The sequence below is a fragment of the Parambassis ranga genome, chromosome 18 (assembly GCF_900634625.1).
Source record: "Parambassis ranga chromosome 18, fParRan2.1, whole genome shotgun sequence".
NCBI classification, from domain to species: Eukaryota; Metazoa; Chordata; class Actinopteri; family Ambassidae; genus Parambassis; species Parambassis ranga.
Genome location: NC_041038.1, coordinates 9,103,856 through 9,238,308, shown reverse-complemented (window position 1 = coordinate 9,238,308; position 134,453 = coordinate 9,103,856). Strand labels below are relative to the sequence as shown.

At 44.2% G+C, this 134,453-nt stretch overlaps 12 protein-coding genes across 22 annotated transcripts; 4 read left to right on the top strand and 8 right to left on the bottom strand.

Moving 5' to 3' along the window:
• Nucleotides 1-466: 466 nt before the first annotated feature.
• agfg2 (ArfGAP with FG repeats 2) lies at nucleotides 467-8,525 on the bottom strand. Of its 2 annotated transcripts, XM_028429168.1 has the most exons (14): nucleotides 8,155-8,525; nucleotides 7,303-7,396; nucleotides 6,068-6,183; nucleotides 5,363-5,507; nucleotides 4,932-5,052; nucleotides 4,736-4,840; nucleotides 4,248-4,280; nucleotides 3,071-3,322; nucleotides 2,058-2,130; nucleotides 1,919-1,962; nucleotides 1,641-1,727; nucleotides 938-1,060; nucleotides 683-753; nucleotides 467-595 (listed from the first exon to the last, which is right to left on the bottom strand). In XM_028429168.1, exons 1-14 carry the CDS (start codon nucleotides 8,319-8,321, stop codon nucleotides 548-550), a joined length of 1,479 nt encoding a protein of 492 aa, XP_028284969.1. In that variant the 5' UTR covers nucleotides 8,322-8,525; the 3' UTR covers nucleotides 467-547. The 2 variants fall into 2 exon arrangements, with proteins under 2 accessions (XP_028284969.1, XP_028284970.1); XM_028429169.1 differs by lacking the exon at nucleotides 4,248-4,280.
• Nucleotides 8,526-11,248: 2,723 nt separating this feature from the next.
• On the top strand, nucleotides 11,249-23,441 carry acap1 (ArfGAP with coiled-coil, ankyrin repeat and PH domains 1). The gene is made up of 23 exons (XM_028429148.1): nucleotides 11,249-11,638; nucleotides 13,759-13,816; nucleotides 15,336-15,455; nucleotides 15,567-15,620; nucleotides 15,712-15,770; nucleotides 16,203-16,386; nucleotides 16,611-16,655; nucleotides 16,770-16,865; nucleotides 18,122-18,196; nucleotides 18,588-18,700; nucleotides 18,809-18,860; nucleotides 19,005-19,105; nucleotides 19,262-19,373; nucleotides 19,469-19,695; nucleotides 19,766-19,835; nucleotides 19,933-20,027; nucleotides 20,513-20,706; nucleotides 20,794-20,844; nucleotides 20,921-21,096; nucleotides 21,225-21,334; nucleotides 21,607-21,717; nucleotides 21,818-21,879; nucleotides 22,835-23,441. Exons 1-23 carry the CDS (start codon nucleotides 11,586-11,588, stop codon nucleotides 22,930-22,932), a joined length of 2,316 nt encoding a protein of 771 aa, XP_028284949.1. The 5' UTR covers nucleotides 11,249-11,585; the 3' UTR covers nucleotides 22,933-23,441.
• A 120-nt stretch (nucleotides 23,442-23,561) lies between these two features.
• On the bottom strand, nucleotides 23,562-28,164 carry slc16a13 (solute carrier family 16 member 13). The gene is given in 7 exon segments (XM_028429171.1): nucleotides 23,562-24,733; nucleotides 24,735-24,889; nucleotides 25,227-25,761; nucleotides 25,843-26,099; nucleotides 26,267-26,410; nucleotides 26,487-26,735; nucleotides 28,017-28,164. Coding segments are annotated over 6 exon segments (1,389 nt in total). The 5' UTR covers nucleotides 26,734-26,735; nucleotides 28,017-28,164; the 3' UTR covers nucleotides 23,562-24,682.
• Nucleotides 28,165-29,612: 1,448 nt separating this feature from the next.
• bcl6b (BCL6B transcription repressor) lies at nucleotides 29,613-33,264 on the bottom strand. Of its 3 annotated transcripts, none has more exons than XM_028429164.1 (12): nucleotides 33,116-33,264; nucleotides 32,910-32,987; nucleotides 32,614-32,828; nucleotides 32,157-32,408; nucleotides 31,959-32,084; nucleotides 31,668-31,854; nucleotides 31,380-31,591; nucleotides 31,186-31,292; nucleotides 30,995-31,090; nucleotides 30,786-30,916; nucleotides 30,566-30,703; nucleotides 29,613-30,413 (listed from the first exon to the last, which is right to left on the bottom strand). In XM_028429164.1, the coding sequence occupies exons 2-12, from the start codon at nucleotides 32,913-32,915 to the stop codon at nucleotides 30,273-30,275; spliced, it is 1,611 nt and encodes a 536-aa protein (XP_028284965.1). In that variant the 5' UTR covers nucleotides 32,916-32,987; nucleotides 33,116-33,264; the 3' UTR covers nucleotides 29,613-30,272. The 3 variants fall into 3 exon arrangements, with proteins under 3 accessions (XP_028284965.1, XP_028284966.1, XP_028284967.1); XM_028429165.1 differs by having other exon boundaries at nucleotides 32,614-32,822; XM_028429166.1 differs by lacking the exons at nucleotides 32,910-32,987; nucleotides 33,116-33,264 and having other exon boundaries at nucleotides 32,157-32,514; nucleotides 32,614-32,754.
• A 3,513-nt stretch (nucleotides 33,265-36,777) lies between these two features.
• Nucleotides 36,778-43,730, top strand: trip6 (thyroid hormone receptor interactor 6). Its single transcript, XM_028429163.1, has 11 exons — nucleotides 36,778-36,856; nucleotides 37,333-37,379; nucleotides 39,323-39,530; nucleotides 39,955-40,058; nucleotides 40,154-40,267; nucleotides 40,337-40,924; nucleotides 41,003-41,096; nucleotides 41,169-41,338; nucleotides 41,430-41,608; nucleotides 41,712-41,832; nucleotides 42,320-43,730. Exons 3-11 carry the CDS (start codon nucleotides 39,329-39,331, stop codon nucleotides 42,449-42,451), a joined length of 1,704 nt encoding a protein of 567 aa, XP_028284964.1. The 5' UTR covers nucleotides 36,778-36,856; nucleotides 37,333-37,379; nucleotides 39,323-39,328; the 3' UTR covers nucleotides 42,452-43,730.
• Nucleotides 43,731-43,988: 258 nt separating this feature from the next.
• Nucleotides 43,989-44,374, bottom strand: sst5 (somatostatin 5). The gene is made up of 2 exons (XM_028429202.1): nucleotides 44,246-44,374; nucleotides 43,989-44,168 (listed from the first exon to the last, which is right to left on the bottom strand). The coding sequence occupies exons 1-2, from the start codon at nucleotides 44,372-44,374 to the stop codon at nucleotides 43,989-43,991; spliced, it is 309 nt and encodes a 102-aa protein (XP_028285003.1).
• A 9,740-nt stretch (nucleotides 44,375-54,114) lies between these two features.
• zpax4 (zona pellucida protein AX 4) lies at nucleotides 54,115-57,907 on the top strand. Its single transcript, XM_028429795.1, has 17 exons — nucleotides 54,115-54,235; nucleotides 54,312-54,367; nucleotides 54,442-54,531; nucleotides 54,633-54,760; nucleotides 54,837-54,977; nucleotides 55,043-55,111; nucleotides 55,256-55,426; nucleotides 55,495-55,591; nucleotides 55,665-55,873; nucleotides 55,940-56,299; nucleotides 56,378-56,495; nucleotides 56,564-56,769; nucleotides 56,842-56,959; nucleotides 57,040-57,212; nucleotides 57,291-57,370; nucleotides 57,457-57,782; nucleotides 57,861-57,907. Exons 1-17 carry the CDS (start codon nucleotides 54,213-54,215, stop codon nucleotides 57,905-57,907), a joined length of 2,412 nt encoding a protein of 803 aa, XP_028285596.1. The 5' UTR covers nucleotides 54,115-54,212.
• Nucleotides 57,908-69,397: 11,490 nt separating this feature from the next.
• Nucleotides 69,398-81,315, bottom strand: arhgef15b (Rho guanine nucleotide exchange factor 15b). Of its 2 annotated transcripts, none has more exons than XM_028429139.1 (16): nucleotides 80,899-81,315; nucleotides 77,004-77,494; nucleotides 75,050-76,063; nucleotides 74,907-74,961; nucleotides 74,687-74,754; nucleotides 74,238-74,518; nucleotides 73,843-74,003; nucleotides 73,505-73,657; nucleotides 73,254-73,383; nucleotides 72,246-72,320; nucleotides 71,913-72,005; nucleotides 71,670-71,824; nucleotides 70,509-70,676; nucleotides 70,225-70,310; nucleotides 70,023-70,127; nucleotides 69,398-69,749 (listed from the first exon to the last, which is right to left on the bottom strand). In XM_028429139.1, the coding sequence occupies exons 2-16, from the start codon at nucleotides 77,398-77,400 to the stop codon at nucleotides 69,580-69,582; spliced, it is 3,111 nt and encodes a 1,036-aa protein (XP_028284940.1). In that variant the 5' UTR covers nucleotides 77,401-77,494; nucleotides 80,899-81,315; the 3' UTR covers nucleotides 69,398-69,579. The 2 variants fall into 2 exon arrangements, with proteins under 2 accessions (XP_028284940.1, XP_028284941.1); XM_028429140.1 differs by having other exon boundaries at nucleotides 69,580-69,749; nucleotides 74,907-74,958.
• A 1,472-nt stretch (nucleotides 81,316-82,787) lies between these two features.
• hdlbpb (high density lipoprotein binding protein b) lies at nucleotides 82,788-95,554 on the top strand. The gene is made up of 28 exons (XM_028429137.1): nucleotides 82,788-82,921; nucleotides 84,225-84,304; nucleotides 85,191-85,292; nucleotides 85,513-85,664; nucleotides 85,814-86,029; nucleotides 86,656-86,862; nucleotides 87,304-87,519; nucleotides 87,988-88,194; nucleotides 88,351-88,458; nucleotides 88,680-88,784; nucleotides 89,015-89,093; nucleotides 89,234-89,373; nucleotides 89,491-89,595; nucleotides 89,692-89,805; nucleotides 89,896-89,982; nucleotides 90,058-90,189; nucleotides 90,415-90,633; nucleotides 90,745-90,966; nucleotides 91,040-91,258; nucleotides 91,507-91,648; nucleotides 91,729-91,856; nucleotides 91,941-92,045; nucleotides 92,128-92,262; nucleotides 92,345-92,488; nucleotides 92,559-92,738; nucleotides 92,825-92,941; nucleotides 93,007-93,165; nucleotides 93,270-95,554. The coding sequence occupies exons 3-28, from the start codon at nucleotides 85,217-85,219 to the stop codon at nucleotides 93,360-93,362; spliced, it is 3,807 nt and encodes a 1,268-aa protein (XP_028284938.1). The 5' UTR covers nucleotides 82,788-82,921; nucleotides 84,225-84,304; nucleotides 85,191-85,216; the 3' UTR covers nucleotides 93,363-95,554.
• Nucleotides 95,555-97,120: 1,566 nt separating this feature from the next.
• neurl4 (neuralized E3 ubiquitin protein ligase 4) lies at nucleotides 97,121-110,119 on the bottom strand. Of its 2 annotated transcripts, none has more exons than XM_028429135.1 (29): nucleotides 109,923-110,119; nucleotides 105,579-106,098; nucleotides 105,432-105,497; nucleotides 104,888-105,360; nucleotides 104,689-104,800; nucleotides 104,527-104,615; nucleotides 104,369-104,441; nucleotides 103,963-104,236; nucleotides 103,516-103,697; nucleotides 103,349-103,434; nucleotides 103,110-103,272; nucleotides 102,819-103,029; nucleotides 102,271-102,347; nucleotides 102,112-102,190; nucleotides 101,855-102,024; nucleotides 101,625-101,753; nucleotides 101,407-101,549; nucleotides 101,094-101,312; nucleotides 100,490-100,588; nucleotides 100,258-100,410; nucleotides 100,021-100,188; nucleotides 99,788-99,946; nucleotides 99,462-99,641; nucleotides 99,115-99,208; nucleotides 98,915-99,022; nucleotides 98,693-98,837; nucleotides 98,492-98,604; nucleotides 98,251-98,410; nucleotides 97,121-98,163 (listed from the first exon to the last, which is right to left on the bottom strand). In XM_028429135.1, the coding sequence occupies exons 1-29, from the start codon at nucleotides 110,085-110,087 to the stop codon at nucleotides 97,959-97,961; spliced, it is 4,815 nt and encodes a 1,604-aa protein (XP_028284936.1). In that variant the 5' UTR covers nucleotides 110,088-110,119; the 3' UTR covers nucleotides 97,121-97,958. The 2 variants fall into 2 exon arrangements, with proteins under 2 accessions (XP_028284936.1, XP_028284935.1); XM_028429134.1 differs by having other exon boundaries at nucleotides 101,407-101,552; nucleotides 109,923-110,087.
• A 492-nt stretch (nucleotides 110,120-110,611) lies between these two features.
• shbg (sex hormone-binding globulin) lies at nucleotides 110,612-113,228 on the bottom strand. The gene is made up of 8 exons (XM_028429175.1): nucleotides 112,987-113,228; nucleotides 112,509-112,606; nucleotides 112,152-112,341; nucleotides 111,864-112,025; nucleotides 111,618-111,774; nucleotides 111,325-111,461; nucleotides 111,045-111,243; nucleotides 110,612-110,953 (listed from the first exon to the last, which is right to left on the bottom strand). Exons 1-8 carry the CDS (start codon nucleotides 113,086-113,088, stop codon nucleotides 110,820-110,822), a joined length of 1,179 nt encoding a protein of 392 aa, XP_028284976.1. The 5' UTR covers nucleotides 113,089-113,228; the 3' UTR covers nucleotides 110,612-110,819.
• Nucleotides 113,229-115,231: 2,003 nt separating this feature from the next.
• zbtb4 (zinc finger and BTB domain containing 4) lies at nucleotides 115,232-134,069 on the bottom strand. Of its 6 annotated transcripts, none has more exons than XM_028429128.1 (3): nucleotides 133,954-134,069; nucleotides 132,738-132,872; nucleotides 115,232-123,667 (listed from the first exon to the last, which is right to left on the bottom strand). In XM_028429128.1, the coding sequence occupies exon 3, from the start codon at nucleotides 123,649-123,651 to the stop codon at nucleotides 118,147-118,149; it is 5,505 nt and encodes a 1,834-aa protein (XP_028284929.1). In that variant the 5' UTR covers nucleotides 123,652-123,667; nucleotides 132,738-132,872; nucleotides 133,954-134,069; the 3' UTR covers nucleotides 115,232-118,146. The 6 variants fall into 6 exon arrangements, with proteins under 6 accessions (XP_028284929.1, XP_028284932.1, XP_028284928.1 ...); XM_028429131.1 differs by lacking the exon at nucleotides 133,954-134,069 and adding an exon at nucleotides 132,952-133,035; XM_028429127.1 differs by lacking the exons at nucleotides 132,738-132,872; nucleotides 133,954-134,069 and adding an exon at nucleotides 129,041-129,177.
• Between the last annotated feature and the right edge of the window lie 384 nt (nucleotides 134,070-134,453).

The following is a 134,453-nucleotide window of genomic DNA, read 5'->3' as shown; positions in this document are numbered from 1 at the left end:
ATTCTCATGCATCGGGAGGCTGTTAAGGCTGTTAAAACCATCTGCAGAAACTCATGATGTCTCTTTTGGACCGCTCAGAAAGATTTAAAGCAGTAGATATTTACCGGTGGGCTCTTTAATTATTATTAATATTATTATTTTTGCACTTTTAAGCAGGAGATGAAAGCAAAATAGCAGCAGCGACGTGTGTGTGTGTGTGTGCATTTCTGCAAAAAATTAGAGTTTACTCGTGACTCCCACAGAGCCCTGAGGTGGCGTCTACTGGCACACAAACACCTTTTTGACATAAGTACAAACACAGCAGGCCAACACTCGCATACACGCAGTTTCTTAATTACATTCACACATTTGTTTGTTTTTTTTTTTTGTTCCTTTCACAAACACATAAACACAGACAAATAGAGGAGAAAGAGGGTGGTGAAAATACTCCAGAGGCATTGAAATGGCAGCAGCTCCTCAAGTTCACTTCTCCCTCGGTTCCCAGAGAAGGTGGGTGAAGTAAAAAGAGGAGGGAGGGAAGGAGGGAGGGAGGGAGGGAGGGGGAGGATCAGATGAAAGGATTTCTCGACGTCCCTCGACTGGGGTAAACATTCCCCTGTAAGACAAGAGAGGCAGGGTGAGAAAAAATACCTACCAGCTCCGCCTCACTGGTGCCACTTGTTCTCCTGGAAATATAACTCACCGTAAACGGGTTCACCGACATCGGACGGGGGACTTTGGATTGAGAGTCGGACGAGGGAAAGGACGCAAAACCTGCAAAAAGACAAAAAGTTGATATGACTGAAGAAATCTCAGCAGATCATCTGCACCTTCTTTTCATTCATAGAACAAAAGAAGAAGTCAAAGAAGTAGCTGACTGGGAGCATCCAAGGAGGTGTCCCCTGAATTATCCCTTTAGGTTATAATATGTGAGGCTATGACTGAAACAAACTCTTACCATTGGCTTCCTGATTGGTGGTGGCTGACTCATGGGGAAATGCATTCTGGGTGGCGGGCGCTGGGAAGGAGGTGGACGGAGGAAAAATGGAGGTGGGCGAGGTGACGAACGCGCCGGAGTCACCTCGGAGGAAAAAAACACAAAACCCATGAAGAGAAGACTAAAAGACACGACTGGTATGAGATGAAAAGCAGAAGCAGACATGAAGCTGTAATGAGCTGTGTGACCAGTCAAAGGCATAATACTGTTCAATTATTGAAACAGAGCTGATGGACTGCACAGAGCTCTGAGGTCTAAAAATGAAACTTAATGCCGAGTGCTCATTTTCACCACAATACCAAGCAGCAAGCTCCAAGACTGAGCATGAAGCCCATGTGAAGTGTTACAAAGTGCAGTTCACCTCGCAGCCACTAGGGGCTGGCTCTAACATTTCACTCATATTAATACATCCAACTTTACAGCAGAAATAAACATGTTTACAGCCCTGGTACAAACACTGTTTTTACTACAGTCTATGAGTCTTGTCAATCATGTTGACTGGCAGGGATGAAAGAGTTAACAACAAAGCAGAGACATGTTCTCCAGCAGATCATCATGCTGGCTGGTTGTTGGATGATTTCTATGCTGGCAGTGTTAGCCCAAACACTTTTTTTTGTAAACAAACTGACAATCGTGTTGGACAAGAAATGTGCACGAGGCTTACCTCCTGAGGTGCTGCTGAAGGGGTTACTGGGGGAGAGGGCAACAGGCTGCTGGGAAGCTGAGCTGGAGCTGAATGGGTTGGGGAAATCTGAGACACACAGGGAGAGAAAGAAGGGGGGGGGGAGAAGAGACAGGCAGATAATTCACAGTGTGCCGGGTTAACAGGGTGCATTCCTGCCTATTCAAGCCCAGCAATGCTTCAAGTCTCACAGGTGCAGACTAATTAGGGAAAAGTTTTAAATTTGAAAAGGATCAATATGGTTTATGTTTGGAACCTACTTGCAAAGGTTTGGGAGCTGGAGACTGTATCGACACCAGGGGAGCTGAGAGAGAGAGAGAGAGAGGGAGGAGGCAGGAAATGAGCTTTATATGCAGGAAAATTAAAAATCCGTCATTTTAAATTAACATTTTATTCTACCTGGCAGGAGTAGAGCTGGATGAGAGCCTGCTTCCAAAGAGGGTGCTGTACTGCGGAGGGCCACCAGGTGGAGCTGCAAACAAACATTTCACATGTCAACATAACCCCCAGGCCTATAACGAGCCCTAATTTAAGAGATCAAGCGCCACTATTATCTGGAAAAGAGTCAAAATCTCAAAAGGCTGTGATCTCATGCATGTAAGTCATTGAAGAACAGAAGAATTACAAACACCCCGAATAAAATATATGGGCCCATGTTCACCTTGATATCAATCAAAAGGAGCCCGGGCAGAAAATCAATAACCTTCTTACTCTGCCGGGCAGAGGGAGGCCGCGTCGAGGGTGAAACACAAACAAAGCTGGAGGGTGCTCTCGCATGAATCCCGTGCATTTAAAGCAGCCAGGCCTGGGTCCTGAGATACACACAGCTGATTTCGAACAACCACATCAACAGGGTCCTTTGAATCAGACTATGCATGATGTGGAGCAAATACAATGAGCATAATTCAGCTGCTAAAAGCCTTGGCATTTGGAGTAAGGATGTTATGCAACCTAGCTGAGCTGGCCGTGACAATCTGGATCACACGCACACTCAAACTCTGCCTCTGCCTCTCCGGCTATCTGTTACACCGTGGTGGAAGAAGCACACAGGTCCTTATTAAAGCCCACCCACCGGTACATGAGCGCAAAGTCCCCTGTGATTGATATTATATGTGACATTTAGCACACGGTTGCTAATGTACCCAGTCAAACACAAGTTTGGTTAAACTGCAACAACAAAAAAAAGGTCATTAAACCCTTTAAGTTAATAGTTAATTAGACATACGTATTAATATACATAGTATGTCATACATCATGTTAGCAAGCTAGCTAATAACCACTGATACATTTAGGATTTTAAACTGTTATTGGGAAAAGATATTTGACCAAATACAGAATAGTCCCATATTAATGAAGCAGAAATGGTTTCAAATTAAGAGCTGAATTCTAGCGTATCAGCAAACTGGTCCTACCTGCAGTGGTTGTGTCAGAGAAGACACTGTCCAGCTGTGACACAGCAGCGTACTTGTCCTGGCCGCTGCAGCTCCTGACCGGCGGTGTCGTCTGGCTGACGCTGACAGGCTGTTGCTGCTGCTGCTGAGGCTGAGACAGAGACTGTGGCAGAGGTTGCGGCTGGGGATGGCTCAGACCTCCAAAGTCCACGCTGAGGGATTTGGGGAAGGCCCTGAAGGGTCCTGTGGCCCCTGAGGTCGACACTGTCCGACCTGAGAGCAAAAAAAAAAAAAAAAAAAGACTGAGATTTAAAAAAAGACAGATGTTCCAATGGTGCATTCAAGTGCATCCTGGAGGTTTGGAAATCTCCAGAATCATTATTATAGACGTGCTTCGTCATTTATGTGAAATGATGTGTGAGCATTCTTACGTCGAGAGCAAACTCAGCAGAAAAAAAAGTTACAACTACTGTGCATGTAGCAGGCAAGCATTAGCCACACAGCATGCTAGCATCAGCCGGTGAGTAATTAGCATGGCGACACAAACGAAAAGCAACTTTCAGCTGAGGAGTTTCAGACAGAGACCAGACCAGACTTGACTGGATACAGATTATCTGCTGATATAAAGCATGCACGAGCCCAGCTGCATGTTTCTGTGATGTGATCATACATACAGAGAGAGATATGGACTATCTCTGTGAACATACCTGAACTTCCTAGAATACTTGTTTAGGATGTTAATGTGTACCGTGGGATTACAGCTGTGCCCTACATAGTTTGAAAGTGCTCCAACGACAACGTGGTGCAAAAAAATATCAGCGGCCCCTCTGCTGACGGGGGGGGGGGCAGAAGCCACCTAAAAATAGCATTACTTGTTCTTTTTCCTCTGAGGGAGCGCTGTCTGTGTGTCTCTCCTTGACCCTCCCATCCTTCAGATCTGTGCTTTGAAGTGGGGAAACCTGACTGATGAAGAAAAACATTGACCCCCACTTGCAGTATGTAACACTGACCAGACATGATGACTTGGGACGGCTAACACAGAGCGCAGCTGTATTCTGAAATAAAGCCACGTGCACGCGAGGCATGGCCGGCGCCGGCATGCCCCGCAGATCAGCCATCTATTATGAATGATACAGCAATGGAAGAGCTTATTGATCTCAAAACACACACACACTCAAAAAGCATCGGCTGGTCTTACCTAATGTGAAGTGGTTTTTGAAAGAGCTACTGGCTATAAAGAGAGGAGAGTCAGAGAGAGGAGAAAGAGTGTCACTGACGTCTTGAGAAACTCTCTTTTTTTTGCTACTCGTGCAGAGTGGTGACATGGAGGCATTTTCTTCAACCTCCTCCTCTCCTTCTCACAGCAACACTTAGAAAGAGTGTCACCCAAGGATTTGCACAATCTGGACAACATGATGGCAACTATGTTGTAGCCACAGAGTACAACAGAGGAGGGTCTGTCATCATCAGATGACATATATTATAAACATCGTGGCTACACATGTTACTACATTTAAGTTAGTGGAAGTAATCAAGCAACCAAAATGTTAAAAATAACCTGAATTATCAGTTAGCATGCTAACCAGCTAACCACCAATCAACCCAACACCAGCCCAACAAGAGAGGAAGAAGTAGTAACCAGGTGATAAATGTCAATAAAACAAAAACGACCAGCTGGGGGCGCACCTGAGGGGCGTGGAAGGGCAGGGAAAGAGGGGGCGTGGCCTTGCCCTGCCAGCGCTGATGACAAGGAGCCGGGCCGCTGTCTTTCTATCCCACACAGGGTGGGATCTGAATTGCAGAAAAAAATAAGAACAGAAGGAAAAAAAATATTTATACGTGACTCAATTTATGTGACTTTTACTTGAATCGACGATCCGACCTTTCAGAGGGGGGTCCCTGAAGCTTTGGGAGCGCGATGGCCGAGCAGTGAACACATCAGTCCGCATGTCAGCAGGCGAGATGGCGGGAGCTCGATCCCACGACGGCAGCTGGGACTGAGACTGAGAGGACAAGGAGGAAACAGAAAGAAGCAGATGGGAGGCAGAACACAAAGGCAGACCAAGTGAGTCTCTTTCATCCTTTCTTAATAATTCATAAGCAGAAGCTTTGATCTGGAGGCTACCTGGGCCTCCGACCGGCCGAAACCATCAGTCTCTGTCTCTGCGCTGTAGACCTCAACTCAGGTCACTTCCTCACCTCCCAGTGTCTTTTTTTTTTTTTTTGAAGAACTTCCTCTTTTTCTACACACTTTCACTTCCATCACTGTCTCCAGCCATCACCAAGCACATTTAAAACATACCAAACTCTCACCAGTGGCCTTGAGGTTCTGGCATTAGGAGGCATGTTATGAGGCGGGCCCTGGCTCGCTAAGGGTCCATGTGAAGGAGGCACAACTTGGACCCCCGGACTCCAAGGTCCCTCCACATCCCTCCGGTTCTTACTTTTGGAAAAATGCCTGCAAAAAAAAATAAAAAAAACTAACCGACCACATAACACAGAACTATCAGCTTCAAATAAAAAGCCAACAAACAAATGTATTCCTCATTTCCACTCGTTATCCTTGAGCTATTTTTTCACAGCTAATTTTAGAACAAACCTCATAAGTTGTTATGATCAAAGCGCGCCCTTTTCTTACCTGCAAAAACATGATGTTGCCACAGGAAATTAATCAATTATTTCATCAGAAAAGCTGCCAAAATAAGACTCCAGCTGTGCTAACAGCTGTACTGAGCCATCATAGATCTAAGCTGAATGCTAACCCCAGGGAGAAGACGTTCTTATGCCAAACAAACCTCCATACATACAATACAGCTTGATTGAGCATCATTAGCATGTTAGCATGCTAGCACTTGACTGTCTCCAGTATTTGCATAGATGCAAATACATCAACACATGATGATTGTGTAAATTTAAACAGATGAAACAATCGGCGGATTAATTAATAAATCATCCCAACAGATCAAATGTAACCGTCCATTTCACGCATCAGAATTCTCCGTGCAGCCGATTTCTCACCATTTTTTCTTCTCATATTTATCCTGAAGGAACTCTTTGAACTTCTGAGAGTCCTTCATGTCGGAGCAGCCGTCCGCCTTTGGGTCAAACACACACAGCCAGGTCCTTCTCCCAACCTGAACACACACATTTAGCAGAAGAAGAAAAAAAAACACTTAAAAACCAGGCAGCTCAAGATTAATTGATAACAAGACAGGGGTATAAAAAAAAAATAAAAATCAAACCACAGTCCATGTTGACATTTCAGAGAATCTCTAGCAGTCATTAACAGATTTTCTCACCAGTGATTCATCTGCGGGTGCAAATAAAGTCAGAGTGCGGCAAATATTACTGCCAATGATTCATAAGTGAGCGGATCACTCTTCAGAGGATGAGGAGAAAAGAGCTGGACGATACACACCTCTGCACATTATACTTGACTCAAATACACACACTTCCTGGCAGACAACAAGCTAATAAAAACCAGTGAGCACTCATCCTGATAGCCTGAAACACTTAGTGTGTGTGTGTGTTATAAGCTCAGGAGTGAGTACAGCCCACACCAGTGCTTTCCTGAGTGGGAGATGCATCATTTTCATATCTATTTTAACTCCATAAAAAAGGGCATTCACATCTTAAAAAGAAGAATTTAACAACTATTGTCAAAATACTACAAAGATTTGTGACAGAAATAGTTAAAAATGACCCAAAGATAATCCAACATGCACTAAAATAAACTTTTCTTACATAACATTAAGCAGAAAAAGATGTTTGAGGTCATGTAGAAGTGTTGTCATGGCATCATTTGTCCAGCAGGGTGCACTGTAAACTACACACATATCTATAGTGGCTAAGGAAATTTAAAACATGGGAAGTGTTTCCAGGAGGAGCCCAAAAAGTGTCGCACCTTGCCTATTTCCTATTGCTCTTGTTGCTGTTTAATAGGTTATGATGTCGGAAATGAGCTTTATTTTAACATCTTAGCCTGTTGCTTAGCACGTCCTAGCCAGGTCCGTCACCTTTTTAAGGTCCCCGGAAACATGAACAGGAAATAGACCATGGCTTTTGTGTCCTTTTGTTTCGTGGCACAGTGTGTGCCCAGCAGCAGCATTCTTCACACCAAAAAAATAACAACCACGACAAGAGAGCTTTCTAAACCTGGACCAAAACAGCAGCAATGACCTCAGGTGACCTCTCTATAATAAAGAAAGAAATGCATGACAGCCACCCACCTGTAGCCCCCCCCCATCACTCACCTCGTTGCCATGGTTTTGAAGGAATTCCACTTCCTGTTGGGAGAAAGTTGTCATGGAGATAGACTTGACTCTGTGGGGAGGGTTGAGGCCTCTCCTGGGACACAGAGGAGAGATGGAGGGGAGGCAGATTGAAGTGAAATAAAGAAGATCTGCAGTCAGTCCTCACTTCTGGGACAGGGCACAGAGGGACAGAGCAGGTGGGAGAGGAAATACCCGACATGTGACTGTGAATTTAAGGGCAGATCAGATGTGGAAAAGGTGTGTGTCTCTCTCTCTCACACACACACTCACACACCGCTTGTGACAGAGGAACATGTGTTTCCAACAACCAGACATTCCTCCAGTATCCTCTCTTCATGCTGGGGACACAAAGTGGGACACACTGCTGTACTACTTGCGCAATAAAGTGCTGAAACCGTCTTCCTGAGGAGTGTTAGGGCTAAAACATGCATGCAAAATGTGACAGCGCGCGCACACACACACTGGACAGGAGCCTACAGAGAGAGAGAGAGCGAGAGAGAGTGTGTCAAACCTGCACCATGACGAAATGAAACGTAACTCAGAGCTGGAAAATGACCAACTAGCGGTCTGTCGGTTATGAAGCTGCTGGCAGAGAGAGAGACAGAGGCAGACACTGCGTAAATTAATGTGTCCACACACACACACACACACACACACACACCCTCGGCACCACCCCCCTGTTAACATGGGGGGGGAATAAAATAATACATTTGTCTCTGGGTGGTGCATGGTGCAATCTCAGGCCTGGTACTTTTACTCTGTGTGTTTGTCCTGATGCAGTAAACAGAGGCTGCTGAGGGGCGGCGGGTGTTTTTTTTTTTTTTTACTCACAGCATTCCGGAGCACGACGTGCACACGAAGCTGCCCACCGTGATATCGGTGTAAGTCACCCCGGGCTGGTTGCACTCGAAGCAGTGTTTGTTTACTCCAGACTGGGCCAGCTCCCGGACCTTGCGGGCGCAGATCTCCTGGTTGTCCCGGTGCTTTCGGTTCGACATTGTATTCTGGCCGGTGCCCTGACGCGCAGGCTCGGTATACCCCGGTGGTAACCTCCTCCCGGATCCCCCCTCCGTTTACTACACGGAGCACTTCACGCCCGCATTGTGGAAACGCTATTTATGCGGCTTCACCACCAAATACAAGGCTGCACGGAGGAGAGGAGCGTCAAGTCGCAGGGACGGAGCTGCGCACACGCCGGAAACCGTGTGGCGCTCCTTCAAAATAAAAGCAGATTAACAGGTGGCGCTTTGGATGCTGGTCAATTTTGTACTTATTGGAGGCCTGTTTCTTTAAAAATGTGTTCCAATATGACCACTGGTTACCTCATCAACAGTGTTTGTAGGTCAAGGTATTTTCCAGTAAATCAGTGTCCAGTGAGTCAGCTGTTTTCAGTTTACTTTACCCTGAAGACTGATAATTTTGTTTTTCAACAAATACATACCGAAATCGAAGCTTTGTTTTAAAATGTCAGCTTTTCACAGTGTGTCACATGATAATCCTCCCAACGGATGTCATGAAAAAGAATAAGAAAGGTGTTTGAGAAATAAAAGCTCAATAACACATTTTAGGCCAGAAGAAGATACTTGGAGATGGAGATTAAGATTAAATTTATTTAATCCCTGTAGGGCAATTAGTTTGTTATAAGAAGAAATGACAATAAATAAAGTGAATACACTTCTATACACACAAATACACATTAGAACCAGAGAAGCAAAACAATGTTATTGATTAGAATTTTACAGGCTTGGTGAACGTAACAATCTGCTGATTTATGCTTTAAAAAAATCAATTTAATTTGAAAACAGACTGACTGGAGGAGCTTTGACTAATCCTGCTGCTGTGATAAGTTCTTCACTTCTGATCATTTGTGTCTCTGCCCTGTGACTGCTCATGGGGAGAGATGACAGGAAATGAGAAAATAGAGAACATGATCCAAGGAAGGTGTGATATTTCCTGCAAAAATCTTCACGTAGCACGCTTTAATCAAGTGAAGCACATTTTACCAAAATGACTTAATTTCACTTCCACTCCTTCGCCTGCGTGCTCTGGGTTTGGAACTGACTCCATAGTCCTTCAATCTGGACTTCCTGAGGACATATCAAATAAAACAAGTTGTATTAAGATACAAGATAGATCATGTATTTGACTAATAATAACACAGAAAGTCTAGCAAGGAGTATAACGGTAGACCTTAACAGCCTAGTAAGTGTGCTACAAGTCAAACATCTTCATCCATTTCGCTTCGTCGTGCTTTTAATTTGAAAGGCACCCCGGATGTCCTCACGCGTATTCGTGTCTTGTTTTATACTTGGACAGATGCTTGGGGGATCTCCTGTCAAAGACAAACAAGAACCTGTCGAGTAGCCAAGTTTTACTTCGTGCGACAAGCGTCCCTCATTTGCGCTGCGCTGTCTCTGTGCGCATTTTACGCACACAACATCCGTTTTATTGGCGCGGCAGTGCACTTCTGACGCTCCCTCCTGCGCGCACTCTAACGTAGACAGGCTGGTTATTTTTAAAAGCAGCGAGGGAAAAGAAATAAATGGTAAAATGTGTGTTATTGAACTTTGAAGAAATAATTTAGTTCAGTTTTCTGTTTTTCTAAAGCTGTTGTTTTTTTTTCTTACCACAGTTTTAAATATATGCTGTCATAAAATGTTTTGTGTTGCGAGGCAAGGCCTGAATTATTTATTTTGATGAGACATCTTAGCAACAACAGACCTAACTACGCCCTTTCACTGACGTCTGAGATATGTGTGAGATTTTCACTCACAGTCACACAGAGCTGGTCAGTGAATGCACCACTAAACAGTGATTACACCACTAAACAGTGATTACCTGTTACCTGTTACACACAAAAAAGCTCATGTGCAATTTAAACAAAGTTAAAAAAAAAAGTCAAACAGCATTTTTAATTAACTAGTCTGCATAGCTGATTCTGAACAGCAGGGGGAGCCACAGATAGATAGATAGATAGATAGATAGATAGATAGATAGATAGATAGATAGATAGATAGATAGATAGATAGATAGATAGATAGATAGATAGATAGATAGATAGAGTGAGTGTGTGTGTGTGTGTGTGTTTATTCAGGATCATGAATACAGACACACTTGAGCTGCTGTAATTACACGGCCCTGCTCAGCAGACAGTTTGTGGTGATGACAACAAAGTACAGAGAGCTAGTTTAATGTTGCCCAACACTCAGGTATTGGTTGTTTTGTCTTCTTCGAAGGTGTAACATATGGAGAACTATTAGTGCCAAGTTAACGACATGTTTCAACAAGTTGATATTTTCAAGTCTTTTGTTCGTTTGTTTGTTTGTTTGTTTGTTTTGTTGTTTGTTGCAAATTATTTGATTTTCTTTTTGCAAATGTTTCCAAAAAAGCCTGTGTTTTTAATTATTCTGTATTTTTTTTAATTATAATATTTGTTAAATTATTATTTCATATGTTTTTTATATACACAACACACTGTCTTTAATTTAGATTTAGTAACACTTTCGTTGCTTCTTGACAGACATGGCTTCCTTATAAATAGATTCACTCTTTTCTTTCTTTAAGGGAGTTTTTTTTTTTTTTTTTTAACACCTCATCAGACGAAGGTTGCCAGACTAGAATACACACCCAGCCTCTCACTGCGTGTGGAAAAACTGCAGAGTGGAACACACTAAACAGCAACATTGGTAGAAATATTCGCACATATTCAGCTTTCTGTGTGTGTGTGTTAGCAGTAATAAAAGCAAATATCAGAGGCTGTGTTTTCATGTGATGCATCTCAGGCCTCCTCTTTGCAGTCTAACCTCTCATTTTCTACAGTTTCCTACTTTAAAACCACAATTTGCTCTGAGTCAGAAACCCGGAAATGGTGAGATGGGAGGGAGGAGGAGGGGGGGGGGGGCTCCTCGTGTGTGTGTGTGAGACACAGAGAGACAGAAGCAGAGAGTGTGTGTGCTCCGCTCGGCATCACGGCGCAGGCTGATTCACCCGTTTGTGGAATATCGATCCGTATCGATCCATGAGGATATTGTATTCCAGAGTAAACTTTGCGCGCGGCTTTCTGGAGAATCTCACCTGTTTTTTTTTTTTTTTTTAATTTGTTCATTCATACGCGCTGACAACTTGAATCAACACCAGGAGGAAAACAAGTTACACGCAGAAGAATGCGCTGCCGGGCTGCCGGTGTGCAGCGTTAAACGTGCCGAGGACGTTTGGTTTGTTTCACACGTTACACAGAAAGAAAGAAATCCAGAGACGCAGAGATGACCGTGAAGCTGGACTTCGAGGAGTGTTTGAAGGACTCTCCGCGCTTCAGGTAAGAGACTCACCTGTGCGTAAAATGACAAGGGATAATGGATGTAGCCAATGGGCAAAAAGAGGGAGCAGAGCTTCCTGTTCATGTGGAGCCAGTGTGGCTCCAACAGTGTTCATTTTCCAATACATGTCAAGCCTTGTCCTGTCACTGAGACTCTGAGCTGCTTCATCATCCACAACAGGTTTGAAACTTGTCATTAAGCTGGCCTAACTTCAGCCTGACGCCCTTCCTTTGTCCATTCAAATCTCATTCATTAGAGCTGCTGTGAACCACGCTGTCATTATGCCCCTTCTGCAGACACTACAGTTAATTTCCTTTCAACATCAGCATCTGGTGCAATCGAAAGGGAAGTGTCACTACGTTGGTTTTGCACAACACAGAGCTTGGCAGAGTTTGGGTGTGCCTTCATCGGTCCTGGCCTCCTGCCTGCAGAGGCTGTGGCTCCCTCTCTTGCAGCTGATTTGGCATATTTCAATCCTCAGTCCCCCCCTCTCTGTCTCTCTCTCGCTCTCTCTTGCTCCTACTCTGTGTTGAAATTATGAGGCCTGCTCAGTGGTGGAAAGTCTGAGCTGTGGTGAGGTCTCATGTCAGGACACAGAGGAGGAAGGAGAGAGGAGGAGGAGGAGGAGGAGGCATGTCAATCAAATTGGGGGGGAAAAGTCAAAGACAAACCTATCTTGACAGCCACTTAAATGTGGTACCTCCTGTTGCTAGGTAACCAAGCAACAGGAGGTGGGAGGGCAGCAGGAAGTGAGTCGAGATGTGCTGAGGTGATCAACAGGAGACAGGAAGTGTGTGTTCTGTGGAACCACCACGGCGGAAACTCTGCTTTAGCTCAGTCTTCATGTGCTCTCTCAGACGTGAAAAGGATGTGCCTGTTTTTTTTTTTTTTTTACAATCCTCCTCCTCTGTTTGTTCTTTTCTCTCCTTAGCTGGTCTGTTATTTGGTCGTATTTCAAGAGGACATGACCTCAGACTTTGATTCAAACCTCCCCTGCACTAACAAACACAAACACTTACTGTCTGTCCAGGCCTTCCTTTCGCTCTCTCGCTCTCTCTCCTCTCTGCACTCTGTCTTCCTCTCTGTCTCTCTGTACTGTTGGTGGAAGGCAGCGGAAACCACATGGTTCGAGCTGTTGGTGTGAGAGGAGACAGCAGAGCAAGCAGAAAGAGAGATACTGACTGTCACGCCAAAAAAAAAAAAAACAACCACGCACAAGACTTATGAAGGGCTTTTGTTTGAGACGCTGGGTGATTTTAAATTCTGCTGAAGGTCACAGTGTTTCTAAAAATACTGAAGACAGCACGGCTAAATTACAGCGAAGACGCCTGAGGACAGAAATAGCGGCAGCCTTGAAAAATGTGGAGTAATTCAATTCAAATGCTGAAACTTCACTGAGCAATAAAACAACAAAAAGGGTTTTTGTTTGTCGTCTGAACATTTGAAAACCACTCGTATGTTAAACCTTAAAAATAAGCATATAAAAAGTGTCATTTTTGACATTTTGTGAGTGTTTTTAGGGTGGATGTGTCATATATTTTAGGCATAAAGCGCCCATTATACAGCGTGAGGACCCTCTTTTCAGAGATGCACAATATTATAAATCATCGGTGTCTGCAGATATTGAGCCTAAAAGTCAATGTTGTTCATCGGCAAATTAAATGGACATGTTGGCAGAAGTGTCAGAAGCTGCTAGCATTGTCGCTGCCTGCTTCTGGTAGCTCAGCATTAGCATTCCTTCAACTCCTTCCTTGGAAAAATCCAATGCCATGCATCTCTCATACAGTGTATACTGACAAAAACACTGCGTGCCACCTCAGTCTTAAGGCCTTTGCTCTCAGTGACTTTTTAACTGTTCCAACCATGAAACAGGAAGTTGTTTTAGGGTTACAGATACCCACAAAAACTGGTACACAGGTCACAAGTGGCAGGAATGACTACATGTTAAAAGGTGTCGGGAGGGGTTGTGTTAAATTCAAATTAAGCTCGATTAAACAGAGATTCTATCTCTATTAAGTGATTAACAAACAGAACCTTTCACAATAAAAGCCTCCTTTACACCAACAAGGTTTCTATACTGTTTAATATTGTTCTTCATGTGTGCATGTGTTTGTTTCAGAGCTGAGATTGAAGAAGTCCAAAGCCATGTGAGTGAGCTAGAGACACGACTAGACAAGGTAAAGACACCTGATGATGTATAGTTCCATGATGAGTCACTGCTCCACTTTTAAAATGTTTCCTTCACTGCACCAACAAACACACAAACACACACACACATGTGCACCTTCTTCTGATGGTAAGAGGAGTGAGAAGTGGGCGTCTGCGGTCGAGGTGTATTTCACCTGACGGACAGCAGGAAGTAGCTGCAGGTGCTGCTTCCCCATCATATTGTCCAGGAGAGAACTACACTTTTGTTCTGCTCGGCTGTGATATAACCCATATTCCTCATTGTGCGATTGTCTTCATGCACGTTGGGAGTTTCATGTTTATTGATGTGACAGTCACATGCTGCGTTTCTGTTCCCTGACGATACTGAACGAGCTAAAGTGTGAAGATTATGACTCTGCAGAGCGTGTCTGCACCTTAAGCAGTGTATCAAAAAACATCTTGGTTCATGTCGCCTGCTAAGCATCAGAAAACTGGATTGACTGGGTTTAAAAAAAAACCTCTGTGTGGGCGCCCTTAAGCAAACACGTTCCCAGGCATAGTGCTGTTACCGAACTTAAACCTTACTGTCACAGAGAGAGATGGATTTTTCCCCAAGATATTACCAAAAAGGAAGCGTTCTGTTTTGGTTTGAAACACTGTCGTGTTTGAACATGTCTGATCAACAAACTGATAAAAAAGTGACTTATTTGGATCAGGTTCTGCTCAGGCAGGAAGAGTATTATCTCAGAAAGACGTCAACATGCTGTAAGTTCCTGCCTTTTTTAAGGCCATAGAAGAAGTAACGTTGCTATGGCGACAGTGCTTAACCATATTTTAGTTGATTATACTTATTTAACCACTGCCTTTTTTTTAGAGCTGTTGTGTTGCCACAGAAAATAATCAATGAGCTCCATAAACCTACCAGAAGGGTTGACATATCATATTTCCCATGATGCAGTTGTGGGGGTCAGGGCTAGAGCATAACTGATGCATCTGCCGAGCGCGACATCCGGACCCTGAAACTAAAGCAGCTGAATGCTGATCAGCCATCGGTCACACCATGTGCCACATGCTAGTGCTAGTCCGCTCAGGAACACTGTGCTGACAAATCACTGTGTTACAGGTGGCAGCTGCTACTTAATGCTAATATAAAACTGACTCAATCCTGCACAGGAAGTGGAGGCACACATGTACGAGTCTTAATGTTTCCTGCGAGCTGTGTGGTTAACTTGAATTTGACCTAGTTTAGTTTGCTTGTTGTGTTTTTAATTAGGTTTTGTAATTTATCTGATTTGAAAATGACCGTGCCATGTGAAACTGGAGACAAATCCTCAAAAGATTCTGCAATAATTAGCTTTATAGCATCTTTGAGCACATTGTTTTACAGCATTTCTACAGATCTGGCTCACTTATTCTATTCATATTATTGATCACAACAGGTAGCTAAGAATAGTCTGATGTAACGCTTGAAATAAGTTTGTGTTCTGTGTAATTACTGTCATCATTTGAAGTGAAATGTTTACACACTGTGTTGCGTTTTGCACACAGCTTGTGAAACAATGCCAGGCCATGCTGGAGGCAGGCAGAGTCTACTGCCAGACCAGCAAGAGCTTCGTCAGCGGCCTGCGGGAGCTGGGACACCACTGCTCCGGGGACAAGATGATGGAGGTGAGAGGACGCAAAGTTATACATGTGTTGTGTTTTTACTCTCGGATAATGTCACATTTACACAAAGGAAGTGTGTAAATGTGTACTCAGACAGATGCACTGTGCTTGCAGGACTGCCTGGATAAATTTTCCAAAAGACTATCGATCATCATGGATGCACAGGGGGTGAGTCTGACGCTCTTATGGGGGTCAAACGTCACTGCAGCTCGCTTTTTGTGCGGCACATTTGCTTACACTGACAGATTTCTCCTTTCAGGAAGTGATGGAGACCACACAGAAGTCAGTCAAGACTAAGCTGCAGACCTTTGTGAAAGAGTGAGTGAGTTTTTTTTGGATTGAAACCTTTTGGTTTTGGTGCCTCTCTCCCACCAGCAACATGGTAATTTACACATTATCCTTCAGGCTGACTCACTTCTCTGAATGCCTGCCAGCTGTTAGCTTATGATCCATCTCCTCATACTTTGTCTTGCAGCCTGCTTAGATGGAATAACAAGGCAGATTAGATAAGAGAGGATGAATGATAGTGATGTGACAGCAGTCGTTAGCTGGATTTGAATCTAATCACACATTATGAATGTGATTATACCATCCAAACTCGCTGGATCATTCTCGTCATCCACACAAAAAAACGGTCAAAACAGTGGAAACGCATCATGCTCTGGCTCAGCGGATGCAACGGGATGCTTGGAACAGGGACCTATAATCACAGGTTCAAACCACTTTTTGCTTCACTTCCCCTTTCTCCAGAGATATTCGTCGGTTTAAGGATGTGCGGAAAGAGTTTGAACGTGGCAGTGAAACCTTGGAGGGGGCGCTGGCCAGGAACGCTCAGGCGCCACGGGGGAAGCAGCACGAGGTGGAGGAGGCGAGTAACGCTCTGCTCAATGCACGCAAAGCCTTTCGGTCTGAGGCCTTGGACTACGTTCTGGAGGTGAGTGCGTTACACAGTATGTGCAGAAAAACAAAGTCATGCAGCCTGACTTCACTACTGCCTACAATCAGACCTGGATAAAATATGCCTAATCTGATTATGCTGTGAATGATAGGCGGCCTGCCTTTGGGCTTCTGTCCAGGCCTGTGGTTGTGGTTGGAGCTGAAGTGGCCAGTGAGTCCACTGGTCATGGAAAATGTAACCACTGCTTCCTTTTGTTTCAGATTAATGTCATCGAGGCCAAGAAGAAGACCGACATTCTGATGGCAGTGAGTTGAAAGTGCATTGTTTCGTTTGTTGAAATCCATACATGTGTCTGTACTGCACTGGATGCTGTTTTTAACTGGATTTATTTGGGACGTCTGTTGTTTGCTTCTTGTCAGATGTTATCCCTAATGGAGGCCCAAGCCCAGTTCTTCCAACAAGGCCACCAGTCTCTGTCAGAACTGGACGAATATCGAAAAAAATTGAATGAAGAGGTAACTATTCTTTTTATTTTCACTCCTTTTTTTTGGTGGGCTAATTTGCTCTATCCCTCCTCTGCACATGTCCAAACCATCTCTGAGATTGAATAGTGGTTATATTGGTAGAAGGATGTTGGACATGGAGCTGCCAGGTGAGAGATCAAGAACAAAGCTGAGGATAGAGTTAGGTGGAAACATGATGATGATTCATGGTGGTGACCCCCGATGGGAAGAGCAGAAAGTAGAGGAAAAATTTGGATATAGGCTATACAGGCATTTTGAGTCTTTTATGCTAAGCTAGGCTAATTAAATCTTTTTTAGCCACATATTTAATTCACAAAAATTGTCATTAGCGCTTGGATGTTAGCGTTTTTTGACATTATTGTCATGTTTATGTACTTTTTCATGTGGTGCTATACAGAGATGCTATTGTATTGACATTAGCTTAGCTTATCCAAAAGCCATGTGCACACAATGCACCCATTATCAATTTTTTTTTAGCTATTTAGAAGTGATGCAGTAGTAGGATTTCACTCCTGGTTTTATATTCCACATTTCTGGAAACTATTTTTTCTCTAAACTGAGAATCTTGTGAAGTTTTTTTTTGATAACATGTTGCAGATCAAACAGTGCAGTGGGAGAAACGGGGGTGATTATCTGTCCCACTGTGCTAAAGCTTTGCCTTCATGAGGCAGGAAATAGTGTCAAAATGTTTGTTTGTTTATTGGCTTACGATAAACAAAAAGGAAGCCACGTGGTATCTTTAGCAATAAGGCTAAGGCCAAGAATGCATCCAAAAATTAAAAACAACCTCTTGCCATCTCTCTGCGCTGAGCCTGAGGAGTCACAAGCTGACATCAGACTTTCATCGTGACAGGAAAAAGTGAGCAACAACAGGAAATGTTTCACATGTCCGCGTATGTGTGTGTGAGTTCCTGTGCTTTGACAAGGGACACTGGAAAATTTTGTATTTTTTTTTTGCGCTGTCATCCTTGAGCATTAGCAGTATCACAGCAGAGTGTTATTGTGAAATAAAAGTGATTTTAAAACAGGAAATAAACTGGCCCCTTAATGATAGGAAGGAGATGAGACCGAGAAACAACAAACCTCTACACACACCAACCACGTTGTTCTTATGTTAATTAAAGAAGTTCAACATATTGTGGTTCCTGTTTCTAGTCTGCAGGAGCGATAACCAACCTGTTTTAGTACTTTTTAAAAGACAAAAAAAGAGTAGAATCAAGGAATAATGTCTCTTTTTGGTTTTACAGCACACAATGTTTGTCCTCAACGCTGCCAGGGAGAAGAGGGACATGGAGCAAAGACACGCGGCAATCAAGAAAAAGGTGATTTCTAAAGGGTTAAACCAATTTACACAGGTGTTCCCATGTAGTATGTGCTAAAAGAAGAGCTGAAAAAAAACAAGATGGACGCCTTTAGGAAGCCCAGTTTAGCTGTTGTTGGCAATACTTGCTGCTAATAACAACACACACAGTGCATATGAATCTCTGAATGTGATGCACATTGACAAAAGCAATGCATACTGCTGTTTGCATGCAAGCAGCCATCTTGGATTTTGAAGTCAGATTGTGAATTGTAGAGGGAGGGAACACACCATAAATTGCATGTCAGCAGATGGATGGCATTATGGGTAATATGTGAGCCAACTAACAAAAGTAATTGATTGACACCCTTACACAGTGACACAAAGTGACTGTATGTCTCTGATATTTGAAGGACGTGTCCTATGATGACTCCATCATGGATTTTAATGCTGACGCAGCTAATGGGATCGCCATGGAGGGCTACCTCTATAAGAGAGCCAGCAATGCCTTCAAGACCTGGAGCAGGTACTGTCCAATCCTCTACACAGAATAGCTGCACTAAACTGAATCTAAACTTTTATATGACCTTTAATTTATGAGGTTCTGGTCTTTCGTGTTCTTTCCCTGCCTCAGGCGCTGGTTTTCAATTCAGAAGAATCAGCTGGTGTATCAGAAGAAATTCAAGGTATTTTTTTTTTTAAATAAATCTCTCTCGTACACTTCAAACAATGAGTTCTATGCAAAAGCACAAAAGCACAAACATGCACGTATGCAAAAAGTGCACCGCGACGTCTGACCTGCATGTGTTTCCTGTCCGCCGCTCTTTCAGGACCAGCCCACAGTTGTGGTGGAGGACTTGCGTCTTTGTACAGTCAAGACCAGCGCTGAAAACGAGAGACGGTTCTGCTTTGAAGTGGTTTCCCCATCAAAGTGAGTGCAAGAACGACTTCATGCCTTCATGCGTGTGTGTGTCTGTGTGTTCTATGGCGGCAAAATGGAAGTTAAAATGTGTGAATTAACGTGTCTTGTGAGAATTTGTGTTTCTCGTGGGAACTGGTTGGTAACAATGTGTGTGTGTGTGTGTAGGTGCTGTTTGTTGCAGGCAGACTCAGAGAGACTGCAGCAAGCGTGGATCGGCGCCGTTCAAAACAGCATCGCCTCGGCCTTTCAGGAGCGGAGAGAAGACACACACAGCCCAGTGAGAATAAACAGACGTGCACAGAATCAACACACCTGTTATCTTCCGTTTGTGCATTTTCCATTCTTCATTCCTGTGTGTGTGTGTTTTACCAGAGACAGCGCTGCAGCTCCATGTCAGCAGGCCTTTTGGCCGGAGGAGGAGGAGGTGGAGGAGGAGGAGGAGGAGGCGCGGATCAGGAGAATGAGGGACGCAAGGCGCTGGAAGAGGTTCAGGCAATCCCAGGAAACAAACAATGCTGCGACTGCGGGGAGCCCGGTCCTGACTGGGCCTCCATTAACCTGGGCATCACTCTTTGTATCGTCTGCTCAGGAATACACAGGTACAAACACACACACAGATACACACACCTGATGTGAAATGTGTGCTTTAATAGTTCTCTGCTCTAACAGGAGCCTGGGGGTCCATTTCTCCAAAGTGCGCTCCCTCACCCTGGACTCCTGGGAGCCTGAGCTCATTAAGGTAACTCAGCAGCTACAAAAACCTCATTAAACCAAAGTGAGGATTATGACTGCACAGTGCATTATGAAATATGCTTCTATTTGTTCCCTTGCTTCAGCTCATGTGTGAGTTAGGAAACACAGTAATCAACAGGATCTACGAGGCTCGGATCGATGAGATCACCATCAAGAAGCCCCACCCCTCCAGTCCCAGGTACGACACTCAATAATGAGCCACTGTGGACTTTTGCAGTCTAAAGAATGAAGGAACACGTTTTATGTCCACCTGCTGTCTAATTGATGACATTACATGCATGCGCAGTTTGCATTGACTTCACAAAAAAGGCTGATGTGTTAAAGGATTGATAAAGAGGTCGGTCTGTGCACAGCCGACAGCTTCCTCTTCTCTCCCCTGTGCTGTGTCACAGCAGACAGGAAGTGCTAACAGGTACATGATAACAGACCGCTGAAGCGTACTCCGGAAAAAGCGCGTGCTTCATGTCATGTGAGCTTTTCAGCCTCGTCTTGTCTGAACTTACGCCACAGCATTGGTCTTTATTACTAACGTATAAAACAAGCCATAGCTGGACTTGCTGGTTTCATGTGTCCCTGTCTGACAGCTGCTGCACAAGTTGTGAAGCCAAAGGTTTTTGTTACTGGTACTATTCTTGTTTATACTTTATTTCTCTGCTCTGTCAGGGGAGACAAGGAGTCGTGGATTCGTTCAAAATATGTCGAAAAGAAGTTCATCCACAAGCTGCCCGAGACCGGCAGAAAAACCCCACTGAGGCGGTCCAGCGGCAGGAGAACCAGAGCGACCATACAGGATCGGACCATACAGCGCCCAGCTCTATTACCCAAACCCAACAGAGCCACTTTGCCTCGTTCCACAGGTACACCCTGACGATGCCAAATTAGAACCTGTACATGTTGAACCTGTGTTTGTGTTGTGGTGATCATGACACACTGTATGTCCTCAGGGCTGAGCCCCAGTGACCTCGTCCAGAAGAACAACTCAGGTTTCCACAGAGGTTAGATTAAAAAAAACAACAAAGTGTTTCACATAAATATGTCAAACTTGTTCAAATAACCCCCTGCTCCTCTCAGACTTGGAAGAGGAAGAGGAGGATCTTAGCGGTCTCCACCCGGGGGCGCTGCTGTACCGCTCGGCAGCCCTGCAGAACTTCCCTGTCATGGCCGACGCTTTGGCTCACGGAGCAGACGTCAACTGGGTCAACACGTCCGAGGAATCGAGCACGCCGCTGATACAAGCCGTCTCAGTGGTGAGGAGAGAATTCACTTCCACACTACCGTTACATTTCATATGTTGATCCAAGCCGCCTGGTGATTATGGTGAAAGTTTGAATGAACCATTTTAGTCACCTAGTTAAAGACAATTGTTTTCACCCAGAATGCCCTGGCAGCCTGCGAGTTCCTGCTGCAGAATGGCGCCAGCGTCAACCAGGTGGATAGCAACGGCAGAGGACCGCTGCACCACGCCACCATCCTGGGTCACACAGGGTAAAACACGCTCTCACACAATCATACACCAACAAAAAATAAACACACAACAATGGAAAGTGGCTGGTTCAGGATAAATACAAGTCTAATACTTGAATGGATGTTAAAGAAACAAAGACCTAGAGCTATAAAAGAGAAGAGAAACTACAGTAAACTCCTGATATGTTGCCTGAGAAACTAAATCGGAACCCAACTTCCTTTCCAGGTAAAAGTGCCTAGCTTTGTGAAACGGGTGAGAAATGTCTTACTGTGGAGTTTGCTTCCTTTGCCAGGTTGGTGTGTCTCTTCTTGAAGCGAGGAGCTGACTACAACGCCAGAGACAAGAACCAGAAGGACCCCATAACCATTGCTGTGGACAACGCAAACGCCGACATTGTCACTTTGTAAGTGTTTGAATCGATGTGCAGCCCCTACAGAAACGGCAGTGTGATAACTCAAAAGAAACTGACTGAATTGTTCTAACTTTTTTTTTTTGTCTTTCAGGTTGCGGATTGCCAAAATGAACAAAGAGATGCGGGAGATGGACGGAGCGTTTGGCCAATCAGGTCATTCAGGGGGACAGGGATCAGGAGGGGTGGTGGGTGGGACAGGAGGAGGCGGGTTAGCCCACACTAGGAAGAGTTTACAGGCTATAAAGAACCATATAAGTGGCTGGGCCTTGGGGGGCGCTGAATGATTAGGATCCATTGTCCTGATTCTTGTAAGCTATAGAGCGGAGAGTACGGCAAGTTTAGAGGCACTTTGAATCATCCTGCACTTTGAAACCCACAAAACATCCAGGCCCAGAGAGCTAGTAGGGGGGTCACTGTTGAGCTTTAAGCATATAATAGACCTCTACCAGGCCTATTGTCTGTGTATTTTGGATATTTTTCTATCCAGCACATCAAACTTGATCAGTTTTTATCTCGATCTAAAGCTAAATTCAACCTTGAGTTTGGTTCTCAAGGACAATTCTCTCCCACTGTTCTGTGAATAGTGACTCATTTCGAGCTGTTTTTATTTATCATGTTGTCAGTCAGAGCTGTGTGCTGTAGCCCTTGAGCTTCGGGTCAACATCGGGGGGGTTCTTTTCAAGCGGCAAAGTCCTTTTTCTCGTGATCTTAAGAGTTGCATCCATCACGAAGGAATGGAAATGTGTTTGTCTGCTGGTCAGTATTTGACGTGCTGTGCTTTATCGTTGTCTGTCTCTTGTTGTGTGCCTTTGTCTTCTGCCCGCTGAGAAGTCCGGCTGGCCTCTACTGCTTGTGCAGTGTGCCACCTACAGCGAACTAAGAGGTAATGTGCATGTGCATGCCATTATGTGTGTTTACGCATGCCTGTCTTGCTTTAGGGGCTACAGCTCTGTTCAGGAAGTAGTCGGTGGAGATTCAAACTTGACCGTAGCTTTCGATGACAGCTCCGTTCCCATTGAAATAAAGCATGTGTTTAGAGAGTAGCGGGGCATGTGAGGATGGATATCGCAGCTTTCAGACTCATGTCTTTCTCTCTGGTCTTTTCCAGGTGATGAAACCTACCAGGACATTTTCAGAGACTTTTCACAAATGGCCTCAAACAACCCAGAGAAGCTCAAACGCCGCAGTGCAGACCCTAAAACTTAACTTCACCTCCTCAGCCCCACTGTACAACACCACTATTCACACCAACTTTTACTCTTAAAACACATCCAGAAAACATTCTCTCTCTCACACACACACACCTCTCTGGCTACCTGCCACAGTGTTCAGTCACAGCTCAGCTGGTGCTGACTTCAGAGGGCGGATGAGCGCTACAAACAGTGAATTCTTTGTCTGAATACGTCAGAACTGAACAATTGTGTCCAAGTGGAAACACTGGAACAGCTTTATGAGAGCAGCGTGAGGTGTCTTTATGTCTAGCAGAGGGTAACATCATCCAGCTGCCAAGATTTTCCTAATTAAAACCAGTAAATCTGTTACTTTTTAACTGAAATGAGCTGTTTTACCCTTTTCTACTGAATTGATGCATGAATAGAAATGTTATTTTCTTTTTTTATTTGACATAAATTGCAATGTTCTTTTGTATTTGGCATATGTTGGTGTCTATTTTATAACTATGTGAGGTACTTCAAATAAACCACAATGCAAACTTACATTGAAGTGTTGTACGTTTGGAACGAGGCATAAAAGTAGCTTTCAAACTGCCAGCAGGGGGCGCCAACGTTCTGTGAATACATGTCCGATATGGTGAGGACTGAAATAAAAGAACAAGCTTAAAACAATCACTTTTAATCAACTTTGAATACAAAAAATCAAATTGTAAGTATTTTGTGAGGTGGTTTGTGTGGCAGGCTGGCTGTACACATATGATTAAGATCAGTAAAGTGTGGCTGATGGCGTGCCAAGAACCAGCAGGTCACGGTGACCCTGACGTGTTCTTCCAGCTGCTCTTAAAGCCAAACACACTCATTGTTTACAGAGTCAGTCTGGCTTATGGTTTACCAAAGTACAAAGTGCAGAAACAAACTGAAAATGCACTTGAGAAAACACAAGTCTTGTGCTTTGTGTAGAAAAAGAAATTCCTGAGTTGCAGCGAGCAGCACTGTGTGCATATCTATATTATAGAGTCGTCATAAGCAGGCCTCTGAAAAGTACAAGTAAACTAGGGACACTTAAAAAAACAAAAATTATCATATTACTGACTTCAATATTAAATAAAAAATAACATTTTTTCAGAATTAACAGTGAAAAAAGCTCAATTTCGAGGACTTTTGAACACTAAAATCACAAGTATACTTCCAATCTTCTGGTACTAGTAAAGCATAATAACCCTAAAATACCCTTTCATTTAATATGTGTAATTTGGTTTGCAGATATTTAATGTTCTGCCTGACATATGAAGCAACGTATCAACTGAAATGCTGACATCAACATTTAGTTACTTTTTAGTTCAACTTATCCATCAATGTTTGTTTGCTGGACCTCTGTGCATTGCAATAAACATACTAATACATGTGCTTTATGGATGGTTCACACCATCTGCAGTGCTAATTGTCTAATTTGTGCCACATACTAAATTCAAATCATTTAAATGCAAATTTATAAAATGCTGATCAGACTTACAGCAACAGGTTTACATTTAAACAGCCAAGAAACAACATTTTCCTGCTTGTTACTGTCTTTGTCGAGCAATTTCTATCTCACTCCACGTGTAAAGCAACCACATTTATATGAATAAAATACTTCAGTTAGTTTAAGGCAGACCGTCCTGGCTCCAACATCAGACGGAGGTTACCATATTGTAACAGGGTGAGTAGTTACGGCTGAGTCTCTGAGGTACTGATATGTGCAGGGTCTTCAGAAAAGTGAGCATTGCCTTATTCCATGTGTCAGATCATTCTGCAGTTTTGTGATTCATCTGCTCTAGCTCTGGATGTAAACCCTTTATCTTTGTCATGGAGGGAACGTCTTTGCGGATGCGGTGGATCAGTGCAGGAAAAGTAATGAGGCAGAGTGGTCATGGTCAAAGTGCCGAGAATGACAAAAGAGCCCGCTACCATGAAGGAGGCGAGGTAGCTGCCTGTGATATCCTTGAGCAGCCCTGACGACAGGTTAAAGGAGAAAATATTCGCATTACATCACGGGACTTATTAGCAGAAATAAACATGCTCTATACAACAGTGCAGGACGATATGAAATGTCCGGAATGCTTGCTCACATATGGAGTGTGTGAACACATGTGTGACCCGCATTACTTTGCTAATGTTTGACTAGTCTTCATTGTGCTAACTTGTGTTCATTGACTGATTTAGGTCACTTCAGATATGTGACACATGGTCACATGGCCTACACATTGACACATCTCATTAGCAAGAAACTGAAACCATGAGTTAAAGATTCCTCTGATGCTACAGGTGTAATGTTGAATACACTCCTACCTGACAGTGGCGTCCCCAGTAGTCCTGCGCCGCTCTCAATAAGCTGCAGAAGCCCGAGGCCGCCCATCATGCGCTCCACACCCACAATCATTGGCACCACTGCAAACACCAGTGAAGTCAAAGCGCCGGAGCAGAAACCATAGAGGAGGCTGATCGCCATCAGTGCGGTGTAGGAGCCAGACAGGGAGCTGACAGGCAGCAGCATGATGAACAGCCCAGCCAGGCCTGTCCACAGGCTCAGCAAATGAATCAGACGAAAGTGGCCCAGGCCAGAGAACCAGCCGGAGACCACGCGGCCCAGAATGTCCGCAGCGCCGGCAGCTGACATGACAAAAGCAGCTTGGTACTCAGAGAAGCCAGCTTGGCGGCTGTGGGCCACCAGGTGGAAGTATGGCACAAAGTAGCCGACATTAAAAAGGGTGACGGCAAGAGTATAGGTGATGTAAGGCCTCTCAAAGAGCAGAGACAGCTCCAGGTAGGAAGAAACTCGCCGCAGCACATCACCACATGATGACGATTTACTCTCTGAATCCACCTGTTGGGAGAAAAATACAAGCTGTTATCCTCACATCATTCCATTTCTTCTTCTTTCTTCTCACTACTCTATTCTGTCTACCTGTGCTGGAGGTTTGACGCGCTGCTGTGGGCGGATGAGAGCCCCGCATGGCACAATGTTAAGGCTGAGGCCCCCGAGGATCAGAAGGGCGCCCCGCCAGGCGTACATCTCCACCAACAACTGAAAGAGTGGGTTGAAAGCAAAGGAAGAGAGACCAATGCTGGAGAAGCCCAGTCCCAAAGCCAGGGTACGCCGGCGGGTAAAGTTAGCCATGACTGTGGCTACCATGGGAGTGAAGACCAGCCCCCAGCCCAACCCTGGAGGATGGAAGATTGGAAGAACAAATTGACTACTTGACTAATTACATTTTTACTTCCACCTAATTAAATATATATATACTATATATACTATAACTTAGGAATGAAACAACAATGAATCACTGACACTGATGTTGAGGAACTGGACTCTCCCAGTCATTGCCTACCTGAAATTACACCCATAGTGAGATAGAGGTGAACAAGACAGGTGGCCTGAGAAGCAAGTATGAGGCCAAGTCCGGCGAGAAAGCCCCCCATCATCACCACAACCCTGGCATTAAAGGCATTACACAAAGCAGCACCCAGTGGACCTGCAGAACACACACACACACACATGTTTAGACATCATTCTAAACATCACATTTTTACTGTGAAGATGTGGCTTACTGAAGAACTGCTGTGCTGCCAGACCAGTTGATGAGATCCATGAGATGGCCTGAGCACTCTCCTGAAAATACTGGACAAACTCCACAAAGAAGATCCCCAGGCTGCGCATCAAGCCGAACACAAGGCTCGTGCTGATAAACAGGGCGACAACCAGGACCCAGCCCCAGCCTCCATCTGGACCCTCAGCCTCATCATCATCATCATCATCATCATCCCGGCTTTCTGACTTGGCCTTAAGGTTGGTCATATCTGAGAGCGCAACAAAATCAAATAAAAATACAGGAGGAGAGGGAGACAAACGCAGAGCAAGGAAGAGAACACGAAGTGAAAATGCAACAGTGAAAAAAAAAAGTTTCAGATCCTCTCTGTGGCTGTCAGAAGCCAATAATGATTAACTTTCTCCAGGACAATAAATTCCCAGGTCGTGCCGTATGTGTGACTCAGCTGCTTTACAAGTATGAGTTAATTTGACAGCAAGATATAGGTGAAAGGTGGCAGTGTCTATGAATGGGCAATGATCAAAAATTTACTGAAAGAGAACAGAAAAAATCAGGAAATTGTATTCTGTGACATCCACCATGACACTAATTGTTCTAAATAACTTCTTAAAGCAAGCTTATATTTTGAAAAAAAAATGGTTAAAAACACATACTGTATCTTAGAGTTCCTTTACCAATACAATAACTGAAGTGCTGAGAACATTATTTCTCATTTTTCAGAGTAAAAATAAATGATCAGCCACACAGCGATAAGCCGATCACATGACACATGACTGCACAGTCAGCAGCACACAAAGTTCCTCATTTGACACAGAAAACAGCTTATCTGCTGTTGCATAAGGACACATACGTTGTATGGATCAGGTCACATAATTATTACAATAATTCTGACTCTTAGTTAGTTTTAAAAGTAACCTCCTATACAGAACTGAGCAGGCATCAATGAGAACAGATGTCATTAAATCAGAGGCCTGGAGGTGAGCTTCAAAGCAAGCAGAAACAGAGGGTGATGAGAGGAAATGTGCAGAAAGGCTAAATTTCTGCCAAACAACAAACAAACAACAATAACATAGTGTGTTTGTGGCAGTGTTCAGAAGCACTATAGCTTATTACTAAATACATTTGAGTAATCATGATAATGTTACAATAAAATCTAAATTCTGATTTATTTATAATTCGATTTAAATCGTGTTTATAGGTCTTGTTATGTTCTTTGTTGTTTGTGTTGGCTGCACAATTAATACACACACCTCGTGCCCTCTTTGACACATCTCCACATTGCGCCTGCGCACTGACGCGTCTATTAGAAACAGAACGCCGTATTTGTTTTGTATATTTACATCATGTTTATGTGTTTCTAAGCCAGAGTTCCACCGTGTGCCAACGAGGTCTGTGCTACAGCGCCTTAAGTAAAGTTGTTTTATCGTTTAATGTGGGAAAATAACCATTTAATTCACGATTTACACCGTTTAAACGGGTCACCAAGCTTCACAGTGCTGCTGTTCGTCACTCGACACTCGACACGACTCACCCTCCGTGTGTCAGCTTCGTCCAGGGCAGCACATGGTCCACAGTGGTCTCCAGGTTCACTGTGGTAAACTGTATTTTTTCACAAAGCACTACAGTGTCACAGTGTGAGCTGCTGCCCTCAGAGGAAACAACCGCCGGCTGAGCCTGAATCTACGCATGCGCGGTTTGTACAGAGACGCGTTCAACGTCAAATTCAGGCCCCCAAATTTTCAAAACTTTCCTTTTTAACCACTAAATTACAATTTTACATGGTTGATCGATATCTTTTTTTTTACCACAAGAAATACGCCGCCTCCTTTATGTTTCAATGATAAAATAAAGTTTAAAATTGTGAATAATTATTATGAATATAGGTGTAGTATAATGTTAGTGTTTAAGATAAGACCATAATAAATGAACAGATAAACGTTGGGGGGAATTTTATTTAATATGGCTGACCTTATTTTAAAATGTGGTTATTTCTGCAGAATAACAAAGACTGATCTGCAATTCCACTAAAAGACCTCCAGGTGGAGCCATAAATGGCTTTTATTTTTTTTACAGGCACAGTCTAACATGAAAATAACGTTAAAACATAGAGCAAGGTGGTAGATCACAACAAAATTCTGTAATAATAAAAAAATATATAAGAAGACTAAGATTAATGGGGTGACAGATGATAGACTTTTCTTCACAGACATCAGAGATCTGAGTCCCATGTAGCTGTAGCCTACTACTGTACTCTTTCCTGCAGAGGTCTCAGAGAAATGAAATTGCATTTGAGAAGAAGGAAGCTTTGCACTGCATATTTCTTTTTATTAACAGATGTATGGATCCCTGAATCAAGTGTTTACAGTCTCATGGGTACTTGAAGGTGACACATGAAAGTAAAGGAATGTAGAAGCTACACTTTTTCAAACAAGACACACACACACTGAAATTGATTGTCTGTATATGTAGGTTGTTGATTGTTTTTTAATTTATATTTATGTTCCCTGGAAAAACAAAGTGAGTTTCAGTAAAATTACTGTGAGGGTTCCAGGAATGCTCACTTCATGAAATGAGCTCACACATCCCATTTCAGAGTAACTGCCTGAAACTGTGTGAACTGATTTCCAGGGTGACCTCTGTATCATAGGCCCAAATTTAAAAACAAAAAACAAAAAAAACGATATGAAGTGTGTAAGAGGGTGCAGAAGGTTGGAAAGTCCCCTCAAACTTCCAATGTTTGTCTGCTGAGCTGAGACAATGCACTCAGCTAGCCACAACTCATCAGGGAGCAGGAAGCCGGGATGACAGAGGGTGGGAGAGTTCAGCAGGAGTCTGTGGCCCCCTCAGGAAGTACCAGCAACCTCACACACGTGTTGTCGGCTGGCAGTGTAGAGTGCAGAGTATTAGAACCCAGGAGGAAACAGGTGCCCTCGGCTTCATTGTTTTTACAATAGCACCAAGAAAAAAAAAGCAAATCTAGAAAATGGCGGGACAGAACTAAGCCAACAGAAGATGTGATTCATGGTAGATAAAAGCTGCTAATGAGAGGAAGGAAGTGCAGGGAGGACAAAGGCTCAGAGAGAAGAGGCTTTTTTATATTACTCATAAATAAACCAAACACCAAATGTCCAATTGATATCAAAAGTTTTTAATTTAAAGTGTACAAAACCATCTTTGTCCAGCAAATTAACTCATATAAATGTACTTATTAATTTAAATCATTCAATTGTTTTATCCTATTTAGATGCCTGTGTTATAAAATAACAAAATAATTTGACTTCTACACATCATATTTAGTACAAGAGAACTAAGTCCTTCGCCTGCTGGGACTGTAAAAGCAGATATCACTGCACATATGCATAAGTGTTTCCTTTTTTCTAAACACCACACAGGCCCCAGGCCATAACGTTACAATGCGTCATTGTTAAATACAGGGAAAAAAAACTCAAAAATTCAGCACATCCTCTTTAGAAAAACAACTTGCTTTTTCTTTCTTTCAAACCTCTCATATACTCACATTTTGTCACCACAACCTAAAGCATTCATTCCATGTCCTGTTCCCTTCTACATGTCTTTTCACAAACCTTCAAAAAACACTTTCTACAGTCATCAACTCATCAACTACAAATCTCACCCAGAATTCATCACTAAGGGTCAAAAATTAAAGTATTAGCATGATATTCTAGCACCAAGCTCCATACTCATCCAGTAGTATCCTTCAAATGTCATTTAAGCCTCTGTTTCTTTCTCTAATTCCAAATTTCCACGTCGCACAGCTGTGAACTCTTCAGCACGCCTGCAGTATTTGCTGGTAGGGCTCGGTCAGCACCTTGTAGCGGATCTTTGTGTTGGTGACGGCTCCGTGTTTCTGCCGCAGGTGCAGACGCAGCTGGCTCTTGTGACGGAAGTGCAGGTCACACTTCTCACACTGGAGAACAAGATTAGATGTGAGGGGACGGTGGACAGGATTTTCTGATTATCCTATTGTTCATTGCATGTCTGGATAGGTTTAAATATTTGTCAATAAAACTGTAAATTTTCACTCTAATGTGGATGTGGCATCATGTATTTCTGACTTACGGTGTATGGCTTCTCTCCAGTGTGGATGCGCAGATGGCTCTTCAGGGTCTGCAGGTGTCGGAAGCGGGTGCCACAGGTGTGGCAGGGGTAAGGCTTCTCTCCGGTGTGAATCAGGACGTGGGCTCTGAGGTGGGCAACCTGATAACAGGTAAAACACACCAGTGTCAAAGCTGTAATCTCTATTTTCAAATCCCACAAGCCAAACTGTTCAAAGAGATACCTGGACAAACCGTGCCCCACAGGTGTCACAGCGGTACGGCTTTTCTCCAGAGTGGATGCGGGAGTGAGTCTTCAGGTTGGCCGGCCGGTTAAACTGAGCTCCACACACGTTACAGCGGTACGGTTTGTCACCTGAAGGGGCCATGGTCTCTTTACATACTTGTTTCTAAACCAATGAAACTGGAAAAAGATGTTTTCTCATGACCTCACCTGAGGACACAGACTTGGTTCCTTGAAGGTTGCCAGCAGAGTAGCAGTAAGGCATGTAGTAGTTCTCACGTTTGACTGGATGTTGTGCAGAAGAGACTGAAAAAAGGAGATTAAAACACCAAGGATTTATCAAGAAATTGATCATACACCATGTGTTGGTGCTTTGTAACAGACTTGTGGCTTGTGCCTACCTGGTCCATCCTCATTGGAGGGTGACACTTTAGGGTGATCCACAGAGGGAGGCGGCCCGAGGGGAGGGGCTCGGCCAGAACCCTCGTAGCAGGAGGCCTGCCCCTGTCTGAAAGAGACGCATGTGCAAAAAACATTGAATAAAACTTCTGTTTTCATCCTGAAGTATCGTCTTTTACTCATCACTTCAGTTTACCTATCAATCTGACCAGGCACTTCTCCAGACCACGCCTCTGTTGGTGCTTTCGGGGTCGAGCCCATGCCATTGGCAGTGGGTGACACTTTACTTTGGGGCTCCTCCACCTCCTCTACTTTCACTGTAGTGGTGGCACAGAGAGGGTTGAGGACAATGTACTTGTACTTTTTCCAGTTGCAGGCCTTTGGATCAGGCGTGGCTTTGGTATCACTCTGGAGAAAGAAGCAACATGTCAGATTGCTCCAACTTTCTCACGCATCCTGTGGATTCCTCTGATGTCATACGTACCACAAGGTTTTTGTTGCAGGTGTTGGACTCGGCAGGAGAGCTAGGCTGGCAGCTGGAGCGGGCGGGGCTGTTTGGAGACAAGGTGCCCATCAGGGGTGACTCAGGCTCTCCTTTCAGCTCCTGTGACCCGGGCTGGCAGGTCGGGAAAGCCCCTGGCTTGAGAGAGCCTCCCATCCCTACAGGGACCCTGCAGGAAACAAAGGAAGTGCTGTAATGAGCTAAACCTGTCAGGAGACAAAGGCGCACAAACAACAGCACTTAAACAAAGTGATAAACACTTGATCCTGTTACCTGGCTGTTGGGAGACATCGCTGGGGTCCTGCATCAGGCAGGTCCCCTCCCTTGGGAGATACAGAGGCTACAGACACCCTGGAGTCCAGCTCCAGTTGGGGGTGTCTAGCACTCATGTTCTCAGCGCTGCAAAAGAAAATGAACGTTTTAATTCATCCAAGCTCTGTGCCAGAGAACACACTCTTTTCAAACCCTCACCAGTGTAGCTGCATGAAGTCCCTGCAGGTATCGGCCACGTGGTCCATCTGCAGATAGATGGCAACAGCCAGCACTCCAGGGACGCTGCCCAGTGTCAGAGGGAGGCGGGAGGTGTACATGAAGTCAAGCAGCAGGGAGACACTGGATGGATCTAAGGTGCTGGGAAGAGACACGGTCATGGGCTTCTCACCGCTGCCGCCACCTCGTCCCTGAAGCAACACACGGCGGGAGTACAGCGAATAGAAGAACCCGCTGAGAGGAGACAAAGAGAAAGACAGACATGTTCAAGCAGTTCAAAGGAAATTAGGTGAAGAAGGATGGAAAGAAGAAGACAATGGATGCCCCAGGTGGAAGGAAACTGATGACGGATGAGGAGAAAACAACTATGAGTCAGCCAGAGAAGGGACAATTTTGCTTCTTTCATACAAATTCTTTCACAGAGAAGCCCTGCACCAACCTGCAGGCCACCAGCACAGCACAGTGAGCACGCAGGTGCACGTTGCCGACAACCAGGGTGGCATCGGTCAGGATGCCGCGGTGCCGGAGTTCATTCAGGTTCAGCAGCACATCGTTGGAGTGACGGGTGAACTCTTTCACATATCCATCAGCCCTCATCGCCTGGTCCCTGTCCACCCTGTATCCTTCCAACATTTCCATTGTGCTCCTCTGGACCTGAAGAAAAGACAATGTGAAAAATGATGTATCCAGCTTATTCAAAATCTGAGCTGAAGTGTTTAAATGAAGACAACTTACCTGCATATAACTGATAGAATAAATATATTAAAGTGTCCCAGACACTGCTTTTAGGTGAGACCAGCTCCCTACTCGTACCTGTTAAAAGAAACATTTGCATTGAAAGTGTAACAAAAATACACACTTTGAAAGAAAAACTGTGCTTATACTTTAACAAATTAATCTTTTTAGACAAAATATATACACACAAATCACTTCCAACTTACCCCGACCAGCAGGGACGAGAATTAACACACTCCGTGCTGACCTCAAACCCTTTGCCTCCGTGTTCAGTCTACTGTCAAAGATGTGGAGGAGAGGCTCACCCACAGCCTCCACTGGCTCTGAGCAACACTGTGAGGTGGAGGTCGGAGGGAGGGAGCTCTTTATAATGTCATGCAGGAAGCCCCCTTACAACCAGAGCAGCTCGTTTCCTCTTTCCTCAATGGCCCACGCGCACACTGGAAGCAGCTCAGGAAAAGGCCCTGGCCCAGGCTCTAAGTATTTTTAGTGGGCTATTAGTTTGTCTAAACCCCCATCGCTCTGAGCGAAGTAATGGCAGGAAAGCAAAGTGTGTTTTTGTGCCACGTTGAAAAAATATATACACTGGATCCTCAGGGAGATGCGGTACGTGCCGGGCTGTCCAGGGGTAAGCCAGAGAACATCCCCCACCAACGCTTTCCTACTCTTCAGCCCTCTCCAGGACAGAGGAAACTGTGTGAGAGGAAGCTGGAAAACCAGCTTATTGTTGAATACACAAGATCATTAAATGTTATCTTACTAAGGGAGTTTTTATTTATTCAGATTTCTGATGAAAAATTTTTAAAATCTCATATAAGTAATAATTTTCCAAAGAGAAACTTTCATTGCTAAGTTGATCATTTTAGAAAAATGTGGCTTATTAGGCTCCACAACACCATCCGGAAGTTTCTGGCTTGCTGCCTCAGAGCAGAGGCGACGTGTTATGAGGACCGAGAGGAAGGAAGCGAGACAAACTTGATCATTCTAGATGGGAGACACCTATACTCCTGGTGCTAAAAAACAACCTTTACCCCACCCTGACTGAGAGAAATGCAGCCGACAGATGTGCAGGAACTTCCCTATACACACACACACACACACACACTTGTGTGTGTGAAGGCATCCTGCAAAGCTGCACAGAGACATGGATGAAAAACGCCTGTGCAGGACATCCGTCAATAATAAAGCAAGCAGGAGATAAGGGAGGAGAAATGGAGGAGTAATGGAGTGAGAGGACGAGGTCTCGAAGGTCATGAGTACCTTAAAAAAGGCGGAAAGTTATCTCATTCTCAGTGCAACCACCGTACGGCCTTACAGAGAATCACATAGTGGACTGTTAGTTAATGGAGGATACACAAAAGTGAACTATGAACTGCGTTTCCTCCACTTCAAAGTTAGATGTTGAAGAAAAAAAGTTTTGTTTCTTCAAGGATAAGTGCAGCTTGCACAAAAGCTGGGGTTAGATGATGCAAGTTTCTGAATGTGACTTATTCAAGTGTTTGACTGATGATGTAGAGAATTTCAACTGTGATTAAATGCAGGTTAGTAAATGAACTTCAAAGTCTTAATGACTTATGAGTATGCTCTTATAAAAATAGAAAGCCATCAGGAATGCATCCATGCACAATGAACTCAATAGGACCCCGGTGTCAGCTCGCTGGGTCCTGAAACTCCTTGAGCCTGATGAGGAACAGATTCAGCACTAACTGTCTGTCCAGTTAGAATCTCCAGATGACATTAAAGCTAAAGAAACTAGGTCTGTCTCGATGGCCTCGGTTTTCTGGTGCTGCTGATGGACGACCTGGAAGAGGGGTCACATTATTACAGTGGTGTACTAAGCCAATCTCAACTAAAAACTAAAAAAAAAGTCAACCTGGAAGCTGACGAGAAAGAAAGTCCTGAATTAAAACCATCAGACTACAACCTCTTCCCATGATGAAGAGGAGGGGGTCCAACAGAAGTCCACCAACTTCCATAAAGTCTACCACACAAGGTGTATTTAAGTCTGCTAGGTTTCCTAAAAACAGTGAATTATAAATGGGGCTATAGAATAACTGACTTTTGGCAGGTATGCCTTTTTTGATTTGTACATTTTCAGTCAAACATGATTTAAAAAAACAAAGAGCTTCACCCTGTTTGTGTATCAAAAATGTGAATCGGGAGTAAAACGTTTGCCTGGGATGTATCATACTTGCATGTCCTTGTGCCTTTATTTGTTTGGATGGAGGTTGGATCAATTGTGTGCTTTGTAAAAGAAAGAAAAAAACATAAAGGAAAACAACGATTAAGAAAACAGAGAGGGAGATGTGGGTCTAGGCTACTTCCAGGCATTGTGAGAAGAACGGATGAGGGGGGCGGTTGAGGAAAAGTGAGAACATTACTAACGGGTTCACCAATGGCCGGAAGCCATTGAGTCTGTCCCATTGGCAAAAGCTGGGCAATGTTCTTCCTGCATCTTACCCCATCTGTCAGTGCCCATCGGCGACCCACTGGCCCTGTTTGTGATAAAACACAGAGCTGAAGTCCCAGCTTTTCAAATGAAGAGCTTCCCTTGTTTTTTTGTGGTTTCCTGGTTGCCTGGACAGAATATATATCTGATAATGTGCAGACTGTGAGCCATGCTTTGACTGGTGCTGGTGCCAAAGTGTTGATAGATTCTGCAACAATAACACAGATCTGCTTAAACTGCCGCTTCCTGTTCCTCTATTGCAGTGCTCTCTGGACATATATGGGCAAGCAGCAGGCAGGAGGAGGAAGCGGGGAGATCCCAGGGAGGCCAGCTTTGGTTGTTTGTCCCCTTATTGGCAGAGATGAACACATAAATGATAAGTTATGAAACCATTCTCTTTGAAGAAATGCCTTAGGGGCCCTCTAATGTTTTGTTGCTGGGTGGGGTAGGAGGAAGAAGAAAGTGGGTTGGGGGGGTGGGCAGCGGGACAGAGGGACAGTTGACCCAAATCTCATGAACTGCAAAATTAAAAAGCAACAAACTGACCTCTATATGAACTGATGCTTGCATGGTGGAAAACAACAACGGAAAATACACCACTATACCACTCTGCATGGACGACCTCTATAATGAACATATGAAATTTTGACCACAATAACAATCTTGTTTTCATCAAATAGAGACGTAAACAACCTCTTACTACATACCTTTTACACTCACATTTTCATATTTTTGTTGGACACAATTCTCAGCTATTCTGTCTGTACTTTACTTTCCTCTGCAATTATCAATGAATGAATGAAAATTCAGGGAGGTCAAGCACACACACACAGACAAGAAGCTCAAAAAATGAAAATCTACGACAAAAATGTCACATGTTCTAAGTGAAGTTAAAAATATATTTTTTTATTAATCTTGCATCATATCCATACTGTTTTTTTCAGTCTCGAAAAAATAATCTTGACATTTTTTCATATTTTTTCTATTTTTAGTAATTTATGAATAATAATAATTTAACTTAAATTATTATTATTGTAAAAAATATAAATAATAATAATAATAATACCTACAATAATAAAAAATAAAAATAAACATTGTTATTTAATATTTATTATTATTTAATTATTCATTATATAATAAATAATATATAATAAATAATAATAATGAACTTAAAAATAAAAATATATAAATAAAATATACAAATAAAAATTGTGTATTATAATTTTATAATACACAATTGTTTACATTATTCATTCTTTTTTAAAATTTTCTTACAAATATAATACTAATAATAAAATTTCCTAAATATATAAAATTTCTTATATTATTTTTTATTTAGTTATTAGTATTTTATTTTGGTGCTTTTATTTTGTACGTCCCTTCTCCGCTGACGCGCGTACGGGCACGCGCACAGCGTCGACGTCACTCATCGGGAATGCGGTGAGGATTTGCTGCTGCTGCTGCTGCTGCTGCTAAAGGCCTCAGGATCCGCGACAAAGTAGGTTAACGACGCCGAATCAAACAGAAAGTTCTGTCAGGATAACTTTCGCTGACCTGTCGGTGTCGTAATTTAGGTGTAGGTCGTGTTTGTGTGGCTCGTTTCAGGCCCGGTAGGTGTCGGTTAGCGCTTTGTTTCTTCTTCGGTTATGTGCTGAAGTTAGCCCAAAGGCAAGGCACGAGCTTTGCTCGAGTTCAAAACAGGCTAGCAAACAAGTAAACAAGCCTGCTATTAAAGTTAATTATTGCTAATTATCCATTATTATATGGTGTCGTGTCACTTAAATGGTATGTTTTCTACAGTGTGGCGCACAGAGGACAGATTTGGACGAACAGCTGGGCAGTTTGTCAGTCATTCATATTACATGTTAATATAGCTTCAAAACAAGAAAATGTTCTGTGTAGTGTAGTGTAGTGTAGTGTAGTGTATTTGTTTCTGTTTCGTCTTACAGATTTTATTTTGTTCTGGATTTGTAGATGAGCCCAGAGCAAAGAGGAGAATCACTGTAACGGTACTGTGTAAGGTAAGCAAGATGTACAGTACAATGTACGTAAATATAAATAGTTTTAATCTAATGTCCTCTCTTATTTCAGATTAAGTCATGCTTATGTCTTATTTTAATTGATTTTAACGAGCACGTACTGCTACAGTAATAATAAAGGCTGTTGCAAAGTGACGATAACAGAAAAAGGATCACCTTAAATAGTTATAAGGTGATCCTTTTTCTGTTATCGTCACTTTGCAACAGCCTTTATTTTGAAACCAAAGGACTACAATAAGCTCCACTGTGTAAAACATGTGAAGCTAACAGTAGTCCTTTGGTTTCAAAATAAAGGCTGTTGCAAAGTGACGATAACAGAAAAAGGATCACCTTAAATAGTTATAAGGTAATATTATAATAATAATAATGACAGTTATGTTTGCATATGTCACTATTAATTTCAGTGATAGTCATTTCCTTTTATTCAATGATGTAGTGCAGACATTTTATTTTGATATTCTAAAAACACCGGATGTCTGTTTAGTCCTCACATTTGCCTCTGTCATCAACTTTGCCATTTCATGAGTTGCTACGCCTTGTCTTTAGTTAATAGACAAATGTATAGGCTTTGTGTTTTAAATCCCATTTAAAAAAAAAAAAAAAAAAAAAAAAAAAAAAAAAACCATAACAATTGGTTTTAAAACACACAGTGATAAAAGTGTTGAGATTAATTTCCTGGCTTGGCTGTCCTCAGATTTGAGCATTGTCCTCATCCGGATTCAGACAGGAGGCTTAAAACAGGTTGAGAGTGGAGGTGTGTGAGGTCACTCTTTTTTTCTCCACATGGTCACTGTGTAATGTGAGCTATGTCCATGCAGGACGCTGTATGCTTTAATGATAACAACGACAACAACACCCTCACTAATAGAAAACCTAAAATAAGAAAACTAAACAAAACAACAAAACAGACATATGTATTCGAACATTGTAATTGTACACGACTACATCATCCCCTCGTCCATCATTTTAATCCTCTTACCAACAAGGACTTATGATGGCCACACGACCCACATACAATCAGTCTGAGTGGACTATTAATTTCTCCACTCTGCTGCATTCAATCCATTTGGGCTTCATGTCAGTCACACCAAGTTTGTGCATGTGGCGCCCCTCTCAGCCAATGATTCAGCTAGTATTTTTAGTCCATCATTTATATTCTGCAAAATACAATAGCATCGATTGAAAATTGATCGCACCAATGACGTCTCATTGCTCTCTCTTTGTAAGCCGAATGTCAGAACTCATTTGAATACATCTGACTGCTTTTAATTGGGCGACTTCTTATATAAGGCCGATTTCCTGAAGCCCCTCAGGTGCAAGTCAGCACACACTAGTGTTGTTATTTATCCCACTGAGAATACATGATATATTGTTATGAGCCAGGTGTTCACATGTATACAGATACATATCATTACACAACATTTCCTGCCTTGTTTTTGTCTCGGTTTCATTTGGAAATAAATGATACGGGTGTGTAAACAGCCAAAGACAATAACTATTGTAGTGAACAACAGCCAAGGAGTTGTTGTACAGATTTGCACCTGTGTGTGTATGTGTGTGTCTGTATATGAAAGTGTGACTCGAAGCACACACAGAAAACACACATTTAGGAGCATGTGTGAGCCTGCTGGAAATCCCCAAGCCTTTCAGAATGGCTGCTCTCTTCCTGCTCCTCAACTAGAAGCCTATTGTTCAACTTGTGTGTCCCTGTTGCCATAGGAAACAAAGTCTGAAGCATCTCTTAGTTTCCATTGGTTACTACAACATGAATACACACATGCACAGCTGCATTCGAATACAAAAACAATGGAGAAAAGCTAAAAACAAAGATACACCTTCTCTTAAGACCGAGTGAAAGAAGCATTTCGGATTTTATTACAACATACAAATGTTTGAACAGATTATTTTCATTTTATTCTCTGAAGCCTGCCATGTCCGGTCCCACCTGGCTGCCACCAAGGACTCTGGACAGCCCAGAGCGAGCCGTTCCCCAGATGTCACACTCTGCTGGGGCAGCAATCTACCGAGCCCCGAACAAGAAGGGCCCATCTGACTTCAGGCCAAAATATGGTCCTTATGACCAGAACGGAGGAGGAGGGATGACCAACAGGTACATGGCGACTGGACCCACAGGTAAGAAAGCAAATAGTCACAAACTGGGGTCAGGAAGTATATGGTATAATATGCATGCAGTAACTTCCTCATTGCGTCAATACAAATAACTCATGCAAGCTAGTGTTATGTAAGTGCAACAAAGAGGAACTAAACACAGAAACACAGTTGCCCTTGGAACAGGAAGATATTGAAATTGAACTGTAATACCTTTATGTTGTGTAAAATCTTCACTCCCCCTTGCGTTCTACCAATAGAACTGTCAGTTGACATTTAATGATTAAAGAGTAGAGTGGAGTACATCCATTCCCTCTGCCTTAGACTACTGACTTGTCAGTGACCTCTCATATGGTGGACAGATATAGCAACACATGGGAATTTAGAGAGATACTCATTTAATCTGGCTTCCTTTAGATGTCAACTATTTTGGTTCTCCAAACCACAGGTGGACCCAACCATCACTTGCCCAGTGAGCACTATTACTCTCCCCCTCATGGTCCCAAAGAAGAGCGCACCTGGAGCCCTCACATGGACAGCTATGAGCTGATGGTGGGTGATTTTCTTGTAGCCTTGCGACATCATGAAGTATTTTTTTATTTGTATTCTTAAGCACTCATGTGTTTGTGATGCTGTTCTTCGGTTAGCATCGTGGACCTGAAAAACCCGCAAGCTATCACTCCAAAATCGATGCTGACATTGACTCTCTCACAAGTATGCTCGCTGATCTGGACAGCCACCCACAGGATGCCAGCACTCAGGTATGACGCTCAGTTCTGTGACGATTCAGCTAAATTCCACTATCACTGATCTTATTCTGCCTCCCACAGCTGTACGACAACGTGCCTTACAACAAGTACCTCTCAGGGGATCACTACAAGCCTGCACACCAGAGTGCAGCCCCTCCTCAGGGTCGCCCCTCCATGAGTTACAACCCGCATCCCACCAGTCAGTACCACCCTGCACCCCCTTACCCCAGTGAGCACCAGACACCTCAGTACTCCACCTCCCACCAGCAGGACTACTACTCCACTTCAACTCCTAAACCCTACCCTCAGCCTGTTCCAGCCTCCTATACCACCGCCTCCACTCCCACTGGGCCCAGGTTCAGCGTCCAGGTCAAGACAGCACAGCCTGTCACCTACTCACAGACAGGGAGGCAGGCTGAACAGGCGTACACCCCGCCGCCTCCTCGCCAGCATATGTCACGACCCCCACCCCAGACTCAGACAGGTCCGCAGGGCTGGTACCCCCCACATCCCAGCTCGCAAATCCAGGAGATGCACTCCGATGGTGGGTACAAGGGAAGCGCCTCAGGGTCTGGAGGAAGAGTTAACCAGCTTCCACTGACAAAGAGGGGGATGGAAAATAATCAGACGGGGTCAGGAGCACAGAGTCTGGCTTATCAGTCAAGCAAGGTATGCACAGAAGCCTGCGTCTATAAACACAGTTTAGAATCTGTGCGTCCTAATGATGCATCTACTTTCCTCCTGCAGGGGGCAGCAACAACCAGACCTGAAGAAGAGCTGGACAGACTCACGAAGAAGTTGGTGTATGATATGAACCACCCACCTGCAGAGGATTACTTCGGTATAGTCACTGCTAATGGCACATTATTGACATGTTAAAAGGGAATAGTTTTACAACACAACATCTCTTTAGGTCGCTGCGCCCGCTGCGGTGACAACGTGGTTGGCGATGGCAGCGGCTGTATTGCTATGGAACAGGTATTCCACGTGGAGTGTTTCACATGTATCACCTGCCATGCACGTCTCCGAGGGCAACCGTTCTACGCTCTTGACAAGAAGAGTTACTGTGAGAGCTGTTACATTGTAAGTGAATGAAATCTTCTGTATAATACAGCAACTTTTGACCTACTCGGTTGTTTTCAGTGGACTTAACTGTCCCGCTGTTGTTTTTCAGAGTACACTGGAGCGCTGTTCAAAGTGCTCCAAGCCCATTCTAGACCGGATCCTGCGGGCAATGGGGAAAGCCTACCACCCTCGCTGTTTCACGTGTGTCGTCTGTAACTGCTGCTTGGACGGGGTGCCCTTTACCGTGGACGCCACCTCTCAGATACACTGCATAGAGGACTTCCACAGGTACACACTCTTGTGCAGGAGGGGAATGTTGCATCTGTGATTTTTGTCTCACAACTTTAAATACTTAAGAGAACATTGAGAGTTTTTAATGCTTCTCTGACAGGAAATACGCACCTCGCTGCTCAGTATGCGGTGAGCCAATCATGCCTGAACTGGGCCAGGAAGAGACTGTCAGGATTGTAGCGCTGGATCGCAGCTTTCATGTCAGCTGTTACGTTTGTGAGGTGAGTTAACTGAACGACAAGTTCATGCTGGTTTTCTGTTAGAGGATGGAAAACAGTGCAGAAATAATGGTGGAGAGGGTGGAGAATAGCTTAGCCCCTCAGTGTCACCACAAAGTGTACAGGAGGAACAGATAACTTACAATCTGGCACTTTGTCGCCACCTACTGGGGAGATGATAATACAGTTTTTAACAGTACAGATGCATTTATTTTAAAATCCTAAATTTATTTTAAGTTTGTCATTTCCCTCTTTTAGATAATTATGGGTAATATGCATCATTTGCCTCTATTATGTTCTAACTAATGAGAAGGTTGACCACTGTGAGCAAGAGGGAGCCCCAAAAATGAAGCTTTTTGGTTCCTAGACTAATTTGTTTTTGTACATTAGTGTTGGAAATTATGGAATTTTACTGGAAAATGTGCAATAAACTATTACACTCTGTGAGCCAATGTAAGAGCTGAATCTGATGGTGTCCTGCTTTCATCAGGAATGCGGTCTCCTGCTGTCGTCTGAAGGCGAGGGTCGAGGCTGTTACCCGCTGGACGGCCACATCTTGTGTAAGAGCTGCAGCGCTCGCCGCATCCAGGACCTCTCGGCCAAAATCTCCACCGATTGCTAACGGCACATCCTCCACCTTCTCAGCCTGTTCATAGAAATCCATGGACAGTCAACACATTATTGATAACACAGAAATGCTTCTCATTCTTGTCCTGCAGACATTGTTACCGATTAATTTGCATCACTTGTGTATTTACTTTACGTTTTATCTCAGTACGACAGTGGCCTGACCTGCAGGCAGCTTGGGCTCCACTTACCAGATACACACTCCGGTACTGCTCATGTATTAGCTTGCACGTTATGGACTGCCAGAGACAATAATAGTAAGAAAGGACAGGATTTTTTTTTTTTTTTTTGCAGGTAAATGGCAGACGTGAGGAGGATTCGGTAAAACTACGAGCACATTACACAACAACTGTGACTGTACATAAACAGGCAGGTTTGGTTTCAGAAGCATGTAGGGAAACTTGCAGTGAAGTAGCCTCGTAGAGAAGAAGAAGAAGAAGAAGAAATGTAGACAAAAGGAATGTGTAGCTCTTTAGCTTTTCTTAAACGCTAGAAATCTGAACATGTAGTCAGGATTATTATTTTTTGATTGTCTACAAAAAAATCTTGCTTTGCTATTTGTTGTTTGGTTGATACTTGATTGTTATTTTGAAGCTGATGGTGCAATGAAGTCAAACGCTCCGTTCTGTGGTAAACAGGGTGTGTGTACGTACCAATTTAGGGAAACACCTTCTTACATACAAAACAGGTCAATGTTAACATTCATTTCAGTTCACTCATATGTGGTTAAAGAATGTAGAATTTAACCTCCCTAAAATGGGAACATTTGGGTTACAACCTTGCACTCGTGTTGTCACACAGTATTTGTTATGATTGTGTTTAACCTCTGTCTTTCCGTCCTTTTTTTTTTTTTCGTACACGTTGAACTTAAAAGGGCTACAAATTTGAAAGCCTTATCTCAAGGATGTCATTCAGTTTAATCATGATCCTTATTTTGGAGTTCTGTCTGTGAATCGTGTGTTTTTTTGTTTTGTTTTTTTTTGGTGACAGAACGTGGTCACGTTAAAAACAGTTCATCTTTTGTTAATTTATCTCATGATGTACATACTGTAATAGCATTTGTCAGCAACCTATACATTTCAGTCATTTTTAAAATCCTGAATCATGCCAACTGTGTCATACTCTGTTTCTGTTACAGCCCTCTATTTAAAAAAACAAAAACGCTGTGAACGGCAGCTTGTAGATTTAAAGCAGACTTCTGTCTGCTGAGTTTGGATTTTTCTCCTAACACAGGTTGTCAGAATTTAACCGATTATTAAAATGTCCACAAGTTACTGGTGTGTTTGTGAATTTTTAAACATTCATGGGTACCTGTGGGCAGCATTGCATTGTGGGAAATGTAGGATTCAGGGTCCATCTATTAGCTGCTTCACAAAATAGATAAATTAGGACACAGATATCAACTCCTTTTAAACCAGAACATTTTTATTTTGGACTTCCTGCCAGACTTAAAACACACAAGCTTGACACTGGTTACAACTGTGTTAATATTTGTTGCTGTTAAATTGATCTAGAGCAGCTCCCGTCTTGTGTTAACATGAGGTGAAAGTTTTCCAGAAGAAGTTCCGGCAGCCTGCCTTTCGCTCTCTTTGGGAAAGAGGAATGTGTCTCCTCATCACCCTGTCTCTGCCGCCCTCTTTGTCCTCTAGTTGGTGAAGCATCTCGTCTCCTCTCGTCAGTTTGAACATAAACTTTAGAAACTGAGCCAGTTCCTGAAGCAAGACAGAGAGATGTTTGAGTTTAAAGTTCTAACATCTAACACTGCTGCTAAAACAGCAAAGTGACTCACCTTGTCATCTGTGATGTCCGCTCTGACTATTTCTGTCGGCATGCCTCTATATGGAGCCCCGATGACCTGCAGCAGCAGCACAGATGAACACAAAGCCAATAGAAGCACCTGCACCAGAGAGCGAAGCATCTCTACCTCAAACAGAATAATCCCACTATTTTGTTTCCACAGTGGTGCTGCAAAAGTCCAAAATAATAACCCCAACCAATTTAGCGTGTAGGTGGTGGAAGAGCTCAATGTTTAAAGGAAGACATGCTCAGCCTGATAAATAGGCTCCCTTATCTTCAATTCCTCCTCATCCTCAAGCTAAATAAGGGATGTGATTGGTGGAGAAGACAAGGAGGAACAGAAGTGTCACAGGATAGGATAAGGTCACTGTTAGCCATGACGGCACCAGCTACCAAAACACATCCAAACTCACACTGCCTTCACTTCTGTCAGCCATGATTAGCCACACCAGCTTTGCAGGTGTCCGGAGCACAACATGAGGTCTGTGTGGGGGTGTTAATGTGACTCAAATGTTAATGAGGCCGCTAACCAGTCCAACACCCTCCATGCCATCACTTTGAGTCATAATGAGAATAAATGTCAGACTGTAAACAAAACATGTTTTACATTGGGTTTATGTTGTTGTTTGGACCGCAGAAGGAGGACACTTCAAAAGTTTAGAAGGGTGTGGAGTCAGGAAGAAGTGGGCCTGTAGGTGGATTTATCTCTCTTTAACTCTTTGTGAGCTAGCATGCAAGATGCAAGAAGTAAATTGTGATTCGCAACATATATTGAATTCACTGGCTTTTGTTTTAACATCCCACATATGAGCTGAAAGTTCAACACTGTGCCAAACCATGCATCATTTCCACGTCATTTCTTAAATAGATGGTGACCTTTTCCGTGCCTGTTTTCCTGTCTTCTCCACAGGGTGCTACCTAATAATGGCAAGACTTAAAGTAACATTTACCAAGTAAGTTGTGGTGGCAGGGACCCAGCTGTGCTGCTCTGAATGAAGGAGAGAGGCCCACCACTGCCTCCATGGCAATGTGTCCGCAGTTTGTCAGGATTAATAAACATATTAATCTACGGTTAATTAGGCAGCAGTTCCACCTGCTGACTTATACATGACTCCCTCGTTTTTTTCTACATTTTGTAGAAGAGTTAACATGAACAGCCACAACAGGGTGGAAAGAGACTGCAGTGACATGTCGCGCTCTGACCACTAGATGTCACTAGTGTCGTGTTTTCATCCATCGGCATCCCATCTTAGTTTTCGCAAACAAAAACATCAATTTAAAGACTAAAATAATATTTTTTATTTTAATTATGTTTATTTTTGTTTGTTTGTTTAGATTAATTTAACATATAACCAGGCTTTATAAAAAAAGCCATACAAATCGGAGCTATCTTGCTAATTAGCTTCTTGGTTAACAGGTGAGTCAAAATGGCCGAATGTAAACACGACCGACAACTTTCCAGTCGACTAAAATGTCAACAAGAGTTTTTCAGACTTTGTGTGGGTAAGTTTGACGATAAAAACTGGACCTAGCGTGGTTAAATAATAATGTAGGTGCTGAAAACGTGTATATTTGTTTCAGTGCGGTGTTGCTTCTGGCCTTAGCTAACTGTGTTAGCAGTCCAGTACCACCAGGTAAGAGCACGACACGCTAGTAAAATATGCTACTTCCGGTTCCCTTTCTCGCACTGTTTTACAGTAAACACTGTACAAGATGGGGGTTAATAATGCAGTGGGATTCATTGATGTGTATCTTAGAAAAGACTGATGAACTGTATTATTTATGAATATTAGTGTCAATTTCTGCACATCTTAATGTTTACAGGGACGTTTCAAACCAAATGTCTGGAGCGTCACTTCTGGCTTTCTGTCAGGTTTAACTTCCTTGGTCCAAAGATTCGATTTGACTTTGAAGGTGAAGTGTTGGCCTTCATATTCATAAACAGGATTATTGATGATCAGATGTATGATGTGTAAAATCCCTTTTTTGTCACCAGACCAGCATGGAGTCCACTTCCTGTCTAATCAGGAGGCCACACTCTGTGGCTACACCATCCTGTTCGGTGGTGATGGAGACCTGGTGTTTCGTGCCTCCTTCCTGGCCTGTCACGTTCACAGTCGGGTAGATGCATCCAAATTGTAATAAGCTCCAGAATGTGGGTCCGTCACATTAATTTCTCCTTCTTCTCTCTGCAGGGAGTCACAGACTATCATCTGCGTCTTTGGTTTGTAAATGTGCAGGCAGATGGAAAAGTGGAAGCATACCCGATCCAGCTCCACTGCTCACTTCAGGAACAGTGGAGTGCTCGAGAGATTGTCTGTGAGCAGAACTACATGGAGGTGAATTATGTGCATGCCCAGATACAGTGCGGGACCAGGTCTATAGAAACTTGGACATTTGCATAAACCTTTTATTTTTCCTTCCTAGGTGTCCATTCAGCGACCTATCCTGCCTGTTGTTTATAATAATAACAAGAGTGTAAGTCAACATTAGGGACGGTTGGGCCGTGTCTAGCTGTGTCTAGTAATTGATTTCGATGTTTTGTCCTTGAACAGGAGGCTGATGAAGCAAACATGGCCGTTGCATTCCACAGAGCCGACCTGCCATCAGAAGAAGCCACACTCTTGTCCTTAGGAGAGGCTGCTTCTATGGGCTACCACATCACACTGCAGAGGTCACGTCTCATCCTGCGTTGTTCTTATTCCTCCCCGCTGTCATACTTTGTTAAGGTACTGTAAGATTTACAGCTTCATCATTCACAGAATGCTGTTTCTCTTTCTGTATCCATGCTTGCAGTGTGTACTTGTTTCCAGGAAATTGGAGCGGATTTAGAGATCGTCCGTGCAGCCATCTTGTACAGACGCCAAGAAGGCTTCATGGCTGTGGACACCTCTGTGGCCTGTGCTCTAAGTTAGTGCAGTTTATAGCAGATTATCCCTGCAGTCAAAAAAAAAAAAGATGCAGTGAGACCTTCTTCTCCTTGTGTCTCTTTCAGATGATGCCACTGCAGAGGGTTCTGACCTGCTGTGGACTGTCCCTTATATTCTTTCTCCGCTGGTGCACGGGCAGTTCAGTGACAGAGGCTGGAGGGTCGGAGTGAATGGGCAGCCTCTGAGTGAGTCTGACGTTAAAGATGGGGGATACAGGATTAGCCTACATGGGGGGCAAGTGGAGGTCAGGATTGCTGCAGGAGCCCAACGAGGACACGTCAAGGTAAATGAATAATCACTTGATCACACATGTAGTGTTTTGCCAACATTCAATGGTATGACAACTTCTTTTACGTTGGTCTAGCAGAGTGCACCCTCTTTCCTAGCTTCCTGGAGCGATAAGACTGTCATATGTCACATGATTTCTTTGTCTTTGCTGTGATTCTTCCAGAGCAGTGTTGTGAGGGGACGGTACACTCAGTCCATGTCAGTGGATCTGTTCTTCGTGAGTCAGTGGGAGGACCAGCGCTGGCCTCTTACACAGCATCGCACCTTCAGGCTCCTGAAGAGTCCTCTCATACCACAAACGCTGATTTTCACCAACAGTAAGTGTTTCCTGGCCATTTTTATTATTGGTCCTTTTATTATAATAACAAAGATACAACCAGTAGGTGGTGGAGGGTTGTGAACGCTCTACCATGAATCTTTCTGTCTCCTTATAGACTCATCTGAGGGATTCATTTCAGTCACTTTAGGCGTCTTCACTTCTGATGTGGACCTCCAGAGAGTGACTGTAGACGGCGGTGGTGACCTTTTAACCTGGACTCAAAACCACCAATCGCCAAATGGCGATGACATCATAGTGTCCACTCTCTCCCACTCTAATGGGACCTCCTCCTATCAGCTCAGTCTGCCAATATCACACTCAAAAATAATCCCAGAGGTGAGATTGAACAACACTTGAGTGATTAATACATAATATGTGTGCACATGGAACAATCGGATGTCTGTTCCCAGCATGTAGGTGGAGGGTTTAAAACCTACAGCCTCACTTTTATATTTACACTTTCCATCTCAGCCAGGGGAGAAGTGTTTCAGCATCAGGCCACCATAGAGCACAGAGCGGATTACAAAAGTGAGTGACTAAGCAGACTATCACAGGCAGTCAAGTAATAAAAGTGTTTAACTGTTAAACGTCTGGTGCAGATCCAGCTTTTCCCAGGCTGGAGGGAAAGTGCACAGAGAGCAGCCTGCTCGTGCTGCTGCACTTTGGGGCCCAGGAGGAGCTACAGTGGGACCTCTTCCTGGGAGCCCACAGGCTGGACTGGGAGTTGGTGGACATGGGCGGATTCATAGTGGAGACAGAGGAGGACTACATGACAGTGAAGATCCCCTTCCGCAGCCCTGGAATGACCTATGAGGTGATATTTCTGCTTTAGTAAGCATTCTGTCTGTGAGTGCACTTTAGTGGATCAAGGATTAGGACCAGGTATTATTATTACTGGTTTCTTTAAATCATCTCAACGATGACATTTGCTGTGATTACAAGCATGTCTCTGTGTTCTCCTGTAGGAGATGACACTGCAGGGTCTTGTAGCTGGAGTCAGAGTATCCGTCGTGGATGCAGAGACTCTAGAAGAACAGGACAGTCTCTACCATAAATGCACTTTTCCTGCCAGAGAACTTCTAGGTACACAATATAGAAAGGGCCTCAGACCTCCAAATATATATTTTTACCACCATGTACAGTTGATCTCAGTTTTGGTTCCATTACAGCATGTTTACCTGAGGGACGAATGGTGGCTATTGTGGATACAACCCACTCCATCCCGCCATCGCAGCCCAACAGAACAACTCTGCTGGACCCCAGCTGTGTTCCCATGGAGACAGACAACGCCAAAGCCCTGTTCGTTTTTAACCTCGACTCCTGCGGGACAACAGTAACTGTGAGACTCTAAAAATCACACAGAACAAAGCTGCCTTCTGTCCTCTGATGTCTCCATATCCGTTTAGACTGAGGGAAACTTCCTAGTTTATGAAAACCAGATCAGCTACAGAGAATTCTTTCTACCTTTGGATGAGCCTCTCATTCAAAGAGATTCTCAGTACAGGTGAGAAATATCAACCTCCTGCTTTTAGAGAAGTTGGAAAACGGGTGTTACAGAAGTGTCGTCTGTTTTTTTTTTTTTTTAGGCTGACAATCCAGTGCCGCTACCCGGCAAATGAGACGAGTGCCTCTGCTGTCCATTGGAACTCATCTGTGAACCTCTCGGCCATCACAGTCAAACACACACCCAGAGAAACCGCAGAGAAAGGTGTGCGTTTTTGATTTGTGATACTTAAATATGAAAATTCACCCCATTGAATTTGACGACAAAGTACTGCTGATGTGAATTTTAATTTAAAAACTGAGCCCTATATATTAAATAAGAATGAATTCTCTGTAATTTCAGCATCGACCACATGGACATGATGTCTTCTGCACACTGGACCTGAAAACTTCATTTTGTCATAATTGTCGACCATACCATACCTCACCATTCCTTTAAAAACAACGCATGGAATGTCTTCCTCATCACTGATTATATCTCTATATTTGAATTAATTAATTTAGCCACATTCTGTTGGGCTTCATCTGGGTAAAGAGTGTGGGTCGGTGCGCAAGAAAAGGAAAATAAAACTGCATTCTCTACATCAACTTCCTTTAAAAAAAAAAATCTGTTTGATACTTTAGGTTTTTTTGTCAATCACCAACATGGCTGCCGCTGAGTAAATACACCTGATATTAGGACAGTTAAATGAGTGAGCACACCATAACCATTAATAGCAACAGCAGCCCTGTGTGGAGAGACGACATTTTATTTCAGGAGTGCTGACAAACACATCATGTTTAAATGTGAGATGGACCGTACAGAACGAGTGGCAGTGAGGTGTGAGAGTCAGAGGGCAAATATTTGTTCTTTTACAATAAATCAAAGTCATGATGCAACGGAGTCAAAATGATACCTATAAATAGCAGAGAGCATTCTACTGGGTGCTGCGTCTGAGCAGAGATCAATTCAGAGCTTTGATCCGATTGGGAGGAAATTAAAATAAATGATCACGGTCTCCAACAATATCAAGAGCGGCCTCTTTAAAATGACCTTCTCCAGAAGAGAACAAAGCACAGCTTAAATGAGAGCAGAAAGAAGAACCACTTGAGCCCACAGCTCCTGAGGTCCATCCTAACGCAGCTGAAGGCAGTGGTGGCTTCTGTCGGATTGGTCTGGTCCCGGAGGTTCTGATCATGGTCCCAAAGGCCCACACGTTTTGGACAAATACGCAGTGAACACTGCTTTAGACATACCACAACCTTTATTAATAGCATAAAGCAACAAGTTCAAACGATTACATTAGCATCCATGCAACCCATTATACGCTACACAGCAGTACACACTTACGCCATTAGCATCAGGGTTTCTCATTGGGGAAAAAAATAACACGTTTATTCATCACAACGTTCAACAGCCTCCGATGATGCGATTCCACAACTCCATGTGCCGCCTGCAACAAACACACGAACATTAGCCACTTCACACATTACACTGAATTTATGATACACTCACTAAGTATAAAACACAAACATCGAAACCACTTTATCATTGTACCATGTTCAACAATCCAAACGCGCTCGGACACCTGGCGCCTTCCAACAGGAATGACCACAGCGAACCTTCGGAACACAACAATGACAGCTACACAGTCTCATAATGACATTAAATACGTACAGTCTCCTCAAGGACGGAACCGTCTGTGTGTTCCCGACGCATTGTCTGCCCTCCAGCTCCTTGACCCACCCTTAGCTCGTCATGTGTCATCGACAAACAAGAAACGACATGACTATTATCCAATCCAATCAACTTGATTTGTCACATTGACTTGCCTGAACTGACCCAGTGCATATGTTAACACCGTGGTTCACTTTGCCCCTCCACAGTAGAACCGTCCACTGAAAAGCAGCAGGCACAGTTTGCTGCTGGGGTGACTGGGCTCCTCTTTATACTGCAGGTTTGTCAGGGGATCCTGATGATGTGCCCCATCCAGGTGTAGCAACATGCCGACAGGCCTTCTTCACCAGGGAGATGATGAGTGTCACACCTGACTGACTCCTAAACATCTTAAACTGGAGCTCCTCTATTGCCTTGTGCTGAAACCCACCGGTCCTCCAGGTAGCCGGCGTCTTCTGTGCAGGCCGTTTTGTCATCAGAGATCGCAGATCACACCCACGTCATCTTCAAACCTCAGGACTACAGCAGAGGGTTCAGGATGCAGCCCAGAGGAGCTCCAGTGTTGAGGGATGGTCTAGGTCTGACTTCCAAGTCTATTTTTAGGTTAGAAGTCACATCTGACTCATCACAGGCCCACACAGCAGCCAGCCTGTAGAAACACACAAAGAAACAATTTTTAAAAAAGTTTCCACTTGGCTGAATGTCTATTTCTGCATGAAGGCGAACCCTGGCAACATACGTTATGATTGTAACTTGTGAAGTCTTTTGAAGTAAGAGTCAAAAGACTTCACATTACCTCGACCGCTGAGAGTGAATAGTAAAAGAAACAAGCCTGACCACATCCTGGTGGTTGTCCGAGGATCGGTGATCGTGATCGTCACCTGAGGATTAGCAGAGGACAGACTTTAACACAACAACATTACTTTCTGTGTTGCCATTGGTGACAAACGCAGGGTTCACAGCACCTGGTTGAAGTCGCATCGGCCACCGAGTCCATCACAGCTTCTTTGAGGCCTGTGGGGCAAAAGGTCACAAAGCAATATCATAAGTAAGCTGCTCAGGTAGGATGTCTTAACACGAGCTGCACTTATTACCTCATCCACTGAACTCCAGGCCTCATGGTGCCGACTCAGTGGCTCTGAGGAGTAGAAGAGTCACAGCAGTATGGTAAGCGTCGTCACTTGTAGGTGTTAGGATGTGTGAAGGTGCAGACATACTACCTTGCTTGCAGAACTCCAGCCTTCAAGGTGACTCCTGAGAAGACACAAGAAACCATGAACACCGACTTTTCCTTCCAACAACCTGCTGTAACAGCCTGCCCCTAACCCTACAGTGCTCAGACAGCTAAAAAAAAACAGCTCTTAAAAGGCACCCGGGTGGACCGAGGACTAGACAGACAGGTGCTGCCACTAACAGACACTGACAACCGTCACCTTCTGTGGTAGATTTATTCTACTTCTAGTGTTCCCTCCATCACAGGTTATGTCTGACCTCATCCTTTTAAGTGCTCTTCTGCTACACTGCGTTTAACAATTCTATTGTCACAGTTTAACTTTGTGTGACACGCAAGTTTCTTCGAGATGCCTGGGCTCTTTAACCATTCTTTCATTTTGTCACCTTTAAAGTGTAAACACTAAATATAAATTTACCGTCTAACGCCAGCTAAATATGTAATTTGAATCAAATCGTTCCATTTAATACTCTCGCCAACGACTCCAACACCTTCTGAAAGGAGAAAAGAGTCCAGGAGCCCCCGCTCCACAGTGCACTGGGCGCCTGGTTCGTAGGCCCCATTTCAAATGGACTCCAAGCCTTCAGTGTTTCCAGTGTTTGACTGAATGGAACACTGGCACCATAACGTCCATGTGAGTCTGAGATGCAGTTTCTGACACAGCTGCTGAAAGCATCGATTGTTTGTAGACATTTTCATTCTTCCACCAACTCCTTTTTTAGCAGTACCGAGCGGCTCCATTTCATCAGTATCCTTGGCTGTTAGCTGATCTGTCCACATGGCTCCTTCTCATGTGCCCTTTGCTGTCCCCATTTTTATTTGATCTGATTGAAAGGTCCATGGTGCCACCTTTGTAGTGTTTCACTTCCTTTAGTGCACACTCACAATCAAACCCAATCAATCACACCCAAAAGCAGAGCAGCCCATGGTAACACACAACCACAAACCACCAAACAACTCTCTACCACAGAACCACAACACTAACGCAAGATGCCGGCATCCCCACATCCTAAACATCCAAAACCTCCTAAAAATCCACAGCATCCACCACAACCACCTAAACGAGTGTCAATTAGTATTGACTTAAATTGTTGCTAAATGCTAAAGTCTAACGTGATATTATTAATATCAGCTAATGTTAAATAATAATCCTGTGCTGCAATTTATTTATTAATAATAATAATAATAATATAATAATAATTTTTGCCTCACTTTATTAGTACTACCATTCTGGATAACTTTAATATGTAACATCTAATTTTAAGTTTTATTAATCAGGCCTGCCAGAATCTGTTTGAGGCTGACCAGTAGTCCTTCTCCATGGCCTCTCCTTACTCCTCCCAGGCCCGAGTTTTTGCCTCTGCAACTGCCCTCGCTGCAGCATGCCTGGCAGCAGTCTGTCCATTGTTCCTGACCTCTGCACCATATGCTCTGATTATCACTGCTTTCAGCTGTCTCTGGAACTGGCGCCTTCCCCCTGTTCACCACTAGATGGCGACAAACGTTCTAAGTTTGGAAGAGTTTACTTTATACTGATACGTTTGAAGCGTTTCAATTTAAAAGCCTTTTTATTATCAACTAGGCCATGTGCAGGACACACGGGGGGATCAGTAGCCTACTGAATAAACAAGAAAAATCAGTGAAATCACGCCTTCTTACTCTTCACTGTGAAACAAGCCAGCAGCACCTTCACCAACCTTTATAAACCCACGTCTTCATTGGCCAATCAGGTGTTCCCACTCAGGCTCACACTCCAGTATAGTATAGGTGGCGGTAATGCACCTGAGAGTAGGATCCATTAAAGAAGAAGAAGAAGACCACCAATCAGGTGCTGCACTCACAGCTGTCAGCTATCTGCCAATCAGATGCAGCTGAAGCTAATCATGCTATGCAATATAACTCTAAAATGAAGTAAAGTCATGAAAGGTGGTTCGGGTAGGCGTTACAAGACTAAGAGGTTCGGGTTAGCTTGTTTTGGTTAGCAGGTGTAGTTTGCTAGCAGCTAGGCTAGCTAGACACTGCCAACACATCATGGATGTTGTGTTTTGCTTTTGGTAAGGTCTTTGAGTGTTTCAGGAGGGTTTCAGTGGGACCTGATTTGTTTGATCACACATCACCTTTGTGTTACAGTGTGGCCGCACTCCTGTCTGTGTGGTTTACAGCAACATGTGAACCAATTCCAGATGGTAAATAAAAAGTTTTATTTACAGATTATTAGATGATGTGGACTCACATGAAATTCTGCTGGCTATTCATACAGGAGCTCTTCATATGGAATGTTTTGATCGTTACTTCCTGATCACTGTTGATCTCTCTGTTGCTGGAGAGAAACCTCGCTTTGATGCTGTTGGTGGGTCCTACAGCTAACATGGATTAGCTCTAACTTTAATCAGCAATATATGACTTCATCAAATGATCTGTAATAAATATTTTGGAGGGTTTCTCGTCCAGCCAGAACAGGTGTGTACGCCATCACTGAGCAGAATGCAGCAAAGTGTGGCTACAGTGTCAGTGTTCGCCCTCTGCTGGGCCATGTGGAGCTCAGAGCGTCCTACTTCAGCTGCTACACTGACAACCAAGTACGTACAGACTGACGTCCTCAGGAGAATAAAAGCCTGGTTCTATTCGGTGTCACATTTTCTTTGGTTCTTTCAGGATGATAAAGTGTTTACTTTCAACTTCAACCTGGTCACACAACATGAAGGATACAAGGCCACATATGCACTGAACAAGACCTGTAGTCCCTCCTTTCTCTGGTCTCCCAGAGAGGTCACCTGTGAGGTCAACTACATGGAAGTAAGCCTGGATACTTTGTTTGCTCATAGAACATATTCAGATGTTAACATATGAGTTCTCTGTAGGTGACTGTGAAGACTGATATGACCTGTTCCACTGGGACAAAGAAAGGCGACTGGAACACTCTCAAACCTGTAAGTAATTCAAATTGTAGTTTCCGAAAACATGTGCTGCTGATCAAAATAAAACGGAAGCATGTTACTGGATGCAGATTTCAAGTATAATGCATAGATGTATGACAAAACCTAAATCTGTGGGGACTTTTAATGTCTTTCCAGGCACACAGCTCCACCACCTCAGACTGGCAGGTCATGTTTAAAAGAGGAGATGAGCAGCTGCAGCCGATGGACCTGTCCCAAGCTCGTCAGCAGGGCTATGTCTTCAACCTGACCGATGGAAGGCTGGTGTTTCGTACACCATATGGACAACCTGATTCATTCAGCACTGAGGCGAGTGACGGTGTCTGACTTGACAGCTTTACGTCAAAGCAGGGTTTAAGCAGAGTCTGTGTCTCCAGGTGAATGGTGTTCCAGTAGAGGTTGTCCATGCAACTCTGTTCTCCAGACAAAGCTGGGTTGTCCTCATGGTCGACATGGTGGCTGCTTGCTCCACACGTCAGTACTCCATTATGTAAAGGTTTTCACTTGTAAATAGCAGATCTTGTAACACCGGTCCTCTTCTGAACAGATGAAGGATCATATGATGACAGTGGCTACATGATCTGGGAGACCCCGGAAGCGCTGTACCCTAGTGTTGAGAGCACGAAGATCAGCATCCAACTCGGAGGTGAACTTGTGGAGCAGACGGTTGCAGAAGAGAGGGGCTACATCATAGAGAAGCACAACGCCACATTCCGAATCAGCATCCCCTGTAATGCTGAAGAAGGATACAGGAAGGTATTAATGAAATAAAATACATACCGATACAGTATTGGCACCAGTAGTGAATCTTGTCTGTTTCAGAGTCTTGTGGATGGTGGACTCTACGAGTTCTACGTCTTCCATCTGTATGTGGAGCAAGTCTTGGTGGATGAGGATAATGTTGAGACCGTGCTGAGTTTTCACAGGACTCTGGTCACTCCTCTGCTGCCCAGCCCAATTTTCAGTGACAACAGAACTGCTCTTGAAGAACAGATGTTCACGGTCTACCTCGGAGACGTCCCTGCAGACGTCGATCTTGCGTCTGTCCAGCTGAATGGACAAGAGTTCACATTGCCATTCTCAAACGCAAGCGGCCAGACACTCACAAAGGTCACATACCCCAACAGCACCCACAGCTACACTCTGAAGGTGCCTTTTGATAATCCTGTCGTCACACAGCAGGTAAAAAGGATCTGAATTATTTGCTTGGCAATATGGCCGCTTCTTCCTGCTTGATTCAGAATTTGTCTCTTTCTCTAGTTAATACCAGCAGATGCAGTTATTCAGTTGAAGTTGGACATCAACTTCACACTGACTGTTCAGTCAGGAAATGAGTCTTATCACATGGCGTCCATTGTGGCTCTGTTCGCAGATGAATGTGAGTGATTCATTTTAGATATCTACAGTGTATGAAGCTTAAGTTATTCATGTTCCTGTGTTTGACAGCTCCTCCACAGTTTGATGCTGTCTGTTCAGAGTCTGGAATCGGGTTCAAGCTGGACTACCGGCCTTTTGACTACCTGTGGGAGATCAGGATCGGCTCAGACCTGCTGACATCGGAGCTGGCAGCCAAGCGCGGCTACATCATGAGCAACGACAGCCAGAGTCTGCTGCTCATCGTGCCACTCTTCACTCAGGGCTATGAATACACGGTAAAAGGACAACTTGATGGACATTGTGGAGGTTTAACTGAACACAGAGTGACTCAGGTTTGTGTTTTGCAGGATGTTACTTTGAAGGGATTCTCTGCAACTTTTGAGATCCTGGTGAGGGATCGCGAAAACTCGGAGGTCCAGACCTCCACTGTGAAGACGTGTCCGTTCACTTCTACTGAACTCATCAGTAAGAACATTCTGTTTGCTGTCAGAACAGGTGGTGTCTCCATGTTGTGGACATGTGAACTAAATGCCACCTCTCTGTAGTATGTTCCACTGATGGGAGGATGACTGTGGTGGCTGACTTATCTTTGGCTGTGACAAGTGGAGGAATCCCAGCAACAGCACACCTCGTAGACAAATACTGTGGACCCAAAGAAGCAGATGACACCAGGGCTCTCTTCTCTTTCCCCCTCAACAACTGTGGATCCAGAGTCAAGGTAGTACTGATGGACTTTTCAAACTGTAATCCCTCCTCAAACCCACTGAACACTCACTATTTGATCCATGTTCATCAGGTTGGAAAGGAAAATGTGACCTATCAAAATGAGATTTTCTTCAATGTGGACAAACTGGTTCCTGGTGAAGCTACAGAGAGGTCTGAATCTCTACTCTTTCCTGCAGTTTTCCCCTCGACTAGCAATGTCTTTCTCTGAACAGTGAAGTTGTCCTTGTCTCTCACAGGGTCATAGTGCAGTGTACGTATTCTCTGGCTGGTCTCCATCGTCTCTTCTCAACATACAGATTTGTGTCTGACACAGACGGTGTCGGCAGCATCATCCACACTAAAGCAGGTACAGCAAGTTATTCACCTGATAAACGCGATCTGCAAAGGCCCACCGTCGAGCCCACCGTCGAGCCCACGGTCGAGCCCACGGTCGAGCCCACCACAGTACTACACACAGTACCCGCCACCATGAGGCCACCTGGAAGTCCTGTTGCACATCAGCTTGGTGTCCACCCACCTGCTCGCTACGTCAAAGTTTCCAAGATCCATCTTCTCAGCAATGGTGAAGATTTGATCATTTTTGAAGGATGTCCATATTTAAAATGGCTTTGCTAAACTTATTTTGAACCTCTCTTCACAGGAGATGAAACATTCCCGAAAACAAAAATAAATGAAGTCTACGTTTAAAGGAAATTTTTTTAAAAAAAAAAAAAAAAGAAGAAAAAATGGAATTCAATAAAAACTCTTAAAAATTCAGTGTATTGACTTTTACACCACAGTGCAGACACAGAAACTGACTTAAAATGCTTAATTTGAATTGTTTCCATGTTGGCTGAAGATACGCTGCGCCAAAATTTATGGAAGAATAAAAAAGAAGAGGGTGAAGAACAATTGCCTAGCAACGGCAATCAAACTAGCCTTGGTTGTTGCCATAGTAACTGAATGTTTGTTATTTAAAAAAAGAATTCCGACTAGAGCAGCTTCCTCCTGCGTAAATGACCGTGTATTTTGGTCAGTAAAATAATTGTAGTATTATGGGGATACAGTGCCACCTTGTGGCGAAGTTCGCATTATAAATAGCGTTTGTTTCCTTTCCCCATTGCAGTTTTATGGTTTCTCCTGCACTGTAAGACACACGTAGACAGCGGATGTTAGTTGTTTAACTTTACATATTCACATATGTCATGTCTATGTACTACGGGAGTTTGGCGTATCTGTGTGTATTATGTTGTTTATTTTGTATTTGTGTGAAACTGTAACATGGTTTGTTTTATTTCTGCAGTTTTCACGGTGCTTATGGTGCTGTAGTACTTTAACTGAGCCACGCCAATAAACTCCATACACATCTTCAAGTCCAAGGGGACCGCTACATCCTGATCTTTATGGACTCAGCAAAACAACGAAGTCTCCTCCAGAAGATATTCAAAAGAATTCTACTCGGCCGAGAATCCGCGATAAAGTTGGTCATTGTGCTCCTCCTGACCAAAGTAAGTGCTGGAAGGAAGTCGCAGGTTGATTTGCGCACACACAGATTTAAATGTGGAATTGTGCGGTTTGATTAGTTTGATTGCTTCTCCCTCTTTGTTCTTCTTCTTCTTTTTCTTCTTATTCTTCCGTACGTTTTTTGGCACAGCGTATCTTAAGCATGCATTGACCAATTTCAGCCATTCAACTATCAAAATGTTCATCTCACAGAGGTCATCTGCCAAATGTATCTTCTTTTACAAATTTCAAGCTACTGACTCCATTTTAGTCTTAAAACGCTCACGAACTTGTATTCAGAATTTTCAAATTCCGAATTGTTTGCGCGCGCCAGGCTCTCAAAGTTGGAGTGGTTTTTGAGGTCTCCTCTGAGTTTAACATTAGTGTGTATTGCGTGGAATGATCAAAGGCAGAGTGGATGATGTCATCACTCAGGGAGTGGAGAGAGGCTGCCTAAAAAATCTGTCTAACCTACGCTCAGGCCTGCACCTTCCATCTGACTGGGGTCATTTTTATACCGGTTAGAAGGAACACACTTATTCTTTAAGGTCAGTGACTTCATACTGTTCTTGTCTTCAGCTGTTTCTTCTTCATATCTTCATAATATTACAACATTTTTTACTTTTCAGTCACAGGTTAATTTGCACAGACACATTTTTTAAACTTGAAATAATCACTGATGTGACTTTTCTGAACTTATTTTTCCTGTTTAATTTTAATGTTGATATTAATATTAAGATTAAGAATACCTTTATTAGCCCAACAATGGGAAACAGATACAGACAGCAAAGGATAAGTTAGGATGCACTGCTTTGTGACTTTAATATAAGAACATCTGAGGACAAAGTTACTTTAAATGTTTGCTTCATTATTATTTTGAAGCAGTTTGTGCATCTGTTATCAATACATATTTCAAACATGGCTGGTTGGTGACTAATCACTTACCAGCTTAACCTGTTAGAATGAAGTAGTTAACTTGACTGATGATTTGTCAGTATCATTTTAGAACAATGTGGTGATTTAGAGTCAAAAACATGTAAGTGCAATTGTCATCAATAAATCGTCAAATTAATCGTTATCGGCTAAATGCCACAATTAATTGTGATTCAATTTTTTTTGCCAATATCGCCCAACCCTAGTTTATCACCACTGTCTCTGCATGTGTTCTTGTCAAGAGAAGGTCTTCTGTTGCGAACAGTTTGTGTGTGCATGCAAATTGCAGCATGGGTGCGTCTGATTGGTCATATGGAGCCTGTGGTCTAGTTTGATTGGCGGAACATGGTCAGGTGGTCACAGCTCCCCAGAGTTCCGCTGCTTCACTTGGCTGATGCAGAAAGATAAGATAAGATAAAACTTTATTAATCCCAAAGGAAATTCTTGTGCCAGAGGTATCAAGTTACATTAAAGGCAGTTAATTACAGAGTATAAGAGTATAAGTATCCAAATAAGAGTACAGTATGCAGTATGAGCACAATATATGACACATGGATACAAATATGGAGATATAAGGGGCAGCAGTGGCTCATTGGTAGAGCAGGGTTGGGCATCCAAGAAAGATGCAATGTATGTAATGAGTAGTGAGTCCACGTTTGGCCAATGTAGTGGAGTAAGAGTAGCGTTATTTGCTCACAAATGTACTCAAGTAAAAGTAAAAAGTATCAAACATTTCAATTACTCATATGAGTAATTTTTTTTCCAAAAAGTTACTCAAGTAAATGTAATAGAGTAAATGTAGTCTGCTACACTAATCGTCTCTGGTTATTTACTGATAACATTCAGGGCTGATAAACATACCTCTCTCTCCATCAGCTTGTGCCATAACTTCTTCTTTTTGTGAGTCTCCTGTTCTTCGGTGTGGCTGTTGATGAAGAGAAAACCTGGGTGAACATTCTGCTTCATAATGCATAATGGGAGGAGGCTGAAAATTCATATAGATTAATGTGTTTAAGTAAAAACTATGACGGAGTTTCTTACATCTCTGCTGTAGCTGCAGTCGGCGGCATTGTCTTCGATGAAGTCTGTAGGTTACAAACATATAAATACAGTGAGACACAGCTGAAGAGGACAATTAGCTCCACTGACTGTTCTGTGGTTATTATTGAGAATATCAATCTGTGAAACATACCCTTTTCCCAAAAAGTCTGTACCACCGGCAGGTTTTCCTCTCAGAAGCCACTGATGGGGTGGTGATGGCCTGGAGGATGGTTCTGTTCACTCCTGCTGGTCATAGATGTGTACATTAGCCTTAGTGTGAAGGATAAATAACTAAACTCTGCCCACACAATGAAAAGTACGACGGCGTATTAGGGCCAATGTAAGAAAAAAAAATACTGACCCGGAAGAGGAGGGGGGGCAATATTCTGAGATTTAAAGTCGTAAATTTACGAGAAAAAAAGTCGTAAATTTACGAGAAAAAAAGTCGTAGATTTACGAGAAAAAAACTCAGAAATTTGCATCCGTTTTTCCTGGTCATGGAATTATGTCGCGTTTCCATACATGCATACATGCACATGGTTTATGTGTACAGTTTACATATGTGTAAACTGGATAAAAAGCAACTGTTTAAAGTTTTTAGTTTTTATCACGGTGTTGTGAGAGTTGTAGGCCTATATGCCGGAAGGCAGTGAGTACGTGTGTGCTTACCTGTGTGTGAGTGTGCAGGATACAGGACAGCGTGTTTGTGTAGGAGTGGAAGAGAAGATGACTTGTTAGCTTGAGAGAGGAGCGATTTATTAACAAGAAGCATATGTACAGCGTAAAGAATATGAGAACACAGCTGCCGCCCTGCAGGGACAGGAAAGTGCTCTGGTCCTCCAGCTGTTTGTGACGGTGGGGGTTAACCACGAGCACCGTAGCTCGTCCTCTGCGCTCCCTGACTATGGTCGGGAGGTTGAAGCAGGAAAGGTTATCAACGGTGCTGTCTTCTTCACAGCATTGTCACAACTTGATGAGCTTTTCCACGGCGACCGTGACAGCAAGCAGCGTGTCTCCAGATTTGCGACTTTATAGCCTAATGTCAGAGAATATCTGAGGTCTTCCCGTAAATTTGCGAGTTTTTTTCTCGTAAATCTACGAGTTTTTTTCTCGTAAATCTACGACTTTTTTTTCTCGTAAATCTACGACTTTTTTTCTCGTAAATCTACGACTTTTTTTCTCGTAAATTTACGACTTTAAATCTCAGAATATTGCCCCCCCCCTCCTCTTCCGGGTCAGTATTTTTTTTTCTTACATTGGCCCTAATACGCCGTCGTAGAAAAGAACATTACTTTGAATTTACAAATTTCCACAGGTTTAATAATTTACTTCGTTACAAATTTTTTAAAGACGTAATTAGTGTTAGCATTGCGGCTATGTAAATGTTTACATATGTAAATAAAGCTAGCGTCTAGCTAGGGGCAAAATTTACGGAAGCGCTGAACTGCCAAGTAGAAAAAAAAGATTTAATCACTATCTCATTATAACGTCAAATGCTATCACGTTATAACTACATATTATCTCGTTATAACGTCAAAACTCATCTCGTTATAATGTGATAAGACGCTATCTCGTTATAACATGATATTACCTTGTTATAACGAGATACATTGCTGTAATAAAAAATGAACTGTTCATAAGCAGCCTAACCTAACCGGTTTGCTGCTGCACAGTGTATCGTCCACTGTGCACAGTAAGGACAGAATCTCCCCATGTTTTAATCCAAGCATGAAATAGAACGTAATTAAATCTTGTAAATGAGTCATTTCCCGATGTAAACCGTTAGGTTAGGCTACTTATAAACAGTTCATTTTTTATTACAGCAATATGTATCACGTTATAACGAGATAGCGTCTTATCACGTTATAAGGAGATAAGTTTTGACGTTATAACGAGATACGGTTTGATGTTATAACAAGATAATATGTCATTATAACAAGATAATATGTCGTTATAACGTGATAGTATTTGACGTTATAACGAGATAGTGATTAAATCTTTTTTTTCTACTGTGGCAGTTCAGCGCTTCCGTAAAAATTAGCATTTTTGTCAAATATAAATAAAAAATAATCGAAGTCGTGAAGAAATCTTGTGTGTTGCTAAAACCTAAAAAATTAAAGTAAAACTGTTCAAAGTTGGAAATATTAAGTTTACTTACTTTAATTAGGAATAGTGCTCATTTGTCAAATGAACGGGGTCAACCAGCAGGTGTCGCTGGCGGTCACTCCTGAGCACAGCACACCATGTGCTTCGTTTGGCCATGAACTCCCGTGAAGAACAATTAACTGTTAAGTTTTCTGTATTCGTAGTTTACATTTTGGTGAAACAGCCTGTGCATGGTGGTGATTTAATCATCTGTTTCTCCTCAGAGACCCTGGCAGACAGTCCTGTCTCCTGTCTCCAGCAGGACCATGCACCACCCCTCCTTCCTGCCTCTGTTTGAAGCTTTTCTAAAAAGGCAAATGGGTCAGTCTCTTAACTACATGTGAGTGAAAGCTGAAGGCTTTACCCTGTTGACTTTATGTCGTTTTCTCCTCTCCTCTGCAGAGGTCTTTTACACTGAACCCTCCATGGACTGTGGGAGGAAGATTTATAACAAGCTGAGTAGGCAGAGGGTAAGTGAAGTCCAACAACACTCAAATTGCCATGAAAACCCACAGTAATCATGAGGTTTAGTCCCTGGATGGTAAAATAAACACACTTTAATTTAGGGAATCAGCCTCAGTCTCACAGTGAGCCCCAGACAATATCGATAATATCAATCCATTACTTTGATTTCCCCCCAATATTTTAGTGTTTTATTGAAATATATTGTGTGAAACCTGATGTGCTAATGCTGAAGTAACGTCAGTTCAGAGCTGATTTGATGAAGCAGTTCCTAGTCTCTGTGCACATTAAAGAGGGGTGTGGAGCTTATAAAGGGGCTCAGACAGAGAAGGACCTTTAATAAGATTGGCTCAGTCCTGTCAGACAGCACTAAGACACTAAAGCAGGGGGCTGGTAAGAAAATGAGACCAGGAGCCCCTAGAGGAGGGAGTGTGTTTTGTGACATAACAAGAGTTATATGAGGAGAGAAATAATGAAAAATCTCTATAAATGTAAACACAATCTGTTTTTTTAAAGTCACACAAGGCATCTATCTTATTTCTTTAAATCAGGTGTTTGATTACTCCAAGTTCAACATTCCGCCACCCATCAAGTCATCATGCCTGGCCCCACCAAACTTTCCTTTCAAATCTGGACCACATCCCACCAAAGACCTAGGCAGCCCCGCCTGGTGGATCCACATTATCCACACACTGCTCAAATTTCACCACTACCAATCAATAATGAGTGAGGAGGAAGACTCTGAGGCAGTTGAAAAGGCTGTGTGTGGTGAGGTGCAGTGTGTGAGGGGGGCCGGTTTGGGTTGGTCGGATACAGAACTTGAAGCGGCTACCACTCTTTTAAGTCTCTTCGACACGAAGGAGGATCATTTAGACACTGCCCTCCAGCTGTTTGCTGCAGGTGATTGTTGCCAGACAGGTCTTGAAAAAGATTCAGCTCCATCATCTTCCACACTGAGAACATCTGAAGATTCAGTGGAAATGAAGATACAGCTGCTTTCAGATTCGGAGGCGGTTGCTGTTGATATGCTCCTAAGTCTTGGAGACGTGGGAGCTTTGGATAAGTGTAGTGATTGTTAAGGCTGTTCCATATTCCACGAGAACAGAGAACAGAGAACTCACTCCACGGGTGGTAAGAGTAAAAAAAAAGTTTACTTTACAATCCGATAGCAACCGATTAGTTCGGCAGTTTCGCTTTAAAACGAAGATTATTAATCATCTGTTGAAGCTATAAAACGCTAAAAACATCAGCCAATCCTCCGGGTGGACCCTGCACTGAGTATTGGCTGGTTGTCACTCTCTTCCTGCTCTGCGCGCATGAGAGAGGTACGTGCATGATGGCCGAAGTCACAGACTGGTTGGGAGGCGTGGCTTCCGGATGAGCTCAGAGAGAAAGGGGCGTGTGTTTACTTTCAAAATCTGGCTGACTCTCACTGAGTTTTCAAAATCTCCTACCCTACCTTTTAAACATATGGAGCCAAATCGGGTCATACGTGTTGTTCACCTGGAAAAAATAAAAAATCTTTTTTTCAGCTTCAGATTTACTTTTCAGGTTCAAATCTTTTTTTCACTTTCGCCTCTCCTTTTTTCACCTTTGAGGTTTTGACCACGATTTTGCAGGGGGAGTGGGACATGGGTGTGGACTGCTGAGTGACAGCATGACAATGAACGCTGAGGCAGAGCGCACCCTGGGCTGAGGCCTTAGCTCGGCCATGGTGCCTTCAGGGAACATCAGATGTGTGGTCAGTTAAACTCTCTAATGTATTGACGTGACTGGCTGCAAAACACTGACACCAGGCAAAGTTGTAGACAGTGTCGCATCAAAAGGGAGAATATTAATAATTTATGGAAGCGATAAGACGCTAAACACATCATGCAGTCCTCCTGGCGGACCCTGTAAGGAACTATTGGCTGGCTGTCACTCTCTTCCTGCTCTGTGCACCAGAGAAGAAGTACGCACGCTCAATGTGCACTGTTCACACAGGCTTTTGTACCATCACCAACCCTGCCCACAGCTCCTGTTGATGACCTTGTAAACAGTTTCAGTTCCAAAGTTATGACTGTTATTGATTCAATTGCCCCAATCAGAACCAAAGTTCTGTCAGGCAGAAAAAAGTCACCTTGGAGAAATGCCACACTGGTTAAAGTTCAAAAAAGAGTCTGCTAACAGGCAGAACTCCAGGTTCAATATAACATTTACAAAGAGAGCCTACATAACTACAACCTGGAACTAAAAAATGCAAGACAATCCTATTTTTGAGAGATCATCGATAGGAACAGCAACAATGCTCGCACATTGTTTTCTGTTACAGACAGACTGACAAACCCAGGAGTATCAGTCCCACCTGAACTGCTGTCTAAAAATTCATGCAGTGACTTTGCATCTTTTTTCACAGATAAAGTGTTAAAAGTGACTGTAGCTCTAGCTCCGGCAAAACCAAAATGTCACTTGTGCCTTCTCGTTCACCAGTTAAGTGATGAACTTCAGTGATGAAGTCTGGATGCTTCAGCAATAAATAACTACAGGCCAATATCTAACCTTCCTTTTCTGGGAAAGGTCATTGAAAAGGCAGTTTTTCAACAAAATCATGCATTTTTGTTGCAAAACAATCTTTTTAATGAATTTCAGTCTGGGTTTCGGGCGCACCACAGCACTGAGACTGCACTTCTTAAGGTCTTAAATGACATACATCAGAATAATGATGCATCCAAAGTCTCTGTCTTAGTACTGCTGGACCTTAGTGCTGCATTCGATACAGTTGATCACAACATACTGCTCGACAGGCTGGAGCAGTGGGTGGGATTTACTGGCACTGTGTTAAACTGGTTCAAATCTTACTTACATGATAGGGACTACTTTGTGTCAATTGGTAACTACACTCAACAAAAATATAAACGCAACACTTTTGTTTTTGCTCCCATGTTTCATGAGATGGACTTGAAGATCTAAACTTCATTCCAGATACACAATATTACCATTCCTCTCAAACATTGTTCACAAATCTGTCTAAATGTGTGATAGTGAGCACTTCTGCTTTGCTGAGATAATCCATCCCACCTCACAGGTGTGCCACATCAAGATGCTGATCTGACATCATGATTAGTGCACAGGTGTACCTTAAACTGCCCACAATAAAAGGCCACCCTGAAATGTGCATTTTGTTTCTGCTTTATTGGCGGTCTGGGGACTCAGAACCAGTCAGTATCTGGTGTGACCACCATTTGCCTCATGCAGTGCAACACATCTTCTTCGCATAGAGTTTATCAGATTGTCTATTGTGGCCTGTGGAATGTTGGTCCACTCCTCTTCAATGGCTGTGCGAAGTTGCTGGATATTAGTGGGAACTGGTGCACGCTGTCGTATACGCCGGTCAAGCACATCCCAAACATGTTCAATGGGTGACATGTCCGGTGAGTATGCTGGCCATGCAAGAACTGGGACATTTTCAGCTTCCAAGAATTGTGTACAGATCCTTGCAACATGGGGCCGTGCATTATCTTGCTGAAACATGAGGTGATGTTCATGGATGTATGGCACAACAATGGGCCTCAGGATCTCATCACGGTATCTCTGTGCATTCAAAATGCCATCAATAAAATGCACCTGTGTTCTTCGTCCATAACAGATGCCTGCCCATACCATGACCCCACCACCACCATGGGCCACTCGATCCACAACATTGACATCAGCAAAGCGCTCACCCACACGACGCCACACACGCTGTCTGCCATCTGCCCTGAACAATGTAAACCGAGATTCATCCGTGAAGAGAACACCTCTCCAACGTGCTAGACGCCATCGAATGTGAGCATTTGCCCACTCAAGTCTGTTACGGCGACAATCTGGAGTCAGGTTAAGACCCCGATGAGGACGACGAGCATGCAGTTGAGCTTCCCTGAGACGGTTTCTGACAGTTTGTGCAGAAATTGTTTGGTTATGCAAACCAATTGTTTCAGCAGCTGTCTGAGTGGCTGGTCTCAGACGATCTCGGAGGTGAACCTGCTGGATGTGGAGGTCCTGGGCTGGTGTGGTTACTCGTGGTCTGCGGTTGTGAGGCCGGTTGGATGTACTGCCATATTCTCTGAAACGCCTTTGGAGACGGCTTATGGTGGAGAAATGAACATTCAATGCACGAGCAACAGATCTGGTTGACATTCCTGCTGTCAGCATGCCAATTGCACGCTCCCTCAATGCTTGTGGCATCTGTGGCATTTTGCTGTGAGACAAAACTGCACATTTCAGGGTGGCCTTTTATTGTGGGCAGTTTGAGGTACACCTGTGCACTAATCATGATGTCAGATCAGCATCTTGATGTGGCACACCTGTGAGGTGGGATGGATTATCTCAGCAAAGCAGAAGTGCTCACTATCACACATTTAGACAGATTTGTGAACAATGTTTGAGAGGAATGGTAATATTGTGTATCTGGAATGAAGTTTAGATCTTCAAGTCCATCTCATGAAACATGGGAGCAAAAACAAAAGTGTTGCGTTTATATTTTTGTTGAGTGTATGAGTCTGACCGAACTAAGATCACATGCGGGGTTCCTCAAGGGTCCATTCTTGGACCACTTCTGTTCAACATCTACATGCTGCCCCTAGCTCAGATCATAGAACAGCACAACATCTCCTATCACACCTATGCAGACGACACACAGCTTTATATATCAGTGTCATCACATGACTACAGTCCCTTACACTCACTAAGTAAGTGTACTCAACAAATCAATAAGTGGATGAGCCAGAACTTTCTCCAGCTCAATGCTGACAAAACAGAGATGATTGTTTTTGGCCCCAAAAATGAAAGAGCTAAGATCAGTGCTTACCTTGACTCCATGTCACTGAAGGTCACAAACCAGGCCAGAAATCTCGGTGTAATACTCGACTCAGACCTGAATTTTAACACCCATGTAAAAGCCATTACTAACTCTGCCTATTACCACCTGACAAACATTGCTAGGATCAAGGGCTTGATCCTAGCAACGTATTCATGCATTTATTTTCAGTAGGCTAGATTATTGTAACGGCGTCCTCACAGGTCTTAGCAAAAAATCAGTCAGACAGCTGCAGCTGGTCCAAAAATGCTGCTGCTAGAGTTCTGAGTAACACCAGGAAAATGGACCACATCACACCGGTCCTCAAATCACTGCACTGGCTTCCTGTGAGTCAAATGATACATTTCAAAACTTTACTCCTGGTCTACAAAGCACTGAATGGTCTTGGACCAAAATACATCCTGGACTTATTGGTTCCCTATGAACCATCCAGACGCCTGAGATCATCAGGGCCTACTGTGTGTACCCAGGGTCAGAACCAAACAAAGTGAAGCAGGATTCAGTTCACTCTGCCTCTCACCTGTGGAACAGCCTTCCTGAACACCTGAGGTCTGCTCAGACAGTCACTTTATTTAATTCACGCCTGAAAACACATTTGTGTTTTTATGATTTTAATTTCCTTCTTAATTTAATGTTTTAAAATGTCTTTATTCTGTGATTTCATCTTATGTAAAGCACTCTGAATTGCCTTGTGTATGAATGGTGCTATATACATAAAGCTTGCCTTGTCTTGTTATTTTTGCACTGGCTGCAGATGTTGAGTTTTTGTTTATTATAATAAACACACAGCTAGCTAAAAAAAAACATGTAATGTTTTATTAAAAGTACTACTACTGTTTTCATTTACAACATATTGTACATTTACAAACAAATAATACCCAGACTTCACTGTCCCCAGTCTGCAGGGGGTGCTACAGTATTCCACTGACACGAGCTAGTCAACAGCAACTACTGAAACATGACAACAGCAGTACCCATGTGCCCAACATTTACATGCATGTTCCAAGCTGTTGTGCTTAACGGGCATGATAGGAGTGTGTGAGCTCAGTTATAAAGGCACTTCCTGATTGTATTTGCAGAGGTTGGTTTCCTGGCCACCTGGCAGGTTGTTGTGCAGGTGGCAGGAATGACAGATGTTAATCTACAGGTGTGTACAGCAACGCCCAGCTGCTTTACTCTCACAATGTTTGTGGAGGCAGCTCAAAGAAGGACTAGAATGAATGGCATGTGAACGCGGCAGTCCAGGAGGAGACGCCCGCAGCTGTAAGATCCTGTTGTTGAATGTAAATGTGCACGTACAACATTGTTAGGTTTTTGTTTTATACAGTCGGCCTCCAGGTGAATAAATAAAGTGATGATTTCAGGTCCACCCGATCTCCTTTTATCTTTCATTTCCTGGTTGCTTGAAACCGACAGTTGAATCTACATTTATTATTAAATGTAAACATCCTCGTCCAGCGATCTATTGGATAATGCGATTCTTGCTGTTTGCGACCATGCACGCCGCCTGTATGACCCTGTAGCGCTCTCTGAGGTTCCTCCTCCTCACGTGCTCATTGGTGATCTCTATGACATTTGCTACGGGGAACCAGCCCTTCTGACCATCGGAGAGGCGGTTGCCTTCATACCAGCCTGAAATGCATAAAGAAAAAAAAAGAGTGGGAGGACAGAGGGGGACGAGGGGAAAAAACAGGGGAAGATCGGAGGTTTCTTTGTCGGTCATGCAAGAAAGTCAAAAACGAATCAATAAACTGCTAAAGTGGAGGGTTGAGGATTGAGGCAGTTATGGAGATTGGGGTGTATAAACAAGCAGAGTCGAGGGAGGGGGCATGTCAGTACATTATTTTGAAACAGGCCTGACCTTATTTGTAAGCTCTGCAGCTCTCTGATCAATAGCATTCTTACCCTCGTTGGTTTTACGGATGACGTTAATGATTTCTGTCGGCTCCAGCGTGAGCTCATCAGCTTGCTGTGCTATGTACTGCTCTACGCACTGCACCTGAGGACAATCTGACATACAAACATGCACACATGTGTAAGAATAGACTGATATGATACACACAGTATTAATGAGTGTGTGTGTGTGTGTGTGTCTGTGGGTTCTCACCCCAGTCCTCATAAATCACTTCATCATCATCTCTGTCTGTGTTGGTTGGGTTAGGGAAAGCTGCCAACCACCTGTGCATGTCGGACCTAGTGACACAGTTTCATTAAATCAAGGCTCCATATTTGGGACATGTGCCTCCTGATGCAATAACAACACACTTGGCACGTGAAGTCTTTGTTGTGTAATCCTCTCTAAACCACTGCTGGATTCTCATGGTGAGATGCCTGCAGGTTTAACCGTCAAGTGTGTATTCTTAGCAATTAGATGCAGTCACGACTACTCACTGCGAGGGAGCTTTCAAGAGCCGCTCCATCATGCGTCCCTGGTGGTTTTCCAGCAGGGTGAGGTTGAAGCAGTTCTCACAAGGTCCTCCGCTGCTCCCACCCACATCTAAAGGCTGCACCTGCACTAGAGAGCGATGGGCATGGTCCAGCACCACATAGCGCTCTGCGCTGTTTGAGAAAAAAAAATACAGAAATAAGTACAATTAACAAGGCACAGATGTGCCTGAGTGGGAAATCCTAAAACACACAGATTTCACAACTTTGTAATACCGTCGGCACCACTTCTTGTCACATTTGAGGAAGACACACATTTAGAGAGTCATACTTTCAGTTGTGGTTAAACCATTGACAGTAAAAACTATGGACAGGGCTTCCGTGACGTCACCCGTTTGTTTCTGAAGAGCCGTTTTGAGGCTCGGTGGGAGGTTCCGGGACGTGATGACCGCTGCCATGTTGGTAGCGTCACGTCCGCCAAAACTCCAAATATGGACAAAGAGGGGGAGCACGAGCGGGGTTTAGGGGGGCGGGCGATCGTGGAAGCAGGAAACTCGCACTGTGATACGTCAACCGTCACTCAAGCGGCAACGCCCAGAATTATGCATAATTTTAAGTCCGAATACAATTGAAACGAGTGAGTTGTAAAAAAATTCACCCCCTGTACAATTGACACTAGAAGAGAACCTATCATCTGAGACCAGAGTGGTTTTTTTGTACCAGGCTGTAAACATGTTTATTTCTGCTGTGAAGTCGGCCATTTTTACATGGGAGTCTATGGGAAATTACTCGCTTTTGGAGCCAGCCCCCAGTGGTTGCAACGTGAACTACAAGTTTTGACACTTCCGCATGGGCTTCAAGTTTCAGCCCCGAAGGTTGCCACTTGGGTTAAACTTTGCCATGACAGCATCCTATAAACACACTACTCTGATCTCCCATCACTTACTACACACTACTGTTAACCATGTTAATGATGAACTATCATCAATGTGTTTGAATGTGAATTCTGAGGCGAGCATATCTCTGGGTTACAGAATAACTAGGCGGAACATGATTATATATATTTTATGTAGCTTGAACAAGGTGTATGCACGGCCATATGGTGTGAGGCGGTTTACAATTAGAATTATATGTGTACTTCGTTATACAGTTTAAAAGGGATCCTACCCTTTCTTGGTAGCGATGATGAGCAGATCATTGAAAAGGAAGAGGTAGACAGGATTGAACTTTGTCCTCATATTGAAGAGAGTTGCTCCTTTGGACATTTCCTGCAGCTCTCCCTTCTTCTCCAGATATCGATTCTGAGAGATGATCGGGATGGCCTGAAGAGGACACATCACTAAATCCTTTACCTGCCTTTCACATTAATAACAGATCGTGCACACGTTTATTTAATACATATGCAGGTACCTTAAGCTTGTCAAACTCCAGCGTTTGTGAGACATAGATCAGCTCCTCCATCTGTCTCATCTTCCCCACCTGTGTGTTACACTCATCAATAATCTGTGTGAGAAAAAAAACCAAACAAAACTGTCAAGTCAGCCATCTTTGTTATTATATAAACCTCACTGGGAAGCATCAGGTTTATTCCTTTGACTGTCACACTGCACTCAGTGACACCGATGACTCACTGTTTATTCACTAGGAAGTCCTTCATTCAGACAATAGCTGACATCAGATTTCCAGAGACATGAAGCACTTCTGTGGGTTTGTAGTCAGAGGGGAGGGATGAGGAGTGTTTACCTTAGACAAAGAAGCCAGAGCCTTGGAGGCTGCCTGCTCCTCTTTCGTCCCCTCCTTTGTTCTCTTCAGGATGTTCTGAAAACACAAACAAGACAAACTATCTATAACTATTTCTATTTTCTGCAACGGACAAACAGCATCGACAGGATACATTTTTTAAAATATAGATGCAAATGGGGTCATAAAGTCGAGGTCAGGTGTGTCTTGTATGTTTGCTCACAGGTCAGAAGGCAGCAAAGAGTTTGTGGAGTAGATGCTATTAAGCTGGAATGAAGACATTCCACATGCCATGCCATGATAAACTCCGACTGCTGCCATTCAATCGCTTGTAGAGAAATGTCAGTGATGCACAAAGTACTGTGGCATGTTGGTAAGCACAAATATTTAGAGTTTGCAAACAATAACTTCCTTGTTGTCACTGATGCCAATCTCCACACAGGAAGAAAAGATGATGAAATCCAATCTCTGAATACATCAGTTCCTATTTAGATCATTTACTTTAGTAAAATGTATATGTTGACTGTCATGAGTAGGTTTTACCCTGTAGCAGCTACAGTATGTCCCCAATTATAACAAAAAAGACTTCTAAGTATTTGAATGGGTCATATTGTGGATATGACACAATATTGTTTACACACTAAATGGACTCATCCTGTACTGTACGGGGCTGTAAACTGGTAGCTCTCTAATCACATCCTTCTTTCATTTTTTGGCCCCTCCCTCCCCGCTTCATCTTTGGCACCCTGTTTTTACAAGAAACACATAAACATGGGGAAAAATATCACACTTGACTTGCTAGGACCTTCAGGATATACAGAGCGTTTAGCTCAGCAAAGCTCAGCATAGCTAGCTCGGCTGCCATCATAAGTCAGATGGGTCAGTTAGCCTCCATCCTACGTTCTGAGCCACTAACACGTGGCACAACAACACAAATGGCTGTCAGCATCTGCTCAGAACACTAAGCAAAACTGGGGCTGGTCATACACAGACAAGTTTGACACGGCTCACCTCGATGAGCATTTTAATGCGCGTTATTCGCTGGAAGGGCAGCAACAAGAAGGACATGAAGGGCAGCCGTTGGCACTGAGGCGACTCTTGAAGGCGAGAGATGACTGCAGCAAAATTAGCATTGTTCTTCCTGTGGATGCACAGACAACGTATCTGTCAACACAGTTATGGCGTGACCAGCCTGCATTCCTCGCATTCTGATCTCATCTTTGTTTTGAAAAACAAACTGATGATGGCGAGGTGACTCTTACATGAGCTCCGTGTAGGTCTTCTCCTGGTAGATCTGGTTGCGGACGTAGTCGATGTAGGCAGGGAAGTTGTGCTGGGCGTGGTAGTGGATAATGTCACAAATATCAGGGAAGACCAGGTCCTTAAATATGCGGTCCTCCAGGTCTTTCAAGAACCTGCAGTGTTACACAATAAAAACACTGTGGACTAGCCTGCTGAACCATAGATTTAACAGTTTTCTTCTTTTCTACTTTAAACTCTTTATCGTTATCTGTGACTAAGTGACTTTTACCACAGTTCAACTCATAAATCTGCTTCTAATTATGCTTTTCCTGTATCTCCTGTCATGCTTCCTGCTCACCTCTCGCTGACCTCGCGTACCCTCAGGATGTTGGAGAATAGGGTTTTCCTTTCTCTGATGATCATCGTCTCTTCCAGGTCCCGGCTGTCCAGGAAGTGCTCGGTCAGGACGCGCAGGGATCGCAGATATGAGGCTTCTGAAGTCAGAACCTCGAACATACTCTGCGAGGAAGAAGGTCAATAATATTACGGAGTGAAATTCAGAGGACTTTCTGAGGTTGAAAACATCTTCTGTTTTTTTTTTTAAAGTTCTATAAAAGCTTTCATGAACTCCACGGGCAGAATCTAATTTATATAACAGCCTGACATTACTTTAAGATGCAAGCTAAAACCTGATCCTCTTTCCTGTCTCCTTTCAGCCATATTGATTTTTTCTGTACATTAGCCTCCCCTCACCTCCTGGTATTTGCAATGCTCGGGCGTGAGGTTTTCCAGCACTCCGCTGTCCCGTACAGACGGAAGGTCCTGCCACAGGGTGCTCTGCCCTGGCGTGGGTACAGGGTTGCCCCGTGGCGTTCCGATTCCATTTCCAGTCCCGGTACCAGTACTAGCCCTGGGGCGATGGGCAGTCCAGTCCATACTATAGTCTGCACTCGTTTTACTGATGTTTCTGCAAACTGTCTGGCGCCGGATCTCCTTTGTAATGACGGTGGCGCGGTACGTCTGGTACAGAGGTTCTATAGGAGGAACAAAGCAAAAAGTGTAGCTGTATACTTTAGGATATGTCTGCACCTTCTTCTATGTGATCACTTCTGTACCAATAAAGAAATTCCTGTCTTCTTGTACTCAATCGTGATTAGAAGGTGGCATGAAATTCATTTATTTGTGAAAAGTGTCTGTCTTACCATCCTGCAGGCGGGACTCAAAGATGAAGGAAATCTCCCTCCTGAGAGAGTCGTTATAGATCGAGCACCTAAACAGGAAGTATCAACCATGATGTTCAAGCCGTTTTTTCCAACCAATATTTCTCAAACAGGAAAATTTTGTTTTGTTAAGAACTAGTTTCAGTTCAGATTTTCAGTTCAGTTCAAATTAACACACATTAGCTGTGAACTAAAAACTCACATTTCTTCTCCTGCGTCATCTTTCTCTCCGTCATTCTCTCCATCCTCCTCTCCTACTAAAGAAAGATAAACGGTGTCATTGTCTTTGATCATACAGAGGATCAGTCTAGCTCTTCTCAGCCACAGAGATTTATGTTGACAAACCTTTTTTCTGAGTGAGAGACTGCAGTGAGGCACTACTGAGCCTTCTGGGATCAGTCTTTGGAGGTGGAGGTGGGGGTCTGTGAGGCTGGAGGGGACTGGTTGGGGGTGGAGTGATGGCTCGCTGCGGGCTCAGCCTGCTGGCAGTGGAGCTGCTGGGGGAGGAGGGTCGCAGGGAGCGCCACTCCTCCGGTGTGGGCTGAGGGAGGGGAATGCCACCCCGGTGCACCGGTGTGAGGCTGCGGCTGTCCTGACTCACAGGCATCCTTGGTGGGATGGCAGGTGGAGATTCATATGTGCTTGAGATGGGCTCTGTGGGCGGCTGAAGGTTGGATGTGGGGTCGGAGGTGCTGGGGGAGAGTTTATTCCGACGGGCTGGTTTGCGCACTTTGATCAGAGGAATGTCCAGTTCCTTAATACCTGATGTGGTCTTCACAGGTGTGAGATCAACCACTGGAAGTGTGGCTTCGTAAATATTTTCTTCTTCACTTTGAGGAGGTTTTTGGAGGACTGGGGGAGAGTGAGCACGTTTTGGGGGGATGGGAGGAGAATGAGAGCGACTGACAGCCAAGGAGGTAAGGATGGCATGAGGACCCGGGTCAGATCTCCTCCTGTGACCCTCTGCGATCAGAACACCCAAAGACTGGTGGAACTTTGTTTTTTCTTGCTTCAACCCCTCATTCTCTTCGACCACAGAAGTCCTGTCCACCTCATCCCCTGTCTCACTGGCTTCTTCCCCTCCACGCTCCAGCTTCTCCTTATCATCCTCCTGCTCCTCTTCATGCTCCTCCTCCTCCTCCTCTTCCTCCTCTTCCCACTCTTCCCCATCAACGTCACCCTCCTCTCCACCTATAACCTCCACTGGCACCCATATCAGTTTCATGCCTGGCCGCTGGATGTGGCACATGCAGCTGCAGCCTGGGTCGCAGCACGGACTGAGAGGCGTGTCTGGACTGAGCTCTGCCTCCACGTCACCTCCTCCGATCACAGGAACCTCCACCTCTTTTCCATCAGGTGCTGCGTCACAAAAAAAATACACAATTTTACCGTTTCGAATCATTACAGACAAAACATACATATGCTCATTTTATCCACACCCTAGACTAAAACATTAGTCAATTTCCTGTCTACTACTTTCCAACATGTGCATCCCCTGATAGCTCCCTTTCATTAAAAGCTTTTTCCCCCCATCTGGTCCACATGGCACACACTAAACTGCCAAATCAGCAGGTCGTTGCTATGCAAATACAGCAAATTTGCAAGCAGTGGCTTCAAATATTAATGGATGATTTTGAAGCACTGAAAGGAAAAAAAAAATCAAATGTTGACAAAAGGAAATGCAAGAGGTGGAAGAAGGAGAGGAGGGTGAAGGTTAAATAGGCCAGGAAGAATGTTAAGAATGTTTCTACCTGTGAAAGAAAAGCACAGTTCTGGATGTCACTCACTCAACTCAATCAATACAGAAAGCATTCACACTGAACTGGACGAACAGATTTCTGTTTCTATCAGGGGACCAAAACAAGGGAAGTGATAGTATGTGTCACTGAGGAAGGAACACACAATTCACATCAAATGAAGTGCCTCGTTTGTGCTTCTCTTTCGTTGCTGTACAGATCACTAACAATGAGATTTTAAAAAAAGGTGTAACAACCATTATACCACACAGCTAGACTTGCTGCTTTCACACAGTCAGGTGCCCAGCTGACTGATCTGTTAATGACTGTTAATAACCAATAAATATTAAAACACATCCATAAGTGACACTAATTGCATGTGCACAGACACTTCCTGCATCAAATGACACATCTATGGAACTGACACTGACTTATGCTGCATTGTGTGTGTTACGCTGTGAGAAGATACTCATATATCCTCAAACGCTTAAATCTTCAACCTGCTGGCTAAAACAGATTTTTTTTTTTACACTGCTTCTCTCTGAGCAGCTCTTTCACTGTACCTGATCGACCTCCTTCCACGCTGATGCCGTCCCCATCCTCTCCTCCCACGTTGTCTTTCTGCTTTTGCAGGATGCGGCTCCTCTTCATAGGCAGCGGCGGCGCCTGCTCTGCCGCTACCTGACGTTGAATACCGTTACGTCCTGGTTTGGGCTTTATCGTAGGCGGCCTTTTGAACTTTTTGTTTGGAAGAAGTTCTGTTGCAACATTGGCGGGTTGCTCTTTGGCTTCAACGGACTCCTGTTTACTAAACTTATTCACAATCCTTTTCACCTTCCCACTGCTTCTCCTGTCTCCAGGAGGAGGGGAGCTGGCTTGTGGTTTCGGCGGGATCTCTGGTCTTGGTTTGACCTCCGTTTTGAGGGGTAAAGGAGACGTGGGCCGTTCCTGGACCGACATAGTCGCTGCAAGTTGGCGTCACTTTACGGTGTGTTCCCTCCCTGACCAATCAGAGGTCAGGCTTTGACGGTTAATGAGTACATGACATCATCACCTGGTGAGTAAACAGAGAGAAATACATAAACGCACTTTGCAGCTGAAGTAAACACCACATAATTCAGTGTTTCCTTTACAGACTTGAGCCAGACTTTGAGCTGCAAATCCCTCCTGTGGAAGGCGCCTGATGAAAGTGAACTTTGCACTGTAAGGACGCCGTTCTGTGAGTGAATAACACACAGTCTCACAAACCAAACAAGCTATAGTTTGTTCAGAATATTCATATTTGTATAGTTCCTTCACAACGTTTTCAAATATTTTCTATTAATAAGCCTAAAAACATGATCTTTTTTATTGATTTATTGACTGGGATGTGTCAGCAGCATCAGAAGAAAGCTGCAATAGATTGATAGATATACTTTATTGATCCTGCAGGGGGAAGTTAGTGTGTTTTTCACAAACAAATTGCTTATAATTACACATAAATAATAATAACCACTCTTAAAATGCTGAACTCAAACACAGATTCCCTCAACTGCTCAATCTTTGCAGAAATTTCCATATTCAAAGCACTCTAGTCATTTAAATCAAGCAATCGGTGTCTATAAAAAGAACTATGATAGCAATAAACTGAAATACACTTTCCATTCTGGGTGACCAAGAGGCCACGCTGCAGATTCCTCTCTCCATATGTTTTTTTTTTTCCCCTGAGTCTGCAACAGCTGATGCAATCCCAAACCAAACGAGGGTTAGTCATCCTCTGAGTCATGCAGAAAAGAGAGCAGCAGTCCACAATCAGATATTACTTTCTCCACTGCTTTGACTCTGATGAATGAATGTGTTACTGACAATTCGTAAATGGGCCGATTAATTAGCTTTGTTGAGCTGTGATAATAGCCACACACATCCAGCAACATCCTCCAGCAGGATGGCTTCTAGAAGTCAGGTGAGGTAGTTTAAAGAGCAGCATCACAGCACCAGCTATGCCAACGGTTGTGGTGGAAGAATGGGTCAAATACAAGACATTCACCTGGATTTAATGGTGTTTGTGTCAACTTTGAAACTGAAGTTGGTCCTTGCAAAATAATGTGCCTATGCTTAGGAAATTATGAGGATTTGGATCTGTGTGTTAGGCCCCGTTCACACTGGGAAAAAAATGTGGCTTAAGCAGGATTTGGCCGCATCCAGATCAATCCAGATGTGTTTTTTTCCGAGTGTGAACACCTCCAATCCGGCTGAATCCAGTTTGATTTCAAGCCGGCTAGATCCACCCTCGAGAGGTGGATCTAGCAGGATTGGCTCAAATGTGGCTCAGGTGTGAACGCAAATGTGGCTAGCGAATCCGGCTAGCCACATTATTAGCCATATTACGAGGCGCCACCTAGTGGTTTGGAGAACAGCAAACACGCTGGATGAAGCCGGATTGAGTGCGGACACAACTGTGTGCTAGCCAGATTTGAAAATAGGTCTGAAGGCATCCAGCTTAAAGGCTGTCTGGGCTCAATCCTACTCTGGCTGGAATGACTTTCTCCAGTGTGAACGGGGCCTAAGTCAGGTGTAAATAGCCAAATTAGCCTTCCTATTATTCCTTTCAAGATGAAAATAGCACGGTGGTTACAGAGATCTGAGTGCTCGTGCCATGCTTCACATGCATGTAAATAAGGATAATAGCTATTGTACTTTAAAGGTGTTTGACTACAGACCTATGTTTGTCTTTGCTTCAGCATCTTGGGTGTAAATAGTATTTTCTTCATCAGGTGCAAATCAAAATTTTTGACTTTTTAGACACCTAGATGCTTTTCTTTGCCATGCTTTACCACCTCAGGTGTAACTTAAATACAGCACTGTTTGCTATAGAGTGCATTCCTCATAAAGTCTGCTATCAACAGGAGATGACAAATTAATCAGTGCAAGTGCTTTCATGGTCATGTTGTTTTATGTAAGGTGCTTGTAAATTTATATGATGTCAGCAGGGTCAGGAAAAGTGTTATTTGTGGATTAAAATGTCTTCCAAAGTCAATAATGTGCAACCAGTCACTATTTGCTATTGAAAAAGCGCACCAGCTAGTCAGACCGGTTTGTAGGCAATGTACATGCCGTGCAGTCAGAGAGACAAGGGGAGTTTCACTCTGACAAGAAGGTTTCTGAAAGGTTTACAAGACCAGGAATGTATGGCACCAAAACAACTGGATGGTATTACAATACACACACACACACACACACACGCCACTCGTTTACAGATATTTTTTACATTATTTCTTTGTTTTCCTCATAATAATTCTTAGACATCAGGGAACACAATGATAGGTAGGTGTGTATGTGTGTGGGTGTAAAGTAGGTCTTTCAGTTTTAGCCCTGAGGGCACTGACATAAAACCGCTCAGAGAGCGTATACACCCACAAAACAGAGAATAACACATTCTGAATGCGTGTTAACGCAATTATTGACAGAATAATACACAATAAGTTACATTTGCCCCCTCATTTTTTTTTACACAATCAACCCCCATTAGACATCACCCCTTTTGTCTCCTTTTGCTTTATTGACCTGGTTAGTTCAATAGCAGCCTCCTCCAGACTCCTGGACCTCTTACACACACACACACACACACTGAGGCTGGGTCAGTGGGCCAGCCATTCATTCCAGTAAGTGTATTTGTCCTGGAAAATCCAATACATATCAGATGTGGTGTGATCCCTTAAATCAGACCAGCTTGAGAACAATCCTTAAGTGCTTAAAGAGGACGTCCATTAACACAATGCACTTTGTGTCACTGTGTGTGTGTGTGTGTGTGTACAGTATACCATCTGCTCTGGAGACTTAATGGGTTAGTGCGTATATAAAATGGGTAGGGGGGGCTTTAAGAGAGCTACGGCGTGATGTGTATGGAAGCTCCACGTTGGAGCCAGGCAGAACAGAAAAGGTGTGTCAGGAAGGACAACACACACACACACACACACACACACACACACACACACACACACACACACACACACACACACACACACAGGGGGTGGGAAGCAGAGGAATATATGGCAACATGAGTGGAAAATGTAGAATCCTGACCTATGTTCATATATGTAAATATAAATATGTTTTACAATGGGTTATAAAGACATGCAGCTGATACATGTAAACTTGATTTCACAAATAAACTGTGTTATTATTTGTCATAATTCATAAACTGCTCACAATCAAAGCAGATGTGTAGCTCTTCAAGCCAAACAATAGCCTCACTCAGTGCTAATTTGGTTAATTCAATCATTACTTTTCACTATAACAATGTCTGTATACTGTACACTTCCAGTATAATGGTGTCACTATATATAATCTTGTACAAAATCTCCACAAGTATCTCAGCGGTTTTCCATAAGGGAACAGGTGCTGGCGGAGTTCACCAAACTGCACCTGCTAATAAGCTAATTTCGTTTTAAACACACAAAAACGGAGACAAAAACTCACCAGTGTTTCGCAGACATGTCTGAATGTGTCTCTTCAGTCATTCGGCTCCACTGTTGGCAGTCCAGCAATATGCGGGAGTTAGCTTTGGGCAAAAGAAAGGGAAGCTTCCAGGGTTTTAAGCTACATGAGTGTAACTTAAAACTCGCCCCGGGGTAAAAAAAAAAATAAATAAATGTTAAAACATGTCATAAAATGTCTGTTTGTTGAGAAAAAAGTATCCAGTAACAGCAAAATCAGTTCAGTTCCTTATTGTTGTTCTGACAGGCTTGTTGTCTGAGCGCCCATCACCCCCTGTTGTTGTGTCTCGTCTTTGTTACCAGCAGCAGAAATGAGAGAGGTGAGGAAGGAGCAGCTCAGCAGCAGGAGCCCCCTCAGGCTGACCGCGCCAAGGCGCACACAGGCACCCATACTGTTTCCGGTCACCCCTTTCAAAATAAAACCACTCCAGGAATTATACTCCGGAATAGGAATAATATTATTTTTCAGCAGTTGCACTTCTTTCGACGATCACCTAGGCATTTGTCTTAATATATTTGCCTATATGTCGTAATATTACTAGTATATTTATTACTTTATTAAATATAAATATATATTTTTTGTTTCCACACACTGCCAGTACTACTAAAAAATTTTTAAAAAAAATAAAATAAAATAAAATAGAAACAGGTGCGCTGTGATTACTCAATTAATTATGTAAAATATAGACTTTTAATGTTTTTATTTTGTAAGTTTTATTTCAGAGACTCTTATTTTGAACACCAGTATTTTACAGTTCCGGCACTTCCTAATTGTTTATTGGAAACTTAATTCATATTTAGTTTTCCACTCTTTATCAGCACCTTAAATCTCTGATAAAACTCTACCTGTATATTTTATGACCATGCTGCGTCATAGAAGCGTCACCTCTTTTTGTACCACATGTTTATAGCTTCAGCCTCATTCTTCGTTTTACTTCTGTGTCCCTACTCCCACCTAGTGCCTCAGTCTGGAACACACACTAGGTGTCTATTGAAATAGATGGCTGGATTTATTGGAGATTAGCCTACTCCAGTATTAATTTGAGATTAATTTAAATGTTACAAATAGATTTATTCTGGACTAAATTGGGATGCAAATTTTAGATAGTTTTGCTTATCCATGTTTTATGATACTAATAGAGAAATATTGAAATATTTATTACGTAAACTTTTAGTGAACTGAGAATGCTGAGTCTTGTATTGTCTCATTTTAAATTTTTTAATCATGCACTGTTTTGTTTAACCTATAGACTATGCTCTCATTAAAGAGTTAAATTAGAGGACAGTAATTTTAACAAGTTTGATAGAGCAGCATCTAATGAGCATTTTAAGACTAAAATGGAGTCTGTAGCTTGAAATTTGTAGGAGGAGATAAATTTGACCCTCATTGAAGGTTAAAAATGACACCGAAATTGCTTAATATTTGAAAAACTATAATTTTTAGAAAAAAAACTTGAAGTTGACCCAGAATGTCCTCTGTGAGATGAACATTTTGATAGTTGAATGACTGAAATCGGTCAATGTATGCTGAAGATACGCTGCGCCAAACGAAGCAGAAGCTTTATATTATTTTGCTACGTATATATTATACGTAATTGTTTCTTAATTTGTAGGAAAAGTATGATGTTCTGACTTCTAAGGAGCATGCAGGCCATTATGAATGAGAAGTAGACCCGGTCAGTTTGATGGACGTGAGGCGCTGCACTTTTCCGATAACTTGAGACATCATTTGACTTATCAATAATTAGCATTAACATTGCATTTGCGTCTTTTCACATTGGACATAGAGACAGAGTGAGGACTTTGACAATAAAATCCGACGGCTCTATTTCACCAGGATGCTCCTGTTGCGTAAAGATACTGCGGCATTTCCTTTATACTCTGTGAGTCGCAGTGCATGACTGTATCACTCCGCCGACAGAGGAAATGCTCCTAGACCAATCACATCTGTGTTTACACCATCACCTGTCAAACACACACCCTCTGCTATATTTTCTCTCTGAAAGGTAGGATTTCTGATTTTATTTAACCTTTATTGTTTATCTAAATGTGAACACAGTGGTGGAAGTATGAGTCTAGCTACGGAAGCGATAAAGCCGGCTCGGCTGTTAACGAGAAGCATAAAGGGATAGCAAGGTTAGCGCCCCCGAAGCTAGCGAGCTGGAGCTGGTTATCTATCCGCCTGGCTTGTTTTTTAGCCGATTATCAGAAAGTCCTTGCTCCTAATCATCTCTGGCTGAGGTCGGCGGACAACGATTTGTGTGTTAGCTTAGCAAACCCGGTTAACTAGTGATCGAAAGCCCCAGTTTATGCTTCCCCACGTTAGCAGAGATGAACATAGCCGAGCAGCTAGCCGGGGACCAGCCATGCAGTGCATCCTGAAGCTAGCAATAAAGACGGAGGATAGAGGGAGATGCGTTTAGCGGAGTCTTTAGCTAGCAACGTGCATAGCTGAATTCATTTAACCGCTTGTGCTTCTTTTTATCTGCATAAATGAACTCAACGATATAGTAGAAGTGATTCTGATCGACGCTGACATGTTAAAGTGTATTGCAGCGAGTCAGGTGCTTTTTTTGTTGTTTCATTTTCGCCGTTTTGTTGTAATAAATAAGCAGCAGGTGGTGATCCACTGTTGTTATAATTATTGAATTAACCATGCAAAATTGTGGAATATCTATTGGTAGGTAGATTGATGAATGTAATGTTAGGATAATCCATCATAATAAACAAATACTGCTTCTAAAACGTGGACTAGAGAAAACCTGTTTGTGTATTATTTACAAAATTAAAGGTAATTGTACTTATGTTGGACAATGCAGATCTAAATATATTGTAATTGCATTGATCGTTACTATATTTGGTTTGGTAATTTTGGTTTGAAGTAAAACAAAAGTGTCTAAAATACGTTAAAAATAAGTTTTATTCTTTGAAATGACTTATTATGCATCTTATACCTAATGATTTGGTCATGTTTTGCACTTAATTTTGAGCACAACATGAGCTCCTAGGTGTAACTTCTCAAATGCACTGTGAACCCAGTTTAAAACTTACAAACTAATCTAAAAAAAAAGGTGAGAAGCCTCATAGGTGCAGTGTTTTGTAGACATTTACTCCCAGGATCATCGTGAGGGAGATGAGGAGAAGGGAGGGAGGGGAAAGGAGGAGAGTGAATCAGACCCAGACAGTATAAGGTGCAGTGCAGTGTGGGTGTTCACAGTATTAACCCTGCCTCCATGCTGGATAGCCTTTCTGATTTACAGAGTGCACTTTCTTTTTTTTTTCCCTCTCTTCCTCTTCCTGTGCATCAAGGAGCTGAAACACACACTCACACTGAAGCGCCTACGGTAGCCGCTAACTGGACGGACTCTCTGGTAATTGACCTTTTGCAGGTAAGCCATGGCTTCGTACTGCACAGGTAGAATAAGCTACTTTTGACTGATCAATGCGTGCACAGCTTTGGCTTGGTGTTTGTATGTCCCTCATGGCTTTTTGAGCTGCATCTTTTTTTAGTACTGGGACACCCCCTCGGCTTTTAAAAGAGAGTAAGGTGGTGTCCTTAGGAGCTGAAATCATATGCAGAGAGCTCAGAGTAACAGTATGTGAGTGGGGAGAAGCAACAAAAAAACTCCATAATCCTAAATAGCTCAGTTATTATTTCAGAACATGTTTTCACCTTTAAGGTATAAAACAGCAAAACACGCAAGAAAGGTAATATTTTCTGCTGCTCGCTGGAGACGAATTTTTATGCTGTGCCAGCAGTTAATAGCCATAAATAATATTATCCCTAAATCACAAGACTGTCTCACACTCAGCAGGGCAAGGATCTGCGGGTTTAGTTTAGTTTTCCATCTCCAGACTCCTCAGGGAAGACTTGGTTGTGCCCCTGTTGTGGTGCAAGCCGATCTGGTCCTGTGATTGTGCATCACAAGGAATGTCAGCAAGCAGTTGTTTTTAGTCTTGGACAGTGTTTGGCTTGTGATAACCTCACCCCTGAGGCTTTGTGGCACAGTGTGTTTGTCTAAGGCTTGTGAAGTGTTAATTAGAGCATCTCAGGTGTAGCGAGCAGCATTGGTGCAGCGCAGCAATGCCACAGAGGCGGCATGTTTCTACTGGGAAAGCGGTCCTGGAGAACTGCACAGTGCACTCGAGGGCACTGTTTCTGAATGGTTTGTCCTGGTGGATCCAGCCAGTATTTTTCTGTAGTAGTGCAGTGCTTTTCTGCATCAACTCCTCAGATATTTATGGTTTTGGGTTATTCATATGTTTCTGTCTTAGTGGAATAGTGGAATAAGTCTTGAACCATGAGCTCAGTGGCAGTGTTGACCCCGGAGAGCTTTGCCGAACATCGGAGCGGCCTCAAGGACCAGGAGATTACAGGTACTGTCTTGACTTTTTGTTGTTTTCAAGCCTTGTTAGCAACAATTTCACCTTAAAATCTCAATCAAGTTAGCCCCTTTTTCAGACCAAACCATTAAGGTTAATGTGTTTAGATGTTCTTTCCTGACAGACCTGTGTTTTCCTTTCAGTGTACCTCTTCTCTTCCTCTGTTTTCTGTCTCCATCCTTACCTTTTTTTGTCTTTTGTCTCTCTCGACTAGGCTGCGTCCCGGAGGATGAGGCATACATCCCTACCTATCTGGAGGCCTTCCCTCCGCTGCCGGAGAAGGGAGCACCAGGGGAGAAGGCCGGAGAGCCGGCTTCAGCATGGGGGAGTAAGATCAGGCCCATCAAAGCCTCCGTCATCACCCAGGTTAGAAAGCCACTGTAGTACAAATGGAGAAATGTTACACAAACATCCTCATGCTTTACTATTGAAAGAAAATGGCTGTGGAAAAGTGAACAAATGCCCTGATAGTGGTACCTGTCTGATCCCCCCTCCCCCCTCTCCCCTGTCCCCAGGTGTTCCATGTGCCTCTGGAGGAACGACGCTACAAGGACAACAGCCAGTTCGGTGAGGGCGAGGAGGCCAAAGTGTGTTTGGACATCATGCAGCGAACTGGAGCACACATCGAGCTGTCCCTGGCTAAAGACCAGGGCCTGTCCATCATGGTCACCGGCAAACTGGACTCCGTCATGAAGGCTCGCAAGGAAATCGTAGCTCGTCTACAGACACAGGTAAATAAAGTTATCGGCAAATATAACTTGGGTGATAGGGATAGGGATAGTTATATGGGATAAAGATTTAGTTTGTCTATGTGGTGGACTGTGCCAGTATAAAACTCAGGAGTGACACAGCTGTCACCAAAACACATTTCAACTTCATATCCCAGATAATCTTAGATGGTAACTCAATCCACTGATGCACAGAGACGGTAAACACCGGCTTCAGATCCAATAATCCTGTCTGCGCTGGCAGGTCAGTTTAGGACAAAAAGTTGAGCTGAAAAAGGACCGTCAGCTCCCGAGGGTGGCCCATCTGGGCTTCAGCAGCAAACATGCTGATTTCCACTTCAGTGGGTGCACTGAGGTTCACATGTTTAGCTGAGCTGCATTTATTGATATGAAAGTGCAGAAACAAACTCTGTCCTCTTCACAAGGTCGAAGGTTTTGTTTTTGTTTGCCTGCCTAAAAGTCACATCTTCATCGAGTGATGTGAAGCTTCACCATAGACAAAAACAGATTTTTCTCATTTTAGAGAGATCTTAAAAAAAAAATGTAATTTGAAGATAAAGTACCGTGACGTTTTGAGGTGCAGCCTGTATCTGTTGTTGAAAAATGCTAATCTTAGTCACTTTCCCCAGGCATCGGCTACGGTCGCCATCCCAAAGGAACATCACCGCTTTGTCATCGGTAAGAACGGCGAGAAACTTCAGGAGCTGGAGCTGAAGACCGCCACCAAGATTGCTATTCCACGTCCCGACGACCCCAGCGCCAACATTCGCATCACCGGCACGAAGGAGGGCATCGAGAAGGCTCGCCATGAGATCCTGCTGATCTCCGCAGAGCAGGTCAGACCGAAAGGAGAATGCAAACACTTTACTGCTGTTTTTTTTTCAATCAATGTTAATCAACAGTCTGTTTTTCAAATCTTGTGATGCTCATCTTATTTTCACGCTGGCAGCATGTGGGAAAATTCATTAGGGTGGCCTAATTAACATTAATGTTGATTAATTTTGTAGCTACAGCAAAAACGGTCTTGTTTTTCCTGGCTTCTCGCCCACCAGCTGATCTTTGGGTTGTGGAGGGTTTTTGAGGTTTTATAAAACGTAATCAGCCCTGACTTGGCCATTAAGAACTAAAGACTAAAATTATACTTAATCGCACTTAATTACCTTTCTAATCAGGGCATTATGAGAAAGCAATAATTACATATAATTCTGTTGTTTAATCGGCTCTTCTGTTTGCTGACTCCTTCCTCCTCCTCCTCCTCATACTCGCCCACTCACCAGGACAAGCGTGCAGTAGAGCGTCTGTCCCTGGAGAAGGCCTTCCACCCCTTCATCGCTGGTGCCCACAACCGGCTGGTGCAGGAGCTAAGCCAGGAGACAGGTGCCCGCATCAGCATCCCGCCACCCAGCCTGCCGAAGGACGAGATCGTCATCACCGGGGAGAAGGAGGCCGTCGCGATGGCGCTCAACCGCATCCGGGCCATCTACGAGGACAAGGTAAGCAGATTTGTCCATGTCCAAGTGAGCCTCATCTGTATCGAAAGAGTTTTGGCTCTGTGTGCTGTCGGACTGATTTTATCAGACGGGTGAAACATGCAGAGGAAGTGTGTGCTCGGACCAGATGAGCCCCTGAGATAATGTAGAGAGAAAATTGGATTTCACCAGTGAACAACAGGATGAGAATGCTAATGTCATTTAGTCCATATGTATAAGAGGCAAAATATATTTCCTCAGTTGTCGTCTTGTTGTCAGACCCTGTCAGTCAGTCTCTTCCTCTGCACTCACCTCTTGCCCCCAGACTTCCTGCTTCACCTTCCATTCATGCCAGCTTCTGTCTGGGTCTCTTTCCTCTTTCGCTCCTCTCACTGTCTCCTGTTGTCTTCCCATCCATCCCTCACTGTGCTCCTCAATTTCCTCCAGCCACTCATCACTTTTATAATGTTGTCCCTGTCTGCCCCCCTGTAGAAGAGGAAGACGACAACCATCTCTGTGGAGGTGAAGAAGTCTCAGCACAAGTACATCATAGGTCCGAAGGGGAACACCCTGCAGGAGATCTTGGAGGCCACGGGGGTCTCAGTGGAGATGCCTCCTCTGGACTCTGGCTCAGAAACCATCATCCTTAGAGGAGAGCCGGACAAACTGGGACCAGCACTCACACAGGTCTACGCCAAGGTGAGGAGGAGGAAGAAGCTAGGCACCATTACATCCACATCTTTATCAAGTGGCATGTTTATGTGCACAAACAGGGTTTTTTTACCTGTTTAACCAATGATTGTAAATGATATATTCACATTAGTTTTAACTCTGAAACAATTTGTGCTGGCACAGGCGAAGAGTGTGATGGTGGTGGAGGTGACAGCTCCAGCCTGGCTGCACCGCTTCATCATCGGCAAGAAAGGACAGAACATCGGGAGGATCACACAGCAGCTACCGAGGGTAAGCACAGAGAGAGGAGGATGTTTCCAGTCACTGCTTGTGTCCTGTATCGCATTGTGTACAATGATTAAGAAAAAAAATCAGCTGTAGACGAGGTTGGAAATGTATCCAATGAACTGTGATGCCGTGGAGAATTGATAACAGGGTGGGACAGGAAGATAGGAGGCTCTGTAACTGGGTCGCTTTAATTTGTATGTGTGTGTGTGTGTGTGTGTGTGTAGGTTCACATAGAGTTTACAGATGGTGAGGAACGCATCAGTCTTGAGGGCCCAACAGAGGAGGTGGAGCAGGCTCAAGCCCAGATACAAGAGATCATCAAGGACCTGGTCAGTATTTACACACATATAAAGCTATATGCAGGGACACTACAGCTGTATTTCAGTTTTCTTCTTATAATTTAGGTCCTTGAATGCACCATGCGTGACATACGGTTCAGTCACAAAATATGTCCAAGCGTAAAATGATAATATTTTAAAGTGAGAGAGACACTTGAAGCAGCCAAAACAGATACAGAGATTAGATTTAATCTTCATCTTAAATCTCTCTCTGTGTCCAGCTGGTGAGGATGGACTACACTGAGGTGATCATCGATCAGCGTTTCCACAGACACCTCATTGGAAAGAACGGAGCCAACAGTGAGTAGACTTTCATCCTCTTGATCTTTACGGGAAAAAGCTGTGGTACAAACTCTGCTGGGGTTTAAAGGTCAAAATAGGTAGGATCAGCTGTATTCTACCTAAAGGTATCCCTTCTTGCTCTCTCTCTCTCTCTGCAGTCAACCGGATTAAGGAGCAGTACAAAGTGTCAGTGCGAATCCCCCAGGACTCGGAGCGAAGTGGTCTGGTCCGGATTGAGGGAGATCCGAAAGGAGTGCAGATGGCACGCAGAGAGCTCATCGAGATGGTCCAGAGAATGGTGAGAATGGGGTCAAAGTGTAGGTTGGTTCACTCATTCATTTAATTGTACTGCTGCACATAGAGTAGAGAAACCATTTGACCCCTATGTTTACACATTTTTTTCCTCCATTTCCAGGAAAACGAGCGCACCAAAGACCTGATCGTGGAGCAGAAGTTCCATCGGACAATCATCGGGCAGAAAGGAGAAAAAATCAAAGAAGTCAGAGACAAGTTTCCTGAGGTGAATGCCCTCTCTGCCCCGCCCCTTATGCTTATTGCTTTGTTTTTGACTCAGCTCTAATGTAATTTGATGACTGTTTCCTCCTTATGTTTCTAGGTCATTATCAATTTTCCTGACCCGTCGCAGAAGAGCGACATCGTCCAGCTGAGAGGGCCGAAGAACGAGGTGGAGAAATGTGCCAAGTTTCTCCAGAAAATCATCGCAGACCTGGTACCAGACCTAACACTTTCTGTCTCTTGTCTTCCTGCCTGTCTCTGTCTCTCCACACTTTGACTCACAGCAGCTTTCTGTCCTTTGTAGATCGAGAATAGCTTCTCGCTCTCTGTTCCGATCTTCAAGCAGTTTCACAAGAACATAATCGGCAAAGGCGGCGCCAACATCAAAAAGGTACGACATCTGAGGTTTCTTTCATAGGACTTCATTAAATTTAAGACAGAAAATAATACCCGATTGTGTCTCCAGATCCGCGAAGAGACCAACACCAAGATCGACCTGCCGACAGAGAACAGTAACTCCGAGATGATCGTCATCACAGGCAAGAAAAGCAACTGTGAGGCAGCCAGAGATCGAATCCTCGCCATCCAGAGAGAATTGGTGAGACATCAGGCATCCATACATTTTTATGCATCTTGTACTTTAATTTAAAGGTGTCAACACAAACAGCGTGTTCAGCCTTTATTTTGACTCACTGTGTGTTTATGTTAATCTAATAGTCCGTTTCTGCCTGTTCTCAAATGGCAGAGCACATATTTTGACTCTTAACACTGAATCAGTATTCGTTTATATCAACTACCACAAAATCTCTCTGCACTCCTCCAGGCCAACATTAAAGAAACAGAGATCACTATTCCGGCCAAGCTGCACAACTCCCTAATCGGCTCCAAAGGCTGCCTTGTGCGCTCCATCATGGAAGACTGCGGAGGTGTCCACATCCATTTCCCCTCAGAGGGTTCCGGCTCCGATAAAGTCACCATCAGAGGGCCCGTTGGTGAGGTGGAGAAGGCCAAGAAACAGCTGCTGCAGCTGGCTGAGGAGAAGGTGGGTGGGGTGGATGTGAGGGGAGACGTGTGAATGAACAGAAGAGGTTGTTGAAACAGCAAATGCTTACATCCCTTTCCTGTCCTCTGTGCTTCCTGTCGTCCTCTTCAGCAAGTCAACAACTTCACAGCTGAGCTGCAGGCCAAACCAGAGTACCATAAATTCTTGATTGGCCGCGGTGGGGCCAATATCCGCCGTGTGCGGGACAGGACGGGGGCTCGGATCATCTTCCCGTCCCCGGATGACACAGAGCAGGAACTGATCACCATCGTAGGGAAAGAGGAAGCTGTTCGTCAGGCTCAGAAAGAGCTGGAAAATCTGGTCAAAAACCTGGTAAATGTCCTATAAAATCCTGAAATTTAAATGAGAGGTTTTTTTTTTCATCAGTGACTATCTTCCTCTCCAGGATGATGTAGTAGAGGACAGCATGGTGGTAGATGTCCGTCACCACCGCCACTTTGTGTGTCGGAGAGGTCAGGTGCTGCGTGAGCTGGCAGAGGAGTACGGCGGCGTAGCTGTGAGCTTCCCTCGTACCGGAGCCAACAGCCAGCGGGTTACTCTGAAGGGAGCGAAGGACTGTGTGGAGGCTGCAAAGAAACGCATCCAGGAGATCATCGAGGACCTGGTAGGCAGCAGAAAATAAATAACAGAGAAATGACCTTATACAGATCAATATGTGTTCAGGTCAAAGCTGAATGAAAGTGTAAAAATCTAATTACGGTGCAGAAATGCTGCCAATAGGAGATGGAAAATGTAAAGTCCTGACAGGAATCCATTTAGTGCTGCCTTCAAGGTCTCTAACTAACTTTGTTACATGATTTTACACTCGGAAGAAATCCTCCTGAAAAAGATTTTGTGTTGTCTCTCTCGCAGGAGTCCCAGGTGAGTGTGGAGGTGGGGATCCCTCAGCGCTACCACCGCGCCATCATGGGACCTAAAGGCTGCCGTATCCAGCACATCACCAGGGAGCACGAGGTCCAAATCAAGTTCCCCGAGAGGGATGACAGTGCTGCAGGTTAGAAACACAACATGCACAAGATCTGTACCTGCTGCTAAAATACTGCAACCTTTAACCATTTTCCATTTGACTTTCAGGTCAGGATGCCTCACTACAGGAGAATGGCGAGGTCAGTCCAGAGGCGGAGTTTGTCCCCCGAAAGTGTGACATCATTGTCATCTCTGGGCGGGCAGAGAAGTGTGAGCTAGCGAAAGCTGCCCTGCTGGTAGGTGCCATTTTGATATGCTGATAATATTGATTGACATTCACTGCCCGTCTCACCTCTATCTGTCGCCACCTCTTCATTCAGGCGCTGGTGCCAATAACGGAAGACGTCGAGGTGTCATACGAGCTGCATCGCTACATCATCGGCCAGAAGGGCAGCGGAATCAGGAAGATGATGGAGGAGTATGAGGTCAGCTGTAGCTCTTTGGTGCCACCTTCTGGGCAAATGTTGCATGATTACATCAACTGAATTATTTTGCGCACACATGCAGGTGAACATCTGGGTGCCGCAGCCGGAGAAGCAGCTGGATGTGATCAAGGTGACGGGCCTGGCAGCCAACGTAGAGCGAGCCAAACAGGGTCTGCTGGAGAGGGTGAAAGAGCTGCAGGCCGAGCAGGAGGACAGGGTAAAAACACACAACAATTTCTGTCATGTTATGGTCTTCTTTTTATTCCCCATCTTGGCTCATTCTCCCGTCTTGCTTTCAGGCCTTGCGCAGTTTTAAGGTCACCATGTCAGTGGATCCAAGGTTTCACCCCAAAATTATTGGCCGCAAAGGAGCTGTCATCTCTCAGATTAGAAAGGACCACGACGTCAGCATCCAGTTCCCCGATAAAGGAGACGAACAGCAGGTGTGTGTGTATGTTAACTGGAACTAAATGTGTGCGTTAGCTCTTGAGTAACTTTGTGTTGTGCCTCCAGGATGTGATCGTGATCTCTGGGTACGAGCGTAACGTGGAGGAGGCACGTCAGGCCATCCAGCAGCTGGTAGCCGAGCTGCAGGAGATGGTGAGCCAGGACGTTCACCTGGATCCGAGGACCCACGCTCGCATCATCGGCGCCCGAGGCAAAGCCATTCGCAAGCTGATGGAGGAGTTCAAGGTTAGACTCGACAGTGGTACACCTCCTCTGACGAAGACGGAGGAGTAAAATGTGATCAGTGATGTGACCCATGGTTCTCTCCTCAGGTGGATATACGGTTCCCTCAGCCGGGCTCCGACGAGCCCGCCAAAGTGACAGTGACAGGCCTTCCTGAGACCGTCGACAACGCCATCGATCACCTGCTCAATCTGGAGGAAGAATATGTGAGTGCACAGTAATCGGAGGAAGGTGAGACTGAATGGTGACTAATTCTTTTCATCTCCTTCAGATGCTCAGTGTGACAGAGACGGAGAGCATGGCAGCGTACATGAAGCCTCCGTCTCGCTACGGAGGGGGTGGCGGAGCAGGTGGACTGGATGACAGCAGTGGTGGTCCGGCTAAGGGCTTTGTGGTGCGGGACGCCCCCTGGAATGCAGGAGGGAACAAGGTGTGGACTTTAATATTAGATTATCTCCACATTTTTTTTTGCAGATTAACAGCTTGTACCACAAGACTCCCTCCTAAACAGCATTTCTCTTGTGTTTCTTCCAGGCTCCGGACATGAGCAGTGCGGAGGACTTCCCCACATTTGGGACCGGCGTGGCCCCGAAGCAGACGTCAGCCTGGGGTCCCAAGAAGTTCTGAAGCTGCTCATTTGGAGACAAACGAAAAAAAAAAAAACTTCTGTAAAAGTAGATGATGAGAGAGAGAAAACAAATCTCTAATCAAATTGCTGCTCGCCTTCCTCCTTCTCCTCCTCCTCCTCTTTAGTGACCTTCGTCTCTCTTTCTCTGTAAAACCCCTGCTGTTCTCCCACAACCAGCCACAATGAATTCTGGGAGAGCTGTCCCTTCTTTTTCCCCCAATATCCGTCTCTCCTCTTTAGTACCTCCTCCTTCCTCTTGAGAGAAAAAAAACACAAAAACAAACGTCGAGTGCTCTCCTCATAGTTTTGCTGTCCCGCTCTGCCTCTTGGTTGCACCACCTTCCCCATTTTTCTTTTTTCCCCTCCTCTTGACTGCCAAACTCACCTCACTGCAGTACATAAGAAATGTTTCAGTTCTTCTGCTGAATCAGGGACGTAGAATCACTGAAGCAAGCAAGCGGAGGGCATGCATCCAAGTCAGAGGGAATCTGTTTTATAGTGCAAGAAGATGAGTTTGTAAACGACGGTTCTTTTCACTAGTGTGGTGCAGCAGGTGAGGCAGCGAGCTGTCTCAGTGTGTGTGTGTGTGTGTGTGTGTCGGTGAATTCAGAATTTTTTTTTTTACCAACAGAAAGTGTTTGTAGATCCCTCTTTAATTTAATTTATTTCTGAGCTGGAAGCAAAATCAGCTGCTTTGAAATCCTGATGTATCAGAAGACGCGCGCTGATCGTTTGTAATGAAGGTCGTTTTTTGTCACGAACGGTTTATTTATTCAAAAAAGGAGCCATTTCATTTGAACTACTGTGACATTGCATTTTTATAAAAGCACTCATTGTAGCTTGCAATCTTTATGTTTGGGAGTGAATGCTGTACGTCAGGGTGTGTGTGGGGACACGTTAACAGTTGTAATGTCTAAGTGTACAAAGAACTTTTCGCTATTTTTTTAAACTGTGTGGGACTTTTTTTTTGTTGTTGTTGATGGTTTCTGGCATATTTGAAAGATTATGTATGTATGTATGTGTGTGTGTGCGTGGAAGTTAAGATGTATATTTGAATGAAGCTGAACCAAACTTTTACATCGTCTTTGTCCATTTGTCTCTCTTCTCAGAGCTTGTTTAGAGGTTTTTAAACTCTCTGCTGCTAAAAAAAAAAAACATCTGATAAAAAAAAAAAAAAAGCCACATGAACGGCCGCACTACTTTGATTTTTCTCTCATACAAAGTGCTTCACATGTGTTTAATGGAATTTTGTAGCAAGAAACCTTTGATGCCCCCTTATTCCAGTTCTGAAGAGTCCTACTCCAACCTTCTTTGTGCCTGAAGTGTTAAAGGAATAGTTCCAAGTTTTTTTTCTCTCTCTGATTAGATGAGACGATTAAAAAGAATGTTAGCTTAGCACACAGCTGAAAAGGGGACAACAATGCTAGCTAATGCTAACTAACAACTTAAAAAGGAACAGTTGTGGTTTCTATCAATCGCTTTTTTCGTTTATTAGCCCGATCGAATGGGCTAAACAAACATAATGCTGCCTGATTTTACGCGATCTCCGGTTGCTATGGTGACCATGCATCGTCAACATCGCTTTAGCCATGTTTATTTGCAGATGACCTGTCCAATCAACGTGACAGAAAAGTGGCTAGAGTCGTGTCCCATCAGACTGAGGGCAGACTAGACACTACATCTTGTGGTACAAAGTGGTATTACATGAGGGTACAGGCTGGCAGTAGCTGGTTAGTATGCAACACAATACGTAGATGTTGCAGACGTGTCATAACTGCTATTTCTTTACATTCTGCTGATCATTTTATTAGTTTTTTATACTTATACTAACGATTTTACAATTTTTTTACACCTTAAATCTTTACAAAATGATACCTAGTGATAGATAGTGGGATAGATGACTTACTTGAATTGAACTGTTTCCCTGAGTCACATTAATATCTTGTGTCTTTGAATCTCTTTAAGCTGAAAATGTAATTTTTGTGTATAAGTAATTGTAGACGTGTAACTGATCCAATCATCTGTCTTACAAAATGTCCAAACTGTTCCAATAAAATGAAGCTAACGGGCCAGAAAACGCTCAAGAGCAGAGTGAGCCGTTAGCAAACATCAAAAGAAAAACAAAACTCAGGGTCCATCTTAAAAAAAAAAAAAAAAAAAAAAAGTCAAAGCTGGTGCAGAAATGACTCAGTTAAGAGTAGATGAAGCCGACTATGCAACCCAACAGGATCGTAGAGCAGATCGCTCTAGTTACAGCATCATTATGTTCGACTCATTTGTCCTTTGTATTCAGCTGCTCAGATGAGACTTAATGTGTTTCTGTTTTCAAATCGCAGGGTGGAGCTGCAGCTCAAAGCAGCCACGACTTCTGTTTAAACTATGGAAAAGAATCCCACTATTGGCCTTAATGAGTAATTAGTCTACAGCGTTTTGGGGGCAGGGGCGGTGGGTGGGGTGGGGTGGGTGACTGAGTAAGTATGCAACGCTGCAATAACATGTCAGTGACCAGACCTTCTCTAAATAAAATGTGAAAAAAGGAATTAAAAGCAGCAGCAGGTTTTTGTCTTTTCTTCAAAGCATCTTTGTGTGTTTTTGGTTTTTGTTTAAAAAAAAAAAAAAAAAAAGTTTTTGTCTGTGCATACTGTCTGTCAGTTTATTTTTTATAAATCAGGAAGGTATGATTTGTTATGTAACAGCCTGTACAATGCAATACACAGAAAACAAACAAAAAGAAAATTGTACAAAGCAGCACTGGGCTGTAAATAACCCAGATAATAATAATAATAATAATAATAATAATAATAATAATAGTTTTCACATTTTTGATTGGAAGTCTTTTTCTCTGCCAGAACCCTTCAAATCTCCCACCAATCAGATCACAGCTGCTCATGGAAGTTTACTGAGCTTCTTTAATTATACATATATTTTTTTAACTCTTTAAAACTGTGCCTCTGAAAACATTTTGGGGTTTCTATAGCAGCTAATTCAGCTAATTGGCAACAGGATTTGAGAATGTTGGAAAGCTGTTCACATACAATCAAAGTGGAGGCTTTGCAGCAGATAGTATAAACATTTTGACGACTGTAAATCCATGATGTTGGAACTGCAGAGCCCTAACGGATGACATTCACGTGTAAACACCAGCGTGGGCCGTGAGATGCAAACAATACTGCTGATTCTGTCGGCTGTGGAGGTCCTGCCGGGTAAACGGACACGTGTATGGAAGGATCAGGGTGGAGCTGTGAGTGGATTGAGTGTAAACTTTTTGGCTTTAAAAAAATGTAGGTGTGCATTTTCACTTTTAAGATTATGACTGCTAACACAGTTTGTATGCTGACATGAAGCTAGGGATAGCTTCTTAAAAAGTAACAAAACCTACCACCTCATTTGTTTTTTTTGTGTGTTTTGTAGTCGTTTGCTAACCGCGCTAGTAAAATGTAAAAAAAAAATCGTAAACTGTGAGCGGCTGTTTTACTGCTTTTGGTTTATCTACAGATTTAACACATTAGTTTCAGTTTTGAGGTGCGTACAAGTATTTTGTTACTTTAATAGTCATGTTAGCGTTTTTATGCTAAGCTAGCTGTAGCTTTATTTTGAAAGTGTTTAGGAAAAAAATGCTAACAAGCTTCTTCTTTGCACGGCAGTAGCCAGGACCTGTAGTCTAATGTAATATACTTTAAATTTAATATTTGTGATGATGTCGCTTGACTTGTAACACACAAGCTGTAAGGCCGGATCATTGTTATATTATTCAGCATTTTTTTTTTTTTTTTTTTTTTAAATTGTAGAAAGGTGCAATAAGAAATTTTTCCATGAAATGCTCCAGTTTTTTCCCACAGTTTAAAGTGTGTGGATGTGATAAAGGGCCACAACAGATAACCAGACTGTGGGGACATAAAGAGGACAGCAACATACAGCGGAATATGTGTAAACAATTTTTCTACCCCCCCCTCCAGTTTTAAAATTATAATCATGACACTCTAGGGTTCGTTTTTCAGATTCAAGTGTCTTTCTGTTTTTTTTTCTTTTTATATTTTTTGTGAAAACTGACACTTTTTTTTTTTTTGACCCACGTTTCAGTCGGTTCAGGTGACAGTTCGTTAGCGTGCAGACTGGCAGAATGTAGCTCCTTCACCGAAATTGAAATACTGACCAGGAGCAGAGGTGGTTAAAATAAGTGCCAAAAAAAAAAAGCAGGAACAAAAAGGCTGTTGATGAAGGTGGAAGAAAATAAGTTTTCTGGGAAGAAAAAAAAAAACAACAAAAAAAATTACTTCAGCATATGAACAAACGTGTCGTGTCGATGAGAAGTTAGTTTAAAAATCGCCCACGAGTGTCCGAAACATAAAGTGCAGGCAGTGTCTGTTCTTTGAAACCACCGTAGCCCCCGGCCGTTTAAAAGAGTCCAAGAGCAAACAACCAAAAACAAAACAAAAGTCAAAAAAATGCTGAATTGTCAACAATCCATGGTAGGAACAGCTAAATTCCAGGAGTCTCTCGCTCAAGGCAGGGGTTGGATTTGGTTAGTTAAAAGTATGAGAAGTGTCCGGTGGACTCTCCCCACTTAAACCCGAATGCCTCCTTCATTGCACCGTTCATTCAACCCGAATGAGCAGTCCATAGAGGAGCGTACCGCCCTGCTCCTTAGTGATCCACTCGATCTCCGAGTTGCTGAAGCGTGGATCCAGGGGCTCGCTGTGGCCGAGCGTCTGGGGTCCCACCTTGTAGGAGCCCGGACGCACACACACCTGGAATCCCACCTGAGCCTGGTGGCAGCGGTGAGAGCGGGGGTCCTGAAATCTGCATGAGAAGGAGGAGGAGAAGAAGTGTCAGCAAACGCTAGGTCCCTCCTCACTTCCTGTCATTAATCGATTCAGGTAGACCTACTGCACTTTGGGAGCAAAGATCTCTAAACCAGAGTAACGCATGGTGGGGGAGAGTCGCACTCTGGGAACCTCCTTGCCGGGGGCGCTGTTCTCCTCTGGCTCACTGTAGCCGTTAGGCGCCTCCGCCTTTACTGGAGACACTGAGAAGATGGACGATGTCCCTGGAATAGCACAAAGTCAGATACAATTAATAGTAACAGATTGAACTAAAAAAATGTAAGTGTGTGTGTGCATTTTACTACCAGGCAGCAGCTGGCTGTGGTCAAGTGTGCGTCGCAGGGCTCCTACACTGGTGCCATGGTACGCAATGTGCCACTTCTTCAGTGCATTAGAAACCTCACAGTGGGGTTTGATCCTGCACAAATAAGACATGTACAGGTAAACATACACAAAAATGCAGATAATAGAGCAGATAATACAGATTAAAGAGGCCGGCCTCTCACCGGAGGGCAAAGCGGCACCATCCAAAGGGCAGGGCGTAGTCCCGGGGTGGCTCTCCTCTCTTGTAATATGCCTCGTCACCCCGAAGCTTGTGGCAGGACTCACAGTAGCACAGGTTGTACTTTGCATCTTCGTTGAAGTAACCATCTTAAAGATCAACAGCGTGTGAGGAGCCATTATTTTAAATCTGAGATTTAGATTTAGAGTACCAAGCAAAAACCCACCTGGTAACGTGAGCAGGTCCTTGAAGCGCGAGCACAGCGCCTGATACTCGCAGGTCTTGTTGGGGTTGACCTCTGGAGGGGGCGTCCAGCACAAACTCTCTTTGATTCCTACGAGAGACACAGCTCCGTGTTGAAGACTTCTGAAAAGTTTTAATTGACAAACGCAAACGAAGGAGGAAAAAGGAAGAAGAGCTTCTTACCGTCAACCATGTCTGCCTTCTCCATGTCACCCTGACAGCGGGTCTCACCACTCTCTCCACCCACAGCTGGCACATTGTTCGTTACTATAGTAACCTGCCATCCGGACACATTTGTTAGAATCTTTTGTGTTATCGTGTGCTATGGGATACCTGGCTAGCGCTAATATGCTAAACTCAAAGGAAGAAGAACACAGACCAACATGAAGCAGACAAACAATACCCTAGCTTGCTAATGCTAGCATGCAGAAAGAATAAATCTAGATGGAATATAAAGCAGAAGAATTAATCTGGCTAATGCTAACATGTGATGGGTTTCTGTGATTATATTGTGTGTGTGTTTGTAGGACCTGTTCACACTGGCCATAGAGGTCAATAAAGGGGTAGCAGGGTGAAGGGATGTCCTGTGCCGCCACACCCTGGTCCATGCCGTTGACATAGAGGTGGAGACAACTGTTGGCGTCCACCAGCAGACCCAACACTGTCCCCTCTGGACATGTGTCCAGGTTAGGACCATAGTTCTCACATATCTGACAAACAGAAAGCCAAAGAAAAGGGAAGAAAGAAGAGAAATCAGCCACTGAGGCTCCTGTCATTAAGAACACACACTGTTGTATCCTGTATCATGCAAGATGAAAATATCGTCCAAAACAAGACACTGTGTGTGTGTGCGTACCTTTAAGGAGTTGTGGAAGACAGAGTCTCGCTGAAGCAGCCAGGCAGAGCGTTTCAAACAGCACGCCGTGGAGGGGAAATTGAGCCGGTCAGGGGAGTGGCCTATCACACCTAACGACAGAGACGACGTCCATGACGGGTTTAGACGGTCAATCTGAAACTGGAGGGCAGAAAGAGGCTGGTGACAAATTGGAACACTCCCAACACAGACTGCCACCAGTACAGCCAAATAACCTGGAACAGCTGCTGACGAGCCAGCGGTTGGGCGGTGACCAGCAGGCCCTGGTTGTAGCTCGACACTCGGGCTGCCGTCAGATTCTGGTTGGACAGCTGGATGTTTTTGCCGTGGTTTTCCAAGAAAGCCATGACGGTTGGAGCCAGGGCACATGGCTCGCTCTCAACCTGAGGAAATGACACGACACATAAAGCTTCTCTCCAAATGAGGACATGTTGCCGTCTTTAGCGTCCTACCTCTCTGATGGGAGTGCTGTCCTCTTCTCCTTCGCTGCAGCTGTCCGAGGAGAGTGAGGGCGCTTTGACACTCTCCATGTCCTCTAACAGCGAGGAGCTGACGATAGACACCGCCGTTATCCGTCCATACAGGTCCAAAACTGCGTATACATTCTGCAAGGAGCAAGGAAAGAGGAGTTGAATGGGATCACAGCTGCACAGCCTCTGTGTATATTTGTGTGAGAGTACACACCTTAGCTACTGCTGTAGCAGCAGGTCCCATATCTTCTCCATCAATGAAGATGTGCATGGTGTCATCATTGCACCTCTTCACACCCACACGGTTCCCAACCTGATGAGTATATTATATTGTTTAGAGTTATCTTCCATATTAGAGTGGAGAAACAAACAGTATTTGTGGTATTTTTTTGTACATCCGAATAAATGAATTAAGATTGGAATCATAAAGACTGATGGATGAATATGTTTAACATGTAACAAAACAACAGGTAGTGTTCTTAACATCTGTGGCCTTTGCGGTCAATATTAGCTAATGAATAAATCCTGTTAAATATCAATGTGCTGTTTGCCTTTCCTTGTTTCCATAGCAACTTCCTATACATTATGTCTTGACAATAATAATAAAAAAGCAAATTCCAAGTACTGTTAACAATAACAGGCTGGTGTGGAGAATTAAAATGTGGTTACAAACACTTAGCAGTAACAGACGTTACATAATAACTGATTTTTTTTTTGGCTTCACAGGGCTATGAGGCAGCCGTACAGTTCCTGTTGATGGATCAGGCAGGTCACAGATGACTTCACTCGACCTTTAACCAGCTCAAACTGTGGCTCACCATCAGCCGGTCCAGCGAGCAGCCGTAGTTCTGGCGCTGCAGCACGCCGTTGCGTCGGACTTCTGAGCCACAAAGCAGCCAGGTGACCTTGGTGCGGAGCTGTGGGAGGGTGGGGGAGAGACCTGACAGCGGGCAGGATGGCAGCTCCGGAGGCGACAGTGTGGTCAGACCGATGTGCAGCGATCCGCACCACTGCTCGTCCACTTCATCAATCCTCACCTGGAGAGAGAGAGAAAGAAAGAAAATGGAAGTCAGGAAAGAGGAGAAAACAAACACTGCCTAACAGGGAACGTTGAATCCTCATTGTTTTTACCTCAAACAGCTCATCTGCTTTGAGTTCCTTTGCACTGAACACGATGCCGTGAGCATAACCTCCCACTCTGACAGCCTGACAGCCCTCACCGAGCAGCACCACGTTCTTACCGTGTTTACCGTGGAGCCTATGGGCCACGCCTGCTACTGCAAAAACAAGATGAGACTCTGAGGACATTGTAATGTTTTCATCCTTTACACTTTCAGTTCAATGAGTACCTGGTGACTGGATGGGGAAGCTCTTCTCAGTGATGTTGCTGGTGCAGAGGCTGTTGTCCAGTGGGCCTGAGGAGCTGGTGATGGACACCTGAACACACTGACCATACAGGTCAATGACAGCAAACACCTCTGAAACGCAGAGAGAGACACAAATGTACCCGTGCATCTAAATTTAAGCCAACAAATCGCAGCTGCAGTCACATCCCCTGGTGATTTGTTTTTTTTTTTACCTGGTGGCAGACCAGAGCAGGCAACGCCTTGGTCCACACCATTTATGTAATAATGAAGGTCGCCGCTGGCCGAGCGCATCATGCCGATGCGAGAGCCTGTGGTGAGGGAGTCCAGATCACAACCGTAGTTGTTGCGCATCGTGTTGCCGTCTTGCATGATGGCCGTTCCACTGTTAAAAAAAAGGACTCGGTGATCCAAAGCCCCTGCACAGTTTTTCAATTTAAAAAAAAGTAGATCTGCAAAGGTTCATCAATACCTTAGCATCCAGGTGTCGTAGTCGATATCTGTCATAGTGTTTGGAAACTCCAGCTCCTCTGGCCTGATTGCTGTCACTCCTGTAGACACAAATTGACAGGAAGTGATGATAAAGTCTAAAATTCTGCTGCAGAGTTAGATGTATGGTGACACAACCAACCTGCTTCTATTGAACCTGACCAGCGGTCCACCATCTTCTGAATAACTATTTCAAACAGCTCTCCATCCCGAAGGCACCTGCAGGTTACAAGATTATACAGGTTTAATAATCCACTATTTGTTCACTTTTTTTTTTTTTTAAATCAGGGTTCATACACATTTGTCACCCACAGTCTGAAGAAGCATCAACTTTGTACCCACTTGTGAACCATAAATGCACATTCTATAGCTCAAAAATGGCGTTACAGCTTTAACTGAGTGGGACAACTGTCACCATGTGCAGCTAGCTGAAGTTACAACTGTACCACAGAGAGAAGTGACTCCTCTGAAACCTTCGTCATCGTGACGGCTGTGTGGAGTTATTTTAAGCTCCAGGAACAAAAAAAAAAGCAAAACAGTTGAGTGTAATTTATGCAGAGGGGCGGCAGCAATGTTGGAAACATAAACCCGAGTGTACAAGTGTAAGGAAGGGATCCAAACAACAAATTCCTAGAGGGGAAAATCTACCTGTTTCTATAAAGATAAATAAATCTAGGTGAATTTCATCACCTGTTAGAAATGACGATAGCGTCGTTGAACTCGCTGCGGCAGTTCTGACGCAGAGCTGTGCGCCCCCCGTTGGTGATGACGGCGTTGGTGCCATGCAGCTGGTGGAAACGCAAGTCGTTGGTTGTGGTGGCTCCTGCTATAGAGCAGGGACTCCCGGGCGACGTGACGGTGGGGCCCTCTGAGCTGTCCTCTGGTAGAGGTGGTAGGTCCACTAAGGAAGGGACAAAAAGCACTTAGTGAACACACATTTTTTTAAATATTGTCTTTACTTCTGCTCTTCCTCTTTCTCACCCATGTCGTCCATGATGGTGGCTTGAGCAGCCTGGCCATAGAGGTCGACCACAGCGTAGACACTTGGGGGGACATTCCAGGCTGCCGGGCCCTGAGCCACGCCGTTCACAAAGAAGTGGAGGCTGCCATCGTCTTTCCGCACCACGCCGACTGTGTCACCTGCCTGCAGGAGACACAAAAAGGGTTCATTAAAAATTACGAGGCAAAGAGTGATGGTTAAAAACCGAACGATCATTTACTTTGAGCCGGTCCAGGTTGTGTCCGTATTCATCCAGTATCGTTGTTCCATTGTGCATCACGCCATTCCCTGTCATCATCCACGTCCCTGGAAAAAAGCCAAAATATTCATCAGGCATCCTGGTGGAAACGAATAACAAAAAGATTTTTCCTTTTCATTTTATTTTACCCGAGCGCAAGTTTGTCATGGTGGAGGGCAGCTGCAGGTAGGCGGGGTTGTGGGTTGTGACACCAATTTCAATGGAGCCCGCCCACTTGTCCACCATCTTGTCAATGCGAACTTGGAACACCTCATTGGAGCGTAACGGCCGGTTACTTAGAACAACGCCGTGGTTGAAGTCGTCAGTCGCACTGCGAAAGCAGCATCGTTACCTCACAAGTATTTCTACAGCAGCAACTTTCTGCTCTACTTTTGCTCTAAGGTTCATACCTTTTGAGCGTTTGTATAGAAAAAAAATTACATTAAAGAAATCTGCTTGTCTGGCTAGCTATCTGCATAAACAGTAAAACAAGATTCAATCAGAATAAGCTTCAGACAGCATGGAATTCAACTGGTTTAAATAATTCAAAGGCAAAGATCATCATCATCGTCAGCACAGAAAAGAGGTGGACTCACTGTGGCCGCAGCGCCGTCCTGCCATCACTGATGATGGCCGCTTTCTGGCCACAGTTGGGATGAAAGAGGAGGCGGTCAGGCCCGTCTGTGTCTGGAGTGAGGGAAAGAGCTGGCCGTGGTCGGCCAACGTCTGGTGACAGAGCTCTCATGATAGCATTGTTGCGTCTGAGGCGGTCGCTGTGGTTGTGGTTGTGGACGATGGTGACTTTGACTGCCATGCCGTAGAGATCGACCACGCCGTAGACCACGCCGGGGGTCTGGGCTGCTGCGACACCTAACACAAAGTGATAAGAGGTGACTTTAACTTTTCCATATTTTGTCATGAGTCAGCGGTGATCAAAAGATCTACATCCACTTTACACACCCCAAACAGATCCGCACTGTGATCTGATCGCTTCAGTCTCACCTTGATCAATGCCATTGATGTAGAAATGGAGTGCTCCACTGGCTTTGCGCATCAACCCTATGTGATCTCCTTCCTAAAAGTGCATTACGGAGAACTTAAGACACAAATTCACTGACACAGATGAAGGCAAAGTACGATGTGTCTGTGTCGCCACAAACCTGAAGTTCATCAAGGCTGAATTCACAGTATTCCCTGCGCGTTCCCTTCCCGTTAGTTAATATCCCACAGCCACTCATCATGATTGTACCTTATAAAAGAAGCCAAAATTATGTGAGTTTATTCGTCTTCGTACAGATTCTCTATGTCACCCTGTGTGTTACCTGAGCGCAGATTGGTCATTGTTGCAGGATAGTCTAGGTTGTTGGGGTTGTGCGTAGTCACGCCGATCTCTATTGATCCTGACCACTTGTCTACCAGCTTATCAATACGGATCTGATAACAGAGAAGACAAGATATCTTTATCTTTACTGATCATTATTCACATCTGAAAACGCATTCCAGTTGTGAGCGTGTAAACACCTCAAACATCTCGTTGTGTCGGAGCGGCCGGTTGGTCATTACCACGCCGTTGTTGAACTCATCCAGCGGTCTCCTACGCTCCGCCGTCTTGTTGTTGTTGCTCAGTTTGATCAGCGTGCCGCACTTCTCATGGAACAGCAGTGCATCATTGGTGGTCATGGCACCAGTCAGAACTCCTAGCCCCACCCCTCCATTACCAGAAGGGCTGTTGTTAGAATTCCCACTATCTCCAACACCTTCACCACCTCCTCCTCCTCCTCCTCCTGTTGACCCACTGTCACTGTTCAGTCCTCCACTGCTGCTCCCTCTGTTGTTTGTAGAAGAAGAGTCAGTTCCTGTATTTCCACAGCTGCCACCGCCTCCTCCTGTTCCCCCTCCACCTCCACCATCTTCCCCTCCGCCCTCGTCTTCAGAGCGATAAAAAGATACTATTGCGTTGTTGAAGACGTCAAAGAGCTGGTGCTCGGTCAGAACTGAGGAGAGAACTGCTGTCAGGTCATGTTACCAAATATCTAGACGTCTGATGGGAGGAGCATTTTCTTACCTGCGTCAGGCTCCAGGTGGTTGGGGAACTTGTCTGGTCTGCTGTGACTGCAGCTAAGCTCAGGCACTGCCAGAGACACAAACAAATAAAAACAGTCAAACAACGTCCAGAGTGAAGACGAGAACTCCTGATGACGAGGCTTCCTACCTTCTTCTCCATTCATCATTCCATTCATTGCTGCCACATTCATGAGTGCTGCAATACCGGCATCCTCCCGACCCCCGCACACCACCATCTCCTCCTCCTCCTCCTCTTCCTCCTCATCCTCCTCCTCCTCATCCCGCTCTATTGTCTCTCTCTCTACCTCGGCAGAGGGCGGTGGCGGCTCACAGCTCACCACCGTTACTTGAGTGCACTTGCCGTAAAGATCCACCACAGCCCAAAGCTTGGGCGGCAAGCCGCTGGCGGCAGCTCCACAGTCCTGCCCGTTAACCCAGAGGTGGAGCTCCCCACGGGAGCTGCGCTGAATGCCCACTCGGTCACCCTCAGCTAGCTGGTCGAGGTCGCGGCCGTACTCCTCCAGGACAGATCGGCCGTCACGTAGCACCGAGCACCCCGACACGATCCAGGAGCCGCCCTTAAGGCCTGTGGCACTGCTGGGGAAGTCCAGCGCGGCAGGGTCCAGCGCCGTCACGCCAATTTCGATGGAACCGCTCCACGAGTTCACCTGAGGAGAAAGAGTCAGTTATGAACATAAAATTACATTTCTGATAAAAAAATATGTTAAAATAATGACACCTCATTGTCTGCACAGGTCAGCAGAGCCTGAAAATGTGCCCTGCATTTACCAAAACACTCAAAGAAACTCAAAAACATCTCAAAGTGAAACAATGGTTTATCATTTATCCAGAAGGAGAAAGCTGAACAGTTGTCAGCAGCTGTTCTTCGCCTCTGTGTGGACGCAGCAAAGCAGTGAGGTGGGAGTTACTGTTAACAAAAAAAAAGTGAAGCTCTGTGCTCAAAACCGCAGGTAGACATCTATGGAAAACAAAGAGGGTCTTGTTGTATGATCCATCTTGTTATTTTTAGTTACTCTGTCAGCGAAGAACGTAGCTCAGGGAGCGCGCCTTTGAAAAGAAAAGCAGGACAGCGTGAACGACGGAGAGCCAAATGAAATCAGTTGACAAACATTCAGCTGCTGCAACGACAGACAGCATTAGGAACTGTGTAAACCAAAAACTAGTTACACTCCTTTATATTACGCTTCACATTTCACCTTTCACACATATAACACTGGTGCAATTAAGCACTGTGCGCAACACTGGTTTTAGTCTCTTGCTAAAGAACACACTAACACGGGTAAACCACCAACCTGCTGGTTAGGGCTCACTTGCTCTGCAACCTTAGCCACAGAATGGGTTTCCCCATCATAAAAAGCTCTCGCTAATATAGCAAACAGAACCCAAAAATATATAATATATTATATAATATAGAAAAAATTCTATATGTGTTCTAGGTGTGATGATTACACAGAAAGCTACTGAGAAAGCAGAGAAGCACTACAACACAGCTTTTTAATGTCATGTGTCTTTGCATGACATTGGACTCATATAACCTAACAAGCAGCACATAATATCCATTTCTCCCCGGTAACACAAAACCCTTTTATTGACCTCCAGAGGTAAAATCTATTGTTTCATTTCGCTTCCACGATGTGGTTGATAGTCTGCAGCGTCAGCTATACTGGCACAGATTCAGATTCTTCCTCAGTACAGCAGATGCTTTGCGACACGGGGCCACGTACCAGTGTCATAGCACTGAGGAGTGATCTCCTGGCTCGCCCTGCTCCACCTGCTGCTCAAGGAGAAAGACACTTTGCAGAAGGAATTATCTAAAAACCTTGCGCTCGCCACAGGGTGCCAGTTCAAACTGGCAAAGATCCACCCTGACGAGGTGACCTTGAGCATATCATTAAAGCCCTACCAGCTCCTAAGATGCTTTTTCTGCAGTTTAATTCTGTGCCAAAGACGTAAACTTTCCCTAAGATTGCCTGCCTCTCCTCCTCAGCCCAGTGACAGGTGCTATGTAAGGCAGTGTGCTACTACAGCCTGGGTATCTGGGTTAACAGATTTAGTAGTAACTCAGCCTGACCGGGTCGCTGTGTGGAAGAGACAGACATCTCCTTCTTTTGCTTGCTCACTTACGTAACATCGGCCTGTGGGCATCTGCCTTTCAGTCTCTCTGCTCAAAAAGGTAATAACTACAGTAAACATGCAGGGACGCAGCTTTTGAAAAGAATTAAAAACTAATGGCAACACTCAAACCCAGACATGAATCAAGACAACGGAGCAAGGAACGATTCTCAGGTAATTCAGCTTAGTCTCACAAAAATATCAGCCTGAGGGACAGTGAATGTAGAAAATAGTTATAGTATTAATTATAAAAAGGCTATAAAAGGCACGATTTGTATCTGTTCTTTTTAAATTAAAAATGAATGCAAATTGTCACTAATTTGATATTATTCTAGTCCAGAAGCATTTTTCCTTAATAAATTGCTACCATTACTGAAAACAACACAGCAGATGCTCATTAAGTCAGTTACTTTCTCTGGTCATTTTAAAAAAATTTAAAATTTGAAACCTTTACTAGTCCCACAATGGGGAAATTGCTTAAGGCAGCCCAGCAAAGAGCGCCATACACCAGTGAGTACACTGGAGGCTATGCAGGATCGAACCACCAACCTACCGGTTACTGGACAACCCTGCTATACCACTGAGCCACTGCTGCCCCATCATCAACACATTATTGCCTTTATCATAATTCTACATGATTGTATTATTATCAGATCATTACATAAATACATACATATGTCAGCTCACTGTTTCCATACTGTGTAACTGTGAGTAACCGTGTGGAAAAAGCATCTCCAGCTTGAATTAAAATTTACCACTAACCCTCATGCACACACAACATTCCACTCATGGCCAAATTTATGTCCAATAAGTCACTCATTTTCTAACTTTCTCTGTGGATCTGCAGCTTAGCCAATGGATGCTCGAATGGTGATAGAAAAGTATTGATTTCCAGACAGGCGATGCATGTCCTGTCAGAGCATGAGGCTGTTTATGATAGGCCTTATCAGCCTAAGCGCACCATGAGGGAATGCATAATCATTTACATGCAGTAGGTGCCATTAAACTAGACGTTTAGCTTTTCCTGGCACACATGCATCTCAACCTCTTCCTGGTAGATGTTCTGCATAGCCTCTCTGTGCAACTTGGCTGGACACACTGTCATTAAAAAGGTGTGTGTGTGTGTGTGTGGCCCAGTTGGCATTGGCACAGGCTTGAGAGCTGCCATGTTGTTGACGAATCCTGTTGGGGTGCAGAGGCAGAAGCTATTACACGGGACAAGCTTCTCCACACTGATAGCAGCTGCAAATACAAACACTGTGCTCGGCCATTGATATGATAGAGGCGCGGGTTACTCGAGTACAGAGTACAAGTTATTGACACACGTGTGTGAGTTTAAAAGCTACATTTACACTTGTAATTAATGCAAAAGCTATACTTACATTTGTGTTTAACTGGCAGAATAAGGTACACTTGTTCTTGCGTGTGTAACCACTTATATTTGTGTAGAAAGAACACACAAATGCTACATTTAGACTTGTGTGTAACATGATAGCAACATGTACGCACATGTGTAACTAAAAACAAAGTCATTAATAACTTGTAAGCAACATGAACATGAGTGTAGCTAATAGAAACTACACTTACAGACACGGACAGCAGGGGAATGAAAGTGATGGTTACACTACTCAATAACACACAAAGGCAGCAACCACCAGACACACAGTAATAAATAATAACAGTGAACGTGTGCTGCAGGTTTGCTTTATGGGTTAAAGGTGGATGAAAAAAAGCTCATTTAGCATGCTAGTTATGCTAATTATTCGTGACACTGACACCACACAGCTAAATGTGTTACTCTGTGTGTTTACACTAACGATAGCCCGGTCTGATATGAGCACTGCAGCGCATTAGCTACAATGACAGAGAGGCTGGCAGGCACCGAGGACCGTTACAAACAAAACCAAAACAGAGGTGGAATCTTCTGTTGAATTGTACTGTTGTCCTAATATAAAACAACACCAGCTCATTGACCATTGCACCGTCCAGAAAAGCTTAGCTCCCCATCAAGCGAGAGAGTGACACCGCTTCAGCCGCTAGCGGCTCATTAGCATGGCTAGCTGACGGTACCAAGGCATCACAGACGGGTTATCGTTAGCTAAGTGATCCATTTAACATACCAGCCCACAGAATGGGGTTTGTTAACTCCCCGTGACCCTGCTAAGTGTCTGCCCATGTATTTAATTCACGCGTCAACACTCAGGTTGCTGTCATTCCGTTTGAACCGCCCTAGCTAACAGAAGCCCATCACTGCGGACAGAGACCCCCGGGCTCGTCCCACCAGCTCTGCTCCCGCAGTCGAGCTTCTCTCACACCCGCTCAGGAGAAGCGGCAGCGGCGGCGGCCTGTTGTTGTTTACCTTCTTGTCAATGCGGACGGTGAAGACATCCCGGTCCCTCAACGGCTCCTTGCTGAGCACCAGGCCATGGTTGAACTCCTGGACTGGCTGGTTGCGCCGGGCGGTTCGGTTCGAGTTGGACAGGCCGATCAGCTTTCCGCTCCGCGGATGCAGCTCCGCCGCCATCTTCAATGGGCGGCCAGTGTTCACGACACTTGGGCTTTGCGACAGTGACGTTACAGAAGACGGCAGATCAATTTGTGGTTGATGAAGGCCTGGCTATGGCCGAGACTGAGGAGGGTCTAGCTGCAGCCCCGTAGACTGTAAATCATAATATTATAATCGGTTCAGTAAATTAACTTAGCACACACAAAATAACAAACAGTGGTAAACAGAAAGCCTTCTTAAAAAATTATTTTACGGCTCCTTTCCGCCCATAAAACAACGACTTCACTCTCTTAATATTATGGCTTTATTCTATTAGTTTGTTAGTATTTCCTGTTTAATGTTGATTATTATTAGTATTCTTATTATTATTATTATTATTATTATTATTATTATTGTTGTTCCACAATACTGGATGGTAAATGTGACATTATCTTAAATAATCCACTAGAGGGCGCAAATTCCACGCGTAATTCAAGCTGTCTCAGTCACCGGTTCTAATCTCCTCTTTATGTTGCCTTTTAAACACAACAATATTCATCAAGAACCATCTTATAATGTTTTATTTATTTAACATTTATTTAGAAACATACTGTTCCACCAAGGTCACAAAACCACTCATCTTTCTATGATTAGTCTGTGTAGTGGAAGAGACATCCATTTAAAAATATTGTATACATCCATTTTAAGAAAGAAAGAAAAAAAAAGTTCATTTGGATTCACAGGCTGGAATATATATAATGTAATCTAGTCCTATGCAGGGCAGCTGTGAGAGGAGATGGATGGGTGTTTGATGGCTAGATCCAGATCCAAATACCTCCCTTGGATCTGGATATTCTCCAGACACCCTGCCAAGAACTGCGAGTCAACAGTATCCTCACCTTCACCTGGGAAGTGAGAAAATGATGGAAGAAGAAAAAAAAATCTGTAAATCTCTTTCTGAATAATAGATTACAAATTATTGCTGTGTAATCTCACCCAGCAGCCCCCCAACAGCGAGATGTCCGTTTCTCCAAGTAGTCAAATACTCAGGGTGGCTCACTGGACTGATAGTAGTGTTTTTTGATTGATCTTCATCCTGAAACACTTTCACTAAATCCTTCATGAACGTCATCAGCAGCCTCCTGAAAGTGTTTTTCACACTGATTTTTTCTTCTCCAAAAGTAAGCGTGACCTCCTAGAAATAAAAAAAAACATTCATGTAAATCATACTGGATTATTTACTTTTAATTTACTCCTATGTGAGTCATCTGCTTACATGTGTGTTGTTATTTGCCACTAAAGTGAACAGAGGCTCTTGTCCTGGAGCCCCGATGCTCAGAATGGGTCCATTCATCTGAGTGAAATCACCCCACAGTTCAATCTTCAATTCATTATCCTCTTCAAATGGGAAGACTTTAAAAAAAGTGAGATAATCAGCTGATCATATATTGGAATAGCTGAGTAAAAAGCACATCTGACTGTTGGATGCAGCACTGAATACAAGTACCAGGGATGCCAGTTTGTTATTAAATGATATTAAATGTGTTGGATTGAGCATGATGCTCCTACCTGAGGTGTTGAAAAGGGCCAACCCTGTGCCAGGGAAGTAGCTGCCAGGTTGGATGTTGTGATAGCAGGGCCAAAGCTCATCCGCCTCCACCTCCCACGGATTGCTGAGGTTTAGCCAGTTGCCTTCTCGCACACAGCCGTCCATTTGTGGCTCAAACTGCAGCAGCAAAGAGTGCAAGAGGACAAGAAGGTGATGGCCGCTTACTCCTCAAGTGTCCCACATTGTAAATCATTTAGACACGCTACCTGAACAATCATGTGTTCCTTGTTGATCAGAATGCCACCGAGGGCCAGTCTGAGACCACCTGAAGCAACCTCCTCCTTCTGTTTGGACTGCATTCCCACCACCAGCCCGTCAGAGCCATCCACCTCCAGGATGACAAACTTCCCATGGTTGCTCACCGCCAGCTTGACGGCACCAAGAGAACAAGAAACAACACGACATGTCCAGCATGCTGTCAGATTATTCAAGATTAGTACTGAGCCTCAATTAATTCATTTGGATTTTTTTGGATTCTAGATGGTGCTACTCACTGTGTGCCACCTGCCGTCATTGATCTTGGGGCCTCCCGTCACGCTGACGATCATGTCCTCTTTGCTGATCTGCATCATGGGGACGCCATCTTTCAGGGACAAAACAAACCAGTCCTCCCCGTTTTTTGTGTCTCCGTAGAAAATTGCACCTTCTGGGTCAAACGTCCGGAACTGAAAGGAGGACTTGATGCTGCGCAGAAGACCAGGATAAGGATAATGAAAGATAAAGACCTCAGTATCAGTGGCTGTGGCCTAAGAATGCACATTAAAAAGCTCAAACACACTGTCTGCAGGGTTTAAATGCATTTTGAGTCCTTTTCTACCTGCAAAGATTTCCATTTGTTCACACTCGCGTACCTGCTGATGTCACTGAGGTTGACTGTTATGTGTATAAGTGGCCTCCAGGTGTCTCTGTCCTGGCCAAGGTAGACCATGGAACTGCCTAACACTTCTTTCTGAAATGACACGAGGTACAGTACACAGATCACAAGTCTTAAACTCAAAGATATCCAGTCGTTTAGTGTTTAAAATGATAGTAAACAGAATTTTAATAAATTATTGATAAATTATTATGGTGATTAATATTGACAAGTTAAACTATATTAAATATATTAACATATAAGGAAACTTTAATGGCATTAACCACAACACGACTTAGGTTTTAATGCTGTGTTTAGGTGTAAAAATATACACAATTCAAGCAAAATCCTAACAAATTGTGGATATGTACCAAATTTGTTCAGGATTTCTGGACAGAAATACAACTAGACTGAACTTAGATAGAGAATTTCAACACAAGACCACACTCCAGGCAACATCCACTACACTGACATACCTTACCCCGTCTGTTTCCCTGGCCCTCGGCACCCCACCCCAGCAAAGCCAAGCTCAAAGTGAGCAGCACTCCACCTGCCATTTTTTTCCAAAACACAGCCATCCTTCACCCACCCAGGCCTCCCAGCGTGCAGTCTCCAGAGTCCTTGGGTGGTCTGCTGCCTCCAAACTACCCTGAGGTGTCGGCGGTGGTACAAAGAGAGATTTTGCAACAGTGTGTGTGTGTGTGTGTGTGTGTGTGTGCTGGCATGGCGTCCTGGGTCGCAGACGGTAAATATGTTGTGGTCAGTGCAGGTTATTGATCCCCAGGAGGGGAGCGCTTTGTGGCTGTGTGGGTTGTGACTAACATGATGTTTGTGAAAATGTAGGTGGGTGAAAGAAACAGAGTGTGCAGCAGGCAAATATAATAAAACTAAGTGTGAACTAAAAGAGAAATATACACCAGATACTGATAGATCGAGCATTACAAACAATTAACCCACAAAGTCAAATTCTTCTGCTTTCATGGTAGCACAGCTGCAGGCCGGGTGAGTGACCTCAGCCAGACCACTGATGTGTGTTTACCCATTACACAGGAACCTTGATTCACCGCTGCCGGCTGTGACTCAGCACGCATATGTGGAGGTGTGTGTGTGTGTGCTGCAGTGAAGGGGTGAAGACAGATGAGGACTGTGCTTCAAGTCACAAAGCTCTGTTTTCCTTTTCTGCTGGCAGTATTCCCAAGAGGCTGTCTCCTTCCAGGAAGGCAGTGATAACTGGAAAATACTAGGAACCATCTAACACACACACACAAAAATGAACAATCTCTTATTAAAATGTTGTGATTTTGAGGTTAAATTGATCACATTGTGTTCCTCTCAGATGCTTATTCAGGAATTTTATTTTGAATTGCAAGATGCATTTTTGTTAATATCTGACAAATTGATTTTTTTTTAAATCATATTAATCAATCATAATCGGTCAAACACATCTGTCCATCCTGCCCTCACCAGGAAAAAAAAAAACAGAATTTCAAAAAACAGGAAGTATGTTTATGTAGCCGTGTGCCTTTCCGTGGACGGTGCGTGTACATGTGCAGGTCGGAGGCAGAACTTGTTACCATGACAACAAAGTAGATAGTGGAGAGGCTTGTTGTGGAACCTTCTAAACTTAACCAAACTACCGTAGGTCTGAAAATGCAGGTAAAGGTGAACGTACTGTTATTATCGAATAACCCATGTTTAGGCCAGATGTAATACAATGAGTTAAAAAAAAAAAGCCCCACTGAAAATCTAAAACATCTATAAGTAGGCGATAGCACACACCTAGACCTCTTCCTGCAACTTTTACTGCTCTCGCCACATCTTACAGGTTTCACACGGTGCTTACATGCCTCAGAGCAGAAGGCCGAACAGAGCGCAAGAATAAAATCAGAAGAAACTCCCTCCCACTTCAGAACAATTTAGACCGAGAGCTCTGCTTGAAGAGAGCCGCAAGGATTATCAAAGCCTTCACTCATCCCCGCTGTGGACTGTTTGACCTCCTGCCCTCTGGAACAAGGTGCTGCTTTTTGTAATACATCTTTTGAAGTTATGAAAGTAAGTTAGTCTCTTTTAACTGGGCAACTATCACTAAATACTCGGTGGTCAATTTATTGCTTTATTAGGGAAATGCTGGTGTTTATATACAATCATTTTTTTTAAAAATGTGCATATATAGTGAATTAAATATTTCTGAATCAATAAAAATAAAATAATGATTTAATTTTTTAAATCAAATAATTCGATTATTGAGGGCTGAATACCATTTAGCTGCTTCAGCATCCTGTTTTCTGGCCTAAAGTCAGGGCTAGACTGAGACACATAAACAGAACAGAAGCGTTATTGATATTATTAGTTACAATGGTGTTTTTCCTGTTATGAAAATAAAGCAACAAAATATCTGCTAAAGGTCCAACAAGTTAAACAAATTCAGCGGTTTGTTATCCGACTTTCCCCACTACTGACATTTTGTGATAAATATTTTGAGAGATTAATTCAAGTTTCTTCATGTCTGACTTTATGTTTGTGTGTCTTCAAACTGTCTGTTCAGATTAGAACCACTAGGTGTCACTGGTGGGAAATTCAAGGACAGTAAGAAATCAGATTCTGATGAGCAAACTGTAATCAGACAACACCAGAAAAACCGACACCACCTAATTTAGAGCTACTACATACCAGGCACGATTTCAAAAAACAACATACAAAACTAGAGCTGATTTCATTGGGTCATCAGGTTAATACTTTATTTTGTTTGATTGCAGCAAAGAGAAAGAAAGGGAGACAGAAACAAGGAGGGCGGGAGAGAGAGAAAAAGAGAGAGAGAGAGAGAGAGAGACGAGAAGAATGTCGGAAAAAGGAAACTACAGACTTTGGGAGAGCTGTGGCTACAAGCCTTTGTATCAAATCTAAAGACAAAGTCATCAGGCAACATTTAAAACATCTTTTAAAAATAACATTAACATATTCTGTGGGCTTCTATATGGCACAGTATTAACCCTAGACATGTACACGATACCGAAACAGTTTAGCCACACTCCTACATCTATGAACAGCTTCATAGCAAACAAAGCTCCCAGCTCACACTGTCGTCTCCCCCAGAGATTTCTTATGCCATAACAAGGCACCTTAACAATAGTTGAAATCTGGCAGATCCACATCTTACAATAGATATTTAAATATCAAAGCAGAGGCACATTCATTTAAACTAAAACATACAGTAAATAGTTGTATATTACCACCAGATTCCAGTCCAGTTACTACAATACTGTATTTGCATGCTTTTGGTCTGTATGATAACCATGATGGCAAACTATGGCATAAGAAATGGTCCAACAACACAAACATGTCCATCTACACAGGAATGGCTTGGAGACAGGAAGGCGGCTTCTTCTTTTTTTTTTTTTTTTTTAATTCTTTTTTTACACTGAAACTAACCCACAAATAAAAAAATAAAACGGGTGGCCCCTATGCAGTCAATGGATATGCTGCTTAGGCAGATTTATTTTGGTTTTCACTCGCTCTTATTCACAAACACGCAAAAAAAAAAAAAAAGGCTTGTAACCACACCCGAGGGGATGCTGCTTGTGTGCCCCTGCAGTCGGTCACGCTGTGAACCACAAAAAAAAAAAAAAAAAAAGGTGCCTCGGTGCTGTACCATCACGCACGCTTCATTCAGGAGGAGGCGCAGTAGTGAGCGACTTTTACGCTCTCTAGGGTAGGAGAGGAGGAGGGGGATTTAAAGAGCTCCTAAATAGATGCAAATGTGGCTGCTAATATTGTGGATTTTTCCCAAATAAAAAATATATGAACAGAGATATGGAAGATTAAAAAGGCCAGAAAATATTAAAAAAGATAACAAACGAAAAAGCTGTGCGCACGTTGCCAGATTTGCTGAGGATATAAACGGTTAGGAAGCAAGTGTTGCTCATGCTTTGTGGATACAGAACCCAAGTTTACTGACATGTTCCTAGGACTACTGTTTATATGCATACCAGACATTATACGGTTCTTTAACAGGTTATTAGTGTCAAAACAGAAACAAAAAAAAGGAACTGAAACCAACTCTACCATTAATGCAGCTGTACTTCATTAACCTCATCACTAAATTTACATTCATATTTTTAAGTTTACTCCCCCTTTTTTTTCACCAAAGCCACTTCCATCTGGTAAGAGGGCTAAACAACATAAACAACAACAAAGTTCAACAGAACAAACATATAGAGATAACAATACACATAACAAAAAGGCCCTCAAGGAGGGCGTCTGGAGAGTTGTCGGCCACCACTTCTTGGCTGCTGAGCTCAGCCTTTTTCCTACCATGACACAGAGCAGGAAGGGAAATAGTTCAGGATTTTTTCCAATCTGCCCTCAGTTGTGGAGCAGGACAATGTTTTTTTTTTTTTTTTTTATTAATACGTCCATCATCTCCGTGGGGCCTTCTGACTCCAACAGTCCAACAGTTTTGTGCCCATATATTTCTCTTCCTATCCAGAAATAACTCAATACCCTGAATCCATTTTTTTCCTCTTTTCCTTCTTTGCTTTCTTCTTCCTGGCTTAGGAAATGGAGCCTTCGCCTCCTTTAATCAAAGAGGAAAAAGCTACACAAGATGAAGGCTGACTGGTTTTTATTCTTTTTCCTTTTTTTTGTTTTTTTTGTTTTTGTTTTTCAACGTGAAGGAAATGAGATGAAAAACGGAAGTGCAATGCTCTACACCAGCCTTTACCCAGTGGCCAGCTACATTTTCCAAAAAGCAGCTACAAGTGTCCCCTTTTAAGTGACCACTACACGTTTCTATGTTTGTGCACGTAAGGTATAAACTATAGTGAATGCTGTACAGATCTGGCCACTTTCAGATGGATCTGTCATTGTCACAGCCACAGCTTTGACTTCTTACTGATTTGGATATGAAGAATCACTTCTTAATGCACTTCTACACAGTAGCGGTTCCAACCAGAGTAGGAATGCTGTGTGCGTCTCACACGGAATGATCTAGCCATTCATACACACTCAAAACACACACGTCACGCATACACAGTAATACCTGCTTAAGCCCAACGATATAACTTCCATGGACAGTTTAACCTGCATTCTCACTCGCTCGTACAAAAATACACAATTTTTCAGTTGCTTAATGCTCCAGCTGTGGTAAGGACTCCTCTGTCTCATCCCTTATCCTCGTCCACTCAAGCCTTCCCTGAAGAGCGTTTATCCTCGTTATGCGGGGACTATAAAGGGAAGTAGACTGAACTAATTTTTCACACAACACACACCCTGTTAGCAGTTCTTATTCTTATATTATATAGATAATATAATGAGTCAGAGAGGAAGATTAATCAAGCTCTAGAACTACAACACACTACAGGCAGAAAGGAGAGACGCAGAGGAAGGTGAGCAGGAGTAAAGACAGGGGAGTAATGATACGTCGCTATAATATTGAGTCTCTCCTCCCCCTTTTCTTTTCTCCTCCTCTTCCTTCCTTCACACCTACTCCTGTAATGCCTAGCTCTGATCTCTACTGAATAAAACAGAGGCAGGGGTACAGTGTGACGCAGTGAGCTCACACACCCCCCTCCCAATCCCAGCCTGAACAGATGAGGCCATCCTCTGTGAAATATATTCCTCATGGCGCGTCAAGTGTCCTAAGGTTTGCCGCTGCTGCTGTCCCGTTGCTTTTTGCCGCTGCTGCTGCCGCTGCTGTACAGGCTGGGATTAGCCACAAGGGGGTGAGGCGCTGCTCCCATGTAGGGCCCGGCACTGGCTGCGTAGTTGAAGATGGCAGGGAGGAGAGGCAGGGGCTCCACTTTGTCTCCCCCAGGTGCCATCATATTCAGAGCCACCGGAAGTGCTGCCAGGTTGTAAGGGTAGGCCAGGAGCTGGGGCCCGTAGAGCAGCTGGTAAGGGTCTGGGTAGAATGGCAGCTTGGCCAAGTCTGCACCATTAGGGACCATCACCTTCCCCAGGGGTCCAAAGGGAAGAGCTCCAGGTGGATAGGAGGACATGAGCAGGTTTTCCTCCTGTTTCTTACCAGAGCGGTAGCTGTCTGGCACAATAAGGGGTAGTGGGTAATCCTGGGAAGGATAACCCATTGGGGTGGCGTCCCCTTGCTGGGAATCTCTGGAAGAAACAGTGTCCTGGTGCTCTGGCTCAGGTGGTTGTGAGGCTCGGGGGAGGAGCAGAGCGTGGGCAGATGGGCGGTCACCGGCACCAGCTGCTCCAGTGGGCAGCGTGAGCCTGTCGAGTCCTTGTGAACTGGAGTGAACCTGGCGGTTGGCTTGAGCTAACAGTCCAATAGCTGAGGGGGACCGGCAGGGGGATTTAGGAGTGTGCCTGTGTGAAGAGGGTCCATTCATAGTGGTTTGAGTGGGGAGACGTTGGGGAGACGGCACAGGGCTCAAGGGCTCCTCTTTAGGGACCAAGAGTGCAATCTGGTCCTCTGGTGGGTGACCAACTCTACTGATTTGCTGGGCCCTCTCTATCTCTTTCTCCCTTTCTTTCTCAATTTCTCTGTCCCTCTCTCGCTCCCTCTGCCTCTCTAGCTCCCTCTCTTTCTCTCTTTGCCTTTCTATCTCCCTCTCCCTGGCTAGTATAGAGGACATGGTCAGATCTTGTGCTTCAGTGGGAGAAGGACTCCTGGACAGGGACTGGACTCTGAGATCTTGGACCAAAGGTGGCTCTTCGTATCCTGCATGTAGGAATATACTGCTTCCGCCCTGCCTTTCTCCTCTGTCCATAATGACCCCATCCCGTTTCATAAATCCCCCCGCAGAGCTGGAAGTTGTTGTCATGGTAACAGAAGCAGCAGCAGTGGTTATTCTGGTCTGTGATGTCATGGGCACATTTGGAGAGGTGTTGGTGGGTGCCACAATGTGCACAGGGCTGGGTATTCTGTGCACATGGCTGTCTAGATTCTTTTTGCTGGGCGTGCGATAGTCAAGACATTCAGATCCGTTCATGACGAGCACGCTGTGTAGAGCGGAGGGTGGAGCAGGTGTGAATTCATGTTTAGTGGGTGTCAGGTTAACTGGGCTTTCTAATGGAGGGTCTGTGATCTGAGGTCTGAGGTCTGTTTGTTCAGGTCTGTCACTGGATTCTGGCGTATGATGTCTGTCTGCTAATTCACTGCGATGGTCTTCATGCTGCTGTGATGCCAAACAGTCACCACTGCTGGGCGGCTCTGGTGTTGAATAGCTGATAACTGAAACAGATAAAGCACTGGGAAGCTGTCTTTTTTCAGTCTCTGTGTCTGTGTTATGGGTGTTAACAACTGCCTCTGATGTTTTTGGATCTTTGTCGTCCGTTTCTCTCTCTGGAGAGCTGCTTAACTCGTGGCGTCGGACATGGCGAGTCAGTGCTGAAGATGTCTTGCACACTTTATGACACTGCGGACAGGTGTGTCGCGATAATGCTCTTCTGCTTAGGCGGCTTGGGCTAGATCTACTCCCTCTGCTTTTATCTTCATCATATTTTGCGATCTCTGGCACAGACTTCGTCCCAAAACCTTCAACTTGTTCACCAAGAGCAATCTTGGGGGGCACAGAGGGCGACTCAGTGGGCTTAGGATGCTGGGATCTCTGGTGGTCTTCCAACTTGTCCCTCGAGGGGAAAGTGGCTCGACAGAAGAGGCACACAAACTCCAGCAGATGGCTCAGCTCATGTTTGTCTCGCTTCCTGGGGCTTGAGAACCAGCGGCCACATGTACCACACTCTGCTGCATTCCCATTAGTCCAAGGACGCCTTTTTATTCCTGTAGGGGCCACTGAGGTAGACAGAGAGATGGTAGACGGCTTTGGAGAGTGCAGGGGAGGGGTGGATACCTCATGACGGGCCTCCTTAACCTGTTCCTCTGCGACTTTACTTTTTTCCTTTACGGGGGCAGAGAGATAATCCTTCTTTTTCCCCTCTCGCTTGTCTCTGTTAGCTTTTGAGACTTTTTCAGCCTCCTCAGGTGCCCCGTCTTCTTCTTCATCTTGTGATTTCTCTGTCTCTTTATTCACAAGGGTCTTAAGTCTCTCTGCCCTCCTCTTCAGCCGGATGGAACGCTTGTACTTCAGTTTCCTCTGCCAGCTCTTTACCCTCTGTAGGTGTGCTTGGGTCTTCCTCTTAGGCTTATAAGAGTAGTAAGGTCGCCATAAATTATCCTCCAAGTCATGGTCACTCTCCTGTTCACGCACCTCCTGACGGAAGTAATATTCTCTCACTCCATCAGGGGATTTGGAGCTTTTTTTCCCAGCCACCTCCTCCTCCTCCTCCTCCTCCTCCTCTGCCTTTTCATCCTCCTCCTCCTCCTCCTCCTCCTCACAGTCTCCCCTCTCTTTATCGCCCTCTGCTTCCCGGCTAGCTCTGCTTTGGAGGCGGTGTTTATGGTGATGGTGGTGGGAGTGAGAGTGCCGCTGCTCCTTGGCTTCCCGCACAGATGCTGTTTCAGTCCGTTTGGTTTTCGGAGGAGAGAGGCCCTTGTCTCTCCTGAGGTCTGTCTCAGAGATGCTACGCTTCACTATGGCCTCCTCACCAATGCGTACAGTAATCTGGCACAGCGGCCCTGCCTCTTTGACTTGTGACCCTACAGATGCTGACAGCTGCTTTGAGTTTGAGATGTCACTCTTGCTGTGGGACTTGCGTGATTTGTGAAATAATCTGCTCGTCTCAGCTTCCTGTCTGCCTCTTGAGCCCTCTTCTGTGGTATCTGAACTGTCTCTTGACCTCTTCCTAGGATTATCTATGCTATCTCTCTGCTTTTTGATTGGCCTAGGGCTGCCCTTGTGGAATGGGTGACTGCTACTGGTTTCAGGGGACGGGCTGCTCACAGGGCTTTTTTCACTTCCTGTCGTCACCTGGTTGCTATGCACAATGACAGAGGATGACACTGCTGTTCCATGAACTATGACAGAGGGTTTTGCATGGCCATATGTAATCACAGAAGGCATGCCTGTTTCTGTGCCTCTACCAGTCTTGGGAGTTTTGGTTTTGCTGTTACTAGACATTTTGGAGCTGCCTCTCCCCTGTTCTGACTCTAGGGCATCACTCTCATGTTTTCTAACCTGGGGCACATCCGCCTGGGGTACAGGTGTTAGTGCAGAGAGGTCCCCGTGTTCAGTGGCCACAGAAACAGGAAAGCCATCAGGGAAAGCATCTGGGTCAGGCTTAACGCTTTTAGAGTGGGCCCCACCAATGAGGCTTTGTAGTTCCCCGGGGCCCAGAGCGCAGCCTAGGCCAGGCAAGAGGGAAGGTGTGTCAGCTGATGGCAGAAGCAGGCCATTATGCAAACTGTCACTATAGGTCTTGTAGGGTCTCTTCTGGGAGCGCATTGGGAGCAGGCGGTAGAGCTTGAGGGCATTAGCTTTCTGCTTATAACCTCCATTAGCAGTCTTTTCACTGGAGATGAGGCTAGGATTAATGCCGTGGATGGTCTTCTGGTGGGTTTTGAGGTTGTAGTACGTGGGGAAGGCGTCCCAGCAAAAGATGCATTGATATCGGCGCTCTCCTGTGTGCCACACCTCGTGCTTTGTGCGGTACTCAGCCAGGGCAAAGACCTTGTCGCAGTAATGGCATGGATATTTGCGGCGCCATGAGTGCACATTAGAGTGACGCTTCAGGCTGGAAAGGGTCATGTAGGAGCGCTCGCACACAGAGCAGAAGTAAATGACATTGCCATCTACCACCTTCACAAAATGGTGCTCATCACCCGCCAGTAGCTCTGCGGCTGCTGCATCATCACCTTGGATACGCGCCAGGAGGCTCCGCGCTTTCTTTCCCGGCCGCGCCTTGCTGATGTCTGTTTCTCCCACAATGACTCCCCCCTCGACTCTCACCTCACCCTCCTCCAGTGGCTCCTCCTTTGGCTGTACAGTGAGAGAAGGAGGTCGCAGGCTGTTCGAGGGCAGGCCTGGCACCCTGCAGGAGGCCTCATGGGATTGCAGTCTCTTGCTGTGGATAAAGACTTTGCCACAATATCGGCAACTGAGGGCGCGGCTGCCACGATGCAGCCGCATGTGGACTGTGAGGGAGGAGGCTGAGCTGAAAAGACGATGGCAAACCCCACAAATCAGCTCGGGCTTTAAGCTTTCAGTAGGGGAATATGAGGATGAGTGGGGGGGTGCAGTTAGACCCTCGGAAGGCGGAGGAGGTGGTGGCGGTAAGGGGGGAGGGAGATGGAGGGTGGGTGGGTGAAGACTTGGTCCGTGAGGGCTTCCCGCTTTCCCAGATGGTCTTCCTGTTATTTTCTCTCTCCTGTCTGCATCTCTCTGATAGGCTGATGTGCCCAGACTAAAGAGGATCTGGGCAGTCTGAGAGGGTGAGGCTGTTCCGTTGGCCACCCTATGCCTCTCATCCCACCCATCTCCACCGAAACAGCCCCCTAAAGACCCAGTAGAGGATCGTGGGGGTGACCTGTGAAACTGAGTCTCTGAATTGAGTTTGGAGCACTTAAGAGGAGGCGGGGATTTTATATCCTTCCTGATAAGTGCATGAACAGTCATGGGAGATGAGGAAGAGGAGGGGGAAGAGGACGGAGAGCTGTCGTGTCTTGGGGGCTTAAAAGGTCTGTGCTTTACATCCATGGTGGCATCCAGTTTCCACAGAGACCCCTTGTCTGAGTTCTTGGAGGATGGGCGCCGTCGGTGGGGGGAAGGAGAGGACGACGAGGAGCTATGACAGTGGTTTGGTGATGTCAGAGAGGTTGGGAGTGGGGCTGCACTAAGCGGGAAGCTTAGGGTGATTTTTGCATTTTTAGGTCCATCAACCATATCCTCCAACCTATCCTCCATTGTCGCCTCTCCTCGGCCTCCAAGTTTTTTAGCCTTCATCTCCAGCTCCGTAGCTTCTCGTTCTTCCTCGTCTCCCTTAGACTTAGATGCCACACCAAGACAGCAAACTGGTTTGTATAGTCCTTCAGTCTTTTTTGAGCTGTCAGGGGTGTGTAATGGCGAGGAGGCTTGAAGAGGACAAAGGGTGTTTCGTGCCACTGATGACGGTGGCAGGGAAGACGAAGGTGACAACCGGTGACGTTGGTGTAGTGTGGCGTCCTTAGTAGCACTATGCGAGGGCTTGCAGAGAGGAGTTAGCCCAGGAGCCAGGCGATGTTCACTCACACGTGGCTGAATAAGGCCCGCATGGAGGGGGTCCCACACCTTCTCTCCGGACACCATGACCAGCCCCCGAAATCTAAAAGAAGAGTCAGAAAAAGAAAGGTATTAGCATTATAAATACATGAATAACACATTAATTGAAACTGACGTGTATTATTAACATTACGCCCAAGACTTTTCCAGAGGCAATCAAGAAGCTGACGGAACACTTTTGAGAGAACCGAATGCCCCGGCACTGATGATCTCCAACTGCTCAGCCAGGAGTGAGTGAAAGAAGGGAGAGGGCAGGGGGAAGGAATGAATCTGCGGCAGTGCTGGTTTAGATTTCAGTGTGCCACAGCCAAGCTTTCAGAAACACATTCCAGAGATCCATCTCTCGCTCAGCTGTGACACAACATTCCCTATGCCTAATTGGGAGGCGTTCAGATTTAATCAAGATTCCCTCAGAATAGAGTGCTGACTTAGATCTGTGGCCCGGACGCACATAAAAATAGTCCCACTCTCGTGCTATTTGAGCAACAGCCTTGTTAGCCATTCCTGGCACTGGCTAGTATTTGCCAGGCAAGACTCTAACCATTTATTTGTGAAGATGTGGGGAAGGGAAGAGGAGACATGAGGAAGATTGCACACATGTGCGCTGAGAAGGGGTGTTTTTCTGCCCTCTGCATCCGGTACAATCTCAGCTAAGCTGTAGGAGATGAGCGACGGGCTATTCTCATTTCCATTCTAATTTGGTGGCTATGGTGGCAGATGCAAAGCAGCTACATTCCCCATATGTAAGAAAGCTTCAGATTCACATACAATAATCTGATTTCAGCCCTTAAAATAGGTTCATTTGTGTGGGTCTGCACACCGGGAAGAAAGATGAAGACAGTATAAGGGCATAATGATGCGACAAGAAGAAAAATCCTCAGTCATGCTTTTCTGCCTTCATTTTCAAGCAGCAAAGCAGCCAGGAAGGCAGGCCGCTGTAAAATTCCACAGGCAGCCCTGAACAGGCAGAAACTAGGTCAGCACTGTTATTGCAGAGGAAAGAGGAGGGAGAGAGAGAGAGAGAGAGAGAGAGAGAGGGAGACAGGGTGAGGATGAGGGAGAGTGAAAGGGTGACAGAGAAAGAGAGGGTTAGTGAGTGAGCATGCAAGAGGTTTGGGGGCCGACAGACACACTGCAGACAGGAGACACACACTGCACATACATGCACTGTACCTACAGGCAGCACAGACAGCCATACACAAAGTAGCTCAACATGGCTAGGCCCTCTTGTAAATGATATTCAAAACAAAAGGTGAATCTGAGTGCAGTGCGGCCTGACACTGGGCTGCAGCTGGAGCCATTGTCAACAAAAGGAAACACATGTGTCTTTTATGACATGATGCACACGCTGTATTTTGTTGCTCTGTCTTGTCACTCGCATTTGCTGAGCAATAGATGTTGTGCAGGAAATCCCTTATGGCAAGCGCCAGCCTGCTACAAGTGGGCGGACACACTGAGAGACGGCGCTAAGGCTAAAATTTTCACCATCTCATCAGATGCTTGCGCCGCGAACAGGAAAATGCGTATGACGCCCCCTCGCTCTTTTTCTTTATCTCCCTGTGACGCACACAGCCTCTGTAGAAGCAGAGCCTGCACGACAGGCTGTCTGACTGTGACAGGCAGCTTTAGATGTGCTGAATTTACTCATGCACGCTCATACAAAACATGCAGAAAAACACTCTTTCTAAAACGATGCAGATTAACAGACGCACATATATCCTTCTCCATAACTCACAGACACTCAAACAAAAGTGACCACGAGGAGCCTAAAGTGAAATCAAAATAAACAGCAGCCCTGTTCCCACACCTCTCTGCAACAGGATGTTCTGAACAAATAAACACGCTGGTTGGCCAATGAAGTGTCCATCTATTTACAGTTGTAGCACTACAAAACCACATAGCACAAGCAGGTGCCCAGCTGATACAGGACAAATTACAAACTAGACTAATGTAAACATAAAGCACATTATACCAAATGCACTTGCTTTCACGTAATGACTCCTCACTGACAGGCCAAGGGAACAAAGGCACAGATTCAGCATGTTAGGAATAAAATCAGCACAAACACTCTATTATTTGTTGTGCAGGTTAAAACCAATTAACACTGGAGGAAATTAAAAGTGCTATTGGGCTCAATAATTATATGCTGAAATTCAAAACACAAGTTTCACTGACCGGCTTAACAAGTATCTGATGACATTACGACCATGGAAACCATTTGTTTGTAATCGATCGATATTAAACAGACAACCAGCCTCAAACGTTACTACTGAAGTGGCCTTGCATAACATAAGGCAGGATGACAGAGGAGTTTGGCTGGTACATCAGCACAAGGCCTTGAACCAGACATTGAGCAATCTGTTTATTCCTCGATGAAACAGTGCTGATAAAAAAAATAACTGTAAGGATTCAGTGACCATGCTTATTTGTGGGCCTTATTCCATTTCAAAGGGAAAGCCTTAAAAATGATATAAATACAAATTTAATCTATTTTGAGGCAACACTTCTTTTTAATAAAAAACAATTGGACCTATGGCTCGAATTTTCAAATTTCAACACCCTTTCACCCAGGAAAACCAACTAAAATTTAGCTTTTGTCTTCAGTGGGAAATGGTACATTGTGCATTTATTCCTGGGTCAATAGACTCTGTAGTAATCACTGACATTTATTGGCTCTAGTTCCAATTTGCAGCTTTGGAAATGTGACATCCAGGAGGCAGTTTTTTAAAAGTCATTCAGTCAAAATTGACTGGATTAAAAGAATAATAATAATAGAAAAAAACACTACTTATATGTGATGCACAACAGAAACAAAAAAGGAAAATTTGTCTGATGGCAACCAACGTTTTAGCACTGGAGGGCATTTAGCTACAATTCCTCAAATGGCCACTTGAGGGTGGCTCCGCATGTGTAACACATGCAGAAATAAACATGTTTACAACCTAATAACAAATTAATTTACTACAGAGACCAACTTACAGGGATTTTCACTGAACTTTCACGACATTATTTAATTTATTGAGGCTTCAAGTAATGCATAATTTAGTACGTAACTGCTGTGACTGATGTGTGGCTGTCGTCTCAAATTTTTAGCTGCTCCATTGTGCTCCATTATGTGTGATGTCACACAGGGTTTGTCCATCTTTGTTTACATTTCACCAAAGTGAAAAATACATATAGGTATTAATTTCGGCATTTGGCAATTACCTCTGCTGACCCTTGTAATCAACAGCTACAAATATTAATAGAAAATAGGATTGTGCAAACAACACATGCAGGCCATTGAAAACTTGAATCATTCTGAGGTGAATAAACCGCGGCACAGCAAACTTGTGTGTGTGCGTTCTATTTTAATTTACTTTTTTAGAAACGTCACTGACTAATAAATGTAAAGCTAATCGCTAGGTGCAATATTACTAAAAGGTATGATGGTGTTGTTGTATGTGTGAGGGGGTTAAGGGGAGTGCCTGCGAGGCGGAATGTGGGGGGCCTCGGTGTTCGAGCCGGTGAGCCAGCGGCGAGGAGCATGTGGAAAGAGGAAGGTGTTGGTTGGACTCTCTCCCCAGTGAGGGGCAGCCAGAGGGGCCCAACTATCGAAGCAGCAGTTGGTCTGTGAAGACGTGCGTGCGTGCGTGTGTGTGTGTGAGTGGGGGGACATCGTTAGCAAGAACAGCTACTGAACTCTCCACAACCCCCCGGCCAAAAGAGCATGGTGGAGCCAGCCAGATGGGATAGAGGGAGGGAGGGAAGAAGGGAGGAGGTGAGGGGGAAGTTTGGGTTGGGGAGTGGTTGTGGTGGTTGTGGTGGTGCAAGTGGGGGAGGTAGGGTAGGGGTAACTTCAAACACATCAATTCCATGTTCACATTTTATGGTTTCCTTGTCTTTCAGATCCCCCTCGGTGTGACTGACTGTGTGGCTCCCCCCCTGGCCCCATGTGAGAGCTGTCGTATCGTGGTGTTTTCGAATGCCACTCCACGCACCAGCAAGCCTGTCCATGTCTAAAACGCCACACTCTCTACGCTCTGTTAGCTCTCAGCCCAGCACGTAATTCCCATAATTCTGCTCACTGCAATAGAATCATGGGAGGCATTAGGAAACAGTAAGACTGAAAAAAGCCCCCCTGGAGAGCAGTAGCACTACACCGGTGACCTTTTTGTAGGTAATTTCCCCAAAATCATTTTCAATTTCACGTGCAGTCCCTGTTGAAGGCGGTGTGAAAACCCCGCTGGATTCTCAAACAACCGAGGAACATTTGAGTATTAGCAAGGCTGAACTAAAAAAGCGGCGTGTTAAAAATGATGGCGGGGGGTGGAGAGAGAGGCAAAGCGCTGCGCCAGTTTCCTCAATGTGTTTCTGTGTTTGTGACATAAACATACAGAGGCAAACCAACTCAAACATGCCATTCCACAAGGCCTGAAGCAGCACAACTTATCTGTAATAATAACATCATCGTTTTTGATACCACAGAGCAGCAAGAAACTACACTTCCCATTGCCTGACCTATGACCCCTACCCTGGTGGCAGCGTGGATCATATTTTCCATACATTGAGCACGGGGGCTTGGCTTGGCATCCATGGAAACCAGGAATGTGGAGTAGTTGGCAGCAGATGCTCCGTTGTTTTGGGGAAAAAAAAGTAAGACTTCGGGCAGCAACAACAGGGTTGGGGACATCAATATGCCCTCTGCTGCTCTATGTGAGACACCCTCCAGCAAAACAACAGGCTGGTAAAATGGAGGACAAACTGGGCGGCCCACAAAAAAAAAAAAAAAAAAACACCACACAAAATAAGAGACAGAACCAGCAGCAGATGGAACCGGAGATATTTAGAAGTTTCTCCTCCCAAAACACTTCCTCTAATGTTGTTAATAAGTTCATGCGCAGAGGTGAGAGGCCATGTTAGGACCCCTAGAAACAAATCTCACATCACGCCTGTTGTGATGTTTGCAGGCCGCCCCCCCCTTCCACCGTCACCATCAGCGGTGAATCACAGAGACGCAAGAGGCTTCGATAAATTAAAAGTTTCATCACAATCTCGAAACGAGTCATCGCTCTTGAAAAAGAACTGCGTGGTGCGTCAGCGACAGAGGGGAGGATGAGGGAGACAAGGCCTGTTACTGGCACACACGCACGCACACACACACACATACACAGACCCAGCATAGACACACACACACACACACACACACACATAAATACGTCTCCACTGCATAAATACACACACCCACCAACACTCACGCCCCAACACACGCACAGTAAAATAAAAACCTTTTCCTCCTCTTCACGCGCGGAGCAACCGCCACCACAGCAGCGGAGTGGAGCAGAAAAACAAGCAGGAAAAACAACAGAATTCAGCCTCTCTTCCTCTTATTCTCTCTGTCTGTCTCTCAGGAAGGCAAGCATACAAGAGAACGTACCTCGGAAAACCTCCTGCTGCATCTTTGCTGCGATGTGTTCTCTCCCCTCACACTCCCTCTCTCTCTCCCTCTCTCTCTCACTCACTCACTCTCTCTCTCTCTCGATCTGTGTATGCGCACGTCTGAGTGTGTGTGTGCGAGCAAGAGAGAGAGAGAGAGAGAGAGAGCAGGGAGAGAGAGCAGGGAGAGGCGGTGCACACACACACACACACACACATACAGGCAGCAGTGTGTGAAGACAGAGGGCAGGAGCGATTCTCACACTCGAACTTGCTTGCTCTCCCTCACTCCCCCTTTCTTTCTCCTCTCTCACTCCAGTTTTTGCCTCTGACACACGAGTCTTACTGTTTTTGCTCTTTTTTTTTTTCTTCCGGCAAGTGAATCCCCCCCCCCCACCTCCCCTCTGCACTCCCCCATCTCCCGACCCCAACACCACCACCACCACCACCCCCCCACCCACTGAATCCAATCTTCTTTTTATTTGGAAGTGTTGTTCCCTCTTCCTAACACACAGACACACATGCACACACACTACTTTATATACACAAAGCCCGGCGATACGGAGAGGGAGGGAGAGGCAGAGGGAGACAGAGTGGGAGAGCAAGCAAGCAAGCAAGAGGACGCCATTTAAGCAGTTTGTTACGAGCACTGCAAGTCCCCAAAATGGCTGAAAACAAACAGGAACCATGCCAACTCCAAAAAACCTGGGCACAAGGACAGACAGACAGACAGACAGACAGACAGACAGTGAGAGTAGAGTGAGCGAGACAGACAAGCGAGAAAGTGAGACAGAGAGAGGACAAACTGGCAGTAGTCAAATGGCGGATGGGAACACTCTGTGGAACAAGTGAAGTTGAGAAGGAGAAAAAAAAATGGAATCTTTAAAGGGGCGCTCCGGTGATTTAGCACCGCACTTTGATAAAGTTTACGGACTTACAAGAGACGCATTAAAAAAAAACAAAGAGCGAAATCGGTGAAGCAGAGGCTGAGATGTCTTGACTAAAAAGTCTCAACGACTGGACAAGCTGACAACAAAGTGCTACGTCCTACATTTCCCATGATGCAAATTATTTCATGAAATTCTTTGTGTCTGGCAAGGTCCACATACGACAGTATGCTCATTCAGAATAAATGGAACTGGGAGAAAACAGCACAACAGGTTATTCTGGTGGGGGTGTGGCCCTTTGGGTTCCAGTGCATCAATCCAGTACGGCCCAGTGAAGGCCACAGTCGTTTATGATGGCATAATAAAGGATTTTACAACTTTGAAAAGATGGCGTAGCAACAATAATCCATTTCTATGCTTTAACATTTAAAAAGTAAACAGTTTAGTTTTAGTTGCAGGAAAAGTTAAGCCAATGGCACAAATTGCAAATGATGGTGCTGCTGATCTGCAAGCCCTCTGTGGCTAATGCATGTGCATGGAGAATATTTTGTGATCACGTCTGCTACTGCGCCGACATGGTGCTTAAAAAATGGCTTCCTTCAGACATTACAGAGCTCCCTCACAGGCTAGATATTCCTTCCAAAGATGAGTCAGACAGCGGCTAAAGGTGGACAGACGGGGACAGAAACTGGGGCAGGGACACTCTTCCGACTGTCCGTGCCCTCAGCTAAAAGGGTTCAAGTGCCACCAGCGATGATGTCAATTAATTGCTTTTAGGTCAGTGGGTGCATCTGTGGCTACAACTGACACTACTAGGGACAAGCTCCAATAGCTATAATGGGTCCTTTTCCATCACCAAACTAATGCCAGCGCCGCGTGGCTGCAACCACACATCGAGGCCTGTAGCTGTAAATCCCTTCTGATTCGTCTGTATCCGTGCAAAATTCCCGACAACAACACTCCTCAGACACACACATCATGGTCAGTGGAAATTCCACATATCTCCATCCCCCCCCCCTCTGTCAGCCATGAGCCACTCAGCGGCCTTAGATGAGGAGGTATTCTCTCCATTGGAACAAGGGGGCAGAAAAATGCAGGTTGGGGTGGAAGAATGTTCTAGTAACTGTTATGCTACGACACCATCATACTTCCCACTGTCCTTTTGAGTGGAGATTCCCCCCCACCTCCCCAGTACCCACCAACTGAACCTTGACGCCAACAACCCACCCTCCTCCTACTCGTCCCTGCCCTTTCCCTCTCTCCCTCTCTTTCATCACTCTCTCTCACCCTCATTGTACGCTGCCACACTTGTCTCCATGGGAACCGCTCTGGGATTGGGTGTTGTTCCTGTGACCTCTCTGGCACTTGGAGTTGGACAAACTTTTTCTCTCGCCCCCCCCCCTCCTCATGCACTCCTGCACGTTTTCAAAGCATGCCGGGTGTGTGTGTGTGTGTGTGTGTTCCTGAGGACATAAAAACTGGACATAAAATTACAACAGAAAGAGAGACTGCGTGTGTGTGAAGCAGACGGCCCGTTGGCAAAGACAATAGTGCGTGTGTGTGTTCCAGGAGTGCAGCCGCCCCGTCCACACATGTGTACTGGCATTGTCCTTCGGCTGCAGCCAGCCACCAACTCCACATTCAGAGGCACCCCGTTGCCCATCCATCCCTATTCATGGTAGTTTGGCCGAACGTGATCATAGCTTTTCATGCTGTGCCACCAAGCGACACACACATCTGAATACACAAAGATGGTGACACTAAGGAAGCCATCTTACTGGAAAATTTAAACCCTTAGCTGACCAAGACTTTCAATATTAAACAGTTTTTCCAGAGAAAAAGAAAACTGTTCAACTGCACCGCAGGATTCATGTTAAATTCAGTCTTTCACAAGGTTCAACAACATTCTGGCTTAAGTAAATGAAATTTCTATGGCAGATTGGGTCCAAAGAAAATATTTTTGTGAGTTTAACAGCACAATTGAAAGCTTAAAAAAAACAACCAGCACACACATACACAATCTCTGAAGACATTGGTGCAGTTAAGGAACCTTATAACAGAATGGTCTTGCTTGAGTGTCATACAAACATTCACGTATTTTGGCTCATTTAGGTCATTTTTAGGCTTGTTTATCATACTTGATAAGAAGCAGCTGCGTGGAGCTGTGGAGTCCGTAATTAAAGATCGGGAGGCAGCTTCTCCAGTCGGAGTTCTTTCTTTTATTAACAGTTACTATGGCAACAACCAACGCTCCACGCTCCACACCTAACGCATGTCGCGTATGCATGCGTGGCACTATATACCACAGCTGTAGCCGGCGTTGCGGCCTTGTTGCTATCTGTCATTTCTAGCAGTTGCCACTAGCCACTACCTGCGCTATGAGCTTAACAAGTATAACAAGTCCATTCAAAGTTTGTGCCCATGCATTCATATCACGGTTCAGATCTTCAATGTGCCCTAAACTGACCTGCCAAATGTGGTTTGTGGTTAAAATCTGAGTGAGTCACTCCTCTTGTATGAGACAAGGAAGAGAAAGTTCCCTGTCCAAAATGCAGAGTCACACCTGCAGCCAGGCTGTTTTAGTTTCAGTAATCCTGTGTACTAAATGTTCCAAATTTAAACTCTCACACACTCTCACACACATGTTAAAAAATCCTGTCATTGTTAGTGCAAAAACAAAAATCAGAAACAGCACAACAGCACGTTCACTTTGTGTTCCTACCAATTTAAATGCATGTGTGTGAATATGCCCTGAGGCATGTTCAAGCGTTAGTAAACATCCTCAGTGATCTCAGAGAAGGGATGACTAACCTGCTCTCCAGCTGACTTGGACTGAGATCAAAGTGGGAAGTCAAACAACGTTCGGAGGAGTTCAAATGTCAGTGGTTTCTTAAAGAGGAAGCAGCGGCTTTACAAGGACGGTACAGCAAGTCCTGTTTCTGTGACCTGCAATGAAAAGTATGAAGACTTATAATGGAACCACAGCACATACAGTACATTTTCAGCAATGACTGATGAGCATTACAGATGTTTTCATTTGTAGACACATAGGGACAGAGCTGATGAAAGGGTGTTTAATCCCTCGGTGTTGTCTCACAGACACAGGGGCGGTACTGTGATGAAACCTCGGCAGATGCAAAAAAGAGATGAGCATGCCAGAGCATGTCCTCAGCTAACACTGTTGTGTGCTGTTTATAAAAAAACTAATATCAGGACAGCAGCATGTTAATGTGGAACAGAGAATCTAGAAAACAAACAACTACCACATGATAAGGGAAGTAGTTCCAATGAACAGACTACCGGTACACAGAGCTGGAAAGAAACACCACCTTGAATGATATACTACATAAAACTATTCATAAGATTATTAGTTTGATTGCTGTTGCTTGTTCTTCACCCTCTTTCTTCTTCTTCTTTCTTATTCCTCCGTACGTTTTTTGGCGCAGCATATCTTCAGCATACATTGACCGATTTCAGCCATTCAACTATCAAAATGTTCATCTCACAGAGGACATTCCGGGCCAACTTTAAGTTTTTTTCAATGAGAGAGCCCTTCAATGAGGATCATCTGCCAAATGTATCTCCTCCTACAAATTGCAAGCTACAGACTCCATTTTAGTCTTAAAACGCTCATTAGATGCTGCTCTATCAAACTTGTATTCAGAATTTTCTAATTCCGAATCCTTTCCGCACGCCAGGCTCTCAAAGTTGGGAGTGGTTTTTGAGGTCTCCTCTGCCATTACCATGGTGACAGGCTGACACACAGAGGCATACAAAGCTCTGAATTGCTCTGATTCTCCAGCAATTCAGAGCAATCCTTCACATCAGCGTTCAAAGCAATGCTTCAGCTGCAGCAATCAAACTTGCATTTTCTTCAGGAAATGTCCTTTTCTAGTTTTCTCTTATATTTACTTTTCGTTTCCTCAAAAAACTCAAAATCATTTCTTGATGATTTACAAGACAGAAGTTACTCTTTAAGGCAAATCAAGCACAATATATTCATCTGTAGCAACCATCAATACTTTACCTGTTATCCTAAAAGGTCACAGTAAGCCGGAGCCTCAGCTGGTGGACTGCACCAAATATGAGCTGCCATGAGTGTCCAAGGCTACCAAGGAGACAGAGATACTATTAAATTTTCATGTCGAAACTTTACAGGAGAATTAAAAATGTTACCTGTTTAAAATCATATTAAAGCCCCAGCACTACTTGTGCTCCACTGCTTTGCCCTTATCTGGACTAACTTGGAGTTGGTTGGACTGCAGAGATGGCGACGCCATTGTGCTTTTGTAAAAATATATTGGTAACAGCATGGAAGTTTCTTCTAACTTCTACACTCTTTGGTCACAAGTCCTAAATGCCATGAGACGGAATAGAAACCTGTAAAAGACTGTTACACAGCAAGTACTATTAGATCAGGAATTAGTAGCAATAACATACTTTTTCAAACATTACATTAAAAAATGAAAGATGGAAACATTCTTAGAATGGCTGTCATCTTTGTAAAAAAAAAAAATTAACATGTTC

Bases quoted from the DNA above. Each gene is read 5' to 3' on its own strand.
- agfg2 (XM_028429168.1), bottom strand. From the start codon at position 8,321: ATGTCGAACCGAAAGCACCGGGACAACCAGGAGATCTGCGCCCGCAAG. The intron at 6,184-7,302 runs GTGAGTGATGGG...GTGTGTGTTCAG, and splicing joins TTCAAAACCATGGCAACGAG to GTTGGGAGAAGGACCTGGCT. The intron at 1,963-2,057 runs GTAGAATAAAAT...TCTCTCTCTCAG, and splicing joins TCCAGCTCTACTCCTGCCAG to CTCCCCTGGTGTCGATACAG.
- acap1 (XM_028429148.1), top strand. From the start codon at position 11,586: ATGACCGTGAAGCTGGACTTCGAGGAGTGTTTGAAGGACTCTCCGCGC. The intron at 15,456-15,566 runs GTGAGAGGACGC...CTGTGCTTGCAG, and splicing joins CCGGGGACAAGATGATGGAG to GACTGCCTGGATAAATTTTC. The intron at 19,836-19,932 runs GTAACTCAGCAG...CCCTTGCTTCAG, and splicing joins GGGAGCCTGAGCTCATTAAG to CTCATGTGTGAGTTAGGAAA.
- bcl6b (XM_028429164.1), bottom strand. The intron at 31,091-31,185 runs GTAGGCACAAGC...TCCTTTTTTCAG, and splicing joins CTCCAATGAGGATGGACCAG to TCTCTTCTGCACAACATCCA. The intron at 30,917-30,994 runs GTGAGGTCATGA...TGGCCCCTTCAG, and splicing joins AACCAAGTCTGTGTCCTCAG to GTGACAAACCGTACCGCTGT.
- trip6 (XM_028429163.1), top strand. From the start codon at position 39,329: ATGTCCGGTCCCACCTGGCTGCCACCAAGGACTCTGGACAGCCCAGAG. The intron at 40,059-40,153 runs GTGGGTGATTTT...TTCTTCGGTTAG, and splicing joins TGGACAGCTATGAGCTGATG to CATCGTGGACCTGAAAAACC. The intron at 40,925-41,002 runs GTATGCACAGAA...TTCCTCCTGCAG, and splicing joins TGGCTTATCAGTCAAGCAAG to GGGGCAGCAACAACCAGACC.
- sst5 (XM_028429202.1), bottom strand. From the start codon at position 44,374: ATGCTTCGCTCTCTGGTGCAGGTGCTTCTATTGGCTTTGTGTTCATCT. The intron at 44,169-44,245 runs GTGAGTCACTTT...GTCTTGCTTCAG, and splicing joins CGGACATCACAGATGACAAG to GAACTGGCTCAGTTTCTAAA.
- zpax4 (XM_028429795.1), top strand. From the start codon at position 54,213: ATGGATGTTGTGTTTTGCTTTTG. The intron at 55,592-55,664 runs GTCAGTACTCCA...TCTTCTGAACAG, and splicing joins GGTGGCTGCTTGCTCCACAC to ATGAAGGATCATATGATGAC. The intron at 55,874-55,939 runs GTATTAATGAAA...TGTCTGTTTCAG, and splicing joins CTGAAGAAGGATACAGGAAG to AGTCTTGTGGATGGTGGACT.
- arhgef15b (XM_028429139.1), bottom strand. From the start codon at position 77,400: ATGTCGGTCCAGGAACGGCCCACGTCTCCTTTACCCCTCAAAACGGAG. The intron at 74,004-74,237 runs GTGAGGGGAGGC...TCTTCCTCGCAG, and splicing joins AGCATTGCAAATACCAGGAG to AGTATGTTCGAGGTTCTGAC. The intron at 71,825-71,912 runs GTACCTGCATAT...TGTCCTCTTCAG, and splicing joins TGGAGTTTGACAAGCTTAAG to GCCATCCCGATCATCTCTCA.
- hdlbpb (XM_028429137.1), top strand. From the start codon at position 85,217: ATGAGCTCAGTGGCAGTGTTGACCCCGGAGAGCTTTGCCGAACATCGG. The intron at 89,983-90,057 runs GTACGACATCTG...TTGTGTCTCCAG, and splicing joins GCGGCGCCAACATCAAAAAG to ATCCGCGAAGAGACCAACAC. The intron at 91,259-91,506 runs GTAGGCAGCAGA...TCTCTCTCGCAG, and splicing joins AGGAGATCATCGAGGACCTG to GAGTCCCAGGTGAGTGTGGA.
- neurl4 (XM_028429134.1), bottom strand. From the start codon at position 110,087: ATGGCGGCGGAGCTGCATCCGCGGAGCGGAAAGCTGATCGGCCTGTCC. The intron at 105,498-105,578 runs GTAGGAAGCCTC...TGTCTCTGGCAG, and splicing joins AATGATGAATGGAGAAGAAG to TGCCTGAGCTTAGCTGCAGT. The intron at 99,209-99,461 runs GTCCTACAAACA...TCCGGATGGCAG, and splicing joins TCTATGGCCAGTGTGAACAG to GTTACTATAGTAACGAACAA.
- shbg (XM_028429175.1), bottom strand. From the start codon at position 113,088: ATGGCTGTGTTTTGGAAAAAAATGGCAGGTGGAGTGCTGCTCACTTTG. The intron at 111,462-111,617 runs GTAGGAGCATCA...CTTTTTTTAAAG, and splicing joins GGCCCTTTTCAACACCTCAG to TCTTCCCATTTGAAGAGGAT. The intron at 110,954-111,044 runs GTGAGATTACAC...CTCACTTCCCAG, and splicing joins CGCTGTTGGGGGGCTGCTGG to GTGAAGGTGAGGATACTGTT.
- zbtb4 (XM_028429128.1), bottom strand. From the start codon at position 123,651: ATGGTGTCCGGAGAGAAGGTGTGGGACCCCCTCCATGCGGGCCTTATT.